The sequence below is a fragment of the Salminus brasiliensis genome, chromosome 1, assembly GCF_030463535.1.
Source record: "Salminus brasiliensis chromosome 1, fSalBra1.hap2, whole genome shotgun sequence".
In the NCBI taxonomy this organism is placed as follows: domain Eukaryota; kingdom Metazoa; phylum Chordata; class Actinopteri; order Characiformes; family Bryconidae; genus Salminus; species Salminus brasiliensis.
Window position 1 is genome coordinate 8,956,962 of NC_132878.1, and position 112,652 is coordinate 9,069,613.

General features: G+C 41.7%; 2 protein-coding genes across 7 annotated transcripts in view; both read left to right on the forward strand.

Moving 5' to 3' along the window:
- Nucleotides 1-22,021, forward strand: part of sipa1 (signal-induced proliferation-associated 1) — a 102,757-nt gene extending 80,736 nt beyond the window's left edge. For 3 of the 6 annotated variants that reach the window (XM_072658490.1, XM_072658569.1, XM_072658656.1), the window contains exons 12-16: nucleotides 1,094-1,217; nucleotides 5,669-5,767; nucleotides 6,856-6,943; nucleotides 11,571-11,649; nucleotides 19,281-22,021. In XM_072658490.1, coding sequence (XP_072514591.1) covers nucleotides 1,094-1,217; nucleotides 5,669-5,767; nucleotides 6,856-6,943; nucleotides 11,571-11,649; nucleotides 19,281-19,424 — 534 coding nt within the window. In that variant the 3' untranslated portion in view covers nucleotides 19,425-22,021. The other 3 variants (XR_011977628.1, XR_011977631.1, XM_072658740.1) reach the window with 3 other exon arrangements.
- Nucleotides 22,022-36,143: 14,122 nt separating this feature from the next.
- Nucleotides 36,144-108,358, forward strand: LOC140536851 (sodium/potassium/calcium exchanger 3). The gene is made up of 17 exons (XM_072658947.1): nucleotides 36,144-36,644; nucleotides 53,110-53,220; nucleotides 83,541-83,617; nucleotides 83,980-84,054; nucleotides 85,509-85,593; nucleotides 87,216-87,319; nucleotides 89,688-89,762; nucleotides 91,416-91,441; nucleotides 93,580-93,633; nucleotides 94,847-94,989; nucleotides 98,690-98,859; nucleotides 99,779-99,986; nucleotides 100,125-100,291; nucleotides 101,809-101,923; nucleotides 102,092-102,204; nucleotides 103,465-103,530; nucleotides 104,260-108,358. The coding sequence occupies exons 1-17, from the start codon at nucleotides 36,536-36,538 to the stop codon at nucleotides 104,368-104,370; spliced, it is 1,809 nt and encodes a 602-aa protein (XP_072515048.1). The 5' UTR covers nucleotides 36,144-36,535; the 3' UTR covers nucleotides 104,371-108,358.
- The last annotated feature ends 4,294 nt before the right edge of the window (nucleotides 108,359-112,652 follow it).

The following is a 112,652-nucleotide window of genomic DNA, read 5'->3' on the forward strand; positions in this document are numbered from 1 at the left end:
CATCATGCTGGAAGAAGCCATTAAAAGATGGGTAAACTGTGGCCATGGAAGGATGCACATGATCATCACCATCACTCAAATAGGCTGTGGCATCCAAACTATGATTGCTGGGTATTAGCAGGTCCAAAGTGCACCAAGAAACCATTCCCCACACCATTACACCTCCTCCACCGGCCTGGGCTGTTAATACAAGGCAGGTTGGGTCCATGGATTCATGCTGTTGGTGCAAAATACTGACCCTGCCATCTGTAGTGCCTCAGCAGTAATCGAGGCTCATCAGACCAGGCTAGGTTTCTCCAGTCTAACACTGTCCTAATCTGGTGAGCCTGTGCCCACTGCAGCCTCAGCTTTCTGTTCTTGGCTGACAAAATTGGAAGCCGACGGACATGGTCATCTGCTGTTGTAGCCCACCAATCTCAAGGTTGGATGTGCTGAGCGGTTATCTTAGTAGCCTTTCTGTCGGCTCCAACCAGCCTGGTCATTCTCAATTGACCTATTGACCCCTCTCATTAACAAAGCAGACTTGATTGCAGTCTACAGAATTGATATTTTCACCAAAATATTAGTTTGTAATTATCGTAAGCCTTAATATCTACTTTAAACCCATGCATAGTTTTATTTGCCTCATTTTTCTTGATTTTAGACCTACCTGCAGTGTTTAGTCCTCCCACACACGGGCCATAGCGTAGCTCGGTTTGTGTAAATAGTCTATATTTGGGAGGTGATTCAGGCAAGACTGCAAACTTTGTGAAGTGGTTCTAACCTTTCGAACACACTCACAGGCCCTCCCACTCTCTTCTCCTCGTCCTCGCACACTCTCTATCTCGCTCAATCCCTCCCACCCTCACTCCGGCTACTGTTTTCACTCCTCACCCTGTAACCCTCGAGCCCCCTCTTTCTCTTTCTCTCTTTCTTTCTCTTGTTTGCTCTCCCCCTCTTTCCTGTTTTCTCCCACCATCCAATCCCTCCTATCTCTCCCTCATCGCCCTCCCAAATAGTGTTACTCAACAGAGTAGTCAGTGTTTAAAATCTTCAGCGTATGATGCATTGAATGTTCATTGCTAATTCTCTCTTCCTCTCTGTGTCTCTGTAGGTTGGAGTGGTTGAGGGGGGTGAAGAAAGGCCATCGGGAAGTGACGTACCCCTCCGCTTGGAATGTATGGATAGAGCTGAGAGGAACTCCAGAGCATTGAGTCTTCATAACTCCATCACCAAAAGTGAGTGCTTCTGTGGCCTGACTCATCAGGCCCCCCCCTGCACATACACACACACGTTCAGAAAAGCCTTACGCAATAGCCTAGCCCCCAAAAGCCTATGGGTTATTAAGAAAGGACATTCTGTATATATGATTTTTTATACTCATATATACTTCCAAATATTTATACATAGCCAATTTGCTAAATGTCAGATTTGCTGCGTATATTGGCGTATAACCTTAATAATGTTTTTTTTTAATTAACATACAGTTGTATCTGTTTTATTGGTTTATTTGTCTCTAATCTAATCTAATTCTAGTTCTAGTAATTAAAAAAATACTCCGAATGTAGACAAGCTTCCATTACTTGTTAGCTGCATTAGCCTTATAGCTCCAGCGCAAAAAAGCAAAGTCCAGACCCAACATTTCTTGGCTAATTGGCTGCATTTCTCTTAAATTTGGTACTCCGAATGAACCCACCTGTTTGTAGCCCCCCAGCACTAGTAATGCTCCCGATGCTAGGAGGGCAAAGACTTAACACGTCTCCTTCAAATCATGAAAAGCCGCCTCCTTTCAGACTGCCGCCAATGCAGCATTGCCAGGCAGCTGACATGCTTGGAGGAAAGCACTGGATCCCGGGCTCCACCACACCAGCTAACAGATGCCTTCTAGAGTGATGCCAACATTGCTTTTAGGGCGATTAGGGGAGAAAGCAATGAAAAAATCTACCTCCCATTGTGCTCTCTTGGACTTTGGCTGCTAATGGCAAAGCAGCATGGCTTGGGATTCGAACATGTGACCACCAGGCCATAGTGGCAGCGCTTTAGACCATTGAGCCACTCAAAGCTGGGAGGTTTTAAAGCTTTATTAGCACGTGTTACATGGCAATGTGTGAAAAAGTAAAAAATAAGTAGAACAGCTGATGGATGAGTCTAAATGTCAGTGATTCATCAGTCAAAGAATGATCCTCTGTAGACAGAGGCTGCTTTCACACTGTCCCATTTTTCTCCCGCTCCAAAGGGCCATTATAAAACAGGTCGTTATCCAGCTTTGGTATGGTGACCCCAAAACTGCAGATATTATGTTTTTCACTGGAGCTTAGGGCAGTTTTTCATTTTTTCCCTTATAAATATGTACTCTAGTAAGAGTATAGAGATTTAAGTTCACTGTTTTTATTTTGTCACACAAACCATTACATTTATATGTCTCCTTCCTATTTGGCCTATGGCAGTTAAGTCCCACCTATTCACACTGCAGCCTGAACTGCTTTTTGAATGAGATGCAATGCAGCCAATCAGAGCTGATTTAAATTACACTGTGTGATACAGTGTTATCTATAAAACTGGTCCGAAGTGCATCACTTAATAAAATGATAGTCTGATTTTACAGCCTTTCGAAGCTTCCATGACTTGTTCGCTACATTAGCCGTGCAGCTCCAGTGTAAGCCATGGCCAGCCATGGTGTAAGGCTTAGAGAAGTGGGCTAGGAATTGGAAGGATGCTGGTTCAATCACCTGGACTGGCTGGTAGTGGGAGTATCAGTGGGAACACTTTATCCACCCTCAGTGTTCATGGCTGAGGTTCCCTTGAGAAAGACATCTGACCCCCAACTGCTCCCTGGGTACTACCGTGGCTGCCCACTGCTCTGGGGGTGTGTTCACTGCCACTGATGGGTTGAATTCCGTTGTACTGTTGTACGATGGCTGTGAAGAAGATAACTGAAGAAGCAGACTTCGGACATGTCACGCATGTCTTGGCTGAGTGACTACATTTGGGTTAATGGGGAAACTGTCAATTCAATTTCTGCCTGTAGTGTTTTAAAGCTTTATTAGCGCACCGTGACATTGGGAAGTGCAAAAATATCAAAAATAAGCTAAACTGAAGCCGACGGATGAATCTAAATGGCGGCACTTCATCAGCCGAAGCATGATCCTCTTTAGACAGGCCGTTTCTACACTGTCCCATTTTTCTCCCACTCCAATGAGCCATTATAAAACCTGATGATATCCAGCTTTGGCCTGTAAGCCCGGGATTCAGTTCCTCAGGAGCGTAGCAGCAGTATTGGTGGGAGTGGGAGTGTGTGCGGTGCACTGTAAAGGCCCGAGGGCGGCGTATGCAGAAGTGTGGCTGGGGAGAATAGTGCTAGTCGTTGTTAATTGCTGTAAATAGAGCCTCATTCTCTCTGTGGAGTGTGTCTCTTTTTAAGCCCGAACGGCAGCCTGTGGCCGGGCCGGAACAATGCTGGTAGCTCTCCGAAACCAACACTGCTGTAATTAAGCTCAAATCTTTTTTTTCCTTTTTTTTGTCTCCCCCTTTGTGCCTTCAGGAGCTGTTCTCTGCCTAAAAACCCTCCACATTATCCTCTCTTTATCCCTCCCTCCCTCCCTCCCTCACTCACTCCCTCTCTCCTTCCCTCCCTCTTTGTCTTCCCCTCTTTCATCTCCATCCTTTTTTTCCATTTACCCGCAGTTGTCCCCTGCCCCTCCTTCTCTTCACCCCCGCCACTCCCACCGGCCAAAACGAAGGGAGGACAGATGGGGGTTGGGTCAGGGCCAGGTGGGGGTAAAGTGGCGGGAGGGGGGGAGCAGAGGGTGTTATCCTGCCCGAAATCAAGAGACTCTCTCTGGGCCATCTGGTCTGTCCCTGGCCCTTGTCTTGTGGGGTGGATGCATTGGCCACATCACTGAATCCAGTTTTGCTGGATCAGATGAGAACTTTGATTCATTGGATACCTACAGAAATACTCATCCGGTGATTGGTCACCACTGATTGGTCAGGACTCGCATTTTGATTAGTTAGAAGACTAATTTGCATACTGACGTTATAATATCCACATATCATTTATACAGCGCATTAGAAGATAAGTACATTGGCATTGGCCTGCACTTTCTTTTTTACCAAAGACATATATGTAAATGTATAAAACACTCATCTGGGTCTATGATTGGTCAGGATGCTCCCAGCACACAGAAAAAAGCATTTTTATTGGTAAAAAGGCTTGCTAGCATATTATCATTGCGGTGCATCACAGTGCATTAGAAAATCAGCACATTAGCATTGGCCTGCATAATTTACAGCAAAAATAAGATAGAGGATGTAAATAATACTAAAAAAATAATAGAGGATGCTCTGATTGGTTAGAAGGCTTATTTGCATATTTGCAATTGCAATGCATTAGAGACTCAGTAAATGGTGATTGGTCTCCACAATTTAGACCAAATATAATCTAGAGGATGTAAATAATACAAAACAATAATAGAGGATGATCTGATTGGTTAGAAGGCTTATTTGCATATTGCAATTGCCTGAGTAAATTGGCCTGAATTATTTTGGCCACTTCTTTTTGAATATATAAATACCTCTGCTCCTCAAAACCCACCCAAAGCACTCATCTGGACATATTGGTTAGGATGGTCATATCACTCAGTAAAAAGCACTGTAATTGGTTTACATATGCATGTAGCATTGATGAATCAGTGACATGATCTTGACTTGCAATATTTTATCTGAAATAATATTTGAATGTAAACTTTGGTTCACTAAATATGTACAGAAACACTCATCTGGACCCTGGATTGGTCAGAATGCTCACAGCACACAGTAAAAAGCATTTTGATTGGTTAGAAGGCTTATTAGCTTATTGCCATTGCAATGTATCAAAAATGCATTGCAAAATCAGTACATTAGCACTGGCCTGCATAATTCTGACCAGGAATAATTATTTTTTGTTGGAAATTCCCCTTAAAACACACCTAATAACTCTTATCTGGACCCGTGATTGTTCAAGATGCCCACTGCACACAGTAAAAAGCAATTGCTTGGTTTAGAGGCTTGTCAGCATATTGCCAGTGCAATGTATTACAATGCATCAGAGACTCAGTAAACTGGTACACACCGTAAAAAGCATTTTGATTGGTTAGAAGGCTAATTTGCATATTGCAGTGTAGCTTGCAATCCATCACTAATGCACCAGAGAATCAGTGATCTGACTCAACCTGCATTATTTTGATTAAAATAATCCAGTTTTGATGGATAATGTGAATCTTTTAATTCATTACACACCCACAGAAACACTCATCTGGACCTGGGATTGGTCAGGATGCTCACAACGCACAGTAACAAGCATTTTGATTGGTCAGAAGGCTCACAGCAGCCTTCCGTGATATCAGCCTGACAAAGGCCAATATGGCAATAACAGTGAACGCTGTAATGACCAGCAGTTTGTGTGTTAGCATTTCCATAATTGCTCAGGGCTTTTGTTAGGGGGGAGCGAACACATCAGCCTGTCGGCAGCTTCCCTCTCTTAGCACTGTGCCTAATTTTTTGAGATGGCTGTGAGACACAAAATGGTGTATGCGCCCCCTGGTGGATAATTTGGGTATTGATTAGAAGAGCATCTCACTGTGCGTTCTCATTTGTGTGTATTGTGAAACCAGGATGTTACTGTTATTGAGAGCTGGCCTCTGTCTTTCAGTGCTTTCAGAAACCGCCGACACATCAGAGGAAGAGTGGCAGTCTATCTCTGACCTGGCCACAGCCTGCAGGAGCATCCTAGAAGCTTTGTCTCGAGAAGGTGAGAAAATAAATATACAGGGCTCAGTGCATTCAGCTACTTTAAGCTGCATCCATTGCTGCTGACACAGATGTGCAAATGCGCACACACAGCTTGTCGGGTCCCTGTAGAGAAGTACTGCCAATAGAATAGGACTCTCTGGAGCAGATACATATGAACCCATTGACACCATGCTGCCTAATGCCAGGTGTGGGCTAGAGGGATATAACGCCCACCAGCATTGAGCTGTGGAGCAGTGGAACTGACTGTGTTCTCTGGGGTGATGGGTGATCCACTAGTTTTGGCATGAGTTGGGGAGCAGTGGATGAGGTGGGGTGGTGATCATCCAACATCCTGACCTCGCTATAGCTCTTGTCGCTGAATGCAATCAAATGTTCTAATGTTCCAAAATCTAGTATAAATACTTCTTCCCTGGACAGTAGAGACAGTTAATCAGGATACGCTCCTTTTAATACCCTTGATTATTTTGGAAGAAACGATGAATGAGCAGGTGTCCCAATACTTTTGTCCGTATAGTGTAGTGGTACCCAAAATCAGAATCAGATGCAAAAACTATGATTTTTACTTTTTGATGTCATATGAATCTAGTAGTTGTTCTTCACATTGTGTCAAAATGTCATGATAAATGGACCAATAGAAATGCTCCAAAAGGACCTGGATTGAAATATTTTTACATTGACTTCTATTAAAAATTAATAGGGTTTTTTCCATCTTGTGTAAAGTTCATTTTTTGGAGCTATAACGTTTAATATAATACTAATAATATATACTATAACCTGTACATATTTAAACTCTCTACATACTCTAGTGCATGTCACATTTCTATTAATAACACAATACAATGTTCTTAATGGAGTTAAAAAGATATAATATATAACATGTTATTTCCCTGCTCTTCTGAAATGTGGCCCCGTTAGAGAGAACGAGATGGTTCACCAGTGAAAGACCAGTGTGTCACTTTGTTGTATGTGTTCAGGACTGAGTGAAGGTGTCTGTTTCATTGTTAGCGGTGGGTAGCTGTGGAGGTGACTAACCTGAGTTAGCCTGACTAAGGCTAGTGAGTAATGGAGTGGAATGCTGTGTTTCAGACCGGAAGGCTGGAGACGGCAGCCAGGCAGCAGCAGACACTGTGACCTTGGGTCAGACGGATGCCAAGCTCAAAGATATCAAAGACAGGTGAGGTGGACCTGCATACTGTCCTCAGCAGTGGAGCACTGTGTGTGATTACCCATGCAGTGCTTTGCCCTGGGAATGAAGGGAGTTACTGTAACAGTGTTGGATACTGTAGGTACAGGGGGAATAGACAGTCTTCACACTACCTCTGTATCTCTTGGATATATGATGGGACTATGCAGTTTTTAATTAAAGCTCTCAGAAGAGAACTCAGCTAAAGCAGACTCAAATGATCAATCTACTAATTGTTACTATTATTATCATATTATTATCATCATTACTGTTGTTATTATTATAATGAACGTATTTGGCATTAAAGTGACTTTATTCCATTTATTAGTCACTGGTTTTGACCAGAGGAGGATGGGTGCCCCCCTGTGAGTCTCGCTTCCTCACCTTTGAGGGAGTTTTTCTTGCCACTGTGGCTTAGTCATGCTCACTTGGGGTTATATGGTTAACCCCTTAACACTCCAAGGCTTATTACACACTAAGGTGTATTATTCAGTAACTACAGGGACTTCTTTTGAAACTGGTGGGGCTGTTCTTTGGTAATAGAAGTTTGTAATAACACTTTCGGCCTGCCAGCGGGACGGAGGCAGTTTGAGAGGTTAATTGTGTTGTTTGTTTTTTGTGTTGCTCTGGATTTCTGTAAAGCTGGTTGTAAAAAAAAAAGTGATCAAAATAAATTAAGAAAGAAATTTGCCTCGACTTGACTAATCAAGTTACAGATACATTATAAATACCCTATAATCGCATTCAGTTCTGTTAGCTAACAGTTCATACAGGTACCTAGAGGTACCTAGAACCTAAGGGTTCAAAACACTAATAGAACATTTACATTTACAGCATTTACAGCATTCAGCATTTGTGTTACTTTTGACAAAAAATGTGTTTTCCTTATCTACAGTACTGTTTTAGGTTCATTAGCTTGTCAATAAAAGCATTTCTCTTAGAAATAATGCAGGGAAACATAATACAAATGCAGTTTATCGCTGCTGTCCAATGAAAAACATGTATCTCCATTTTTGTCCTTTTTTTTTAGTTGTCTTCATCATTTGAATACTATAGCTGCCTCATACCATGTGTAAATAATTCTAGATGAATAGACCAATAGAAATGCTCTAAACTGACTTCCATTGAAAGTTAAGAAGGTTTTTAGATACATGTTGCAGTTTTAGATACATGTTTTTCTTTGGACCGCGACGATATACAGTATATAAATACAATGTGTATATATACATACTTTCTACAGCTAAAGTCAAGTGCAGATGCCAGTATTACTCAGAGGCAACATGCGCAGTAACTTGAAATTATGGTCAGTGAGGTGTAATTTGTCTGTGTTGACCTTGAAAAGGACCCCATTTGCCAGTCATTTCTATTAGGGCTTTCCAGTCTGTGTGTCTCTTAGTCATAATGCTGCTTTTCTGTAGGCATGTCCCTCTCAGTGCTCTGACTCATACATTGTCTCTCTCTCCCTCTAATGCCTACAATACATGTAAAGTAAACTAGCTGTTTGATACAAGAGACCCTAATTTACTAATATCCAATTAAAGACCACAGGTGGACCTGTGTCGTCTAATAGATCACAGGTTTGGGTGAGTTAGACAGATGCACCGATCACACATGCATACAATGAAGGTGGAGACATGTGAGCATCACATAGTATCAAAAATGATGTATTTTAGTGTATTTAATGTAGACTATGTGTTCAAATATTTGTGGACACCTGTTCTAATGAATGTATTCAGATCATTTAAGTTGCACCTATTGCTGACACAGATGTGCAAATGCACACATGCACACACAGCCTTACTATCGGCACCATGCCTAATGCCAGGTGTGAGCTAGAGGGGTACAAAGCCCCTCAGCATTGAGCTGTGGAGCAGTAAAACTGCATTCTCTGGAATGATGGACGGTGCTCCATCCAGTACTTTTGAAGTGAGTTGAGGTGGTGATCTTCCAACATCCTGACCTCACTAACGATCTTGTCGCTGAATGCAATCAAATCCTCACAGCAATGCTTCTCCAAAATCTATTAGAAAGCATTATTCCTAGGACAGTAGAGACAGTCACTCCAACAAAAGCAGGATCAACTCCTTTTAATACCCTTGATTTTAGAAGAAACCATGAATGAGCAGGTGTCCCAATACTTCTGTCTAAATAGTGTATATAAAGTGTATTCTAATAGAATACCGAAATGCATTATTTTGCATAGACCACAAGGTGGCACTTTTCCTTTTGGGTATGATCAACCACTTTTCTCAGCTGAAACTCATATCACATGGATCATAATATTAATATTTATATGAATTAATAATGCAGGCCTATGTTGCTATATCTTCTGTATTATATTATTAATAATGATCCTGCCCTACTGGTGACATCTGGTGGCCAGTTGGTGTTCAGTACAGTCCTGTAATGTGGACTCCAGAAAGGAGCATGATTTCCGGACAGTGTTTTGAAAATGTCAGATAATCAAAAATATTAAAAATGCTGTACTAATGATGGAAGCAAATGTAACTTACTAATTATTATTTATGGGGTTTAATAAAAAAATCTATGCATCAAGGCCTTTTTGCAAGGCATTTTCTCACACATAAATTCATTCTGCAACCAAAATTAACTCACCCGATCAACCGAAGCATGGTGACAACCAAGATGATGGATCAGCAACAAGAAACCTTGTCTTGTGAGAAGCTCCCAAAGCAGTTTAAAGTGCTTGTAAAGTTCAGTTTCTTGGATGAGGCTGTTCAGCATCCCTGTACCATCCCGAAACCTCCTTTCCTGCCTGTTTTCCTTGACTTTGGCTGACCTGGCCTCAGTAAACAGACTGGCAGAGCTGGAAGAGCAGGTGAATCCATGTGGCTAGCAGATCAAGCAAATTCAATTGCTTTTACTTTTACTACAGCTCTGGAAAAAATTAAGAGTCCACTGAAATGTGCATCTCTACCATTGTGCATTGGGCAGCCATTGTGGTCCAGGCATTTCTTCAAACAAAGCTAAGGTACCTGAATTTGCAGACTATGATTGGCATAAAGTCACCCAGCAGCAATGTGATAGACTAGTGGAGAGCCTGCCAGGACATGAAAGCTGTGATTGGCAGTCAAGCTTATTTCACCATAGTGATTTCTGAATGCTCTCAAAGTACAAATATTAGTACTGTGTTATTTACATCTGAATAATAACCTCTTTGCATTATAATTGTTATTATGATTTCATTGCATAATTGAGCAGTTGTTTTGAGCAGTTGTCATTTCTGCAGAAAAATGCTCTAAAGAATGCTCTAGTGGTTGGTGTGGTGCAACCGATAACACCACTACCTGCCAGTGAGCTACATTTACATTTACATTTAAGGCATTTAGCAGATGCTCTTATCCAGAGTGACTTACAAAAGTGCTTCACTATTTACTTAAGAAAAACCTCAGCTAGTTTGAAAAGGCTAAAATTCAAAGACACCTCCAAGTTAAGACACTACTAGACAAAAAAAAAAGTCAATAGGGTGACCACTCTGCTATTACGCCATGTGAGAGACCAGGGTTCGATTCCCAGTCTGGGTGACTATGCCGTGCTACACTAGTAAGAGTTCTTGGGTAAGACTCCTAACACTACATTGGCCCAACTCTGTAATACGAGGAACCTTGTAAGTCGCTCTGGATAAGAGCATCAGCTAAATGCCATAAATATAAAGAGCAATATTTTTATTTAGGATTTAGGGGAAATGTTGTCCATTGTTAATAAAATACAATGCAAATGTTAATTTCCCTAAACACACTGCCTATACACAGTAAAACCAGAGAAAGTGATCATGTAGGGTGGTCTCCTCATTTTGTCCGGAGCTGTATATCTTTATCGATATATGAATTTATGGATGAGTTTCATAAATCTAGCCCAGTCTCTGTTAAATCTCATAATTGGCTTGATTTGGGTCCTAAACCATCCTAAATCTTTTCATTCTTATGAAGTTAATCTGGCTCCTCAGGGTCCTCACTGTAAATGTGCACGGTATGTCTTCAAGTAACATCTTCCCAAAATCGAAAAAAGCCTTTGCCGCCGAATGTAGTGGCTGGGTGCCAGGAAGGGCAGATGGGAGGTCCCGACACAGCACCTAGCAGGGGAGATCCACTGCCTGCTGCCCACCAGTACCCTGCCCTACCGGCACGGCGCATGTCTGGCCACTAAACGCAGAAGTGGAGAAGCAAAAGGTGGCGGGCAGGAGGGCTCTCTCAGTCGAGGCTTGAGCTTTTATCTATATATTGGCTGGTAACTCGGTTCCAGACAGCAGAACCTCAATAAACCTTAAGATCTTTGAAATCACGAGTAAAAAGCAGTTCAAAGTAAAAAGCTAAAAGACGCAAGTCAGGGCTGTGTGTTTCGCCATGGTAATGTAAACAGATTTTCTTGGCCAGTGATAAGAGGCTGTCAGTCGTACGCGTTCATTAGAATATAAAGGCCACGACCAGACAGTTCTCAGAGAGATTTTTGAGAAGTGCTTCATCATATTTCTGCTGTGTGTTTTCTATTTCAACTTCAAAATGCATCCAAATGTGTTTCCAGGAGCTTTACATTTTGTTATTTCTCTAACTTTGATGTGGTGTTATCAACCTTCCCACTCTCTCTTTCCTTCTCACAGTGACTCACCCAGTCACCTGGAGGAGAAGGTGTCCCAGTTGGAGGCCATGCTGAAACGACTGCAGGATGACCTCCAAAAGGTACTTTCCCTTCCCCTATACCCTTAAGTCCCAGCGGAGCTCCCGAGGCCACTCCCCCCCCTCAATCCTTCTCCCCAAAAACAACCCCGCCCCCCCATCCTCCCCTACACCCTGTTCACCTAATTGCCCAACCCAGTCCCCCTCCCCAACCCTCAACCACCCCAGAACCCAAAGATTGACTTCACAGAGGCAATCAGCCAGAGGGACTGTAGAGGTAGGGCGGGACAAGCAAAAGAAACCTGTCTTGTCATTGGGCAGGGCGAACAGAGGAGATGAGAAGATGGCTGGAGGGACATTGGGCAGCCATGCTCACTCTCTCAACACTAAGCGACCAGTGGCAGTCGAGGCAAGTACAGCATGAGATTTTTCCTCCATTGCGCCAAAACCGAATTAATAAACAAACAAACAAACAAACGACCAAATCCAAACCCAAATAACACATTTTCAATTTTCAACTCTGTCGAAATTGACCCAGGGAGGTGTCCTAACATGCAGTGAGACAATGTGTGAGCTGTGTGAATTAGCCAGAGCTTCACAACATCTGACAGCCAGCTGAAGTCGAGGCCAGATGATGATTGGCATGCTAAAGAAAGGCTTTCTTCTGCTGACAAAGAAAAGAATAGAGACGAGAAACAGTGGTTATTTGATTGGACGTGTTGAAGAGTGTTAAAGGAAAGAACAAGAGAGAAGGAGACACAGAAACCATGTCTTGAGCTTCATAGATCAATGGAAAGTAAAATGGAAAAAAATAAAAGAAGCAGTCAAGCTGTACTAGACGCCGCACACTCAATTGACCTTAAAGGTCAGAGTCATTCCAGGCTTCTCCAGGGACACTTTCACACATGAGGATGGACATCTAACCCAGTGATAAATATACTGTAGCATCTCCAGGGACTCTCAAATGATGTCCTCTCAACTGAAAATGTGTGACATCCTCCATGAAGCAGCGAGACAGGGTCCGATCGGGATCGCCGCGCTAACATGATGATCTTGTGGCTTTACCCTCATAAACAAATCTCCTTTTTTTTCTATATCTGTGCCTTTGTAACCTCCCCTCCTACTCCTCCTCTCTCTGTCACACTCACCATTAACACCCACAGCTGTGTTATCATCAATCCAGAGAAAAGCATACGCTCTGAGGGTAGATATGCACCAAGGGATCATCGGTAGCTATATTAGAAAGTGTGTCAGAGTGAGCGCAGGATTGCCAAGACACAAGTTTCTATGTGTCCAAATGTTTGTGGACACTTCTAATGTATTCTTCTAATGAATACATTCGGCTACTTTAAGTTGCACCCATTGTTGACACGGATGTGTCAGAGAAGTACTGCCAAAAGAATAGGACTCTCTGGAGCAGATAAACATGAGCCTATTAGCACCATGCTGCCTAATGCCAGGCGTGGGCTAGAGGGGTAAAAAGCCCCCCAGCACTGAGCTGTGGAGCAGTGGAAGAACTGACTGTGTTCTCTGGAATGATGCATGGTACTCCATCCAATACTTTTGTGGATGAGTTGAGCAGTTGAGGAGTTGGGGATGATGAGGTGGGGTGGTGATCATCATCCAACATCCTGACTTCACTAACACTCTTGTTGATAAATGCAATCAAATCCTCACAGTAATGCTCCTCCAAAATCTAGGAGAAAGCCTTCTTCCCTGGACAGTAGAGACAGGTACTCCAGTAAAAGCAGGATCATTTTTTAAATAGTAAATGTGCAGGTGTCCCAATACTTTTGTTCATAGAGTGTATTTGAGTGCATAATAGAGTTCCTCACAGTTTTATCAGATATAGCGTTTGTACTATATATAAACAAACAAGGCTTTTCACGTGATTGATGATAATGCTAAGCAAAGCAGCCACACAGCGTGATAAGTATGACAACATATGCGCACATGTACATAAACACATACTGACAGCTTCGAAAGGCGTCCAGACAGCACACACACACTCACACACACACACACTGTAAGCAGTCTAAGCAGACTTCATCATTCTGGTTTGTTAAAGCATTAAATTGCTGTGGTTCCGCTGGGGATGGGCTCCTAGAGGCCTCGTCTGTCGCAGTTCATCCTGATCTGGGCACTAAGAACCCAGGCAATGTCTATTATTATCCCATCTTCTTTCAGATATGGCGCCTCATGAATGCTTAATGTAGCTGTCATAAACTGTTTATGTATGTCTGATGTTGTTGCACTTAGCGTGCTTTGTGACAAGCTACCCTTATCGCTCCTCATCTATTAATCATGGCTAACTGAAAAATAAGCTCTTCATTTTCCTGACGGCAGAGCTACTGCGATCGTAGAAAAGAGTTGGTTAAAAAAACATGCAGCCCAATTGCAACACGACGCCCAACTCTTTCCTGTGTCTCCCTCTGTAGCTCTGTTTTGTCATCTTCACGTCTCGTCCGCCTCCTCCCACCCACCAGCATCAGATATTTTCTGCCCTTAGCAACTGATTTATGGGGGACCCTCCTCTGCTTCAGCCCCTACCAAACATCCTGGCCTGAGACTGATGCCGATAAAAACTGATGCTAATCTCAGACAAGTTGTTAAGGGCATGAAATACTGTTTCTGTTAAAGATGGTAAGAAAAATGTGAGAACCATGGAAAATAAATACATTAATAATTATTTATTGAACTTATTTCTGTCCTGCTTTCCCATTTTAAATCATCAGAGAATGAAGAGTGAAGCTTAGAGGAACAGTTTGCTGAATGATCACCTCAGCATGACTGACCACTGAACCCAGACACTAGTCAAGTCAAATCAAGTGGGTTCAAGTTGAGGAGTTGAGGAGTTGGGGATGATAAGGTGGGGTGGTGATCATCATCCAACATCCTGACTTCACTAACACTCTTGTTGCTAAATGCAATCAAATCCTCACAGCAATGCTCCTCCAAAATCTAGTAGAAAGCCTTCTTCCCTGGACAGTAGAAACGGTTACTTCAATAAAAGCAGGATCATTTTTTAAATACTGAATGTGCAGGTGTCCCAATACTTTTGTCTATAGAGTGTATTTGAGTGCATAATGGAGTTCCTCACAGTTTTATCAGATATAGCGATACTATATATATACTACCAAACAGCTGAGACATATTTGATTTCTGATGTGTGGTTCTTTAGCTTACAAGCGGAGATGCTAGGCTAACGATGCTAACAAACACAGGATTTGGGCTGTCACCAATGTCATCTCAGTCAATTCATGCCAGAATTTCAATGGATTGAAGTGTGACAGCAGGTATAAACCATATGCAAACATTTAAGCTATAGTGGAACTGGCGCCAATCTCATCTCCATGAATACATGCCCAACAACAACCTTCAGCCCAGTCTAACGGCATTCAGATCTTAATCACTTTCCGCAGATAAATCTATGTGGTTTAGAAAGTGTAATATCCCATTTTGTTGTAGTTTTTCGCTTTTAAATTGGATCACAGTGAGCAGAATAATACCACAGGTAAAAATTCAACCCCCTTATTTCAGTTTTTCCAGACTAAAGTCAGTCAGAGTGTTTTCTAAACCACCACATTTAAGTATTTAAGTTCTACCAGAAGACTCTTGAGAAAGGAGGGCAGTAAATTTTATCTTGAGAATTTATGAGAAGGTAAAAGTTAGAACTGTTGATTGTCTTTGGCGTAGGCCCCGTCGTCAGCCCAGGTCTTACACCATCAGGACACCTGCAGATCCTGCCGAACTTTGAGGCAGGGGGCGGAGCCTATCCCCGGGCATCCGTCGGGACCAAACCTGTGGTGGTGGGGAGGAAGGAGGGAGAAACGTGGCGTCACTTTTGAAAGCAGCAAAAAAAGCATGTAATTCAAGGTCTTTGAACACAGGTGGCTGGTGATTGGCTTAAGGACAGTGATGCTGCGTTAGAGTCTCCTGGTAAAACCTTCGCTAGAGCTTTCATATCTGGGTGCAGTTAGAGTGGGATGGGAGCTGTTTTTGGAATGTATTTATGGAGTTGATACTGGTGACAGTTCAAGTCCAAGCTTCGCATCCTTTGATCTGAACTAAAGAAGCAGAAATCAGATAGGAAATAAGTCTTGGCTGATTTGAAAAGGTCTGCAATAATATCTTGTGATCTGACTATTTGGCCTTGAATTTTATAAACGTCTTAAGTCTTATAAACTAATATGGAGTATCTAGACCATAATCCTTTAAATAATCTTCATATTATAACAAATTATAGAGAAAATAAAAAAAACTTCCAAAACAGCAACTTAACCAGAGAAGGAAAAAACCTTCCTGACACTCAATGAAAGTCAATAAAAGTCAATGTAAAAAGATTTTATCAGAGGCATTCTGGAGCATGTCTACTGGTCCATTTATCATGAATTATCTACATAGTGTACAGAGCAGCTACATGGTTCTATCAATGGAGAAAACCAAATACGGACAAAAATGGAGATACATGTTTTTTACTCAACAGCAGTGATATTAAAGTTCATACAGATGAACAGCTGGACAGTCATCCATGGTCAACTTTTCTGTCCATCTCTAACACTTTAACATTCTTGTGTGAGTTTGTCTGTGTCTAAAAGTATGTGTGTCTTTTCTGTGAACCTTGAACTGTAAGTGTTTCTGGTGTAGTTTGGTGTGCTGGTTCATCTGTTGGTGCTCAGGCTGAAGTTTGGGGGCTCTTGAGTTTGACATTCTGGCAGTGGGATTTCTAGACCCTCAACTACTGAAAAGTAGTGATGCATCATTTACTTGACTCAAATGTGTACAAATGTGTGAAACTCTTCAGAGAGCCTCTCATTTAGTATTTAATGTGGAAATTACTGTTAGTGGTCAAAACTAGGCATCTACCCAAAAAGGAAACGCTGTGGCCCAAAACTGGTGTTGACTTTGTCTAAATCTGGGTGTCAGAACACATATAGCTGCTACAGTTGGGCCACTTTTGGGCCACAACATACTTGCCATTTCAATGACTGACCTGTATGTGCCTTAACTGAGCTGTATTTGGCCTAGAATCATGTGGTGCTGCTTGGGTAGGTGTGTCCTATTACAATGAAATGAAAGGGGAGGTGGGGAAGGCTAGGCTTAGGCTTTACACACACCAATGCTCAAAACACTGGACTTACACTTACTAAAAATAAAGGTGCTACAAATGGTTCTTTGAGTGATGCCATAGAAGAACCACTTTTGGTTCTAAAGGAACCATGTTTGTCATAAAGATGAGTGTAAAGTGTGAAGAACCTTTAAAAGACCCAAAAAACTCTCTAAATGTAAAAAGGTTCTTTATCAATTTAATGGTCACATCTCTATTACAAAAATGGTTCTTTATGGAACCAAGGGTGTTTCTTCTATGGCATTCATAGCATGAACTCCAGGGGTTATGATTTTTGAGGGGATATTTTGTCAGAACTATCTATTTAGTATTTTTTTTACATTTAATATCACAAATAGAATCAAATGTTTAAGCATGAAAATATTGAGGTCTTGTGGAAATTACGTACACCTTTGAATTAAGTAAATTCAGAGCATCATTTGTTTATCATTTTAATTTGAGTCAGCCTTGGGCAGGCTTCTTAGATGAACAGGGTTATGAAGATTACTGCATTCAAAAGCCTGAAATAAAACATAGCATCTAAGCCTCTAAGGCAGAAATAGTAAAGTTTGTAAAGTAGAGTTTGAAGTCAGAGTTTAGCCCTCAAAGTATTGATCAAATATGCTCTGGATACACGACTGGCCCGAATAGCTTTTAACAAGCCTTAAGTACTCGTTGGAGTTTTCAACTCTATATTCTCAACATCACCCTTATAAAAAGAAAACATTATATGGAAATTTCATATTTAATATTATGTATGACCTTCAAGTACAGTATGTTCATTCATTAGCTTTAAATAGTTATTCAGTGCATCATTCTTTATTCAAAATATTTCAGTTTTGGATTTGTAACTGAGCTGAGAGAGACAGAAATGCTGTAAGGTTTGTCAGAAAAAGAGACAGATCCAACTAGATTTTAGCTCCAAAAAGTAAATGATTTAAAAATGCTGTACTCTCGCAGTTACAGTTTATCTACTTTAGTAAAAAAAAAAAAAAAGTACTTTACTTTTATACCCACACCTTAGCTATTTTTCTAAAGTAACTTTAAAAGTACTTTACTGGAATAACTTTAAAAGTACTTTACTTTTATCTTGTATGCTCAGTTTACCTGTTTTATTTAAAGTAACTTTACTAAAGTACTTTACTGAAGCAATTTTAAAGGTACTTTACTTTTATACCCACAGTTTAGCTGTTTTTCTAAAGTAACTTTAAAAGTACTTTACAAAAATAACTTTTACCTACTAAAACCCAGACCTTTGCTTAGTGTGAATTTTTTATTTTTCTATTTGGGATTAGTAGGACCAAAAAACTAAACTTAGTTGTTGTACAGAAAGTCATTTTTTGGAAAAAAAAAAACAAAAACAATGTACTCATTAAGGCCAAAGGGTCAAAGTTTAAAAATTAGGTATCATTGTGCAGAGAATCAGAAATGTAATGTTCTCACATGAGGACGCAGGATCTCAAGAGGTTAAAAATACTTGTATAACAGTTTAGCTGTTTTTCTAAAGTAACTTTAAAATATACTTTACTTGTATCTTTTATACTCACAGTTTAGCTGTTTTCCTAAAGTGATTTTAAAAGTACTTTCCCAAAGTACTTTACTGAAGTAACTTTAAAAGTACTTTACTTTTATACCCACAGATTAGCTTTTTTTAAGTAACTTTAAAAATATTTTACTTTTATAACCTTTAGCTGTTTGTACAAGTAGTTTACTTGTACACTCTTAAAAATAAGGGTTCTTGGAGAGAAGCCATAGAAGAACCATTTTTGTAAAACATCTGAGTTTTTAGGTTTAATATAGTGGATGCAGATGTTCTTTACTTATTTAAAGATTCTTTACACTCACATCTCTTTTATAAAATAATTCTATGGCTGGATATTTTTTTTGAGGAACTACAGTTTTGAGAGCTACAGTTTAATTACTTTACTGAATGTATAGCTCATATCAAGTTCATATTCCATCACTAATTTCTCATTTAGGATTGACAGTGCGAGTTATTTCAGTGTTTTATATTACATTTGTACCAATTTACAGCCATTAATTTTTTCTAGGAAGCATAATTGATTGGATAACCTATTTCTGTCTCTGTCTCTCAACAATTAAGCACACTCTCAGATTCTTAGCCTGAATGACGTTCAACAGTCAAAACTAGAGCCAAACAAATGAACCCTGTTTAGTCATTATTTGCTTATCTTGCTTCAGTCTTTTGGGAAAAGGGTGAGTTGTGAAATCGCAGGGGGAGTATATATATATATATATATATATATATATATATATAATATTAATAATTGCCATTACTAGCCCTAAATAATTAAAACCAATGGCAACATAATAAACGAGTACTCAAGTATTATTTACGTTATTCGGGCCAGCCTAAACTGCATTCATGAATAACAGTAATAATTCATTTTGTCTGTTTAAATATGGCCTTATTCTATTGAAATAAATAATATATTTAAATAATATTCTTACCCTATTTCCAACCATCTAGCCCCTCGCTTTCTTCACCTACCCCAGCGATCCCACCCCGTGCCCCAAGGGGGCGCTCTGATGGTCAGTTGTGTTGTGTGTGCCACTCCCTCGGCAGGAGAAAGAGGACAAGGCGGTGCTCCAGGCGGAGGTGCAGAGTCTGAGGCAGAACAACCAGCGGCTGCAGGAGGAGTCGCAGACCACCGTGGCGCGCCTCATCAAAGTCACCGAGCTGCTGTGCAACGTCAACAAGCCCTGCTAGCAGAACGAGCCTGCAAGACACCCCACCTTCTCAGAGACCGATGAAGATTAGTACAAACGCGAGCGAGTCCTGCTAGCAAAGCAATCCAAACCAACCTGCAAGACCCAAAGGCCGTACACAGACTCAGATTAGAGACCAACGAGGAATGACATGCATGTTAGCAAGCCCTGCTAACAAAGCAAGTCATCTAGAGCCATCTGAAAGACAGACACAGACTCAAAACCGAAAAAAAGATGGATATGTCCTTAATTACTGCTGGCAAAGAGGGTCATCCATAATAGCTGAACAAGTATGATCCAGATGTTAGCAAGTCCTGCTAGCAGAGCAGTCCAAACCCACCTGCAAGACCCAGAGCCCGTACACAGACTCATAAAGACCACTGAGGAATGACGCAAATGTTAGCAAGCTTGGCTTGAATGACATAGACTCAACACAAACCATTGGAAATTTATATGCTAGCCACCCATAACAAATCGACAGGAAAGATCCCAATGTTAGCAAGTCCTGCTAGAAAACAAAAGCCATAGCAATGTGGAGGTTTAGGAGCATGCAGTGTACTGGACAGTATACAGTAGCTAATACGCATAGGCCGGTAGGCCGGTAGGCCCATCAATATTATCAAAGAAAGCTAGCCTATCATGTATAACCGCCCACCTAGCAAGTCCAGCCTTTTATAACAGTGTAGTGTAGCCTAGCTGTACTTATCGAACTGTACTCCTAAGGAAACCTCATTATACACTTCTAAAAATAGAGGCGCTACAAAGGGTTCTTTGAGCGAATCCATAGAAGAAGCATTTTTCTAATAGAGAGACCTTTTCAGGGTTGAAAGAAGTCGATGTACAGGTTCTTCACGCTCACATCTCATGGTTCTTCTATGGTGCTACTCAAAGAACTTTAAGATTAGGAGCAAAATAAGATCCTGGAGCAGGATCTGTAATTAGTTCTACAGACTACGCTAAGCTTTGATTCGTCCACACTTTTAACTGCACGATTAATAGTCGCCAGGCCCGAACCAACGGCCATTTGTGCTTTTAATTAAGAATGAAAGCTAGAGATCATCCTAAGATGCTCCCAGTCATTGATCATTGAGTCATTGATGCTCAGTCCCAGACACTGATTGACCATTAACCCTTACAGAGCTTGACATATTCATACTGTACAAGTCGTGTAGAGACCAAGGTGGAAAAGACCTGGTCATATAATTATGGTGCCCATCTGTCTCGTTTGGTGCTAAGGTCAGCTGCTAGTCACCCTCCACATGCTATCTTTTTCTTTTCAGTCTGCTGTTCAGTGTTACACTGCTCAGAGTTGGCCAAAAATGTTGGCGATGGGGGCGTTGCAATTAGTGGGCCGGTTGATTAGTGACAGTGTGCCTGGTATAGCGTTCATGTAGTGGTCATGTTGGGAAATTACAGAAACAACAAAAATGATAGCAACGAAGACTGAGGTGATTGAGCGCCCAGAGCTTTTCTCATTTAGCTGATTTGCAGCTCATTGTTTAGACCAGGACCTGGCCTTCAGTTAAACACCTTCTCTACAGTATCGCGTTCCTCGTCTCCTCGCCTCCTCCTTCATTTCCATCTCTCCGCCAAGGTCGCTAAGGTCGGCTCCTACACTCACAGTTGGACACCGCATGGCTGGCCGAACAGCTGCGGGATATGTTCAAATGGAAGCAGGGCTAATGTGAAATGATCTATGGACCTAGATGACCCCGCTTCAGCAAGATAAACCCAGCCTGGCACCTTCTCCTACATCAGTACCATTGACAATGAATGGACAATGAATGGACCTTCCTCAAGGACTGCAATGTCACTGGTTTCCTCTCGGTATGTAAGATAATGTGAAAACCTTCCAAAAAGAAAGCTTCTGGCAAACAAAAATGAACACTTCAACTCCAGGGGAGTGGACTTTGTACTTACACATTGGGATACACCCTCTGTAGCTGGAAGGGAAAGACTCCGTTCGCTGGACATGAAGGGAACTGCATCACGCTTCCATTAGGATGGATCCGTGATGTTACAAAAGGGAAATGTGACTTGAAATAGATGGGTTTCCTGCATCTATCAAGACTGAGCCTTTTTTTTTTTGCTGTATTCAGAGACATTTCTTTAAATCTGCTGATATATTATGCTAATCGCTTCACTCATAGCTGGTTTTAATAAGGGACTGCTGGCTGCAGAGGTAAACTCCACTTCACCTCCTGTGTGTGCTGTGCATTGCTCACATCGGAATGGACTGTCTTCTTGGGACATTGCACATGTACAAAATCACAATCGTTCCTTGTTATCCCGCGCACATCACTTAATGGTTGTTCCATGCGGAGCCCCTTAGGCCCTGTCCGGTCACATCACTGAAATCCATGAAACAATTCGAGCAGAAACTTCATTTTAATTCATTTTAAATTCCAAAGCTTTGCTTTAATTTTAGCTTTAGTTTTTTTGGAGTTTATCCCATCAGGCTCTAAATCGCACCTTCAGCACTGAGGTCAATGACTGAACTGAGCTGAAATATCAGTTGGGTCCAAATACAATAAAAATAAAATAAAATTTCGCTTAAAAAAGTTAAGTAACTGCTTCTCATGTTAATTTTAATTTAGATTAATTTAGTCATTATATACATTTTATTATTTATTGTGTTTTACTAATATTATTATTCTTAATAATTTTGTATATATTATTTATTGAAATATATATATATGTATTTTTTGTAAATAATAATAATAATAGCATTCATTAGCTAAATTTGCAATTATTTTTAAATAATTATTTTTGCAAAGTGTATTTTTTATGAAGCATACCTGTTTCCAGAATGAGATGTTTTTTTTTTAAAAATAAGATCTGATTCAGGAAAATGGAATACCACATAAAAACTACACTTAATGTTTTGGAAAAGAAAATATTAAAATATTAAAATATATGACAATGAATAGTGACAGATTATTTTTCATTACAAATTGGATACATTTTATTATTTTAATGTAAAATGATCTTATTGTGGGCAACTGAAGTCAGAAATTATTTTTAATTTTGTATTTGTGCCTTTCATATTTCTCTTTCATATTTCAGCTCAGTTTCGTCCTTCTGTGAGCAGCTAAACTCAGCAATCAAGGTGCGATTTTAGAACTTGATTGGACAAACTTTAAAAAGTAATAACTAAAATACGAATTGGAGCACAGCTTTGAAATTTCACATGGTAGCATTAATTAAATTGAATTTTTTTCTAGAATTCTTTCAGGGAAATCCATGACATGACCAGACAGGCCCTGGGTGAGTTAATATAGGACGACCCTTATATATCACTGTATGAGTACTCTCACTTCTTACCTCACGTCACGTCTGCGGATGGAGGCGTCAGACTGACGGTGACGACACAGCGTGACATAAAAAGAGAAAGAGTCATTTGGGTGGCCTTGTCGCCAGTGCAAACCTTCCACTGCAAATCACCCACACACCCTGGACTAAACTTGACCAAGACAGACAGGCACAGACACACACACACACATTTGCAAAGGGATACCAAGCAATCGTTGAAGAACCCGGTCAGTATGTCTGTATGTTGTACATAGTCTTTTATCCTCCTCTTGTAATTTCTGATCTTATTTTAGAGTCACTGTGATAAGCCGGTACCAGCAGATTCTCATATAATGAAGATTAAATTATTACTCTTTATGTCCTTATGTGAAGATGTACAGCCAAAACTATTCAGTGTTACTTCCCTCTGAGACTCCACAGCCAGACCAAAACAAATCTAGCCTGCAGGATCCTGGCATTCTCTGCCAAACCTTACGGGAGTTTCAGGACTTTTGATGGAATGCTTTTTCACGGCTTAGATTTGCGTCTGCGAGAACGTGGAGTCCAGGCTTGATATCGGACAAGCAGAAATCCAAGTGTGCTCAGGCAAGTTCAACGCAAGCCCTCTCCAGTGATGCATTGTGGGCATATATTTAGCCAAATGCTAATGTAAAAGAACTCTTTTCCTGTTCAATTGTGCGTCTCCTAGTTTTAGAGAATGTAGGGGGGCTGGCGAGTCCGGGAATGTGCCAAGCAACTTCCAGTTCCCCTCTGTATGTGTGTATGTATGTAAAAAAACAAAACAAAACAAAACAAATGTAATAACTTATTAATCTTGCAAATGTGGATTTTATTGTTAGATGTCTTTGAACCTAGAGGGGTGGGGACGTTTCTTTGTGAACTACTGACTGGGCAGGTATAAGGTTATCAGCGTCTTTTCTTTTCTAGGACTTTTATTTTGTAAAAGCTCAAATTTAAAAACGCAAAGCTGTCACAATGCAAAGGCAGTGTTTGGTTTATTTACCAATAATGATATCAACTGTTTTAGGCAGGTTTTTTTCCCTCCAGATATGCCTTTACGTGGAAAATGTACTTTCTTAAGAAAACTGGAACCTGGCGAAGGTACATCTGGATGATGTAAAGGCTGAAGGCTACGATTGAAGAGTTTTTATTGTGTGGAATTTCTACACCTTCCTGTTTAGAAGCATCATCATCGGTCAATGCTAAACCTTCCCATATCAAATGTTCCCAGCTCCTCTAAACGAATCAGCACCTTGCCCTCTTGGGGTCCTGGTCTAGGAAACATTTTGGCTCTCTCTGTTTCAGAAGCAATCGTATTTTATGCACTTTAAGGGTCTCAAACTTTCTCACGCAACAGTAATGACCGCCTTTGCGGAAACTCGGTGCTCTCAAGAATGTGGTTTCATTAATCCCAATTCTGTGAAACCCCATAAACCCTTCAAACCTTTAGTTGTTGGGGTGTCTAACTGGTTTCTTTCAGCCCACAGCTCTGCAGAGTTTAATGTTCCTCCTCATTAAACCCACCCGATGCAGCTCACCAGCTAATCAGACCAGCTAAGGTCTCCTCGAGTTAAACTTATAGTTTTAAGGATGGAATCTGATTTCCCAGAGTTAGAGCCGCCCAGTCCCTGTTATTAAAAAAGGATTTGATACTCACTATTCTCCGATCCACTAGGTGGCCCTGTTGGTTTGAACTAGGGTTACAGTCTTTGGCTAAAATATGCTGGTCATTTAGCTAGTACATTGTTCCAGAAAAATTATCCTCACATACATGATGTTGCACCAATGACTGTAGAAAACATGGATCTAGCACCTCTGCTGGCTGGTTGCAGTATGATGTGTAGCTCTCCCCATTCCCTTAGGTTTCAGTGACAAAAACAGCCCATTTCCCATCTGATTTTCCTCCTCTAAACTGTCTTTCCGTCTCCATTATTCTGCTATATCGTAAGAAGGCGGGGTTACACTTCATTTTATGAAAATTAAGTGATTGACAGCCTTGGCTTGGCACGTGGGACTTACACAAGCTGCATTTTTACTGTTGAAATATTCAACTTACTGGATCAACTGGGAATCTGAGCTGTAAGCCCAAATGAAGGCTGTCTGAGACTCGCTTGGTCTAGGACAAGGAGACGGGTCTACCAAACGAGTAGGCGAGTCTGGTCATGCCTCTAGTCTCTAGTTGCAAATTTGACAACATGACAGTTTTGCTTGACATGACAGTTTTATTTCAATAGAACGGAAGGGAATGGAACCACAGCGTCCATGTTTTCTACATTCCTTATCTTCTCTTTTTTGAAGGAAATTTAACTCCTTCTAACTCCTAAAAACCCAATGTTCTTCAATGCCAATGGATTTTTCGATTCTTATAGAAAATAATAATCAATATGAAACTTTCGCTAGATGCTTGTATCTCCACATTTTAGCCACTGCCCTCCCTTCAAAATCTCCCACTATGCTTGTCATGCCTTCTGTGTCTGCACTGCCCCGACATATAGTAGAAACTTTAAACACCGCCAGATGGAGGAAAGGCCACAGTGACTGGAGATAAGTCTGCATTAGCGCCATAGCCATGGAAACCAACGTTGCTAAGCAACAACTCTGACACAGCAGCGTGACAGCGTAACGTCTCACTATCCAAATCTTCAAAAAAAAAAAGACTAAATGAAGCAGTGCAACACAGTAGAATCTGGTAATTAACTCACTTATGTCTTACAATGCATTCAGTTTTAGGCATTAGAAGAGGGAAAACGCAAATTTTTTGCAGAGCTGTGGACTGGACAGAACCCAGTTTACCCCCCTTGCCCTAGAACCTTCTGGAGAAGTGAAGGAGTCACAGCTTTGGTGTAGTTCCACTAAAAAAAGTGACGCACTGAATTGAGCTGTGACATTACCACAATAGCAAAATATCGTCGCTGTTGGAAGAAAACCTCAGAAAATTTCAGGACCACAGTTGTCCTTTGCATTGTTTAGAGATGTGGAGTTACGAAATATCGGAATTTTGGGAGAAGGAACATGTCTGAAGCCCCTTCACCTCATCGAACCCCCTGTAAATGATCTTCCCATCTCAACTCCTTGAGAGATCCTTAGGAACTTTTGGATTCTTCTTCAATTTGAAACTGTGGAGGAACCTCTTAAGGTGCTTTAAGGAACCTTCAAGATAAGGTTTTTAGAGGAAAATGGTTTATTGAAGGTTCCTCAAAGCACCTTAAGAGGTTCCTCCATGGTTTCAAACTGAAGAACCTCCAAAAGTTCCTATACTTTTAACAGAGTACCTTCAAGTGCATGTCAGTGAGGACGTTCTCGCCCCCCACCACCCTACCACCCTAACTGACTGACCCTAACTCAGTCCTAACTTTCGGCCCTAGCTAGCTCCACTTAGCAGAGGGGAGTCTGGCCTTTTAGCTCAAAGCAGAAGCCACCAGAACTCTGAAGTTCTTAGAGTTCCCTTCCTCTCACAGTCATACACTCTCCACCCACATTATCAAAAGCTGATGGCACAGTCCCGCGTTTCTCAGCCCTGGTCCTGAAGGAACCCTGCCCTGCACATTTTAGTGGGCTCTCTGCTTCAACACACCCCTGCAATTGTTAATGAGCTGATGAGCTGAATCCGGTGTGTTGGGAGCAGGCCAGGGTGCCTCTGTCTGAACCCACAACATGAGCTTTCGTTCCAACAGCGACATTATGTTACATTTGATTCCGGTCAGTCCATCACTTTCTCCAGAGTGGCTCTGTGGCGGTGTGAATGCATCGGCAAGCTCGCTCCAGTGCTAATGAATCTCGAAGCAAGTTCCTCGATGGGCCCAAACCGCGCTTGACCTCATTTTGCTTCAGCTTTTGTTTTCTACTGTTTGAGTTGACGTCAATGTATCTTACCATGGAACGCCTTATTCAGTATCAGCAGTAAGGCTCACGTAGGCTCATATTTTAGTGTAGACCGTAGAGACACAGAAGCGAGCCTCACTACTGGCTCTGGCAATAGAGCAGCACTGTTTTGTCAAACTGAAGGAAGAAAAAGGATCTGAACCATAGCTAGAATCCATATGCTAAAACACACATACACACACACACACTCCGTATACACACGCTATGCACTGTGGTCTGCACAGGGGTTTTCGTTACCAGGACCAAAGGCAGGGGAATGTACAAAAAGAGAGAAAAAAAAGTGTCAAACATACACACAAAGTGGAAGTAAATGGTCATGTGTGCTATCTCTGTGTTCCTTTGACCCTGTGTGTGGAATGGGCTGATGATTGAGTGTTGTTCATCTCTGTGAACTGGAGGGATACTGGCAATAAAATAAAAACTGAACTTGTATCTGTATAAAACACAAAAACCTAGAGTCTGGATTTGTCCGGATGTGTGACGCCTTCCGCACTGTGGTGTTCAGTGAGTTAGCCTCTTGGTTTATTATTTGCATTTAGGCTGGGCAAATGAAAAATGTAACCCTGCTACACTTCATGTCCAAATGTTTGTGGACATCCCTTCTAATGAATGCATTCAGCTACTTTATGTTGGACCCACTGCAATGCATACATACACACAGCTTGTCTAGTCCCTGTAGAGAAGTACTGTCAATAGAATAGCTCTTTCTGGAGCAGATAAACTACATAAAACTATTGGCACCATGACTTCTAATGCCAGGCGTGGGCTAGAGGGGTATAAAGCCCCTCAGAATTGTGTTCTCTGGAATGATTGATGGTGCTCCATCCAGTATATTTGGAATGAGTTGAGGAGTTTGGGATGAGGTAGAATAGTGATCATCATCCAACATCCTGACCTCACTAATGCTCTTAGTCATCACAGCAATTCTCCTCCACAATCTAGTAGAAAGCCTTCTTCCCTGGACAGTAGAGACAGTTCCTCCAACAAAAGCAGGATCAACCCTTTTTTAATACCCATGATTCCAGAAGACACAATAAATGCACAGGTGTCCCAATAATTTTGTCCATATCACCACCACAACTCATCCCCAATTCCCCAACTCCTTCAACCTTTTGGATGGAGTACCTTCCATCTTTCCAGAGAACACAGTCACAGTTCCACTGCTCCACAGCTCAATGCTGGGGGGCTTTATACCCCTTCTAGGCCACACTTGACATTAGGAGACATGGTGCCAATGGGTTCATGTTGATCTGCTCCAGAGAGTCCTATTATATTGGCAATACTTCTCCACAGAGATTAGACAGGCAATTGTGCGCTCATTTACACATCAGTGTCAGCAATGGATGCAGCCTAATTGAAATAGCTGAATGCATTCATTAGAATATGTGTCCACAAACATTTGGACATGCAGTGTATGTGCATGTAACGTTGGTTAAATATAAATCTAAATAATGCCTGTCTCATTAGATTACTATATAAATGCACTGATTTTTAAGGAATTTATAGCTTGTTTAATTTGAGCAGATCAGAATGGGTCGGCCACAAGTAGCAAAGTACTCATGTTTAAAACTATAAAAAATGAAAATCATAAGGATTATGGTGTATATTTTTAGTGGTGCATTCCAATGATACCCCTCTGCCATTTCCCTGAACATACACACTTCCAGAGTGCAGGGAAACAGGCCGAGGTGGTCCCATGGGGTGAACGCCAGGGATTTGCCACCCTCACTTTGGGACCTACTACTGGTAGTAGACCATTCTGGGGTCCCTGGGGGTCTTAACTTATTTATTCTGTAATAAAGTGCTATCAGCATATATTCATAACCTGAGGACACAACGGTTCCCCTAAGGGATCACCCATAGAGTAAATTTACACACTCCACTGGCCTTAACAAATATGCTTACCGCCACCTGCTGGACAAACCTGGACCTGCTGTTTTCCCCACATTCTGACAACCTCAAAAAGAAACCAATATTCCAAGGAAGGCTTCCTTGCTTCACCCCGTGATGCAAATGCAGCCAAAGTGGTCAGCAGACCGTGTGTGTGTGTGTGTGTGTGTGTGTATGTGTGATGAAGCACAGTTATCTTAGAGGACAGCTAGCTAACTGTTGCGCAGCAACTCGCTCTCATATACACACTCACAAGCCGTTAAAGTCAGTGACTGAGCTGTTCAGCTATGTAAATCCCAGCTGCAATCTGACTCACCAAGCAGCCGGTGTGGGGACCCTTTACTTTTCATTTTTAACAGAAATAAAACTCTGTTTTCTTATTACCAACGTCATCAGACTCCCAGCTCCACACGTTTCATCCAGTTCATCAGATTATACTGAAGTATCATAAATCATAAATGATAAATGAGTCACATACAGCCAACATACAGTCCAATAGGCCAAGGCTCGTGCAATATCTGAAGTCTGCTTCTTTAGTAGTTTAGTAGTTAGGAGATGCTAGGTTAATGTTGCTAACAAACACTTCATTTAGACTGTCACCAATCTCAGCTCAGTAAACGCCAACCTAAATCGTTTTCATTTGAAAAGTCTATGGAAAAGCAATGAAAACTATTTCATAAAAAGGTCTGGATTGACTGAGAACCAGTGCTCAAAACACACTGTATGGACAAAAGTATTGGGACACCTGCTTATTCATTGTTTCTTCTGAAATCAAGGGTATTAAACAAGAGTTGATCCTGCTTTTCTTGGAGTGACTGTCTCTACTGTCCAAGACTGAAAGCTTTCTACTAGATTTTGGAGGAACACGGCTGTGATGGTTTGATTGCATTCAGTGAAAAGAGCATTAGTAAGGTCAGAATGTTGATGATGATGATGATGATGATGATGATGATCACCACCCCACCATCTTATCCCCAACTCCCCAACTCACCACAGCACCATCCATCATTCCAGAGAACACAGTTCTTCCACTGCTCCACAGCTCAATGCTGGGGGCTTTATACCCCTTCTAGGCCACACCTGACATTAGGAGACATGGTGCTAAAGGGTTCATGTTGATCTGCTCCAAAGAGTCCTATTATTACATTGGCAATACTTCTCCTACAGTTCTTCCAACGCTCAATGCTGGGGGGCTTTATACCCCTCTAGACTTACGTAGGCGGGGTTAAACTTAGGAATGAAGTGATTGACAGCCTTGGCTGGAAAAGACTAGTCGTGTGCAGAACATGCATCTGTCCTTTCTGTTCATTACATGGAGTAGCTGAGTTGTAGTGGAACTGTAGGCCCAATTATGGTGGTCGGAGACTTGCTTGGTCTGGGAGAAGGGGGTCGCTCTACCAAATGAATAGGCAAGTCTGGCTCTACCTCTGGACTCCACTGCGCAGACTCTGGTGGCAAATTTGACAACATGGCGGACAGTTTTGGCTTCATTTCTATAGAACAGAAGGCAGGTTTCAAGCAGTTGAGAGACATTTTTTGAGGGTGCGATTGCAAAGATTAGATTGGTGACAGTCTAAGTCCAATATTTGTTAGCAACGTTAGCCTAACCTCTCTTGTTCTAATCTAAAGAAGCAAAATGTAGATAGTAAGCATGTCTTTGGTGGATGGACTGCATCTGGGGTCAGTGATCATCAATCATGTCCATTTGAATTTTCTCTAAACTTGTCCTTTAAACATGCTGAGTCACATTTGCTGTGGTGACGGAGCTGTTGGTGGACAGGAGCCTGTATTTACCACCACTGTACACAAGCAGGCCCCAGATGACATGGAGATTATTAAACAGAGCTAATAGATTTACTGGCACTTTTTAAAACGCGTGCAAATGGATACACACACACACGCACGCTCTCCAGCCCTGGCGTCGGAAGATAGAAAAATGACAGAATGCTTGTAAATGCTCAAATCTAAACTCCCTTGTACACAAACACGAGAGAGTAAGAGCACACACACACACACACACTCACACACACACACACACACACACACACACACACACACTTACTTTTAAAGTAAATTCCTTAAAGGAGACACACTGTCCTTTCCATTTTTGGCTAGTCTTAGCTTCTGGGCTGGAGATTTGGTGGGCAGTGGTGGCTCAGCGGTTAGAGCTCTGGGCTATTGATGACAGGGCTTTGGGTTCGATACCTGGCTTAGTTTAGCAAGCTGCCACTGTTGGGCCCTTGAGCAAGGCCCTTTACCCTCTCTGTTCCCCAGGCACTGGAGTTGGCTGCCCACCGCTCTGGGTGTGTGTGTGCTCAATGCCCCTAGTTCACTAGTGTGTGTCTTGGCCACCACATTTCGCTGTACACTGTCAAATACTTGCACTTTTATTTTATTAACCTTTATTTTTAGTGGACCTGGCAACCTTATAGGTAGCTAAGCAATGCCTGCAGCAACAGTATAGGAGCTAGTAGAGTACCAGCCAAGCACCGTTATGGATACCTTTTAATGAGCTTTGTAAGTACCTGTCATGTAAGTATTGCCATGGACATGGGATTTTCAATGATGCGTTAGCACTAAGCTAACTATGCTGTACATTTAGTTTTTATATTAGCTGCCCAGCATAAGCATGAATATTTGAAGCTTTTCACATCCAAAATTTGATTTCTTTGGATGCTGCAGTTTGGATGTCGATGCCCTCCACGCTAAAAAATCCAGCTCAAGACCAGCTTTTGCTAGCATAGCCTATACTGGTGAGCTAGCTGGTTAACCAGCCAGGTTCTCTATATGACCACATACATGACCATGTCCACTTGCAATCAAAGTCTTTGTAGTCGAGACAGAAGGCGGCGTCAGACTCACCTACTCATTTAGCAAAACCTGCCCCCTTCTTCTAGACCAAGCTAGTCTCAGACCACCTTCACTGAGCTTACAGCGTTGTCAGCTACTTCATGTAATGAACAGAAAGGGCACCATGCAAGTCCTGCAGAGGACCAATCTCCTCCAGCCAAGGCTGTCAATCTCTTCATCACTAAGCGTAGCTCCGCCTTCGTTTGAATTAAGACACCGGAGTTGAGAAGACAGTTAGTGGAGGAAAGTGAGATGAAAAATGGGCTGTTGTGTCACTGAAACATATGGGGATGGGCGGGGCTTCACGTCATACTGCAAACAGCCAGCAGAGGCGCTAGACCTGTGGTTTTAAGGGTGTATGTTTCAAACTGTATCCAGACAGCCCTTCTAATAAGTGAATTGTGATACTTTAAGATGCCCTTATTGCTGCAATAGGTGATTCGTTACACAAACAGCAGAATGGGACGGTCTGGAGCAGCTGCACATGAGCCTAAGGCCATCACCCACAATGCCAAGTGGTGGCTAGAGGCAGCATTTAGCTGTGGAGCCGTGGATCTGCATTCTCTGTACCTTTGGGATGCGTTGGAGTGCCAGGACTAATCATCCAGCATTAGTACTTCACCTCACTGATGCTTGTGTGGCTGAGTGCAGTCAAATCCTCACCGCAATGTTCCAGATTTAAGCCTTCCCAGCTTTTACAGCAGCAAAGAGGGGCTCACTCCCTTTTAATCGCTTTGGTTTCCAGAGAAAGGGATGATTGGTGGCAGGAAATCGGGGTATAAGCACATGTAGATGCCCAGGATTAATGAATACAAATGCCGGAGATGTGAGTTTTCCTCTTCAGATTTACAAGGAAAGAGGTCTGCAGTTCACACACCAGGATACACACACACACACACACACACACACATACACGCACTAATGAGCAACGGAGAACAAATGGCCCTACACACAGTATATGGGCCTACGCCTGTACATTTTCTCCTACTCTGAGCCTTATGTGCATCCATCGAGGCCTCGTTTTGTGAGCGTCCCATCCTTAAGCAGAGCCATCCATAACCGAGCGGATCATCAGTGCGCAAACATGCCGGCTGGATTATCTCACAGCGAGAGCTTTGCTAAACAGTGCGCGCCCCGAGCAGCTCTTTATCGTCCTGGATATGACACCTGTGGACGGCTGATGACAATAATGCTCTGGCTTATGTCTTTATTTGGCTTGTGGCAGAAACGTGGCTCCCGTGGCTTACGGAGGGCTTGAGTCGGGCCCTGCTCTGTAAACAAAGGCCTGAGCGAGAGCAATAGAGTGAAAGGCAGTGGAGAACAAACTCACGCCAGAGTCCTCTACACTGTCCAAAGGTTTGTGGACATCTGCCCATCCAATATCCAATGCTTCTTGAAATCAAGGGTACTAGTAGGGAGCTTGTTCCTCCCTGTAGTGGGAAGGATTCACACTGGGTTAAAAGGATAAACCATTTGATTGCATTCAGACACAAACCTAGTTTGAGATCAGGTGATGCTGAATGATTGGTTCTGGCTCGCCAACTCATCCCAAAGGGGATGGATAGAGCTCCATCACTCCATTGAACCAAGTTCCACAGCTCTACAGCTCTACCGGTCCGCTGCCTTGATATGGTTGGCACTGCACTGACATTTTGCCCTCGGTTACCACCCAGACAATTGTCTTCTAAGAGACTTTTATTTTGGAAAATAAGCAGACAAATATTCCAAACAGCTGGAGGGGAAAAAACAGTGAAAATTGACATTTTGTGTAATACTCTGCTTAACCACCTCTGAAAAAGCTGAGCAAAATGCCAGTGGACCGTCAGCTTTGACGTTAGCGGACCAACAGTGGTCTGCTATCCTCTTGCTATCAGGGACAGCTAACTTGGCACTGGCCCTTGGCTCATGCTCAGCTGCTCCAGAGCACCCCATCCAATTGGCAATGCTTTTCCTATCATACCAGCAATGTGTGCACAACTGCATATCAGTGTCAACAATATTGCACCTTAAAATTCAGTAATTAGAAGGGCTGTCCGGATACCTTTGGACATGGCGTACACTCCTAAATAGAACATTACTACGTTCTTTTAGCGATGCTGTAGAAGAACCATGGTTTGCTATTTAACTGTTGAACCCTTGCATTAGAACACAACGCCCAGGGCCGGCCCAAGACTTTTTGGGGCCCTAAGCAGATTTTCATTCGGGCCCCCACCCCATACCATCACCTCAGCACCAGATGCTTCATTATTCCATAAGCTACACTGTGTGTGTGTGTGTGTGTGTGTAACGTACACACTATCATTAGCATGATTTGTAATTAGCTTACCGCTTATGTACGATGTCATTCTGGCTATTGCTTTTAACCTTAACAGGGGTAGCAAACTCCCAAACATTTTCAACAACAGTGGCAGCAGCCAACAGCAGGAAGTGATTAAGCTAGTATTGGTGTGCTGTGATAATAATTGTAATAATGATACAATTAATAATTAATATAAACCCACTTTCACCTTGTATTATTCAATGTTATTTTTAAAACTATACATTTATTATCATGATATCTTGGAGGCCCCCTGGTGACGTTGGGGTCCTAAGCGGCTGTGTAATTCGAGTATGCCTTGGGCCGGCTCTGACAATGTCCCTTATCCCTCTCTGTGATCACTATGAGAGACTTGCAACATCCATGTGCCAAATTACCAGGTTATGAGGACCACCTCATATCGCCATGCGTTGTCCTTCACTCTATACATATGTCAATCATCACTGCTGTGTGAAAACCTTGTATCTCCATGTTTAGCGTTTTTTACTTTTTGGAAATCTGTTGTAATTTACATTGTATTTAAATTACATGATAAACGGACCAATAGAAATGCTCCATGGAAATGACCTGGAATCAAATATTTTTATGTTGACTTCCATTGATAATTAACACGTTTTTCCATTTCCTTTTGGGGACATTTTTGCTATTCAGATTTCTTGAGTGTATTTCTTGAATTGAAAAATGCCTCAAATTCTGAAAATCTATGTGCTAAAGTAAATTACCTACGAATATGGATTTTAATTGTACTGTTTAGCCGAATTACAGACATGTAAAATGTCAGTAATTTCTGTTATCCGGGATCTTTGGATTAAAAATAAGAATTGCGGAGGCTCCATGTGATCCGCTGACGCTATGATTAAAAGATCGCTCGTTTGAAACCTGGGTCATGCTGCTTGCCATCAGCAGCTGAAGTCAGGGACAGCACAATTAGGCTTGCTCTCTCAGGGGTGGATTGAGCACTTCCTCTCCACATCACTCCTAGTGTGATGTTGGCCAGTACTGGCGTCTGTTAGCTGTCTGTTAGCTATCATAGATGAGCAGCCACGCTTTTCTTTTGAGTGCGCTAGCTACCTAGCGATTCCTAGATTCACGCCTGTTACAGTGCAAAAACACTGCTGTACCTGGAGGTGTTTTTAGGCCTGGTGTTGTAGAATTCTGGTGTTGTATGGGAGCTGAGGAGCTTTCCTCCGAGCATGCTGGCTACGTAACGGTGCTGCGTCAATGGAAAAGAGGTGATGGCTGGCTTCACATGTGGAGTCTTCACCCTCCTAGTATTGGGGCACTGCTAATGATAAGGGGAGTTTGGCCTAAAATTGGAACAGCTTTTTTTTTTTACATCTGAGAGATTCATTTACATATACATCAAAGGCATTTATCAGACGCTCTTATCCAGAGCGGCTTACAACAGTGCTTCACTGTTGATGATACCCTTAGCTCGTTTGTATCTAGGCTAGGATCCAAAGGATCCCTCTAAGCTTAGATACGACTAAATACAGAAGTCAGTATGGAGACCACAATACTCAACACTACACTCCGCCCTCATGGAAGTGCTAAGCGACTCGTTTAGCTGTTCGGACACCCAGGGGAGGTTCGTTCCACCACTTTGGTGCCGGGATAGAAAAAAGCCTGGACGCTTGTCTTCCGTGGATCTTAAAGGATGGAGGGTCAAGCCGAGCCGTACTTGAAGCTCAAAGGGCTTCCAATGAGGTTCCCTTTCATATCGGCATCTAGATTTCATGGCAAAATTTGATTCATGCTGGTAAAAATGCTTTTTAGATCAAAATGAATTCTTACTACAGAGAAAATCCTACATTATTACACTGTAGGTTTCCCAAACTCTAACTTTTCACATCAGAATTTGACTTTTTCCTTCATTATTCATCTTCTTATCCGCTACCTCCTGGTCAGGGATGTCAGGAATCATTGGCTACAGGGCAGGGATGATCAAACTATTTTTATTTTACTATTAGAGTGTTTTACTTTGCATCTGAATTTACGTTTGCAACAGCAAAATACAATAAACATCTATTTTTATCTATTTTTTATGAGGATCTTTGATTTCCATGCCTCTGAGATGCAAATGAATGAGGTTCCCATTCATATCTAGACAGACTCCCTAGATTCACTCCTCCTGCATTTCCAAGCCCACTGTTGTCGCTCAAGGTGTAATTTAGGCCCAGCAGGCTAAAGACCACACCATGTACCCAAAGCATATAACTGGACCCGGTCAGACCAGTGTGAAGACTGGACCCTTTGCAGCCCTTCTACAGCAGACTGAACCTGGAGTCAGTTCGTGTTTCTAAGCCTTCAAGAAGATGAAGATTGTTTGAGTGGTGGACTTCATCAGCTTTGAGGGTGCGAAGTTGCGTGAGAAGGTCTGGCGCCCCCTAGTGGCGCTTTTCATTCGTTGCTCGCAGCGTTAGACCACGACCACTCGCACGACCCTAGCCGTGAGTGGGAGTGGTGACTGTTTGTGCATGTGTATGGGAGAGAGAGGGTGAGAGTGTGTGAGAGAGAGAAAGTCTGTGTGTGTGTGTGAGAGAGAGAGAGAGAGAGAGAGAGTCCTTACCAACTCACTACCCCCGGCCTGACCCGCAGGCATGTGCGTAAAAGCTGGAGGTCCCGGTGTCATTTAGAGGCGCACGGCGGCGGCTGGCGAGGTCTGCGATGCGTCGAAACACGTCCAAGCATTTCGGTTCGCGCGACGGAAGGATGTAGAGAGATCAGCCCGGGAGCAGCCACCAGCTTTACTCAAAACTTTAGTCCGTCTGAGGAGCCTCGGGGACGGGGAGGAGGGTGACGCCGGAGCTGGCGGTGGCAGCGATGTTTCTGCGCTCTGCTGAGTGGAGACAGGCGACGGCATGAAGGCGACTTTGCGCACCCGAAGACGGCGCACATTGCAGCGGCTCTGCTGCGGTGGGCTCGGGCTGCTGGCGGTCGTGTGGCTCGTGCGAGTACAACACCTGACAGGTAATGGCAAGGCTGGAGAGAACCATGGGCTGCGCGCGTACTACACCATACTAAGTGGCATGTCAAAGTAGAGCACCATTATTAACAGCACCTTTAGTAAAATAGCACATGTAGGATGTAGGCGCAGTATAGGGTTTGGGATGTAGCCCAGATACCTGTATTACCTGTATATGTGGAATTGTGTGTGGTTTTGGACGTAGACCATATAGATGTACAGCATTTGTACAGTAGTACACTATATATACTATAGTATAGTATATAGTACATGTATTTGTAACATGGGATATCAAGTTGGTTTTGGCCATAGCCTATATAGTATAGTGTGTTAGAGTATATATTACATACTGTATATGTGATATAGTATGTGATTTTGGCCATAGCCAATATAGTACACAATGTATAGTGCAGTATAGTAAAGTATAGTATGTTGTATGTGTAGTGTAGAACTGTATGTGGTTTTGGATGTAGCCCATATAGATAACATAATATGTAGTATAGTACACAGCGTATAGTATAGTATATAGTACATGCATTTGTAGCATATTACCTGTATATGTGGAATTGTGTGTGGTTTTGGACGTAGACCATATAGATGTACAGAATTTGTACAGTAGTACACTATATATACTATAGTATAGTATATATTACATGTATTTGTAACATGGGATATCAAGTTGGTTTTGGCCATAGCCTATATAGTATAGTGTGGTCGAGTATATATTACATACTGTATATGTGTCATAGTATGTGATTTTGGCCATAGCCAATATAGTACACAATGTATAGTGCAGTATAGTAAAGTATAGTATGTTGTATGTGTAGTGTAGAACTGTATGTGGTTTTGGATGTAGCCCATATAGATAACATAATATGTAGTATAGTACACAGCGTATAGTATAGTATATAGTACATGCATTTGTAACATATTACCTGTATATGTGGAATTGTATGTGGTTTTGGACGTAGACCATATAGATGTAAAGAATTTGTACAGTAGTACACTATATATACTATAGTATAGTATATAGTACATGTATTTGTAACATGGAATAGCAAGTTGGATTTGGCCATAGCCCATATAGTGCACAATGTATAGTATAGTATAGTGTGTTAGAGTATATATTACATACTGTATATGTGATATAGTATGTGATTTTGGCTATAACCAATATAGTACACAATGTATAGTGCAGTATAGTAAAGTATAGTATGTTGTATGTGTAGTGTAGAACTGTATGTGGTTTTGGATGTAGCCCATATAGATAACATAATATGTAGTATAGTACACAGCGTATAGTATAGTATAGTATATAGTACATGCATTTGTAGCATATTACCTGTATATGTGGAATTGTATGTGGTTTTGGACGTAGACCATATAGATGTACAGAATTTGTACAGTAGTACACTATATATACTGTAGTATAGTATATAGTACATGTATTTGTAACATGGAATAGCAAGTTGGTTTTGGCCATAGCCCATATAGTGCACAATGTATAGTATAGTATGGTGTGGTAGAGTATATATTACATACTGTATATGTGATATAGTATGTGATTTTGGCTATAACCAATATAGTACACAATGTATAGTGCAGTATAGTAAAGTATAGTATGTTGTATGTGTAGTGTAGAACTATATGTGGTTTTGGATGTAGCCCATATAGATAACATAATATGTAGTATAGTACACAGCGTATAGTATAGTATAGTATATAGTACATGCATTTGTAGCATATTACCTGTATATGTAGAATAGTATGTGGTTTTGGACATAGACCATATAGATGTACAGAATATGAACGATAGTACTATATATACTTTAGTATAGTATAGTATATAGGACATGTATTTGTAACATAGAATAGCAAATACGTTTTCGACAGTGTTATATATATATATATATATATATATATATATATATATATATGTAGTATAATGTCATATGTCAGTATGTATAGAACAGTATATGGTTTTTGGTATATTTCTGGTATATTTGATATATATATATATATATGTACTATGTATATGTATTGTTTATAATGTGTTTTTTGAAGGCAGACCATGGCAATGTAGTGCATATAGTATGAATAGTATAGTATGGTACTATACTAAAATATGTTGTTTTTGATTCAGTTTATGGTAACATAGCATGTTAAGTACAATACATTATATGGGTTTTAACACAAGCCCTGGAACTATAGTATATATGGTACATATGGTGCAGTATAGTATGGTTTTGGATGCAGGTCATAGCAGTATATTGTATGTGGTGTTGTTTATAAAGCACCTATAGTACTCCTAGTAGTATACAGTAGTATAAAGCTATATAAATATGTACTATACTAATGATTACGCTACTAACTGTGAAGGTACTGTGTAATGGACATGCTGTTTAGCTTGAGACTATGGGGTTTTGCACACAGCCCATCACAACCACAACCACATGCACACATGCACACACGCGGGCATCTGAGTTGCTTACTGAGGTAGCAAATGTTAAGTGTTTCATAATATGAATACCTCACTAAAGGGCTTAGTGTAGCTTGTGGCTTGTAGCGCATTAGCCTACTTTTTTCTTGGATTTTTGCGCGAGCCTGTTTATTAAGAGGCTGAACTGGATGTGTGTTAACAAGCGGTAAGCTGTATTAAACAGTACAATGTGTGATAGGCCTGGACTTGGAGTGATATCTGATTTTGAGAGAAAACAACTTGCCTCATGTGTGTGTTTTCCCCCTGTTTTTCACCAATGTCACACCTGCGTCCCACCCCTTTCTGCTCATTCGGCCTCGGTCCCGCTCTCGCGCTTCTCAGAAGAGAATGGAAGAAAGACGAAAGCTCAAAGTGGAAATTAAAACCACTCCACAGCCACAGAAGGCACCCTGGAGTATAATAGTATAATAGCGAAGACCAGACGAAAAAACGGAATAGATGAATCGTTCTTAAGTGAGCTAACTGAGGATTAAATAGGCTGTTGACTGTCACCTTTGTTTTGGAGAAAGCCTTACCCTAATTAGCTTCTTTCTGACAGGAGAAAAAGGACACTAAGGCGAACTAACGAAGGAGGTAAAAAGGTCCCTGAGGAAAAATAGTAAGAAAATCACAGTGAGGGGTAGGTGTGTAGGTCTCTCTGGAGACCAGAGCCATGTTCTCCTGCAGGTAGGCCTGTTCGTGCTCGGTTCTTGTTAATTAGAAAAGACCTACAAAAAAAACAAAAACCTCCCCAATAAAGCCGCAGGTGACCAGCTTATCCTTTTGATTTAAAGCTAGGAGGGGAACAAATAAAGAATCAAAGGAGGGAACGCAGGGCATTTGTGTATGAGAGAGTCAGGGCAGCTTTATACATATGAAAGAGTGTTGGGAGTTTGATAGGGCTGAATTTGAATACTCTGTATTCAGGATGGTACGTCGGTGTCCTTTTATTTTAGCCACACTAAAATCATCAACAGAAGCTGTTACTGTTCATATATGGAAAATAATAAATAAATATATAATTAGCTGCTTTAAAGCATCATAAATTCATGCCAGGCATCCGTCTTCATTTCACCACAGAGTACATAAAAACTGCACTGCTTTTTATGCCGCCACTGAAGCTAAAAGAGCAAAAAGATGCCAAAGAAATCACCAGTGTGGAGCACTGTAAATTATCCAACGATAAGACAAACATCAGGGCAATTTTGCAATAAGAGGCTGGTATACCATGGAGGCACAGCAGCTTTGATTTATTAAATAAATAAATAAATAAATGATAAATCAAAGCTGCTGTGCCTTTTCTGCAATATATATTACAACAGAAAATAAATAAATCCAGGAATCTTCTTCTGAATTCACCAGAAATCAATGATGCAACATTAATGATGATATTAATAAATAAAATAAATGATATTGCGTATATAAGTCATGCAAAATAGGAACTGTGCAGGTCCTATGTCCTATGATGTAACTATTGTGCATGTGCACATTGCGAAGGTTAAACAAGGTATTGTGCAGCCGTAATATTTAATATAATATTTATGTATAAATATAAATTATAGGTTCAAATATGTAAGGCAAAAGGTGTTACACTACACAATTTTCAAAATTACGCTTGTTTTTAGTGTTCATATGATTACGGCTAATTTCAATTCATTTGCGCTATCACATACATATATATATACATGTATATATATTAGAGTTGGGCAGTATGACAATATTTTAGCGTATTGTGATGGAATTTGTTATTGTGATAGACAGTATGATTTTCTAAGCATATGGAGGAGACTGTTAGTGTTTAATAAACACTGATCAGCTGCAGGTTTCATTACTAACAGTGTAATTAGACTGGTTTAATTACAAGAGATGAAAAACAGCAGATGTTGAGTATAAATCACTCACTATTTAGTACAGGAGAGGATCTGAATAGTAGTGTTTAAGAATCTGTCATTACTGATGTTTTTAGTCTGTGATTACATGTATTGTGATAAATATTGTGTATTGCAAAGAAAGTCTTTAAATATAGTGATATTGTATTTTTTACCATATCGCCCATTAATTGCTTATTACAAAAGGAAGTCATTTTTTAGGTTAAATGGACGTATCGATTTGAACTGCAATAGCGAGCATTGTCACTGCCGCACAAAAGCTTTCCAAAATGTCAGCTTTACAAAAAACAATAGAAGACAATGTCACAAAAAACAAGTATTTGGACAAGTAACCAGTTTTTTAAATGCAGTTTGTTCCAGCTGTAGGGTCTGAAGTAGTATGTGCTGCGAGACACTGAAAAATACCCTCTCACCCTGTTCTAAGTGATCAGCTGACTGACCCACAGGTCACACGGGTCAGACTTCACAGAGTAAGCTTTCAGGTCAATCACCACATCCTGAATTGAAGAATGGATGGAGGTGAGCGGCAGTAAGAATGTGGACATATGGGTTCACATACAGTGCTTCTGTTTTACCCAAAGTGAAGAACAGTGCTGCACGTACACTATATGTCCAAAAGTATCCAGACACTCTTTCGGTTTAGTGAGTTTCGCTCTTTTATCTTGCTGCACACTCAGTTAGTATAACCTCCACGGAAATGCATTGGCAACAGAATGGGACGCTGAGCCTGAGGTCACCATGACCAGTGCTGAGTGTCAGCTGGAGGAGTATACAGCCTTCATTTTATCGTACCATGATAACATTTGTTATCATGATAGACAGTTTTCTTTTCTAAGCATATGGAGGAGACTGTTAGTGCTTAATAAACACTGATCAGCTGTAGGTTTCATTAATAACAGTGTAATTAGACTGGTTTAATTAGATGAAGAGCATCACATGTTAAGTAAAAATCACTGTATCCAGTACGGGAGAGGATCTGAGTAGTAGTTTTTCGCCCAGCCCAAGTTGTGGAGTGATTGAGCTCTGTCCATTACCTTTGAGAGGAGTTGGAGTGCCAGAACTGATGATCCAACATGAGTACCTGACCCAAATAATGCTCCTTACAGCAGTGTTCCAGCGTCTACAATGCAGTCTTCCCAGAAGCGTTGAGGTTGTTACTTCAGGAAAGGGAGACATCCTTGTTTTTAGATGGAATTGCTGGAGAAACAGGTGTCTACAAACCTTTGGACATAATTCCTGCAGTTTTGTCAAGAGAAGTACAGAGTTTCCCTTTTAAGAGTTGGTTCCTTTTAGTCTATGGCATACCAGGGTACTGCTGGGCGGTAGTGATAGAATTTAATATCACAATAATTTACAATAATTTACATTTTAATAATTAAAATATTAATTATACATGTAATAATGATCAAGTCTGATCATTAGGTTTGTACTCATGAACTCACTCATTCTAAACTAGGGATGCACCAATATTGAAATATTGGGCAGATGCTGATCTCCGATATTTTTCAGGTACATATCTGAAGATGACCATATATAAACACCTTAGCACATAAGGCACCTAAACACATTACTTTTTTACACAAGCCATTTCTCTCAGCAATTGGACTGTAGAAACTCCAGATCCCATTAGAACATAATGCAGGTGAACATAAATACAGTTGAAGAAAGTAGGTGAGATCTTGTCGGTGAGCTAGTCTGAGGAACAGAGCTCGGTTCCTCCAGGCTTCTCCTGGACGCCCCTCAGTCCAGCCAGCACAGCGTGGAGGATGTGTTCAACTCCAGCAGCAGCAGCAGCAGCTCACCTGATTTACCATCATTAAGCCCTGATTTACCACCAAACCAGGTGTTGGATGATCGCTATAAATAATACTAGACTCCATGAGGAGAATTTTGGAGATTAATGACTTTTTCTGTAGAAATATTATTAGTATTTATTCTTATATCAGTGTTTTACTGAGTAAGTAAACACTAACTGCCCAGATAAGCAGCCTTTCTTTATTCTGGTTTTCACATCAGTACATAGGTATATCAGAGAGATATGTAGTTCTCTCGTTGTTTCTTAGGCGAGGCCTAGTTGTAACACTGTTAAGCTAACCCCCCAGTGTGGAGGCGGTGCTGTACCTGGCTAGCACTCTATGTGAGTTATTTATATGATTCAAAATGCTGCTACATTACAGCCATCATAAAGGAGATTAAAATAGCATAGGAGTGCATTCTCTGACTAAAGCCCTATGTGGACGGGATTAGTTTTACATGAGGAGGTGGAGTAATGCAATCTCACTGCAGGGCATGTGTACAATTAATGACCAGTTTGCACAAGATAAGAAATCCCATCTAGTGGCTACTCGATTTACACAGGGTTGTCACCTCCACAAATCACGATGATAACCTTATCTTATCTTATAGCCCACTTATAGTATCAATAAAATTTTGGTGTGAAAATCTGCATCTACATGTTCATAACCCGTATGTACGCTATAGGCAATGCTACACAATCTCTTGCCCAAAGCTGACAGCAGCACCTTGCCTCTGGGGAGTCCTTCGGCTCGTCTTCAGGAATTGACTATGGTTTGCCACAGACTTAAACGATGGAGGTATCTGTGTCTTGTGTGACAGAACTCAATGCCTCCTCGAGCTTGAGAATAGCTGCACAAATGTATTTTCTACAAGATATGACAGAGTATTTACCCACATGTCGATTGGCATGTCAATTGGATTGAGATTAATATACCCTGAGGTTGATTTCTATGGCTTGTTTTACAGATGGTAAAAGGTGCTGGAAGCCGTATTGATGTGGATGAGCACTTAGTCCATATAATAGACTGATGTGGCGCCTTTCGACGACATTAAAATGACATTACCCCACCTTTCCATGTAAAACCCCCAAATAATTAGGCTTTAAACAATCAAATCACACACTTGTGATTAAATAAGTGAGTTTGAGAGAGTATGAATAATCATGGAGACTTTCCTTTACAACAAATACATTATCAAATACTGGTGTGAAATATATGGGTCAAATCTGATCACCTTCAGTAAGATCTGAAGTCGCTATAGCACTACAGTATCCATCAGTATTAGCGGCGGTGGTGGCTCAGCGGTTAGAGCTCCAGGCTATTAATGACAGGGTTGTGGGTTCTATACCTGGGCTCGGCAAGCTGCCACTGTTGGGCCCATGAACATGGCCCTTCACCCTCCCTGCTCCCCAGGTGCTGGAGTTGGCTGCCCACCACTCTGGATGTGTGTGCGCTTACTGCCTCTAGTTCACTAGCAGGTGTAGGTCCCAATGCTGAGGACACATGTCTCTGTACGGTGACAAATACATGCACCTTTACCATTTATCAGTAAAAGCTTGACTACATCTAACAACTGCATCCTCTCCTTCTTCTGGTTTCCACATAGCAACAAAAAAAGACCCTAAGAGGAAGAAAACCTTGATACAAGCTATCGCCATGCGGCCTCACCGAGGACGAATGATTGTGGTCTGGCCTAGAGTCTCTCGGGGTTGACCCCACCATCTGGTTCCCACCATTCACCTGTTCCTTTTTGACAGTGATGGAGGGGTCAGACTAACTGTGCAGTAAACTAATTCGGCAGCTGCTTCAACAGTCGTCCACCTACGGGACAGAGTAATCAGGGGCTTAGTCTGGATCTCTCTGAGAGAAGTCATGAGCGCGTGGGTCTCATCAAACAGCTCTTGCAGCTCGAACAATAACTAATCGTTGTACTTTGAGGCATGTCCCATTTGACCTTTTCTGGGGCCCTGTAATCCCCAAGTGGGGGATTGGCTCACACTGGGCAGTCTTTCCATCTAATCGTGGAGCCAGTTCTGGGTAGAAACTGGCCTTCAGTGCTGACTTGAGATCAGCTTTCTTCTGTTTAACTCTGGCCTCAGCTGGACAGGGTGGGGAAAGATGACCTTTGGAATGTAATATATTTAAAGAGCCAGTGTTCTACATTTTCCCACTGTTGTATTCTGTTCCCCCAACGTCCCCTCATTGCACTTGTGTGGGTTTATGCACCATAACAGTTGGGATTCATTTTTTTTTTTACGTGACCACTCTTGATACATTAGAACTTCCCTAGAACAGTTTTGCGTCTTTAAGATTGATGTATGTACATTAGCTTTGTTCTTATAGGTTGGCGAGTTATATTGTTGCTGTCCAACGAAAAACATGTCATGTTTATCAAAAAAAAATGTGACTTTGAATGGAAATCAATGTTTCAAAAGTTTTTTTTCCAAGTAATTTAGAGCATTTCTATTGTTCCGTTCATCCAGAATTATTTACACAGTGTGCAGAAGCGGCTACAGGGTTCAAACCATGGAGAAAACTAAAAACGGACAAACAGCAGCAGATATCCTGCGATGTCCTCTGAGTGACAATAGTGACGGAGGCCACTAAGACTCCTAAGAAGGAGTTAAATTGATGCTGCCACCACCATGCTTCATGGTTGGTTTGGTGGGTTTGTGGTGATGAGCAGTGTTTGGTGTCTGCCAAACATAGCCTCTAGTCTGATGGCCCGAATGCTTTATTTTGGTCTCTTCAGAACAGAGAACCTTCTTCCAATTGAGCTTGGAGTCTCCCACATGCCTTTGGATGATCTGCGGTCCAGATTTAACTCTCCCAGCTCGGGCAACAGTTATCATATGCAGAGTCTTGCCCATCTCAGCTGCTGAAGCTTTTACTCCTTCAGAGTAGATATAGGTGTATTGGAGGCCTCAGTTTGTGACCTAGTCTGCTCTAACTCCATGTTACCCATTGTGTTTACTTGTGTGTTTGTTTACATAAGAATGAACATCACCAATATTTCAGCCAGTTGAGCAACGACCAGTGCATCAATAATGTGCATCCAGACGAAGACGTTTTACTTGATGCTAGTAGGAGTTTAAAAAAACAAACAAACAAACAAACACAGCATTTAAATATGCTACAAACTTTTACCAAATAAAAACCTACTAAATCTCCCAAGCTAATATTAATAAAACTGCCATTGCTGTTTTATAGGGTGTAACTGCATTATTATTATTATGTTATTTTATTGAAATTGTTTATCACAAATATTTCTGGGACATTAGATTGTTAAAAAAAAAAGGTTATTGAGACAGGGCTATCTAAATGTTTGAGGACACCCCTTGGACCCTTGCACTTATTGCTACCCAGTCCTTGGACAGTCCCTAGTTGCACCCAGTCCCTACCTAGACAGTAGAGGCAGGATAATTGGTTATAATTGGTTATTATATATATATATATATATATATATATATATATATATATATATAAAATAATTTATATATTTATTATATATGTGTGTGTATATATAATTGGTTGCCTTGCAATGGGCCTCAATCTTAAAGAAACACTTTAGTGTAAGTGGGCGGGGCTAAACTGCTGTACAGCTATACTGTATATATGCTTTTTGGTCTTTCTAGTACTCAGAGAGAGGATAGTAAGTTTTTAAACTTGGATGTTGGTTCTTTAAGTGGTAGACTACAGAACATGTGCTCATGAACCTCCCTTTGAGACTGTAAAGAACTTTTAACCTGCTGATTTCAAGAACCCTTAAGAACTCTCGGGAGCCACACAGTGCCTTTCTTCAAACCTGGAATTTAGCTGGAAATGGTTCTACCCAGAATCATTAATCATCCACATAACCCCCCCTGAAGAACCTTTTTAAGAGCGTGCACTGATTATGCGTGTGATGTGCGCCGCGCAGCGTCGCAAACGTTGACAGGCCTCATTTGACTTGCATATGGCCCAGGGCCGCGCTCTCTTCACGCCTGCCACATGAAAGACGCCGCGCCGTGCCATTCTTGGCTGTGAGCGAGACCACTGCCATGTCCCTCTGCCCCCCAGATGAATCGATGGGAGAGTAAAAGGAAAAGAACAGCCACTGGCTGCGATCTGATCATCATTAAACAGATATGAATAAAAGAACAAACTGTTCCTGGCCCACCCTCCCCACTCCTCTCTATCCCCCTCTGTCTTTGTCTATCTGTCGGTCTGTGTCTGCCCTCTCTTCTGTTTGTCCTCCATAGTGTGTGTGTGTGTGTGTGTGTGTGTGTATCATTTAGCAAGTATATATACCCACCTTGCCACGGACGCACTCATCTCTGTGTGTGGCATTGGAGCCATGCTTCATTTTTATTTTCCATCCACGATGATGCCGGGGGTGGGGGGTTGGATTGGTGTAGGAAGGAAGGGGTGGTGGGGGGGTTGTAGTAAAACACACTGTTGATTTTGTCCATATATAGCTGTGCAAAATGGACGTCCAAATAAAGCCTGTCCTGCAGAGAGAGAGAGAGGGAGTGCGAGAGAGAGAGAGAGAGAGAGATAAGGGACCAGGTTTTTCAGTACCGGCCGGTCACACAGACCGATTCAAGCCAAGGCACCCACTGTACATATACTTCAGGAGGAATGGATATACTGTCACCCTGCCATTATCTTGATCCTGCTGTGATATACTGAGCAAGGTTAAGCTAGCGACTGAAATAGCTAGGTCATTCCTAAGTCTTACTTATGTACAGAAACAAATATTGGCCCTGATTTTCATCCAGAAATCAGACTGGAATTTCCTGCTGATGTAAATCAGAATGACTTTCATTACTGGACTCTTATTTTTTTGGGCCCTTGTTCTTAAAATTGAATCCTTGAAATGACAACTCAAGGATATGTTATTGCATAGAGGCTCTTATCTGAAACCCAGTTTCGTAGTCCGGTCTTCATGCACCACCTGTTTTCGCTCTATTCCACCACCTAGCACATCTATGCTTAATGGGAAATGCACTAATCAGCCATATCATTAGCACCAGGTGGAGTGGCTTCATCTGTCAAGGGGTGGGATCAGCAAGTGAACAGTCAGGTCTTGAAGGTGATGAAGGTGTTCAAAGCAGGGAAAATGGGCAAGCATAAGAATCTGAGCCACAAGCTGTGATGGCTAGATGGCTAAGTCAGAACTTCATTGTTCCCAGTATGCAGTGGTCAGTTCCTACCAAAGTAAACTGGCAAAAGGGCCATGAGCACCTAAGGTTCACTGATGTGATCCATGGAGGCCCCACCTCACAACTTACAGGACTTAAAGGATCCGCTGTCTCAACGGGGTAGAGCTGTTTCAGTGACACTAGAGGACCTACACAAGATTAGGCAGATGGTTTTAATGTTATGGCTGATTGCTGTATAGACCTAATGCTGGGAAATGTTTAATGATACTGTTTGTATCAGTTTATTGTAATTAGGCACATGCCAATGGAAGAGTTTGGAGTAGGGATTGTAACTGTAAAAAATAAAGGTGTCTCAAGGGGTTCTTTGAGTGATGCCATAGAAGAACCACTTTTGGTTCCATGAAGAAGCAGGATTGTAATAGAGATATGTGAGGGCGAAGAACCTTTAAATTGCTAAAGAACCTTTACATTAAGTAAGTAGATTCTTAACACTCACACATGTCTGATACACAATTCTATGGTGTCCCTCAAAGAACCATTCAAAGTCCCTGTATTTTTAAATGTGTAGCAGCAAATTGTATCCCAGAGGATGGCCCAGCATTGTCATACCACGACTAGCATATAACATATTAGCTTGTGAGTGAGTAGAGTGTTGGATGAAGCTTTTAGTCTCATTTAAAGCAGCATTATGTAACATTTCTACCTTAAAACAGCAGCTTCAGACTTTCCTGTAGTCCTGTAGTATTACTCTAGCTTGTCTACTTAGCTTGTCAACAAATGCATATGTACAGCTGTCCCTGAAGGGTCGCTTAAAGCCTGATTTGTATTTACAGCAGTGGAGTAAAAGTGAATTACACTCCACATCTGTAGGGGGGGGGGGGGGGGGGGGGGCAGAAGTGAAAAACACCAATTCTCACATACTGCTGCTTTAAGTTTTGTCATAGTAGTTGAGCTCTGAGCATTTCTATTGTGGCCCAACTCTAGCCAGCTCTGGCAATGTTCCGGCCCCCAGATTCGGACAAAGTCAGTGCCAGTTTTCCATGGCAGTCCGTGGGCCAGCTGAAAGAAGACGTTAGCGTGGGCCAGAACTGGGCTGTGACTCAACTGCTGTCTGGGTTTAGTTTCAGATGTATGCTTTTCTTATGCTGAAAATGGAAACAATAACATGTTCATGATTCCAGGGCAATTCCGGCTTTACACACAGTGTTTCCGGGTCCGTTCCGGACCCACCACGACCCTGACCAGGTGTTAGACCCTTTAAGACAAAAGCTACAAAGGGTTCTTTAAAGCAGTACCATAGAAAAATAACTTTTGATTCCATAAAGAAGCATGTATGAACGTAATACACTATACATTATGTGGACAAAAGTATTGGGACACCCTCTTTCACAGTTTTTTTTCCTGAAATCAAGGGTATTAAAAAGAGCTTATCCTGCTTTTGTTGGAGTAACTGTCTCTACTGTCCAAGGTTTTCTACTAGATTTTGAAGAATTGCTGTGAGAGTTTGATTGCATTCAGCAGTCAGCAAGAGTGTTAGTGAAGTTAGGATGTTGGGTGATCACCACCCCACCTCATCCCAAAAGTTTGGATGGAGCACCATGTATCACTCCAGAGAACACAGTCAGCTCCACTGCTCCACAGGTCAATGCTGGGGGGCTTTATACCCCTCTAGCCCACGCCTGACATTAGGCAGCATAGTGATTAGCATGTTTATCTGCTCTAGAGAGTCCTATTCTGTTGGCAGTACTTCTGTACAGGGACTAGACAAGCTGAGTATGTGTGCATTTGCACATCTGTGTCAGCAGTGGGTGCAATTTAAAATAGCTGCATGCATTCATTATAAAGGGTGTCCACAAATATTGGACCTATAGTGAATATTGAAAATATCATGACCCTGCTCAGCAGCACTACTGCTCATTACTTTGCTCAGGCATTCTGGCAACTGGAAAAGAACAAAAATATGGGCTGGCTGGGGATCTGTGGACCAGACTGGCAATATCCCCCTCTTTATTGTTTTATTCATTACCCTGATGAATGCATAGTTAAGCCTGTTTGTTTAAACTTCAGCTCAGTTTCAAAACACATGCCACCAAAACACAAATCCCAGAGTGCAAAAGCGAGGCTTTTTGGCAGCTAGGTGCATGCAACCTAATGCGCCACTGTTTCCTGCAGAACTAAGTCAGGTGTATTTTCTTGCTCTGATGGATTTTCTGTTGTGTGTATTTGCAATGTCCCCATTACAGACTAGCCACTTTAAAGGCCCTGTGCCCTTTCCACAGCAAACATCACTGATTTAAGACAGGTTTCAGAGTGTACTGTTCACTGTTGACACAAACCTGGCCCTAAACCCTAACCCAACCCTAAACCCTAACCCAACCCTAAACCCTAACCCAACTCCAATCCCTGACCTAACACAAACGCAACTCTAACTTAACACTAACCTAATCCTAACCCAACCCTAAACCCTAACCCTAACTTAACACTAACCCCATCCTAACCCAACCCTAAACCCTGACCTAACACAAACCCAACCCTAAACCCTAACCCTAACTTAACACTAACCCCATCCTAACCCAAGCCTAAGCCCTAACCCAACCCTAAACCCTGACCTAACACAAACCCAACCCTAAACCCTAACCCTAACTTAACACTAACCCAGTCCTAACCCAACCCTAAACACTAACCCCAACTTAACACTAACCCAATCCTAACCCAACCCTAAACCCTAACCCTAACTTAACACTAATCCAATCCTAACCTAACCCTAAATCCTAACCTAACCCTAAACACTAACCTAACACAAACCCAACCCTAAATCCTAACCTAACCCAACCCAAAACCTTAACCCTAACTCTAATCCTAATCCTATCCCCGGGCTTAACTCAACCGTAATCACTTACCCTACCAACCCTAACCCCAGTGCCTAATTCTAATCCCAAACCTCAACCTATTTTACAGTGGAACAGACCATAACATCTGAACCTTTATAAAACTCTCACTGAAACGTTCTGTTTTCCCAGCGGGAGAACCGGAGAACCGCTCACCTTTCTCTGTTTATAAACCATCACTGTAGAGCACTCAGAACTGAGTGGAGGCTACTGCTAATGCTAATACACACACATACTATAGAAACCCAAATCACAGCATCACATTCACCTACTATAAACCAGCTATTACACACCAGTAGACCAACAACCACAGATAGCAGTCCAGAGTGTGTACCACTACACACACAGAGGAAGTGATTAGACTGCAGTGTTGTAAAGGAGCTGGGAGCTGATTGGTCAGGGAGGAGAGTCAGGCTGGATTATAAGATATTAAACACTATAAAACAGTCATAAAAAAAAATAAAGTAAATCAATCAGTTGAGAAAGTCTGATTATTAAAACTGATACTGAAAATAAAGAGATTTTACGGAACGGATTCATTAATCAGCAGCTCGTCTGATCTAAACTGTAGGGTTGGATTATTTAAACACAAAGATTTGATCGGTATCGGCTGATATTTGGGATTCGATCAGGGGGCAAAATACAAAATAACCTTTATCTATATTATATTTTGAAGAAAGTATTACTTTTTACTATTTTGTTTAGAGAAGAGTGATGGACCACTTCCTCACTCTGAACCAGTGAGCCAGTGAGTTCATTTAAAAGGTTAATTCCTATTTTTAAATCAAAATGTACTTTCCCCTAAAACCTAAACTTAACCCTAAACCCTTCCCTAACCCTAGCCTAACCTTACCTAACCCAAACCCTTACCCACTTTACTGTACCGACTGCATTATTCCTGTAATAATGTGAACACATCTTGGCTAAATATTAGGCCAACAAAGTCTCATCTTGGTTCCTCTACTTTAAGCACTAAGGACAGAGTGGAGAGAGGGTACTGCTGGCCTGAAATGAAGGAAAATGAGCTCTGAACAGCATTCACACATTACATTACAAAAGCAGTCACACTTTACTCTCACCACAGATGCCTGTTTTATTGGGCTCTGTCACAAATGTGTGTCCATCTGCTGTGAAAAGGCTTTTGACTGTGAGTAGTATTCCCCTCTACACTACACTGACTAATTTGACTCATCAAGTCAAGAGGAATGAAGCACAGGGCGAACACTGTAGCTCGAGTCACTCATTTTTCCCCTCGCTGATTCACTCTGGCACTTGGAATCACTGTGCCGTGTATTATGACAGTTTGCTTTGGACACAAATCAATGAGTAATCACACAGTAATATTGAGTAATTACTGTTAAACATTATGACACATTACATCAACAGGTCATTTCTCCAGAATAACACAGCATTGTTTGTTATAGAGTCCAGATTCATTTTTTGATCATTTATTTCTAATTTTACAGCATTTTCTACCCAATTTGGAAGGCCAATTACCCAGTCACCATTCATGTGAACTCCCCCTATCACTACCAATGCCCCCAACACTGGGAGGGTGAAGACTAGCACATCTCCTACGACAGACTGCATTTTTTCTAACTGACGCTTATGCAGCATTGCAACGTAGCTAGCTCACTCACAGTGCGGCTCCCCAGCTCCCACACAACAGCTAACCGATCCCTGTGCTGACCAACATCACACTAAGAGTGATGTGGAGAGAAGATGCCATCAACTGACCCCTGAAAGGGCAAGGCCAGTTGTGCTCTCCCAGGCTCCGGCTGCTGATGACAAGCAGTATGACCTTGGACTCGAACCCGCGATTCTCAGATCATAGTGGCATCGCCTCTATTCAAAGGGCATATATCTAACATTTGTGTGAGTTTATGTTCCTAAACCCCTTTTTTTATAACCACTTTCCCAAAAGTACTGGATGGAGCACCATCCATCATTCCAGAGAACACAGATCCAATACTTTTGGGATGAGTTGGGGAGTTGAGGGATGTGATGAGGTGTGGTGGTGATCATCCAACATCCAGACCTCACTGATGCTCTTGTTGCTTTCCTGGACTGTTTAAACAGTTACTCCAACAAAAGCAGGATAGCTCTTCTTTAATGCCCTTGATTTTGGAAGAATCCGTGAACAAGCAGGTGTCCCAACACTTTTGTCCATATACTGTATCAATGCATGACAAAGTTAAGGCCTCTTTGTTCGTATTCAGTTAATAAATGTTTGTTGTCTTGAGGATTCAGTCTCTTCTCTCTCTCCTCTCACAGAGACAGAGCCCTCAGGGACAGACCTGGCTGAAGATGCTAGCCCTGACTGGTCCAGACGTAAGCTGATGCAGGATGGAATCGAGAACCACACTATAGAGCCGCCTCGAGCAGGTGAGCAAAACGCCCGCGCTGGTCCTGGGAGAGGCACACTGTCTGTCTTGGCTTCTCTCTCACTATTCTTGGTCTGGGTTTGAGCTGTGTGCGTGCCTGTGTGCAATTGGATTATACCAGCAAAACGGGGAGCAAACAGTAGTCGCACAGAGTCTTCAGACTTATAAACTCAGTAAGGTAAACTTGGCCTCTCCACCAGAGAAAACCTTCTGGAGTGGCTGCAAGAGCTTGCCAGACATGTGCAGCAGAACGGATGAGGCAGAGGGAAAAGCGTAAAGTAAACAAAGCAAGGGATGAAGGAGGCGACAGAGACGATAGAACAGAACAGGTACACTCCTCTGGGTTGCCATGAGGCTTCACTAAATATAAACTGTTAAAACCCAGTCGCAACCGGTGGCCATCAAGGCATCTGTTTTTTTAGGATGGTTGCCTAGAAGTCAACTGGACATACACAGTATAGGTAGAAAGACAGTATTCGGTACTCTCTGTATTTCAGAAATGTTGTTTTGCATGGTGGGAATGTGAGGAAACATGAGCACCATGTGATTTCCACAGAGGGAACCCATGCAACACCCAGAATCAGCAAATCTGGGCCATCAACCATCAGAATGGGGGAAATAATGTGATCTCAGTGATGTTGAGCATGGCATGATTGTTGGTGTCAGAAGGGCTGGATTGAGTATGTCTAGTACTGCTGATTTCCTGAACTGCAGGATTTTCAGGAAAGGTGGAACTTGAGGAACTTTTAGGGGTTCTTTAAATTGAAACTGTGGAGGAACATCTTAAGGAGCTTTGAGGAAGCTTTAAGGAACCTTTTTCTTCTAAAAATCTTTTCTTGAAGGTTTCATAAAGCACCATGAGAGAATACTCCACAGTTTCAAGCTGAAGAACCTCTGAAAGTTCCTCAAGAAGGAACCCATGCAATACCCAGAATCAGCAAATCTGGGCCATCAACCATCAGAATGGGGGAAATAATGTGATCTCAGTGATGTTGAGCATGGCATGATTGCTGGTGTCAGAAGGGCTGGATTGAGTATGTCTAGAACTGCTGATTTCCTGAACTGCAAGATTTTCAGGAAAGGTGGAACTTGAGGAACTTTTAGGGGTTCTTTAAATTGAAACTGTGGAGGAACATCTTAAGGAGCTTTGAGGAAGCTTTAAGGAACCTTTTTCTTCTAAAAATCTTTTCTTGAAGGTTTCATAAAGCACCATGAGAGAATACTCCACAGTTTCAAGCTGAAGAACCTCAGAAAATTCCTCAATGAACTAAAAAAAATAAATAAAGAAAACGCATCCAGTGACCTGCAGTTCTGTTGATGCGAGAAGTCAACTGAGAATGGTCAGTATAAAGTATACGTTCCTTGAGGAACCTTTTAGGAGTTCTTTCATTTTAAACTGTGGAGGAACCTCTTAAGGTGATTTGATGAACCTCCAAGGAACTTTTATCTTCTAAAAATGTTTTTTGAGGTTCATCCACAGTTTCAAATGAAAGAACCTCCAAAAGTTCTCAAGGAACTTGTACTTTTAACAGTGATAACTCATATAGCAGAAAAGCATCTTAGAATGCACACCATGTCCCAGTCCTGAGGTTGGTGGGCTACAACAGCAGGATACCACATCAGGTTCTATTTCTCTCAGCCAAGAACGGAAAGCTGAGGCTGCAGTGGGCACAGGCTCACCAAAACTGGACAGCTGAAAAAACATAGCCTGGTGTGATGACTTGCTATTTCTTAACATGACCTTACTGAGCTCTAAAATAAAACCATAAATATATATTACATTGATCAGCTATAACATTACAGGTGACAGGTAAAGTGAAAATCAGTGGATTATCTACATTTTCAGTGGCTTCTGTCATTAGGCAGCAAGTGAACAGTCAGTTCTTGGAGGTCATAAAGGTGTAAAAAGCAGGAAAATGGTCAGCGTAAGAATCTGAGACACTTTGACAAGAGCCGAGCTGTGATGTCTAGACAACTGGGTCAGAACATCTCCACAACATCAAGCTGGTCAGTGGTCAGTACCTACCAAAGTTAGATCAAGGAAAGACAACCAGTGAAACAGCAACAGACTTGTTGATGCGCTCCATGGAGGCCCCAGGACCTTACAGGACTTAAAGGATCTGCTGCTAACGTCTTGGTACCAGACACCACAGGATGCCCTCAGAGATGTTGTGGAGTCCATGCTTTTCATTTATTTCCAGTGTTCTTAAATCATATGAGCAGATTGAAATGCCGCATGAGTGCATATTATTGGAGAGTTTGTTCCTCAAAGGTGCCTCTTCCTTTGACTGACAAGCAAACCGACCAACCAGTGAGACATCTAGGAGTAGGGAAGCTTGATTGACTTCTAAAGACGTGAATGTCACTTTTCTGTGGTCCAGGAAAAGACTTGTGGATGTGAACTCAGATAGTCATGACAAAATCCATGTCCAGCATGTCATGTAATAGACATCAGATGTTTTGTGAGTGGAGCATCTGAGCCAAAGAGTAGGAGACCTCTAGCTTTCCTATGTATTTCGATTAAATCAGCAGGTGTTAAATACATTATACAGCTGTTCAGATCTTGCCATGTTTCCTGCAAAAGCTGCAAATCTGAAGGAACAGCTGACAGAAGTCCTACCTTGTGAATAGAACCACAGCTTGCACATTGAATCCCCTTGTTGTGATGTGGGCACGTATCAGCTCTTAAGCATTTAATGTGTTTAAACCTTGGACTACAAGATTTTCAACATGTGCTTTTAACAGTGGTTTAGAAAAGGAAAACCTGCTGTCATACAGATAAGACATGCTAAGGAGCCACCACCAAGATGTGAGTCCCCAGAGTTGATAATGGATAGTATAGGTTCTAGATCAGGGTGCTTAATCCTGGTGATGGAGATCTTGCCATCCAGAAGAGTAAAGATAAAGCACACCTGGCCCTAAGGGTGCTAGATCTCTAGGATCTAGATGGTCCCATGGACCACTTTGGGCCTTACCTAGTGCTCACCAAGCTTCATAATTTCATTATACAGTGCCTCACACCAGTCTGCTGTCAGATATTACCTAGTACCTCTGAATGCTGCTTCATTAGGATGACAGTTTACCAGGGAATTACTGATTGATGAGCTTGTAAAGCGTATGTAGCACATCTATTCAGCCTTCAAGGTGTATCGTAATAACAATATTTTTATGTTATTAGTTTGTGTGGATTGCCTGAGTGCAGTCTAAGCAATATTTGGATATTGAATATTCGAATACTGTCATTGAGGCTGTTATCTTTCCACAGTAGAGCACATGAGAACACGGTCCAGTCTTAACAGTCTGGAATAGAGAGTCGTCATATCAGTATTGATGGGGCCAGTATATTACTATATATATACTATATAGTAATATTTGGTATATATTGCTGTAGTGTATTGGTGTATGGGATACTGCTGGGATACACTATTAGAGCTTTAGATGATGGGATACCATTCATGAAGACATGGGTAGGTAAGTGTTTGAGTAAGTTTGAGCATGATAACCTAATTTTAGGTGCTCTAAAATGGAAAACTGGGTTTATCTTGGTATAGCTGAATAATAGGAGTTCATTGCATGAAAGTGACAAGCTATGAACCTTAAACCCTGTTGTCTCTTCGTTTAAGAGCAAAGCCCACATACACCCCCAGATTTTACATATACCCAGCCCACTAGCAAAAGGCTTTCAGGGCTAAATGGAACGGCTACTTTGCAAAAACATGAAAGCAGTGCTAAAAAGGCTATGAGCTAAAGCTAGCTGACCAGGTGTAGCACTGCTCTGGGGAAAATATGGGTGTAGAAAAATCAGTAAATCAGGATATCGAAGTATTATGATACTAGGTTTTGCAACATTGTACCCTTACTTGAAAATACAGTACTGGTTTAGATGTAAAGATGGGCGGCAGACAGGGGTTCATTTTGTGTTGTGTTTAAAGCCCTGACCACTGGGTAGCAGTGTTGTACTGATTGGACAAACAGTAAGATTTCTTTTACTCAGGTTTTATGCACACAATGATGTGTTTTTATACTGCATCAGTTTTCCAAAAAATTTCATATATCATCTTGTGTACGGTATCACTGTGTATCACAATACATTGAATTGTAACTCCTACGTATCGTATTGCCAGGTTCTTGCCAATACACGGCCCAGGGACTAATGGCAGTTCAGAATCAGAATCAGAATCAGAAATACTTCATTGATCTGAGGAGGAAATTGCAGTCGTTACAGTTGCATCCGTTCGTGTAAGAATAAAGATAAATAAATAGAACATTTATGTAGAACAAACTCTGGGTTATTTTGTTAGAGGGTAGTGTGGCAGACAGCTTCAATATTTAAGGCTGGACGATATGGTAAAAATGTTATATCACGATATTTGAAGACATTTTCACGATACACAATATTTATTGCAGTGTTTTGTTGTGCAGAAAAAATTCACCAGTAGCTGCAAACTGTAAACACTGCTAACGCATTACACTCCAAAACTGAGTTTGGTGATTTATATTGATCTTATTTTTTTCCACTCCATCCAATTAAACAGGACTAATTACGCTGCCTGTGATGAAAGGTCCAGTTGGTAAGTCGTTTTGTCGTCCTAATACTAAGGACAACAAAAGTACTAATATTGTAAGGGTTGGACGATATGACGATATTTTATCATATCGTGATAAATTTTGCTATGGTGATACTCGTGATATCAGGTTTCTTTTATGAGTATATTGTTTTTATTACCGAGGATATCAACGATATGCTAATAAAAGCATCACAATATCACAAGGATAAAATGATCGTTGTATTACTCAACCCTTACAATATTAGTGATCACCAATGGGGTCATTGGTCACCGTTTAATAGTCAGTTTTGTATCAGATGTCTGGATACAGTAATAATGACTATATTTACTGTATCACTGTATTGTCATTGTTTTATTGGTTGTGTGGACGTGTTGCTTTGCTTGAGTGTTTCTGGAAATGAGCAGTCGGCGATGGGGCTTTACCCCTCCCACAATAGTGTGCGAGAAAAACTGGACCACAGTCTGAGTCTGGAACAGTCTGTACTTGGAGCGCCCCCCTCCCAGACGGCTGATTGGCAAGTCCTTCCCGACTTCGGGATTCAGTCAGCTCTGCCTTAAAGCCTTAACACAGTCCAGCGGGGCCTTTTATCCAATATTACCAAAACCCAGGGATATTGTACTGTTCAGTCCAGTGTAAGTGACGACACTTGCCAGTCTCTGACTCTGTAACTCTTTTTATTACTCTGCCCAGGAGGTCAGTTTACAGCCTGACCAAAAGGAGACCACTGATGCTGGTCAAAACCCAGCATTTTCAGCTGGCCAGTATCACCCTTGCCCTGCTATACATACAAAATGAGCCCCTTTCTTTTTCTTTTTTTTTCCACCCCCCTGCTGGACACAAGCGCTGTTGATTATGCAATCAGCCCCTGCTCAGACGAGCTCCTCTGCCGTCGAGGAATCCAGGCTGGGTGTAAGAGAGAGAGAGAGAGGGAGAGAGAGAGAGAGAGAGAGAGAGACAGCAGTAGGAAGAGGCTGATCCCTTTCTCTTCCTTTTTCCCTCTATTTCCCTCCTTTTTACGCACCCTCCCTCTCTCTTCACGTTCCTTAAAAAAGAAAGAGACGGCAGCCCCCGTCTTCAGGCGAGCACCCTTTGAGGTCGGTGTTGCTAGGCAACTGAATGCTAAATTTTGGAAGTGTGTGTGCGCGTCTGGGGCTGTGTAGGAACAGGGCTGAGACGAGAAAGAGCAAGAGAGGCTCACAGACACAGGGAGAGAGAGAGGGAGAGAGTCTGCAGTGAAATAAATAAATAACGAGAATAAAAGGGAAGGAGCTATTTTTAGACGTGTCAATAACGATCGCTCAGCGGGATTTTTTATGCATTCCTTTGTTTGTGTTGGCCATCAGGAAAAGGCATTTTTGTTGGAATCGATTATTTTTCCATTCGGGATGTTTTAGTGCGCTTTTGGGGACGGTAGTGAGAGCAGGAAACTGGCACGACATCTCATAAAAAATGTTCTTTCTGAAGACCCTGCCGCCGTCAGGAGAGCAGTTCCTCACTCCTGTCAAATAATATGAAATAACTAGGCTGATGGTTATAAACAAGGAGGTGGTCTTTCAGCTTGGCCCCCCAATTTGGCCCTCATTATGATGCTGTCCCTGCCTGAACCTCTAGCTATCTGCCGATATGACGTCTAGCGACACGACTCGATCATTTTAAAGTTAAAGTTATTAAAAAGATTTTTAAACAAAAATATCAGATCAGAATCAGTATAGGACAATAGTTGTGATTTTAATATCGGTATTGGTATCGGTACCAGACAGTACTCAAGATTTTAATATTGGTATTGGAATCGGTACCAGATAATATTCAGGATTAGAATATCAGGATCAGGATCATATCAGACGATACTCAAGATTTTAATATCAGGATCAGGATCATATCAGACGATACTCAAGATTTTAATATCAGAATCAGGATCATATCAGACAATACTTAAGATTTTAATATCAGGTTCAGGATCATATCAGACAATACTTAAGATTTTAATATCAGGTTCAGGGTCATATCAGACGATACTCAAGATTTTATCATCAGAAACAGGATCATATCAGACGATACTCAAGATTTTAATATCAGGATCTGGATCATATCAGACGATACTCAAGATTTTAATATCAGGATCTGGATCATATCAGACGATACTCAAGATTTTAATATCAGAATCAGGATCATATCAGACGATACTCAGGATTTTAATATCAGAATCAGGATCATATCAGACGATACTCAAGATTTTAATATCAGGATCAGGATCATATCAGACAATACTCAAGATTTTAATATCAGGATCAGGATCATATCAGACAATACTCAATATTTTAATATCAGAAACAGGGTCATATCAGACGATACTCAAGATTTTAATATCAGATTCAGGATCATATCAGACGATACTCAAGATTTTAATATCAGAATCAGGATCATATCAGACGATACTTAGGCTTTTAATATCAGGATCAGGATCATATCAGAGGATACTTCGGATTTTAATATCAGGATCAGGATCATATCAGACGATACTCAAGATTTTAATATCAGGAACGGATCAGACAAAGCACAAGATTTTAATATCAGGTTCAGGATCATATCAGACGATACTTAGGATTTTAATATCAGGATCAGGATCATATCAGACGATACTCAAGATTTTAATATCAGGAACGGATCAGACAAAGCACAAGATTTTAATATCAGGTTCAGGATCATATCAGGCGATACTCAAGATTTTAATATCAGGATCAGGGTCATATCAGACAATACTCAAGATTTTAATATCAGGATCAGGATCATATCAGACAATACTCAAGATTTTAATATCAGGAACGGATCAGACAAAGCACAAGATTTTAATATCAGGTTTAGGATCATATCAGACAATACTCAAGATTTTAATAGAATCAGGATCATATCAGACGATACTCAAGATTTTAATATCAGAATCAGGATCATATCAGACAATACTCAAGATTTTAATATCAGGAACGGATCAGACAAAGCACAAGATTTTAATATCAGGTTTAGGATCATATCAGACGATACTCAAGATTTTAATATCAGAATCAGGATCATATCAGACGATACTCAAGATTTTAATATCAGGAACGGATCAGACAAAGCACAAGATTTTAATATCAGGTTCAGGATCATATCAGACGATACTTAGGATTTTAATATCAGGATTAGGATCATATCAGGCGATACTCAAGATTTTAATATCAGGATCAGGGTCATATCAGACAATACTCAAGATTTTAATATCAGGATCAGGATCATATCAGACGATACTCAAGATTTTAATATCAGGAACGGATCAGACAAAGCACAAGATTTTAATATCAGGTTCAGGATCATATCAGACAATACTCAAGATTTTAATATCAGGATCAGGATCATATCAGACGATACTCAAGATTTTAATATCAGGATCAGGATCATAGACGATACTCAAGATTTTAATAACAGGAACGGATCAGACGAAGCACAAGATTTTAATATCAGAATCAGGATTGGTATCAGACGATACTAAAGATTTTAATAACAGGATCAGGGTCGTATCAGACGATACTCAAGATTTTAATAACAGGAACGGATCAGACGAAGCACAAAATTTTAATATCAGGATCATATCAGACGATACTCAGGATTTTAATATCAAGATCAGGACTGGAAAAGAAAAGATGATATCAAGCTGTCTGCAGACTGGAACAGTCTGTACTTCACCATTTCTGGCTGATGCTGATATCTGATATATCAGACATATCTGGCGATACCGATAATAAGCATTTATACAACTGTTTCAGTGTTACAGAGAAATATAAGAAGTATTGAAGCAAATTCAGCTGCAGCTCATTTACTATTGTTTATGAGGCTCAACTCAATATGTACTGTTGACCAAACTGAGATACAGAAGGAAAAGATGTGAGTTAGGAGAACGTTCGACTGAACTATGTTGAGTAAACTCCAAAAAATGCTCTAAAATCTGTTAGTTTACCATTTAAAATTTGACTACGCTGTTATTTATGATAGTGTACAGAGGAATCTACATGGCTTCACAGCTCTCGAGTGGTGTGACTGTCTAACTGCCTGCTTGTGAAGAGTCAGGAGAGCATAAGTTCAAATCCTATCAACCACAACCCTCCATGGTCAGGAGTCTGGGAATAGTAAGGCCTCCCCACCATGTGATAGGGGTGGTTCTATATAGCCATATATAGTCTATATAGCCCTATATAGAGTTAGGGGGAATAGTGGGTAAGGATGCTCCTTTTTAATCCTTCTTTTAATTTGTCATCTAGATTTAACATAATGTATCATTGACTATTTAAATCATCTAGTTTTTGCATTTTCTAACATAGTTAATTCGTCCTTCTTTTATCTGATATTCTATTTAACTCAGTAACTCATTACTGTGCTGGTCTCAGTGTGAGTTACTGCTCCGACACATTCATTAACATCCTCCCTGGCCAACAGAACCAGTATGACTGTGATTCACCCTCGCACACTGATGATCAGGAGAACACAGACATCTCCTCCCCCTTCACACACGTCATATGACACCATGCGGCAGAGTGAGGCTTCTCGCGGAGGGCCAGACAGTGAAGCCGGATCACATGGGGAAGAAGCTGAAGTTTAGGAAATTGCAGGTACGCCAGGTCACCCCCCCCCCACACACACACACACACACACACTTCTCCCCTCGCCCTCCTCACCCACAGCATCACGCAATCACACAATCTCTTCCTCACTCTCTATGAGATTAAAGGTGATGCCAGGTTACAAAAAAACAGCCACGTTAAGACTGCACATCCAAACACAGTGGGATCAAATTCTCAGGTTAAAAATATCAGGTACATCCCTCATTCCGCTCCCGAGCAGCCCAAATAACAAGAGGATCTGGCTGTGACAGCATCACGATGAGCAGGCCTAAATAAGCACCTCTTGTGTGTAACTATCAGCCTGCTCATACACATATTATTAATATTATTCCACCAAAATGAAATACCTATGATATGATCGTGTATTAATAGTTTTTTTTTTTATATAATAATAAAATTAGACCCATAAAGTCTTAAAAGGGTTATTAATCCATAAGGACAGAATTACACACAACATGATTAATGTGTTAGAGATGCAAAATAACACTGTAATTACATCAGTATCACTAGATATTTGCTTAAAAATAACCGGACAGTGTTGACGGTCCACTGTAAAATGAACTTGACTGTGAGTGACGGATGTTGTGTAGATCTGCGCTGCTGCTCTGATCGCAGTATTGCAGCAGTAGCAGGGCAGTACTGACGACAATACTACAGACTATTAAGTACGCTCTTTGTACTTGCCTTCATTTAGGCTTTCAGTCTATCTATCAGTGGATGTGAGATAGATAGCCCTCTGTTTATCAGTGTGCATCTTCGTCCGTCTCCGTTTTGATGAGAGGCTGAGAGGCTTATTTGTAGCCAGCCGGTGCTATTTTAGGACAAGGACCCTTGTTTCCTATTGGTGCCATTAAATCAGTTCATGTTATGCATAAACACTGCGGAAATTATGTAACTATGTAAATTCATATCGCTACATAAACAAACGCAGCATCGTAAAGTTCCACTCTGAACAGTTTGTGCCTGCATACGAGAGTGTGTGGAGCACATCCTTCCATATTCAACACGACCTTGCTACAGTGCTTTGCCTGATACTAGGACAAGCCTCATTCTGACGGCCTTTAGGACTCCGTTTGCCTGATTCTGCCGACACTTTGAGATTTTCTGATGTGTGTGTCACTCATGTAACACTGCATAGATTAGAGTAGATATGCTAAATGGACAGAAATGTTGGGACACACCCCTTATAATCGTTGAGTTCAGGTGTTTCATTCAGTCCCATTGCTACAGATGTATAAAATCAAGCCCCTAGCCATGTCAGACCACGTAAATGCAAATACACACAGCTTGTCTAGTCCTTGAAAAGAAGTATTTCCAATAGAATAGGACTCCCTGGAGCAGATACACATTAACCCATTGGCACCATGCTGCCTAATGCCAAGTGTGGGCTATAGGGGTATGAAGCCCCCCAGTGTTGAGCTGTGGAGCAGTGGAACTGACTGTGTTCTCTGGAATGATGGATGATGCTCTATCCAATACGTTTGGGATGAGTTGAAGAGTTAGTGCAATCAAATCCTCACAGCAGTCCTCCAAAATCTAGTAGAAAGCCTTCTTCCCTGGACAGTAGAGACAGTTACTCCAACAAAAGCAGGATCAACTCTTTTTAATACCCTTGAAGAAACAATAAATGAGCAGGTGTCCCAATACTTTGTCCATATAGTGTATTTTAATGGGTCAAGTATGACCTGTTTCAGTCCCGATCCAGTTCCAAGTCTTTGTTTTAACCACAGTGTTCAGAGCGCTGTCTGGTGTCCTCAAGACCATTAATGGACATTATTCTCCAGCCGGCAGCAGCAGCAGTGAGGACGTTCTCAGAAGGTAAATAAAGGAGTTGAGGTTCTGCAGTGTGGAGCTATTTTACAGTGGAACCTGAAAACAGACCATAATATCTGACCCTTTATAAAACTCTCACTGAAACGCTCTGTTTTACCAGCGGGAGAACCGGAGAACCGCTCGCTCACCTTTCTCTGATTATAAACCAGCACTGAAGAGCCCATTCAGAACCGAGTGGATGCTAACGCTAATGCTAATACACACACAATCACACCCAGCACATTCACCCACTATAAACCAGTTATTACACACCAGTAGACCAACAACACCACATAACAGTCCAGAGTGTGTACCACTACACACACGCACACACACACAGGATTCGATTAGACTGCAGTGTTGTAAAGGAGCTGGGAGCTGGGGAACTGGATTATAAGATACACTATATGGACAAAAGTATTGGGACACCTGCTCATTCATTGTTTCTTCTGAAATCAAGGGTATTGAAAAAGTGTTTATGCTGCGTTTGTTGGAGTGACTGTCTATCTCCACTGTCTAGGGAAAAAGGATTTCTACTAGATTCTAGAGGGGAATTGCTGTGAGGATTTGATTGCATTCGGTGACAAGAGCGTTAGTAAGGTCAGGATGTTGGATGATCATTACCCCCACCTCGTCCCAAAAATAATGGATGGATCCATCACTCCAGAGAACACAGTCAGTTCCACTGCTCCACAGCAGCTCAATCCTGGGGGGCTTTATACCCCTCTAGTCCACACCTGGCATTAGGCAGCATGGTGCCAATAGGTTCATGTTTATCTGCTCCAGAGAGTCCTATTCTATTGGCAGTACTTCTCTACAGGAACTAGACAAGCTGTGTGTGTGTGTGTGTGTGTGTGTGTGTGTGTGTGCATTTGCACATCTGTGTCAGCAATGAGTGCAACTTGAAGTAGCTGAATGCATTCATTAGAAGAAGGGGCGTCCACAAACATTTGGACATAAAGTGTAAAAGGCTGTCTCTAAATGCTACTTTTCGTACGCTGTCCTGAGCAGTCGCACACTACTTGTTTTGACATTGGTTATGACACACTAACATCAACTTTAAACACGAGGGTCCGGGCAGAGCCGCTCCGAGCGTTCCTTAAGCAGCAACCTCTTTCTGTAAAGGTCAACTTTTTCCAGGCTTCAATCCGGAGAGCAGCGGAGAGCGTCCTAATGCGTGTGTTTAAAGGAAGTGTATCAAGAGTGTCACATGTGCTATGAAGCTGGATTTGTGTGTGTGTATGTGTGTGTGTATGTGTGTGCGGCAGGATGTTGCAGGGGTTTTCGTGTGTGTATCAGTGCTGACTCTCTGCTGGGGTTGGAGACGGCAGAGTCGTGTTTTTCACTCGATAACTTAGCTGGACTCCAAGACGTCCTGCAGACTCTACAGTCAATAACACAACACCCCCCCCACCTCTCTCTGTCTCTCTGTCTCTCTGTCTCTATCTCTCTCTGCCTGTGTATCACTCACTCTTTGCCCTCACACACATATACTCTCTCTCTCTTAATATTAATTTATACATCTCTCTCTCTCACTGCATACACACACATGCTCTCTTTCTCTTTATATTAATTTCCACCTCTCTCTCTCTTTATATTCTTTATCTTTCTCTCTCTCTCACTCTCTTAATTTTCTTTATCTCTCTCTCTCTTTATATTCTTTATCTCTCTCGCTCTCTCTCTCTCACTTCAGTCTTTATCTCTCTCTCTATATATATTCTTTATCTCTCTTTCTCTCTCTCTTAATATTCTTTATCTCTCTCGCTCTCTCTCTCACTTCATAGTCTTTATCTCTTTCTCTCTTAATATTCTTTATCTCTCTCGCTCTCTCTCTCACTTCATAGTCTTTATCTCTTTCTCTCTTAATATTCTTTATCTCTCTCGCTCTCTCTCTCACTTCATAGTCTTTATCTCTCTTTCTCTCTTTATATTCTTTATCTCTCTCGCTCTCTCTCTCACTTCAGTCTTTATCTCTCTCTCTATATATAGTCTTTATCTCTCTTTCTCTCTCTCTCACTTCAGTCTTTATCTCTCTCTATATATATAGTCTTTATCTCTCTTTCTCTCTCTCTTTATATATTCTTTATCTTTCTTTCTCTCTCACTCTCTTAATTTTCTTTATCTCTCTCTCTCTTTATATTCTTTATCTCTCTCGCTCTCTCTCTCTCACTTCAGTCTTTATCTCTCTCTCTCTTTATATTCTTTATCTCTCTCGCTCTCTCTCTCACTTCATAGTCTTTATCTCTCTTTCTCTCTTTATATTCTTTATCTCTCTCGCTCTCTCTCTCACTTCAGTCTTTATCTCTCTCTCACTTCATAGTCTTTATCTCTCTCGCTCTCTCTCTCACTTCATAGTCTTTATCTCTCTCTCTCTCTTTATATTCTTTATCTCTCTTTCTCTCTCTCTTAATATTCTTTATCTCTCTCGCTCTCTCACTTCATAGTCATTATCTCTCTTTCTCTCTCTCTTTATATTCTTTATCTCTCTCGCTCTCTCTCACTTCATAGTCTTTATCTCTCTCTCTCTCTTTATATTCTTTATCTCTCTCGCTCTCTCTCTCACTTCATAGTCTTTATCTCTCTTTCTCTCTTTATATTCTTTATCTCTCTCGCTCTCTCTCACTTCATAGTCTTTATCTCTCTCTCTCTCTTTATATTCTTTGTCTCTCTCGCTCTCTCTCACTTCATAGTCTTTATCTCTCTTTCTCTCTTTATATTCTTTATCTCTCTCGCTCTCTCTCACTTCATAGTCTTTATCTCTCTTTCTCTCTTTATATTCTTTATCTCTCTCGCTCTTTCTCACTTCATAGTCTTTATCTCTCTCTCTCTCTCACTTCATAGTCTTTATCTCTCTTTCTCTCTTTATATTCTTTATCTCTCTCGCTCTCTCTCTCACTTCATAGTCTTTATCTCTCTCTCTCTCTTTATATTCTTTATCTCTCTCGCTCTCTCTCTCACTTCATAGTCTTTATCTCTCTTTCTCTCTTTATATTCTTTGTCTCTCTCGCTCTCTCTCACTTCATAGTCTTTATCTCTCTTTCTCTCTTTATATTCTTTATCTCTCTCGCTCTCTCTCACTTCATAGTCTTTATCTCTCTCTCTCTCTTTATATTCTTTATCTCTCTCGCTCTCTCTCTCACTTCATAGTCTTTATCTCTCTCTCTCTTTATGTTCTTTATCTCTCTCGCTCTCTCTCTCACTTCATAGTCTTTATCTCTCTTTCTCTCTTTATATTCTTTGTCTCTCTCGCTCTCTCTCACTTCATAGTCTTTATCTCTCTTTCTCTCTTTATATTCTGTCTCTCTCGCTCTCTCTCTCACTTCAGTCTTTATCTCTCTCCCTCTCTCTCTCACTTCATAGTCTTTATCTCTTTCTCTCTTAATATTCTTTATCTCTCGCTCTCTCTCACTTCATAGTCTTTATCTCTCTTTCTCTCTTTATATTCTGTCTCTCTCTCTCTCTCACTTCATAGTCTTTATCTCTCTCTCTATATATATTCTTTATCTCTCTCGCTATCTCTCTCACTTCATAGTCTTTATCTCTCTTTCTCTCTTTATATTCTGTCTCTCTCGCTATCTCTCTCACTTCATAGTCTTTATCTCTCTCTCTATATATATTCTTTATCTCTCTCGCTATCTCTCTCACTTCATAGTCTTTATCTCTCTTTCTCTCTTTATATTCTGTCTCTCTCTCTCTCTCACTTCATAGTCTTTATCTCTCTCTCTATATATATTCTTTATCTCTCTCGCTCTCTCTCTCACTTCATAGTCTTTATCTCTCTTTCTCTCTTTATATTCTGTCTCTCTCGCTATCTCTCTCACTTCATAGTCTTTATCTCTCTCTCTATATATATTCTTTATCTCTCTCGCTATCTCTCTCACTTCATAGTCTTTATCTCTCTCTCTATATATATTCTTTATCTCTCTTTCTCTCTCTCTTAATATTCTTTATCTCTCTCGCTCTCTCTCTCACTTCATAGTCTTTATCTCTCTTTCTCTCTTTATATTCTTTATCTCTCTCGCTCTCTCTCTCACTTCATAGTCTTTATCTCTCTCTCTCTCTTTATATTCTTTATCTCTCACTCTCTCTCTCACTTCATAGTCTTTATCTCTCTCTCTCTCTTTATATTCTTTATCTCTCTCTCTCTCTCTCTCTCGCTTCATTGTTTTTATCTCTCTTTCTCTCTCTCTTTCTATTCTTTATCTCTCTCTCTCTCTCTCTCTCTCTCTCTCTCTCTCTCGCTTCATTGTTTTTATCTCTTTCTCTTTATTTACTTTATCTCTCTTTTTCGCTCCATACTCTTTGTCTCTCTCTCTCTCTCTTTATATTCTTTATCTCTCTCGCTCTCTCTCTCGCTCTCTCTTTCTCTCGCTTTTTAGTCTCCAGTAAGTTTACTGGAGTGTGTGTTCCAGAACGGTGCTGCCGAGGGTGAACTGGTACCTATGTCCCTGAAATCTGGGCTTTTTCACCTTCTCTCTCTCTCTCTTTCTCTGTCTCTCTCACTCTCTCTCTCTCTGTCCTACGTTCTCATTCTCATTGTCTCTGCCTCATAGTAAGTAAGCAGTAAAATTCATAGGTAAAAATAAACATGCTGGTAAATGTACAAAAAGATACATATAAAACATATACACAAAACCCCTTTACTTCTAATGAATGCATTCAGTCACTTTAAGTTGCACTCATTGCTGACACAGATGTGCAAATGCACACACACACAGCTTGTCTAGCCCCTGTAGAGACGTACTGCCAGTAGAACCATGTAGGAGAACTGATGAACCTATGAACTTTGCGCTCTGCCCTCCTGCTCTGGTTTACAGCATTTCTCAAAGGGGGTGGCAGGGTGTTCACTCAGTCGGGGGTTGTAACTTGTGGGCTCTTTGACCCAGCTGGTTAGACCAGTGCCTGTGTAAAAGATAACCATCTGATCAAGAACAATGTCAGGATCTCTAAGTAAGAACTGAGAGAGAGAGAATCCCAGGGGGTGGCATGGGCTCCTCGCATGACCCAGACCTTCTCTTTCTTTATTTCCTTTCCCTATATCACTCTTCCTCTCTTTTTCTATACTACTTTCATACTCTACAGGTAGTATTATTCATAGGTATTATTCATGTATGGTATTTACCTCTTTTACCTGGGTTATAGTCTCATTACCTTTTTTACCTTTATTACCCAACTGTATCCTGTCACTCAAGCTACTGGGTGCCGTTAACCCCTTGGTTTATTATTCTATTAAAAGTCTAATGCAGAAACTACTCTAAAGTATTTGGTAACCATTTTACATAGTTGGTATCCCACAGGGTTCTATATTAAGGCCTATGAAACAGATGTCAGGTATGGCATTAATTTAGTTATGAGGCTAAATACCTGAAGTGTGGGCCTATATACAGGGTTTAAGGAAATCCATCTATGTGACCCTTAACCAACATGACGTTTAGCCTACTGGTGTGCACTGGTTATTGTTCTAATCTGTAGTGGAGAGCATAATGCTATGCTAACTCTTAATAATTGTCTTTAGTTATTCGTGTTGGAAATTAGTCATGCATTTAACCTTCACCGGTCCCAGTAACTGTCATTGGGCAAGGCTTCCAGAATTGGCTTATTCAAGAATAAAAACTGGTCAATAGGACTCTCTGCAGCAGATAAACATGAGCCTATAGTCCTGTGCCGAATGCCAGGTGTGGGCTAGAGGGGTATGAGTTGAGGATGAGTTGGGGAGTTGGGGATGAGGAGGGGTGATAATCATCCAACATCCTGACCTCACTAATGCTCTTGTCGCTGAATGCAATCAAATCCTCACAGCAATGCTCCTCCAAAATCTAGTAGAAAGCCTTCTTCCCTGGACAGTAGAGACAGTTACCCTAACGAAAGCAGTAGAGACTCTTTTTAATACCTTTGATTCCTGGAATGTGCAGGTGTCCCAATACTTTTGGCCATATTGTGAACATAGACTATACACTATAAAAGGATAATGGTATTACTCTTAAACCTCTCTCTCTCTATCTCTCTCTTTCTCTTATTCTCTATCACACCATCAAAACACACTCTCAGTCTCTCTACTTTCTGCCTCACGTTCACACACACACACGTACACACACATACATTCTTTCTCTCTCACACACACACACACACACACATTCTCTCACATTCTTTTTTAGTCTCTCTCGCTCACCCACACTCTCATTCTCTCCTTTCTGTCTTGCTTTTTCACACACACACACACACACACACACACACACACACACACACACTGCAGATGGATCATCAGTGTGGTGTTATTTTTGCCCTGCATTATTCACCCCCCTACCCCCACCCTCAACACCACCCGATTATAAAGAATATCTTAAGTCTCACACACACACACACACCGATTACACTACAACACATCACAACACTCTCTATTACTCACACACACACAAACACACACACACACACACACACACAGATTACACCACGCTACATCACAGCTCAGTGTTGACCCTCAGCGGGGCTGATGATTGGATCAGTAGTGAAACAGTGAAGGGGGGGGGGGTGCAGAGAGTGGGCCTCAGCTTGCTGTGGTCAAAGGCACTGTAAGCGAAACTCAGGGCCGTCGCCGTGGTTACGACATGCGCCCTCCCACCTTTCGCTGGGGGCTGTTGACACATGCAGCTGTACTGTGGCCAGACCGGCTGCTGATTGGCAACGGTATGGTCAGTCCGGATCCCGATTGGCTCCTGGTGAAGGGTGGGCGTGTTTAGAGGCTGTGGCCGCGGGAGGAAAGGTCGTAGTGATGTGGATGAGCTCTGGCAGGTTGGGTCTGGGATGGGCACTGGCTGCACTCACCGCCAGATGTTTCAGAGGTTTTGCTCTCGTTCAGACAGCCATTTTAACATGACTAATAATAATAATATCATTATTATTATTATTATTATTATTATTATACGATAAAGAAATAAACAGGAATTAAACAGGCAGTCTTAGTTACTGTGACTTTTAAACTGATATATCATCGCTGTCACTCAAAAACGGCAACTTTACAGGAGGAGCTAAAAACCTTCTGAGCTTTCAGTGGAAGTGAAAATGGCCCATTCTGTCATGGCGTGTGAGGCCAGACCAAGATGGATGAACACTCGCAGAGATGGAATCAAAGCAAGCTGTTTTATTGACAAAAACCAGGGTAACAGAAAGGAGTAAGTGAGGCGAAATGAGCAGCAACTAAGGGGTACAACCATAAACAAACCTCAAATGGGCAGTGGTGGCTCAGCGGTTAGAGCTCCGGGCTGTCGATAACAGGGTTGTGGGTTCGATTCCCGGGCTCGGCAAGCTGCCACTGTTGGGCCCTTGAGCAAGGCCCTTCACCCTCTCTGCTCCCCGGGCGCTGGAGTTGGCTGCCCACCGCTCTGGGTGTGTGTGTGTGTGTGTTCACTACCAGATGGGTTAAATGCGGAGGACACATTTCGCTGTACAGTGTACAGTGACAAATACGTGCACCTTTACCCTTTATGTGACGACCAAAATGGCGAACACAACAAACCTGGGACTGGGAGGAATCGGGAGCCGAGCAGGAGTCAAAGGGACACTAAAGGGGGAAAAACCAAAAGGGAACCAGAACCAAAACTACAGGCAGGGCCTGGGCGATGGGGGGGGTTAACGTAAACAGAAACTAGAGCAGCGCTCAATAAACAAATGAGGAGAGCTGGGGAACCAGCCGCTAGAAACGGCAAGGCTGAGCTAACCTGAATAAGCAGCGTGCTGCCGCGAGACCTACGTGGGTAGAGAACCGGAGCTGACTTGAACACGCCCGGAAACGTTTGATAAACCTCAGGGCGTCCTAGAGATTCCAGACGAGTAGAGAGATTCTCAGCAGAGAACAAAGGTGTTGAGGCTCCTTAAGTACCCCCAGTCCCAGGTGTAACACATGAACCAAACAAATGAACACGAATCAACACAAGTGCACAGAACCGAACACACATGAACACAAATGAACATGAATCGCATGAAATGAACAGAACCGAAAACACATCAGCATAAACAAGGCGGAACTGAGATGGAAGTCCTTATTTGGGCCTGTGGGCAGAGGCTCGGGATTGCCTCCAGGGGAGGGCGCAATAATGAGGGGCCTGACACATTCATCATGAAATTATGACACAAATGTAAAGAACAACTGCCAGATTTAAAGTATGTCTAAAAGTAAAAAGGACAGAGACTGTATGGACTGGGGCGTGAACTATACGCTTAGGAACTTTAATGTTAAACGCCTTTTTCCTTGTTTATTCATTTTTGCTTATGTCACCTTTTGACATAATGTGCATCTCGTAGTTGTTCTTTATATTGCCTTATAATCTCTCCCTGTCCTGCCTCCCCGTCCCCTTTTACCCCCTTAACATACGATCCTGCAAACAAACACAAACTCTCCAACACTGAACTCCTCATTATCAAGAACTGCTTATGCACACGTCACTTTCACAGTCTATTAGCTCCAATTTGCACCACTGTTTATATTTGCACTGGCCATACCCAGATGTGTAATCTGCTGCATATGAAACTTTAATTCTGATGCAAATGTCAGGGAACTCTTTCTATTTATTTATACAAACACTTTATACTCTTACTTTCCTACAAACAAGTATTTTTTATGCTTCGTGTTATTTAATGTTTAATGTTTATTTAAATGTTGATGTTTATTGTTGCACCATGGGTCTGAGAGTAACGCAGTTTCAACCCTGTGTATGTCTTGTACATATTACGGTTTTGACAATACAGCTGACTTTGACTTTTTTCAATTTTGATAATGATAAATGGACCAATGGAAATGCTCTGAAATGGCTTGGAATAGAAGCTTTTTACATGGACTTCCATTGAAAGTTACGTAAAGTCATTTTTGCATGACAGCAGCAATACGTAATATTACCCATTTTGACATTGAAGTGTTTTATTTGCAAATAACAAATGCATTTACCTTGTATTAGAAACTACTAAAAATGTAATGTTTTCATTTTTACCCCAATTTTACACAGCCAAGTACCACAACCCACATAATAGCACTCCCCCTATCACATGTAATTCTCCCAACACTGGAAGGGTGAGAACTAAGACACGCCTCCTCCGACACATGCGCAATCAGCCACCACCAGGCAACTAGCGTGCATCATACTGAAGTGATGTGGGGCGATCGACCGACCCGGAGAGAGCAAGGCCAGTTTTGCCCTCTAGGGCTGCGGCTCCTGATGGCAGGTAGTATGACCCGGGATTTGAACAATTCTATAATTCTACAATTCTTGGATATATAATTGTATATTTTGAGTTGAATGATTGTTTTTTGTAGTGTTATAATAATAATAATAATAACAATAATAATAATAATAATATATATATTAATAAAAACATATTATTATTATTATTATACAATATATTGATTAAAATATATAGTATTTTTATTTTTATTATTATTATTATTATTATTATTGTTATTAATAATAATAAAAATAGCATTAGGAAAGATACTATGGCCCAGCTGAAGTATCATTTGGCAGATACTATCAGGCAGTGTTGATGACCCACAGTTTAATACATGTGACGATAATATCGCTGATATTGAATTGTCACCATTGCTAGGATTTACACAGTCTCTCAATATTAATAATTACATAAACCTTACACAGTGATGCCACTGGAGGATGCCACTCTATAAAGACTCATTTATACGCCCTTTATATATGAAAATGAATACTGCCACTGCCCTCATACCTGTTCTTTATGGGCATTATGTGTCCTTTAAGGCATGAATGTTAAGCAGTACATCCACTAGAGGGCAGGTCAGAGTCGGTGGAGGAGGAGGAGGCCATGTTGACGTACTTACTACAAAAAAACAAGACCAGACAAGATAACGGCAGCGGTGTAAATGGCTAAAAACAATGTAAAATGTTCCACCGTGAGCTATATCATTAGATCCATATTCCACCTTAAAACAGCGCTGCAGCTTCTGCACCATTTAAGGCGGAACAGAAAATTCATGCATGAAGCTGGAGAATAGCAAACTGTTTGTTTACAGGAGCATAAATTGCTAAATATGAGGAAAGCAGGTTAGATGAACTAGTGGAATTAAAGCTGAGAACACAGACCACACTTGGACTCGTCCCAGTGATACTGGAAGGAGCTCAATAACTCCAGGACACACAGCTCCACAGCCCAGTACACCCCACTGGCTGGCTTCCTACCCCTCTAGCTGATGCTTGGCATTGGGTATGCTGACCTCAGGCTCTTGTGTCGCTGCTGCAGAGCATCCCATCCTATTGGCAGTGCTTTTCTGTGGAGATTATACAAGCTGAACATCTGTGCGAGCGATGGCTTCACCTTAAAACAACATTATGTAGCAATTCTAGCATAAAATATCAGCTTCGGAATCATGTAACAGGGAGAATGGCATCTCTCTCATTGCCACTCCAGACCGGAAATCTGCTACTGGACTATGGAAGTTTGGTGGAGCTGCACGAGAGAGGCCTTTCTCCAGAATTGCGTAACGCTGCCTAACCCGAGTCACATTAGTGTGAAGTCCTGTAACATTACTCTACCGCCTCGGCCCACATGCTTCTTTACCCCTCAGTGACACTTCTGTATCTCTCGGCTTGCCCAGAAGTGGATGTATACAGCTGTCCATGAGGGGGTGCCTAAAGTGTGATTTGTAGTTTTGACAGTGGAGTAAAAGTTAATTACTCCCCTCAACTGTACTAGTTTGCGCATGATGCTGCTTTAAAGCATTTAAATTTACTAATTAGACAGGGCGTCTGGATACATTTGGACAGTGTACATGCTCTAGCAGTTGAAGTTTAATTACGAGCATAAATATCACTTTAATAGACAGAACCACCAGCCGTGTATTCCAGTGGGCCCACTGAACCCTAACCCCTTCTCTTTCTACTTTGTCAGCCCATATACTTTCTCTCTCTCTCTCTCTCTCTCTCTCTCTCTTTCTCTCTTTTCTTAACCAGTGCAGTTTTACACACAGTCGTTCCTCTCTGTCGTACTCCGTCTCTCAAACTCTCTCCTGAGAGCTGGCGAGGAAAAATAAATATTTTTAGCCAGTGCGTTTCTGAACTGCCTGTCATTTCTCTCTCTCTCTCTCTCTCTCTCTCTCTCTCTCTCTCTCTTTCTCTATCCCTCTCTTCCTTTCTTTTTTTTCCATGTAATAAATCAAGTCCATGGGAAAAGCACGTCTCTCCACCCAGCTTCTCACTCTTCCACTTGGCCGCCATTGGCTCCCCACCGCAGCCCATCAACAAAAACGCTGCCCCCAGGGAGAGGGTCTCCATGGCAACTGCCTGTACCGAAGCCACTCGTCAAAACCTTAGTCGGCGCCCAGGGTTTCTCGGCCCAAGCCCGGGACTCGGAGCCCAGGTTACGGCACAGGGGAGAAATGCAGGAGAAAGAGAGGGACAGAGAGAGAGAGACAGTAACAAAGTGAAGGGGACAGGAGGAGTGAAGAGTGGCTTTAAGCTTCTGTCAGTCGGCTGAGTTGATAATAGCATCCAGACTCACCGTTAGTTTTCTCGTCATTCTCACATAAAAAAAAATGTTGATTCAGATTCTTTTTACCAGATTCCTGATATACCAGATTGAGACAAACGTCTCAAGTCAAAGTTTAGATTGGCCTGCAGAGCCTCTGACTATATGCCAGGGCCCCCTGGGGGTCCCTGTGCCCCAGATTGAGAATAACGGGTTTAGAGTAGCGAAGTCATGGTTTGGTTCACACTGGGGTTCGGTACAGGTTCAGTACAATGGGGAAAAAGGAACAAACGCGCCCTTCGAAATCCTGGTTACGGATAAAGTCCCGCCCTTCAACAAAATTAACTAATTAGCTTGCTGGTTACAGTTAAGGTCCCACTCTTTAACAAAAAGAGCCAATCAGCTTTTTGGTTATGGGTAAAGCTCCGCCATTTAAGAAAATGAACCAATCAGCTTGCAGATTATAGATAAAGTCCCATCTTCAACAGAAAGAGCCAGTTACTAGTTATTGATAAGACCCCCCTTCAGCAAAATGAGCCAATCAGCTTCCTCGTTACAGATAAAGTCCCGCCCTTGAACAAAATTAACTAATCAGCTTGCTGGTTACAGTTAAAGTCCCACCCTTTAAGAAAATGAGCCAGTCAGCTTCCTGGTTACAGATAAAGTCCCGCCCTTGAACAAAATTAACTAATCAGCTTGCTGGTTACAGTTAAAAGTCCCACCCTTTAACAAAATGAGCCAATCAGCTTCCTGGTTATGGGTAAAGCTCCGCCCTTTAAGAAAATGAGCCAATCAGCTTGCGGGTTATAGATAAAGTCCCATCTTCAACAGAAAGAGCCAGTTAGGTTACTGGTTATGGATAAGACCCCCCCCCCTTTCAGCAAAATGAGCCAATCAACTTCCTGGTTACAGTTAAAGTCCTGTCCTTCAACAAAATGAGCCAATCAACTTCCTGGTTACGGATAAAGTCCCGCTACTTTGCACATTCTTGGTTTTAAATTCTATCAGGATTTTTACATTTATTTTTATTTCTTATTTTTTAGCAAAAAAGTTTATTAAAACAGTGAATTTATTAATACATTTATTTTATTACACTTGGAAGTCTATCACATTTGACCTAATCTCAAACGATGGACATTTGGCGATCATTTAAATAAGTCCTACACAAAAAGATAGAGAGCACATCTTAGTGCGTACTAAGACGCTTTTGGGAAACTGGGCCCTGGCCTGGAGTAAATTTCCAAGTCCTCCCTACTGCAAGGCCAAGATAATGCTGAGACAGGGACCCAGACCATTCATTTATGTCCTTGAGACCAGTCTTCAGACCAAGCCTGGATCCCAAGTGCTACAAATCTTGCTAGAGTAGTAATCAGCATTCATATGCAGCAATAGAAGTGAGTTGAGCCGAAGCCTTCTCTTATTAGAGCCTTTCATACGTTTGCAGTCGTGTGCCCTCGCAGATCTGCACAGCTCTGCAGTGAGCGTAGGTCCGAAGTCCCTGAGACTGCAGTCCACGGGTCCAGAGTGCAGAGATTTAAATTGGGCAAGAGAGGGAGCTGGATTATCCGGGGGCCATGTGGCGGCCTTTCAGCATTGCTGCGTTAATGTGTGTTTATACAGTCTGAGCTGCAGGAGTCAAGACTGAAGATGAGAATTACCTGTGTGTGTGAAGGAGGGTGAGGGAGGGGGCCTGCGTCTCAGATTGCTGTGTGTGTGTAGCAACGAGAGTAAGTGTGTGTAGAAATGCTGTAATGTGTCAGTTTGAAGGTGGGAATTTAAACTGGGCTCCCTGTGCATTTGTTGCAGTGTTGTTCCTGGAGTTTGTGTGGTGCTGATGTAGAGCGCCCCCTTCTGTTTAGAATATTTAAGAAGTCGTGTGGTGGGCCATTGAAGTATGCGGTTTGGCAACAATGTGTTAGTAGTGGTGGTGATAGCGCGAATGAGCTGAGATCAGCTGTGAACATGATAGGAAGAGCATAAAGGTTACATACTTGGCCTCTCTGAGAATATTCACTATAGTTACATGCACTGTATGGACAAAAGTATTGGGACACCTGCTCATTCATTGTTTCCTCAAGGGGAAATCAAGGGTATTAAAATGAGTTTGTGCTGCTTTAGTTGGAGTAACTGTCTCTACTGTCCAGGGAAGAACTAAAGGTTTTGGAGCATTGCTGTGAAGATTTGATTGCATTCAGCAACAAGAGTGTACCCCTGGTACTAGGTTGAATCAAATGTGTTACATAAGCAGAGGAGTTGTGATTCAGTGTATTGTGATATACTGCGATACTGCATGTTAGTAAAACTGTCATAGTATACAAAACACCATCATATGTGTAAAATCTGAGTAAATGAAAAGTTGACTTTTTTATCCAATCAGAACAGTGGGATCTGAAGACTATCTAGTGGTCAGGGTGTGTTTTTGAGAATCAATGTGGTATTACAAAATCTAATATTGCGATACTTCGATTTTTTTACTTACACCCCTAACAATGTATTTTAGACATGCTGAACGTAGGATTTTTAATTAATCAAAAATGAATTAACATTCAGAACCTTTAAACTAATTTATCGTTCTCATATTGGTTATATAGTTTTCTTTTTTTCCATTTAATGCTTCTCCCGCAGACCATGATACTACCACCACCATGCCTAACAGTTAGTACAGTGTTAATGCACACACAATGTTTTGCCAAGTATCTTTTCTGATTTGTCTGAATTACAAATGAAGCTTACACAGATTGTTTAAGACTAGGGTTGGGCGTTTTAACTGTAATACGGTAAACCATAGTGCATGGCCATAGTGCGTCACCAATCCTTACATATAAACTATTCATTAAAAATTAATGCTATGTTTTTCAGTATCGGAAAACATAACATTGCAATACTTTGATATATCAATTATTTCTTATACTCCTAACAATGTATTTTATTCATGTTGAACTTAGGACTGGGTAATTAATCAATCATTATTGAAATCCACATTTACCAACCTTTAACTGAATTAATCCTTCTCATATTGGTTATATAGTTTTCCTTTTTTCCTTTTAATGTTTCTCCCACAGAACTATGATACTACTACCACCATGCTTACCAGTTGGTACAGTGTTCATGCACATACAGTGCAGTGTTGCAAAAAAGAATATTGCGATACTTTGATATATCGATTTTTTCTTACACCCCTAACAATTTATTTTAGTCATGTTAAACTTAGGACTGAGCAATTAATCAGTCATTATTGAAATCCACATTCAGAACCTTGAACTGAATTAATCCTTCTCATATTGGTTATATAGTTTTCTTTTTTCCTTTTTAATGTTTCTCCCACAGGACATGATACTACCACCACCATGCTTAACAGTTGGTACAGTGTTCATGCACATACAGTTCAGTATTGTATAAAATAATATTGCGATACATCAACGTATCGATTATTTCTTACACCCCAAATAATGTATTTTAGTCATGTTGAACGTAGGGCTGGGCAATTAATCAATAATTATTAAATATAATCATTATTTAGAACCTTTAACCTAAAAAAAATCATATCATCAAATCATATTGGTGATGTAGTTTTTTGTAGTTTTTCTTTGAATACTTTTTCTCTACTGTGTGTGTTCATGTAAATGTCCCCTTTAAAACATACTACCATGTGTAGTCACATGACTTGGCCCCATCCAGCAACATGGAGGAGAACTCCAGCAGCTTGTTCCAAAGACAAATGAAGTGTCCGTCATTTATTACAATAATCGTTCATTAATCATAATCGAGGTAAAATGATCAATTAATCGTGATCTTGATTTTAGGATCAAATCGCTCTGCACTCGTTCAACTAATCGACACATCACGGCCTGAGGCAGCTTACGCCTCTTTCCCCACTCCACTCAGGCTACGATGGTTTCCAGACAAGGCCTTCCTTAATCATTGTCATTTCTTTAAGGATGAGAACAGGCGTAAACGAACGCAATCTCAGGATAATACTAGTGGCTAATACTTTCCGTCTACTATAGCACACATGACATCTGCCCTGTATCTGTCAGACTTCAGGATCAGAGAGTAATACCCCTAAACACTCGAGGCTGGAGACAGGATTCTTGTGCGTAAGTGGGGGAGGCGCCAGTGGCATGACGATGCAGCCTTCTTATGTATGTGCGTGTGTGTGTGTGTGTGTGTGTGCTCGTGCATGTGTGTGTGTGTGTGTGTGTGTGTGTGCGTTTGAGCCTCCGGTGGCGTGGTGATGCGCTGTTGCTAAAAATAGATCGGGCTCTCTCCAGTCGTTAAAGTTCATTTTCCCCTCTGCCTGACTGCTGTTCTAACCTGCACACACTGGCTTCTCCAGACTCCTGCTGTGATTACACCGGGGAGACAACACACACACACACACATATATATTCATACGCACAGGAATGCACACGCTCTCACACACATTTACCTAAGAGAGTATCCGAGCGGGACGCTGGTATCTAAGATAATTTAATTTCGGATTGTGCCGTCTGGCTGAGGCGGGGGAGCGCTTCGAATTCGATTTCATTAATTAAACTGATCTCATTACTTAATCAGATCAGTCACAGCATGATTTACTGACACCACTGTGAAGACTGCTCCTGAACTGTACATAATCCATAGCTATGTGAGTAGTTTGCCTTATGATCCGTGGGTAAGTCCAAACCTGGTGTCAAATTTGAGAGAATTACATCCAAAAAGCTGTTTGACCCATCTGTGGTACAGGTGAACACACACACACACACACACAGAATGGTGGACAGTCATGGTGAAGAGTGAGACAAGGTGAAGTGCCTTGCTCAGGGGCCCAACAGTGGCAGCTTGCCAAGCTGGGGTATTGAACCCATAACCATGTCATCAATAGCCTGGAGTTCTAACCACTGAACCACCACTGCCTCTACCACCACCATGCTTAACAGTTGGTATAGAGTTCTTACAAAGTACTCTTCTGAACTCTTGATTTGACCTCTTGACCCCTAATTTGTCTGGTTTACAAATGACGCATACACAGGTTCTTCTAGTCTGTTTTTTATTGAACACTTTGTTCTTAGCCCCTTTAAAAAGGTGGTCCTATGGTCCGCTGGTGGTCCGAAAGTGTTATCATAATCTTCTATTACCATAGAATAGCCCCATCAGTTTGCACAGAAGTCCCTGTAGTTTCTGAGTAATCCACTCTAGTGTGTAATAAACCTTGGAGTGATAAGGGGTTAAAGTCAGAAGTCGTTGTTTTCAGAAAACACATGACTCCGAGTGGACTAATGCGCTGCCACTATGGTTAAGGGGTCTCAAGTCGAATCCCGAGCCATGCTGCTTTGCCATCAGCAGCTGGAGTCTGAGAGAGCACAATTGGCCGTGCTCTCTCCAGGTGTGTAGATAACGCTCTCACGGTTCAGTGGTTGCTGGCAGCCCAGTGCTTTTCTCAGAGCGTGTTGGCTGCCCGGCAGTTGGAAAAGAGGCGGTGACTGGCTTTGCATGTATCTGAGGAGACATGTGTTAAGTCCTTACCCTCCTAGTGTTGAAGCATTGCTAATTGGCAGCACCAAATTGGGAAAAAAGGGGAAACACAAAATTAACAACAAATAAACAAACAAAAACGTAGAAACACTCAACATAGACATGAATGTCACGGCAGTTTGGGGGTTCACTGATTTTTTTTAACTTAATTTTAACACAATTTTTAACACAATTTTGTTTTTCGGGGGGGGGGGGGGGTGTTCTGGAATCCACACAGGGTCAGGATTATATGTACAGGGTTAAAATACCTCATTCTGCACTTTACAATACAGTGGGTGGTTAGAATATGGATGCAAGGGCCTTTTTATCTGATCGTGTAGTATTTCGTTATAGTATATAGTGTCAAGGTATTGCTTATTTTTTTCTGTAGGTCTGACTACTTTGAGACAATAGACCATTAACATAGTGTTAAACTGTGTTTCTGGATCCCTGTCAAGCCAGTAACGGCACATAGCGGTTGCTGTGTTCTGCTCACAGAGATATTAAAGTGTAAAGTAGTTGAGCAGTTGAGGTCGGCTTAACCAGGCAAAACGCTGCCGGAGGGAAATGCCTAGCTGATTACCCTGGTGAAGAGGTTGTAATGCAGTGGGTGATTAGAATAGGGCTGAAGGGATTGGGCTGGGCCCTGTGTGTAACCCCAAGTATGAGATGCAGGATTTGTTCATCTTGTCCTGTAGTATTTCACTGGGACAGGGACAAAAAATGTTAGAGGATTGATAACAAGCTTGCGGAGGCGGGGCTTAGTGAGGAGTGCAAAGCAGAGCTAATCAGAGGCTTTTCTGCTTTGTATGTCACCATAGCAACCAGCAGGAGCATCTACATTCGGAGGGTCACAGCCCACCACTACCTAACAGTGGGGAAATCCACTCTATGTCATCATCATTTAAGGTGGAGTTACAGACACAGCGAATTTTACAGGATTTTAAACTTTACCAAAGTTACGCAGTGCAGTTAGCAGCGTGCCGAGCCCAGAGCAGCAGTAATAAAGGCTCTATTCTCCCTGTTACAGGTCAGAGAAGCATCAACATGATTTTGAAGCTGAAATTTTAAGGTAAACATTCGACATAGTGTGGCTTTAATGGTTCTTAAAGGAAATGTGATGCTTAAGAGAAAATCTATGGCCTATTTAAAGGCCCTTAGGTAACTTAAGGTAATGTAAGGGTAATGTACATTATCCGAGTAAATGGCCACCCACTCATCCAGCCCGACCTGCTGGTAGACTGACTGCTGGGGTCCCCTCTACTTGCGTCAGACTAGCTGCCACCCACCAGTCTGAAAACCAGGTTCCTCCACCACCCATGCCAGACCAGCTGCACACCCTCCTACCACTGCTACCTGCCTAATGACCATGTTAAAATTTAAATGGACTCTTAATCTTAACTAACTCTTCTGACCAGAGCAGGATGGGCCCCCCTTGTGAGTCTTGGTTCCTCCCAAGGTTTTCCTCCAGCTCTGAGGGAGTTTTTCCTTGCCACTGTCATCTTTGGCTGCTCACTCTGGATTTTCATGCCTTCTTATGTTGTTGATTTCTTGTCTTGTTTTCTAGTTACTGATTGTGTAAAGCTCTTTGTGACAATGCCAGTTGTAGAAAGCGCTATACCAATACATTTAACTTTGAGATTTGATTTAATTTTTTTAAATGAATTCAGCTTTTTAGATCTCATGAACACTCATGGAGAGGCGAAGTCACATTCTGAAAACAGGTGGGGCAAAAACCAAGCCTAGGTTTAAGTAAAAGGGGAAAGCAAGCAAACCTGGATAAAACCAGCTTAATAAATGGACCATTCACTCGAACCTGTGCTCAAAGAAAAACCTTGTTGGCATTTGTTATTTGTCATTTGTCAGGTAATGGGCATTTTTGATTTGGTGCTTGTATGTGATTTCTGAATAAGACTGTGATATAGCAGTTCTATTTTGATTATTCCTCAGACTGAGGAAGTAACTCACTACACAAATAGTCTTTTTACTACTTTCTTTTTTTTTACTCATGTAATAATTTAAATGACTACTTTTAGTTGTAATTGAGTAAGTATTTTTTTTTTACTTGAGTTCTGATTTTGGCTACTCTACCCTCCTCTGGGAATGAGTAAAGCAAATATAGACTGCAATGATGCAATCGTCGCTTATTTCTCGTGCACGTCATCCTGTTTCCAGTCCTAGGGGCGGCAGCGCTAAGGGTAATCCGGCATACCTAAGGGTGATGATTTGAGCGTTCCCCTGTGCTAAGTGTGCGAGGATTAGGCTGTGTATGAGGGTAACAGGCTGTCATTCTTTTGCTCTCTCTCTTTTTCAGCCATCCATGAGTTCCCTGAAGACATCTTCACCAGGGAGCAGAGGAAGAGGGGGGCTGTGCTGCTTCATGTGCTGTGTGTGAGTGAGATGCATGCTCCCTCTCTGTGACTCTCAAAGACCCTCCATCATCAGAGATTATATGGTTGACCTTTCAGCACGTACAGCATAATGGACAGGCTATCATATCCCAACAGACGGCGCTAAGCCATTGTTGCCGTGGTCTTGATTGATGCTGAGTTTAAAAAAAACACTCCATCCAAAAGCTTTTCGCAATTCTGACTCCTACTACCTATTATCCCGGAATCACACATGTATCCTATGATGAACGGTCCTGTCTTTTCCTTGTTATATCTTATTATTCTCATCCCGTGTTTACACGCACTTTTTTTTTCTTACTCCCACTCGGTCACGCTCTCTCTCTCTCTCTCTCTCACCTCCAGGCCATCTACATGTTCTACGCTCTCGCCATCGTGTGCGATGACTACTTCGTCCCCTCCCTGGAGAAGATCTCCGAGGTGAGAAGTGGCGCAGTCTATTCGGCACTCCGGGAAGGGCGGGGTATGCGGTGTCAGCTCCAAGTGATGACAGCCCAATTTGTTGCCTCCCTGCCGCTCGTAGTGTCGCGAAATCCCGGTTAAAGGTCTCGCTAACGAGGAGCATCTGGGAAGCGCGTTCTTCCTCGGATTAGGCCGCCTTGCCTCGCTCTGCGGCACCTCAGACTTTTAAACTGGAGCTTTTCTACCTCAGATAAAGCTGCCTTTGTGGGGTAGGGAACTGCTCCAAAAGGAGCTTAGCCAAAGAAATGGGATTGAATCGAACCATAATCCCATGAGATATGTACCTCATTCCGTAGTGTCCGGATGCCGTTCCGGAGGGGGCGGGAAACCCTAAGCACTGAACCTATACTACCTGACCCAGGTTTCATTCCAGTGGTACGTGGAGAAAGATTACGAAGGGTAAGATTGAGTTCCTTCGGTCGAGACGCTACAGGCTGGAATGATGAGTTTGGTCCCATCCGTCGTTTTTCCAGGTTATTTAAGGGTAAACTGCAAATCTACAGTTCAGTTTACTTCAGATTGTTCTACGCTCTGATTTGTATTGGCTAACAGAAACCAAGGCGTGAGCCCCTTCCCCCAAGCGGAAGGAACTTGATGGCAATGGTCAAAAGCTGATCTGCACCAAGAGCCCTTTGAGCCTCAAGTACGGTTCGGCTCAACCCGCCATCCCTCAAAATCCAAGGAAGACGTGCGTCCAGGGTTTTTTTTTTTTCCTGGCACCGAAGTGGTGGAACGAACTTCCCCTGGGTGTCCGAACGGCAGAGTCCAACGCTCACTGTCTTCAAATGTGTTCAGAGAACACTTGGGCGAAGAGTAGAGTGGTCTTCTTATTGACTTGTGTTTAGTAGTGTCTAAACTTGGAGGATCTTTAAATTATTAGTCTATTCTAACTAGCTGAGGTTTTTCTTGGGTAAATAGCAAAGCACTTTTGTAAGTCGCTCTGGATAAGAGCGTCTGCTGAATGCCTTAAATGTAAATGTAAACTTTGAGAGGAACCAAGAGTCAAAACTGAGGAACCCGTCCCCCTCCATACCTCGTTTTCCTTAACTCTAATCATATTTCATTGTGGAGAAGTACTGCCAATAGAACAGGCCTCTCTGAAGCAGATGAACAGGAACTTATTGGCACCATGCTGCCTAATGCCAGGAGTGGGCTAGAGGGGTATAAAGCCCCCCAGCATTGAGCTGTGGAGCAGTGGAAGAACTGTGCTCACTGGAATGATGAATGGAGCTCCAGCCAATACTTTTGGGATGAGTTGGGGATTTGGGATGAGTGGCACCTTTAGGGCTATAAGGGCTTTTTCGAGTGGGCGGGGTTAATGTAATTTTTGGGGAGTAAATAAAAGAGAGTCCAGACTGTGATGTAACAGTTGTAGGGGGTTGGATTTTAAGCTTTCTCTTCATCTTCTCCAGAATCTGCAACTCAGCGAGGATGTGGCCGGAGCCACCTTCATGGCCGCGGGAAGCTCCGCCCCTGAGCTCTTCACCTCTCTAATTGGTCAGTTCACGGATGGCTCCTGTGTCTACCCATCATGACTAGTTATGTAGTGTGTTTAGTTTCTGTGTTGCGACACTAGAATCATGTTACTTGAGTATTAAAGGGTTCTTAGCACTTCTAGGAAACCGGCCACACAGGTCTAAATGCGGCATATTTGGAATTGCTTCACAAGAGCCCACTGGATGTCAGCTTAGCCCCCCGTCGAACATTTTCACAATAAAATGTGAAGAAAAGCACACAAGGGTGCACCTAGAGTAATCGCAGCAGAGCCTGCCAGAGAGCGTACGTCTGCAGTCAAACTCATTTCAGTACTTTGTCTGAAATCCAAGCGCCTGAGTGTTTTAATTCAGCAGCAGGTGGTGAAACAGCATTCTGGCCGTCTCAGATTTAGCACTGAGCTTTAGATCAGAAGGCCTAATAAATATACTTAGGCTGGGAAGTACAAGAAAACGTACAAGCTGTACTGTATTAGAAACAGAGGCACTTACTGAGAGTTCAGAACCCAACACATGTAGCGTTCCAGTCATTGAAAACCTCGTATCTCCATTTGTTCTGTTTTTCACTGCAGTAATATAATATGATTCTGGGAGCATTTCTGATCCAGGCCAGGTTTCTAGTAGTTACTGAGTATTATACAATTAATGATATCTATAAATATCACTGATGTCCACTGAAAACCATGTATCTCCATTTTTGTCCATTTTAAATTTGCCCTGCTGTTTTCTCCCCATAGCTGCTCGGTACACTGTGTGAATAATTCTGGATGACTAGACAAATAGAAATGCACTAAATTACCTGGAATAAACTCCAATTTTCCATTGACTTCTGTTCAAAGTTAAGAGTATTTTTGCCTTCTCCTGTTCATGTTTTTCCATGGACAGCGACAACATACAGTATTTATAATAATTATTATTACATAAATATTCAACCACAGACTTGTTTAAAGATAAGCATACTGCCATAACCCATAGGGAAATCTATTATATAGTATTATGTGCACACATATATACATATAATTTTACAACATATGTGCTTATTTGGGCTAATGGCATTAAATATGTTAAGATTAGCATATATGTCTTTTTATTTATGTATTAATTTTTTGTTACCCCCCCCCCCTTCCTTCCGTCGTTTTGTGCTGTTTATATGCTGAGAATGGTAATTACACAAAAATGGACGTATATTATTTATTGAACACAGGAATAATATATGGATATTGATACTGGAAAAAACTGACATTGTGATATTATAAATACAATGTATAAATACATTTTTTACCAGATTTCTCCAGAAGTCAATGATCCAACATTTAGTGAAATTAATAATGCACTCAATGTATCAACGATTGGAGTAAAAAGAATAATATTGGGCATTTACCTCTTTACCTTTACTACCTTATTTCTAGCATTTTTTGTGAACCTGGCAGTTGTTTTTTACATTACTTCAACATTTCACAGAGAATGGACCAATAGCAATGCTCCAAAAAAAATTGTCCTTCCTCTGTAAGTTGCTTTTTTTGGAGATACGAGGTTGACTATGTATACAGGGTGGCAACAGTCTGTAACTGTGAATCTGTTTAGCATGTGTATGATTGGTAGAAATGCCTTCTGTTTGATTGGCAGGTGTGTTCATCACTAAGGGAGATGTAGGTGTGGGGACCATCGTTGGGTCGGCTGTCTTCAACATCCTGGTCATCATCGGTGTGTGTGGCATCTTCGCTGGCCAGGTGATGCTCTTAGTTCAGTCTGTTCTACAATCATTTTCTTGGTATTAGAGGAAGAATTTGTTGCTAAATGCAAGTTCTGTATAATAACCATGATGGACAGACTATGCTTTGGGTTTGTCCTTAAGTGTTGCTTCTACGGCTCGGCCAGTTCTAGTCCAGAAGACACTTGCCATTGGCATTTAACTCACTCAGCACTGTGTTGGTGAAAAGATGTGGAAAAAAAGACAGTGGTTGAAAAGACTTCTACGTATTTCCTACGTATGTGTTAACACTGACAGGAAAAGTTGGGGCTTGTATTAGCCACTAACGGAAAACGTAGTTAGTCTAACCTCGCAACTTTATTAAACTCCAATGATACATGCATTTTTGTATTATCCAACCAAATTATTAAATATTTATCCAGTTCAAGTGTTTCTGTCCCTCTGAGTTTCACTCTGGATTACTCAGATTACCTAACTTGGGTTAGAAGTGTGTCTGCTCTGCCTTTTCCCTGTGTGGGGTGAGTGAGTGAGTAGGTACAAGCAGTGGGAAAGAGAAAAACTCTGCCTGCTGTGAAGCAGCAGCTCTTGCAAGCACGACCTGTCCAAAAACAGTGCCTCCTTAATAGCAGTGAGCATGACCATATATTTAAATATAAATGTATTTTTTAAAAAGTTCAGAAAAACTAATGTGCATTTTTACATAACTAATCATTTTTGCATTGTCATAACTTGTCATTGTCATGACTGGCTAGGTCTGATAATGAGGGTGAACAGTCGCAGGGGATGGCTCGATGCGAGAGTGTTTTATTAAACAAATAAACAGGGGTAAACTCAAGAAAAAACAGCAAGGTACAGGGCCAAAGGAAAAAACTAACAGTGACAAAGAAACAGGGGCAACGCAAAGACACACACCTGAGGCTGGAGGGAATCCTGGAGCTAGGCTAGTGTACCGGGACTGAGAGGGATACATAACAACAACCAAGACCTACAGGCAGTGCCTGGGGAAACTAGGAAAAACTAAAGCTGTGCTCATCAGGCGCTAGGGAACTTACGTGACGTGAGAACGAGAGCTGAGAGATCAGCTGCAGAACCCAAAAGGTAAAGCAAAACAGACCTGGTAACGAGGCTCGCCCATGAACGGTACTACTAACGTGAACCTGAATTGAGAGGAAGCCTCTCTGACAACCTTGTGGATCCTTGGACCATGAACTTGAACTCCGCCGCACTTAGTTAGTTAGTTCGGTTTAATTCTCAGCAAAGGGCAGTTAGTGAAAACATGAATCGAACACACATGACATTAACAAGAGTATGTGAAGTTAGACATGAACGTGAATATCAGAATGAGAGTCCTCATGAGAGCCTGATGAAAATGAACATTTTCATCAGTCAGTTTAATTGGTAGGTTATTTTCATTACGCTGTTTTTTAGTCCAATCTGGTCCTAATTTAGCCCAGGATGGACGTCTGTTTTGAATCACATAACCTAATTTAGACCTAGACCTAATCTAAATTTGGTCCGAATCAGACGTCCATCCTGGGCTATTTTGTACCGAATTAGACTAAAAACAGCCCAATTTTTGACTATTTTTGGGCCAAAAAAACCATGACTGACCAACCTGATTGTATGTATGTTTGTATTGGGCCCAGTATAATTTGGCCCAACTCTAGCTAACTGCAGCTGTGATCTGGCACCCAGTGCAGTCATTCCACAGTGCTATGTGGACCAGATGAAAGTGTGACCAGAATTGAGATGTGACTCGTTTGATGTCTGGGTTCAACGAAACGCCATCCCATCAGCCCTATAATGCATTTTTGCCCACTTGTGAGTGTAAGTCACGTGTAAACTCTGCTGAGGTCCATTAAATTCACACAGTCAGAACGTTTTCCAGCATAATAAACAACAGTATGTTTCAAAATCATAATCCACCGCAGTGTTTTGAACTTGTTGGCCTGTTCTACAAGTTCCAGAGCAATTACCACACTGCAATAATAGTGTCTAGAGGCTACTGTTATTATGAGGGACCTTTTATCTGACACCCGCAGCGATTAAAAGTTGTGGATGTGTCTTTGTCGCAGTAAACAGGCCTACTGTTTGTGGCGCCACCGCTTTAAGACTGTTTCATTAGAAAAGGAGAAGTAGTAAAACAGATCTGCTGTTCCTGTCTGAGGCGGTTATGTGAAGAGGTGGTATTGACTGGACGCATAGGCATCTTGCACTTCTTCTGACTCTGCGTTTACATGTGACGTCTGGTGTGAATTCAGGGTGTAGGATGTGTGTAGAAGGGGGTCATGTGGACCTGTGTTTATTCATATTAACTTAAGATACAGTGCGAGTCAGCTTTATTGTTTGTGGTCACTAAACTGTGTTTCTCGTGTCCTTGCTTACAGACGGTTGCTCTTACCTGGTGGTCTCTGTTCCGAGACTCTACCTACTACATCCTCTCCGTCCTGGCCTTAATATTGGTGAGTATGTTAAAGTGTGTATGAGAGAAAGACAGAAAGTAATGGCTTTGGGAAACTAAAGGAATAGTTTGGTAAAAAAAAAGGCTAATGACCATGACTGATCACTGAGCCCAGATGTAGCCAATCATCCAAGACTTTGGTGTTTGGTGTCGGATATTTACTTGCTTAATTAGGAATGGGAGATGCTAGGCTAACGCTGCTAATAAAAACTGGACTTAGACTGTCACCAATCACATCTCTGTAAATAAATAAACCCAAAAACGTTCATCTCTCAGCCTGTTTACAAGACGTCCAGTCTATAAACTAAAAATATAGTCTAAAAACACACAAGTGCCTATTTTTAAAAAAGTATGTATTTTGCCATTTTGAGTAACCTTATATCTGTAGTTTTTGCTTATGTGGTGTTATGAATAAGACATTAGAGTCCTCCCAGTCTAACATCTTATAAATATCATCTCTACCTTGTTCACATGTCCCTGACAAGTCTTTGCAATCCTCCAGCACCCCGTCACTTCCCTTTAACTCACTTTAATTCACTTATCAGAGAAAGGGGACTGGCTTCCTACCACAAAGCAGAAGCCACGTGACCTCCAGCCCAAAGTTCTCTGAGTTCTCTCCCCTCTCTTCAGCCTCTCAAATCATTGTAAGCTGATGACACAAGAAGTTTCAATTCCACCTTAAACAGAGCAGCAGGCAAGTGACAAAATCCAATTGTGTTGCGTTTTAAGGTGGAACAGGAACTATAGGGAGGTGGCTAATGCTAGGCTACGAATGATAAACACAAGAATTTGACTAATGGTGGCTACTGTTAGCCTCAGCTCACAGCCTCCATTAAAACAGCATGAGCTAGCCAAGGTCCGGACCACAGTAGTTTAATAAGGCATGTTTTGTCGCGTACCTCCAGTCATGAGATTAAGTGGGCCAAAATAGCTGAGGGGAAATCGATAAAAGTATGGATACAAGAGTGGATGCTGAAGAGGAATCGATGGCTTTTACAGATCTCTTCTCCTCAGTGAACAACATGCCAGCCACTCTTAGTGGTACTTGTTTTGGGTGTTAGTAAGCTCCTGCTGATTCATGGACGTTACTTAAGTTTAAATAACGCTGGTAGACACTGCTGGCATGCTAATAAATGCTAATATCAGAGCTAATAGGGATCTGCTGAGAACAAATACTGTTTATTGCAAAAGAAATGCCAGTGTCACGTGACAGAAAATCACAATAAAAAAACATGATATTAAAAAATATCAGTTGTCATCTCAATTATAATATTTGTAGTAGTTGTGATTGGTTAGCCTTACATTTTTTTAACTGTTAACCAAAAAAACACCACAGTTATTCAGTCAGTCAGTTGAGAAAGGGAAAGGGATAAAATTATTTGATTTCCTTAGATTTTTCACCAAACTACTACTTTAAGCTGAACAGTGCTTGTGACCATCAGATGTTATATCACATTAAGAATTAAAGCCAGTGGCGTAAACAAATTATTAAATAAACCTCATGTAAGAAATACAGCTTGTTCTAGGCAACCCATTATCATCCTCTGCCTTATCTATTCAATAATAACAGCACATTTAATTGCAAAGGCTTTTCTACAGCACACAAGGTCACGGTTATTACTTCTCTGCCTTCATTTATTTCCCGCTCTCGCAGGTCATCTATGATGGGAGGGTTGTGTGGTAAGTCTAATTACAACCATTCATTACACTCAGACACGAATGAGTGCATCAAACATGCTCTCATATCAGCTTATTACCTCTGCACTCCGCTCAGACAGAAGGGGCCTCGCAATAAAATTAGTCCTAATCAAAGGCTTATTAGGAGGAGAAAACTATCAGTACGTTTTCATTTCCGCCTCAGAGGCAAATGTTTCCCAAGCTCAGACCGGTGGGAGTCTGACACACAAATGCAGTTCACACCTTAAAGGTGCAATATGCCACTTTACTCATTGCCTATTTCTGGCTTGCTGGAAGATCTGCATGCTTTACTGTAAGATCTGGATAGGCAGTAGCTTCAGAAAGGAGTTAGCATGAAGATGAATTGCAATGCGAAGTGGAATCTCCTGCAGGACAACAACCCCACAGTACAGTTGATATCAATGCAGTTTCACAAGAGCAGAACTGACCCATGTGTAGGTCACCCATTTGTCACAAGCATGAAAATTAAGCTGTTTTAGCACTACGGTTTTATTATAATCACATAGGTATAATAAAAGAAGGCTACTGGATTGCATACCTTTTGTCTTGATTTTCCCTAGCACCTCCCCTTAGACCTCCTCTATGACCACACATATCCCCTAATTCATATTCACTGTAATAAAGTCAGGCCAATGATGCAAAAATGACGCAGTAACTGATTACAGAGTGTTTTTAAAAGAAATTCAACTTAGTTTAGTCACACATCGTTTACTTCTGCATCTCAGTTTGGTCAAAAGTACATATTGAGTTGAGCCTCAAAAACATTGGTAAATGAGCTGCAGCTGAAACTGCTTTAATATATAACCTGCTTAATACCTGCAGGTTATGATTTCCTCTATTACACAGTGGGAAACCTTCCTGTACTCAGAATCCTGACCATAGAGGGCTGTGATGTTGATTAGATCAAAACTAATACTCTCCTGTCTCTTCACAAGCAAGCAGTTAGACAGTTGCTCCACTCTAGAGCCCTAAAACCATGTATTTTATGCAGTGTAATTTGAAAGCTCTAGAGTGGCCCTACGGTCTAACTGCTGCTTATTTTCAAGTGTGAGGAGAGCCTAGGTTCACACCCCAGCAAGGGCTTTGCACTCCACTGTCAAAGCTTTCCCAGTCTGGAAACGCTGTGTGATAGGGGAGGTTCTGACCTGCAGATGGGAATAAACAGTAAACAGACTAAAGGGGCGGAGCCACAGACTGCAGCTCATTTACTAATGTTTCTGAGGCTAAACTCAATGTGGATTGTTGATTGAACTGATGATGCAGAAGTAAAAAAATGTGAGTTTTTACTAAACTAAATTGTAATTTGACATTACTAAAGCAAAAATAGTTTAATGTACATTGGCAGTGCCAAAACTTTGCTGCTTCTAGTAGTGTTAGTAGTGTCTGTTATACCTTTCATTTCCCTCCTCGCTGATTCACAGTTGTTGCACGACCAACCACTGCTCACTAGTGGCTGACCTGGCGTCATCCAGAGGTTGACAATTAGCTTGGTGTGTCCGGGGCTCCAGTCTGGGTCAGGGAACTGGCTCCGAATGTTGATTATATTGACTAGTGAAAAGCATTCACATTTTAACAGCTTATTTAAATGACAATAGTGAAACATATTGATTGAAACAAATTAAAGTGTGTAGGGTATTAAATTGTTAGTCACACTGCAGTTCTGGAAAATGATTAAATGTGCCAGGCAGCTGGACTTGGAAATGTCTCACAGCTCCTGCAATTCAGTATTGATTAGCCCAATTTCACATTTATCATTTAAGTGAATCAGTAAAGCACCCAGCAGTACTGATCTGCCTGTAGAGCTGGCCAATATGGCGATATTTGATGGTATTGTGATGAGTTTTGTTATTGTGATAGACAGTAGGCTTTTCTAGGCTTATGGAGGAGACTGTTAGTGCTTAATAAACACTGATCAGCTACAGGTTTCATTACAATCAGTGTAATTAGACTGGTTTAATTAGATGATGTTGGGTAAAAACCACTTGCTACTGATGTGTTTAGTCTGTGATTACATGTGTTGTGATAAATATAGTGTATTGTGAAAATGTCTAAATATTGTGATATAGTATTTTAACCATATCGCCCAGCCTTATCTGACTGTCTCTTATATGCTGCTTCAGGTGGGAGTCCATGCTCCTGATCTCCATGTATGGAGTTTACATTCTCATCATGAAGTGAGTAAAAAGTTGAATGTGCACTTCTATGGGTATAAACCTTACAGTGCTGATAATCTGATAACTAGATGAATATGGATGGTACAGAATGTGAACACATTAAGTTGCCTGTTGTACTCATTGGCCATTTTATCAAAAACACTCAACACAAGTAATTGTTGTGTGATTACATTTTCAGATAGACCTACCTTTTAGGCCTACCTTGCTGGTGTACAGTTTCATCATCAATGTTGAGATCACAGAGCCTGGTTATTGTTGACTCGGTGGGTGTTCTGATACATTTGTACCTGCACCTATCACAATACCATGGTGAGAATGGTCCACTACCCAAAAGCATCTGGTACTATCCGGTTGTCATTGTTGAATGGGGTACCTATAAAGCAAATGAGTCATGACCAAGTTCTGGCTCACACTGACTACTTTCATCCGGTTCTCATATCGCCTAGAAATTATGGTGAAGACTGTACTCAATTCTCGAAGCTGGAACACCCACCCAGTTGGCTATAGCAGGTCAAAATGCTGTCCCAAATAGCAGATAATTCTGGGCCAGATAGCGGCCCAGCTGAGGCACTTACAGATCAGTTAGGGCAATAGCAAGTAAATAGTTTAACCTTTAAGGTTAGTCATGGCATTTGAACTTTGTCCCAGATGTGGCTTAAAAGCAGCTTACTGTGTGAAAGGTTTGAATATCAGTTTTTTTTTCCACAGGGGTGTGAGGTATGAGGGCCGGAACTGGGCCATGACTTGTTATCTGGGGTACAAACATTTGACATGGTGGGTTTCATGTGGGCCAGAGTTCAAATGCCGTGACAAACCCTCAATTAGCTGCTACAGCTGGGCCAGTTGTGGCCCACAATACACTTGCCATTTCCATAACTGACCTATGAGTTCATTAACTGGGCTGTATTTGGGCCAGAACCCTCTGCTATCTTGCCAGAATTGTGTAGCAACAGATGGGCTCCAGTCAGTAGAAACTGTAAACCTTCGAAGTGAGTCCAAGTGGTAGGCGTTTACGATAAAGTGGCCAGTAAGGAACAGTGTAAAGTACACAGCACATTTGCCAGTGTCAATTCAACACTGCAAGCGTTTAGATCATAGCAACACCTTTTTTAGTGACCGCTGAAGCATATTTGCGGTCAAAAGTGATAAATGGCCTTTTGTTGCAATACTTAACATATTCGATCAGATCAGATGACGGATCTTCTCTGTGTAGGTTTAACAGTCAGATTGCAAGCTTCGTGGAAAGACGGTGTGGAGGCCCAACCCGCTGCTGCCTCAGGGGAGAACATGCCAGAAATGACGAAGCTGCGGAGGAGGGAACAAACTGCAACACCTCCATGGTGCTCCTGAGAAAAGGTTTGATCATCTAACAGCGTTTGTGGGAGTTTATGGCCGCCTGTGCGCTTCATTGCCAGGAATTTACTTCAGTTATTAAATGTTTAACAATGTACGTTTGTTCTAACCAAGCTCTCCACACTATATTAACCTCTTGATCAGGGGTGTTACAGCATGATTTTACTGTATGATAGCTGTATGATAGGTATTGTCATGGCGGGTTAGGCCAGACACAGAGGGATGAACACTTGCAGAGATGGTGCCGACACAACAGATCAGACCATTCGAGGCATGCACTCCATAACTCCATTGTGAATTTCCCCACTGCGGGACTAATAAAGGACTATCTTATCTTATAATACCTCTGAAGGTGTCTTGTGGTTTCTGGCACCAAGACGTTAGCGGCAGATCCTTTAAGTGCTGTAAGCTGTGCGGTGGGGTCTCCATGGATTGCATCTGTCACTTGTTCACCAGTTGTCCTTTCTTTGACCACATTTTGTAGGTACTGACCACTGCATACCAGAAAACGCCCCATAAGACTTGCCTGATGTTTTGAAGATGTTGTGACCCATTGGTCAAAATTTGGCTCCTGTTAAAGTGGCTCAGATTCTTATAGTTGCTCATTTGCCCAGATATCCACCCCTTGGCAGATGACACTGTAGATGAAGAAAATCAATGTTCAGTGGTGTTAATGTTATGGCTGATAGGTGTAATTTTACATTTTATTATTTCTAACAGATTCAATGCAACCTGAAAATGCACGACTCGGCTGCAGCCAAAGTAGGGAGCACGTAGTTAAGACGTGCACGTGCCGAGTGAGCTAATCCAATCACCTCTAACATCAAGAGCAAATCACAGGCCTTGCACAGTAATCAGGCACTCGACATCCAGGGGAAATCCATTTCACTGGTGCCACTACATTTATTAATACATTAATTTGTGTATTATATTTGTGTATTTGTGCTTATATTGGCACCTGTTTAGAACTAGCCAACTACAGAGCCAAGTACATCAATAAACTGGGACCAGAAAGACCCCCCTAGTGGTGCGGGGTGGCATGACTGAGCAGTTAGGCCTACTTGAAGTTAGGCCTACCCCCCCTGGCCATGAAATCCTAATCACAGTGACGGCCTTGTGTCCCTAGTGTCCTCTTAAAAAACAACATATGGTCACCTTGTTTTTTTGCGTAATGCATCTCATCAAACGCTCAACTGCTCAAAAGCCACTTTTTTGGTAGAATGACTCGTCTGTTCACTGGACAGGATCTATTCCACTATTGCTTTTCTTCAAGCGAGTCTGATAGTGTTTTTTAGAAACGCTGTTTTGATTAAGTCCCATTATTACTCTGGTGTTTCTGCTGTTCTTGGCCGGGGCTCCACGCTGTTGCTGTAACTTTTTCTTTTCCTAATTTAGTGTGGGCCGGCATGTGTTTATGTTCTTGTCAGTCTGTTCGTATGTTTTGTGTCTGTGTGTGTGTGAGTGTGTGTGAGTGTGTATGTGTGTATTTGGCACTGTCATCATGCTGCTTGGCCAGTGTTTTCTGTAACAGTCACGTCGTTATCTGGGAGAGTCCGGTGTGTTTGAGGAGGGCGGTGTTGCCGTCAGCCTGACGTACACCAGAGTCCAACTTTTTAATCGTCTTCAGATATAAACCTCATCACCTGGCTCTGAGATCAGCAAGTGTAGGTGCAGACTTCAGCGGGGCTAATACTTCAAGCTGACGTAGGGCAGATTTCACCTTTAGACTGGTCAAATATGCACTGATCTGAGATCAGTGAGTTTACTTGCAGTCTGTTTGCAGTGTGAGCGTTGTCTCTGTGCTGATCTGAGTTCAGTCTGGCGCAGTGTTGTGTCATCTTCGTGAAATGAGTGTGATAAACACTCAGTACTCATCTGAGAGAGCTCTGGCTCCTGTGCGTCTTATCTGCTGCACTGTTCAGTTGCGTATAAAGCCCACACACAGCTGAATATATTGAATAACACATCAATGGTCACATCAATGTTGCAAGCATTAGTTATTTATTGAGGGAAATTAACATATATATCTTTGTTGGAAAAAGTATGTGAACCTTTGCCATGAGCACCTGATGTAAGCAGCAGTAGCTTTAACCAGACGTTTCTGGTAACTGGTAATCAGCCGGGCGCTCATTGTTGCTTCAACTCAGTGATGTTGGTGGGTTTTCTCATGTTAGCTCCTCTCTTTTAGGCCCTTCCACAGTTTTTCAATTAGGTTAAGATCTGAACTTTGACCTGACCAAAATATTGACCGGCTTAGGGTCATTGTCTTGTTGCATGACCAATTTATGGTTAAGCTGCAGTGTACAGACAGATACCTGTCATGTCCCCAGATAATATACCCATGTGGGGTCTGTATGGGTAGCCCAACTGAAGGTCAACCAGGGTCAGTGATGGGACCAGGAGGGGTTAAAAATGGGGCCCATTTGGGTTATACACTGCTGCTGGGTTGTTGCCCTCCTACGGTCTCCTCCACGTCTCCTGGTGTACTGGCCTGTCTCCCGTCTCCAGCCTCCGCATTACTGTGCCATCCTGGATAAGCTGCACTACCTGAGCCACTTGTGTGGTTCGTAGAGTCCGTCTCATGCTACCACGAGTGTGAAAGCACCACCAACATTCAAAAGTGATCAAAACATCAGCCAGAAAGCATAGGTACTGACAAGTGGTCTGTGGTCTCCACCTGCAGAACCACTCCTTTATTGAGTGTGTCTTGCTAATTGCCAATAATTTCCACTGGTTGTCTATTCCATTTGCACAACAGCATGTGAAATTGATTGTCAATCAGTGTTGCTTCCTAAGTTTGATTTTGTGTTGAGTTATATTGTGTTGTTAAAGTGTTCCCTTTATTTTTTTGAGCAGTGTATTATTCCCCATCCCCTTGGAGTTATTTTTGCTGGACGTATTGGGATTGCAACAGTGGTGCTGAATGTCCTCCATTTCTATGTCATTTGCCTTAAAGTAGAGGAGGCCAAACCCTTAGGGAGACCAAAGAGACCCTTTAGAAACTGTAACTTTTTCCAGCCTGGTGAGCTTCAATAGCTCTTATTCTGAGGTCCTCAGGAATCTCCTTTGTTTGAGGCATGGCACACTTCCATAAATCCACATCTGAATACTAAACATACACACACCTACATTATGTATCCAAATGTTTGTAGACACCCCTTCTTCTAATGAATGCATTAAGCTTCTTTAAGTTGCACCCATTGCTGACACAAATGTGCAAATGCACACATATAGCTTGTCTCGTCCCTGTATAGAAGTACTGCTGGCACCATGCATAATGCCTGGCATGGGCTAGAGAGGTATACAGTCCCAGTATTGAGGTGTGGAGCAGTGGAACTGTGTTCTCTGACATTATGGTGCTTTTGGGACGAGTTAGGGAGTTGGGGGTGGGGTGGCGATCATCCAAAATCCTGATCCCACTACTGCTCTTGTTGTTAAATGCAATCAAATTCTCACATCAATGCTCCTCCAAAAGCCTTCTGTACAGTAGAGAGAGCAGGATAAACTATTTTTTAACACCCTTGATTTTAGAACCAGTGAATGAGCAGGTGTCCCAATACTTTTGTCCATATAATGTAGCTATATTTCTCACATACACCACATTTATTGATCACACACCTTATGTTACACCCATACCAGCCAGTCTCTCTCAGTATTACCCTGTATTTTCAGTGTGATTGACGCATCTTTATACTGATCTTAGGTCAGGCTGGCGCTGGACAGCAGGAGTCCCCAGTTGTGATGGTGGATGAGCTGCTGATTCTCAGGCCACACCAGCTCTCCTTCCCGGAGGCCGGACTGCGCATCATGATCACTCCACACTTCTCACCGCGCACTCGTCTCAGTATGGCCGGCCGCGTGCTCATCAGCGAGGTGGGCAACACAGTCCAGAGAAGTGACCTTTCAGTAATGGGCTGAGTGATGTACTCTCGAGAGGGGTATCCGATCAGAGGCGTTAAAAGTCTTTACTCTGTAATGTCTTGCTTCCTCCACGAGGCAGAGTTACTTTTACACATTCTAGACTGGGGCTCCGGGTGGTCCAGTGGCCCCTATTGCCAGAGGATTGCTGGTTCGAATTCTGGGTCACGCTGCTTGCCATCGGCAGTCAGAGGCAGAGACAGCACAATTGGCCTTGCTAGCCGATGCATTAGAGCTGGGTACCCGGTGCTTTCCTCTGAGCACGTTGGTTGCCCGGTGACGTTGCATTGCATTGGTGGCAGTTTAGCAAGAGGCGGGGCTTGTGTCAGAGGAGGCATGTGTCAGTCCTTACCCTAATTGGCTAATCTAAAATTGGGGAGGAAAATTGGGTACATTGGCGACATTCTGTCAGCACTACATATAGCCATCTAGCGGTTGAACAAGGAACTGCACCGCCACGTGATCTTACATAGCTGCAGCTATGTATTAGGGCTGTATTGACATCTAGTGGTTGACCGACAAACTGCACCGTCTTGTGACCTCGTGCAACGCTGCTGCTGTGTACCAGATCCATACTTCCATCTAGAGGTTCAGTGAGGAACTGCAGCGTCTTGTGATTTCATACAACTCTGCCGCAAAAAGTATAAGAGCTGTCCAGCTCTCAAGATTGGCTAGAAATCAGTCAGACGATCACTGATAACATATTTGGTCTGAAAATTGGCAGATAACAATACATAGCCGATCGATTTTTCCATTTCTACCATTCAATCATCAAGACTGCCACGGGGAGTTGGACAGTTGGACAGTTTTATTGGTTTTACTGGGTTATTTTTTTCTGTATGTGGTTTATATTTCTTTTCTCTTTGGTTTTCAGAGGCAGAGACTGATAAGGGAGTCAGGGCAGGGGGGCAGCCCAGTAAAGTCCTTCGGCTCTGGAGGGATCGAGAACGGGGGAAGTGTGGAGAGGCCCCTGGAAGATGGAGAGAGGATAGACAGAGATGGAGGAGTGAAAGCAGCAGACAACCCTCAGCCTGAAGAAGAGGATGATGGAGATGAACCCTTCAGACCTCTACATGTGCCAGGTTAGTGCAAGGCTAGAGCTGCTGACTGTTGTTCTGTTGGGTCAGATCCTCTCAGATCTTCTCCAGTTCTGATCATGCATCCCTAATATGTGTGTGTGTGTGTGTGTGTGTGTGTGTGTGTGTGTGTGTGTTTTTCAGCTGGGTGTGCAGCCCGTGTTAAGTGGGTAGTGTCATGGCCGCTGGGCCTGCTGCTGTACTACACAGTGCCCAACTGTGTTCTGCCACGCTGGCATCGCTGGTTCATGTTCACCTTCATCAGCTCCACACTCTGGATCGCCATCTTCTCTTACATGATGGTCTGGATGGTAAGAGAGAATAGGATGGTCCAGTTAAAGCAGCAGTATGGGATTTATTTTAGAAACTATTTTGGTGTAATCTAGAGTAATCAAAAACTCAAATTCTCTGTCAATAAAAATAATAAAAATAAAAAAAATTGATTGGTATCTGTGGAGGCCAAAGGCCAAAGGACTGTACAATCCTTGTCCAATCATTTCATTCAGACCGTGTACTGTGTATTCGGTGTTTTAAACCATAGACTGTATATAAGAGTGGACAGTATGTCCCCGTTCACCCCCATTACGAAGATGACCGAAATTGAAGCCCCCGTCTTGTTTGTGTTTGCACAGTAGAGGAAAGTTGGAGCCAGAGCATGTGCAATGGTGAGAAGGTGACCACCCAACCCCACCCATATAAGCATATACAGGATGCAAGTCTGGTACTGCCAATTAACCCACCCCTTTCGTAGCTCCCCTTAGCACTAGCAATGCTCTCGACACTGGGAGGGTAAGGACCTTACACACATGTCCTCCACTACGTGCAAAGCCAGGAACTGCCTCTTTTCAAACTCTGAGTAAAGCACCGGGTCCCCAGCTTCTCCACACCAGCTAACAGACGCCTAACAGAAGCCAACAACGCTTAAGAGGGATGAGAGGAGAAGGCTTCATCTACCTATCCAGAGAGAGCACAGACAGAGGTGCTTAGACCCCTGGGACATAGTGGAAGTTGATTAGGCTGCTGAGCCCTTCTGAGCCCCCAGATGGTCAGTATCAACACGCTGGCAATCACCTCACAGCGTTATAAAATGCATTAATTGTGAAGAAGAACATTTGGGGGATGTAAGGAGATGGGGGGCAAATGGCAAGATACTGGATGCGTCATTTTAAATGAGTTTCCTTTCTGCTCTGTTTACTTATATGGGATCGGGCAAAGTTAAAAGTTGAACTGCAGCCAGCCACCAGAGGGCGTAGGAAACACTCTGGCTTCCCTTTGTGTTATCCAGTCCACTCTCATATAAAGTCTATGGTTTGATTGTCCATGCCTTCGACGCATGGATTTATGAGACTTGTACTCCCGCAGTGTTGTGCACCTTTCTCCAGTGCTCATCTTAGGGCAGAGTGACTTTGTATTCAGAAAAAATGAAAGATAGCAGCAGTCAGTTGAAGTTATACAAATGAGGTCATACTAAATGGTGGTTAATGCTATTGAGTTATTTCAAACTGGACCTTTCAGGGTACAACCGATATCACTGAGGTGGTAATTACGTTAAACTATGACTATGAAGTGTTGATCTGCATTGTTTCTAGCATGTATTAACTTATCAAAGCAGACATATATATATATATATATATATATATATATATATATATATATATAATTTACATTATTTTGTAGAAATCTGTTTTCAATTGAAAGACATTCAAGATGATTTTTGAACAATCTTGTAAAAAACAAAAGATTATACTGACCATGATTTATGATTAAAAGGGGGAAAGAATCAAAAGGGGATGAATACTTGTTATAGGCACTGTATCTGTGCTTATAGGTCACTGTCATCAGCGACGCTCTGGACATCCCCGACTATATCATGGGCATCACTTTCTTGGCAGCGGGCACCAGCGTACCAGACTGCATGGCTAGCCTCATCGTAGCCCGCCAAGGTGCGTCACGAGAGTCACCTCTGTGTGTCTCATTCCTAATGTAGACAGGACATCATGTTTTAGTTGTGTTTATATATATATATATATTTTTTTTTTTATTATTTATTTATTTTTTTTCATTCACCTGAAATGGCTGAATTGAGTGTTCTCGCTGTCTGTGTGTTTCAGGTATGGGAGACATGGCAGTATCTAACTCCATAGGCAGTAATATCTTTGACATCTTGCTGGGCCTGGGCTTTCCATGGGCGCTCAGAACACTGGTGGTGTCCCACGGATCAGCAGTAAGCACCTCTTTCTCACTCTTTATAGAAGATACACTGTGTAGCCATACGTTTGTGGACAATCATCCAACGTTTCTTCCAAAATCAAACTCTGAAGGGGAGTTTGTGCTACCTTTGCTGCTGTACCAGCCTCTATTTACACTTCTGGAAAGGTTTCACACTATATTTTAAATCATTGCTATGATCATTTGATTGTGTTTAGCCACAAGAGCATCAGTGAGGTACTGATGTTGGTTGATTAGTCATGCCACACTCAGACACGGTCTGTTTCTTCATTTGTATTAGTGACTTTTTTTACATGGCCTGTTTGTTGGGTTGTATTAGTGACTTTTATTTTGACACGGTCTGTATCTTCATTCGTATTAGTGACTTTTTTACGTGGCCTGTTTGTTGGGTTGTATTAGTGACTTTTATTCTGACACAGCCTGTTGGTTTGTATCGGTGACTATTATTATGACACAGTCTGTTTCTTTGTTTGCATTAGTGACTTTTATTTTGGCACGGTCGGTCTGTTCGTTTGTATTAGTGACATGTGACACAGTTTGTTTTTCAGTTCTTCATTTGCATTAGTGACTTTTTTACATGGCCTGTTTGCTGGGTTGTATTAGTGACTTTTACTTTGACATGGTCTGTTTCTTCATTTGTATTAGTGACTTTTTTACGTAGCCTGTTTGTTGTGTTGTATTAGTGAATTTTATTCTGACACAGCCTGTTGGTTTGTTTGCATTAGTGACTTTTATTTTGTCACGGTCGGCCTGTTCGTTTGTATTAGTGACTTGTATTGCGACACAGTTTGTTCAGTTGTATTAGTGACTTTTTTACGTAGCCTGTTTGTTGGGTTGTTTTAGTGACTTTTATTTTGACATGGTCTGTTTCTTTATTACTGTTAGTGACTTTTATTTTGACATGGTCTGTTTCTTTATTACTGTTAGTGACTTTTATTTTGACATGGTCTGTTTCTCTGGCGAGTTATCCACGATTCCTGCGCGTCCCGGACTGTGGGGAGCGATCCATACACCACTAGTGTTCACACCGGGCTTTTCACGAGGTCGGCTGAATTCTGTACAGAATCCGATCAGCACTCATGCGTACAGATCTATTCCTCACTCTGCTGCTCATTACACACTGCACAGTAAACACACTAGTGTGTAAAGGGGTAATGAAGGACCTACACTGCACATCAGTACAACACCTGGTCCTCCAGACGGTCCTGCAGGACTTCCTATTGATAGCCACTAATTCTGTAATGCCTTTTTTCAGGTGTTAATCAACAATAAAGGCCTGGTGTACTCTGTGATCCTGCTACTAGCATCAGTCTTCCTCACTGTGAGTGCCTCCTTTCCCAACACACTCTTTCTCACACACACACACACACACACACACACTTTTTTTTTGGCTGTGCTCACATTTCCAGATGTTTTCAGCACTGTGTGATCAGACAAACCTGAGCTACCCCAGGGGACCCTCATACCCGCTACCTGCTACAAACATACACTATAAGGACAAAAGTATTGGGACATCTACACATTACACCTACAGGAGCTTTTATGCCATCCCATTCTTAATTCATAGGCTTTAATATGGAGTTGCACTCTGTAACTCTGCGTGGTCTGACACTTCATACCCGAGTTGCTGTGGTTCCTAAACGCCTCCACTGTTCAAGAATAATGATGATAATGATGGTGGAAGATCTAAGAGGGAGGAAATTTCACCAGCTGATTTCTTGTTGTTGCAGAGGTGTCTTCTATTACATACAGAACCACGCTAGAGTTCAGTGAGCTCTTTAGAACCTCCCAGTCTTTTACTAGTGTATGTAAAGACAGACTGCATGGCTAGTGCTTGTTTTTATACATCTGAATTCAGTGATTAAGTGTTGTGTCCCAATACTTTTGTCATATTGTGTATGTGCATTAGTGAGATCCTGCTGGTGTGGGTGTTCTCTTTTTTAAGAGAGTGCTACCAGCATCCCCCCGTACAGAATGCTCAGACTGCAGAACATGGCTTTTTTTTAATGACCTGCAGATTCACTGTTCATTTGCTTTGTGTGTGTACCAGGTCATGAGTGTCCACCTGAACGGCTGGAAGCTGGACCGGCGATTGGGCCTGGGCCTCATGCTGCTCTACTCCGTCTTTCTCCTCTGCTCCATCCTCTTCGGTCAGCTTTAGAGCCTCGCATGCAGACAGACGGCACCCTGACCCGTCCAAATCCATCCACCATTCAGACCACCTTCATTTCATCATTTGAGTATGATTCATTTTGTGTGGTTTACACTGGAGTTTGTCATTCATGACCCGAACCGGACCCGAGGCCAGTGGTACCAGAGACACAGTGGAGGAAAAGACTACTTCAACGGAACCCGAATGAAGGTGATGGACTCTTCATTCAGAACTCCAGAAAGAGTCCAACCTCGGTCTAAGAAGGTTTCACCACAGTGGGTTCACCACAGCTTTAGTTAAGATCTTTCAGAGTCAGTCTCATTTGGATGAGAAGCCCCCATTCCTCATCAACCATGAAACCAGAGGTGCTTACTGCGGAACAGCTGACACTGCACTAAAGGCTAGCAAAGCATATCGACCCACTCACTGAAGCTGCATGGCTTCTAAAACTAAACGTCATCTTCATTCTGGTCATTTCAGTAGCGATTGATTTAGGGGCATCTACAAAAACCTAGGATACGCAGTGTTACTGATGCGAAGCACCAAAAGGTATTTGAGCACTATTGTTGCCCCCTTGTGGAGAATCTTCAGCCTGCTAAACGTGAGTACGTGAGTAGCCAGGACCATGAGGTGCTTTACATCTTAAAAATCCATTACTTTGAGTATTCACCTCATAAGAGCATGGAATATATATTTTGAGCTGAGATCTTCTTTACGTTTATAGCGTAAAATGGCAGAACGTGGCTTTAAGAAGTCTCTTAACGGAATAAGGAGCGCTCGCTGAACAATTACACAATTTGGTGTGCTCTGACTTTTCCAACAATATAGTCGTGTCGGTCAAGCATGCATGCACCTACGTCATACAGGTACAGTTCACACATCTTGTTCACACCTCTTCTTGCCTCCGACCTCGGAAACTAGTTAGATTTGTGTTCGTAAACCCGAGATGTTAAGTAATCTTGTCGTGTTGTAACTACAGTATATGTTTGCACTGACCGTAGCAATACTTCCGTAACTGTGGACGAAAAAAAAACAAAACGTCCCAATGTGTTTTTTTTTGGGATGTGAGACTTATTATTTAGGGTGTCTGAGTATTTCGACTGAGAACGAGAGAGAGAGAGAGCGAGAGGGCGAGAGAGATAGAGTAATAGAGTAATAACTAGATCTGCGATTGAGATTTCAAATAAAGATGCAGTTTTGTTACTAGTACTCCTGCACACAGAGAAAATGTCCATATAGTTTTTCTTCACGGATTTTTAAAATGACTTGTTAGGAAATATGACGTGGATTTTTAGCATTTCTAGAATAGCACTGTTACTATTTAAGACGTTTCTATTTGCAGTGACTGTCACAACGTTTGATAAGTTCGTACGGGTTTTGTTATCATGGTCGTGTATGTTTAGGTACGATCGATGTTTATAATACCAAGAAAACAAATCTTTAAAAAAGAAGACGTGTGTGTATATATATATATATATATATATATATATATATATATGTACAGCATTACTAGTATTACTATGTTATCTTTATTGTTGCTGAATGTTTACTAAATTTACCTAGTTTTATAAAGAATATGTCAGAGCTTAGATTTGTGATGTTTTTAATATTTATAAAGACTGAAGAACAACAGCATATCAGTATAACATGACTCTAAATACCTTACATTACCAGTTCTGCTCAGAGAGCTAACTCTATGTGCTTTGTGTTAGGGGTGGGCAATATGACCGAACTGTAAAACGACATTTTTCTTTACATATTTTCACGTTTTTAAAACTTTCACACCATATAATATCAAAGTATTTACTTAGTCTGAGGTTTGCTTGTAGTTGCAAAAGTCAAAAACCAGTACCAGCACCAGTGGGGCCGTGTTTACAAAATGTAAAGTATTTATTTGAGTTGAATAACTCAATAAGTTTATCTGCTCGTTACCCAATGAAGTCATTTTTGGGGCTAAATGGGCAAACCTCTTCTTACAGTGTATCATTAATGATGGCCTAAATAAATACACGAAAACACACACACACATTCCAGGTACTTTCGTATTTTGTATTCACACACATTCCAGTCAGAGTCGTAATATAAATAATAGTATTCACTGTTTTAAAGGCAGTTGCCTAATTAAAGGAAGAGGCAGTCCCAAAAGCAATGTAATAATTTGGCTGATTGACCCTTGCCTGTTTCTATTCCAAAACTCTGACTCTGGCTTATCTAATGTACCAGCCCCGGGCCGATGAGGCCGATGATATTTTCCTAATAACTGAAATAAGTGCTGATATAATCCAAATGATGGTTTTCTCGTTTCAGTTTCACATGCCATGTGATATTTCTTTTATTGTTTTGCCATAATTTAACCTTTCACTTCGTTGTTATTCCCAACACAGACTGCTTGACTTCGCTCTCAGACAAGAGCTTTTATCGCCAACACTTCGTCTGGAGCTCAGCAGTTAGTCAGCAGCAGCCTCACCGGGCTGTCTGATACTCAGTGGAGCTGTAGCTAGCTGAGCTAGCTAAGCAAGGGCTAGCTATCCAAAACCATGGAGCAAAACGTAAGCTCAGCTAGATTCGCTAGATTTGAGTCCTTCTCGTCTGCTAACTAAGCTAATGCTAATTCAGGAGCAGTTCAGGATTTGTAACTGGTGTCAGACTGACTGTTTCACACGTTATTAAATGACAGATTTAAAAATCGAGCACAGTGTTCACTTAGTCTGTGACCCTGTGAGCAAACGAAACTTTGTATTTCATCATTTTTTGTTTGGAAAATAATTGACGTTTACATTAACGACATTTATCAGACGATCTTCTCCAGTGCGACGTACAGAAGTGCTTCACTCTTCAGAAACTATCCTCAGCTAGTTTGTATCTGCTAGAATCCAAAATGACGCAGAATGCGATGGTATGGAAGCCACGGAATCGCAGAACCCTCTGCACTAGGCCTCGGTAATGCTGTACGACGGTACGGGAAACGTGGATATCGCTCCCCGACCCTAGAAGATAATCCAGCTGGTCATTACATCATAATCTCATCACAGTCAGGTGAAAATATGAGCTACAGGGTAAGACTGTGATGCTTACGTCCTACTTCCGAACTGGTTTTGGGTCACAGGATCGCATATATGACTCAAAAAATGTAAGCGGACACCATGATTCACGAATTATGAGTGCGATTATTATTACTATTACCATCATTATTTAATGTTTCACATGCTGTGCTGCTCTGAACACCGCCGGACAGGACTAACTCCGCTCTCTCTGTAGTGTAGAATGCAGAAGTCAGGGTTCAGGAGGTACTGATGATTCCTACAGTAAAGCATCGTCATATTGCCCATCCCGACTCTGTGATTTCCCACATTTGTCCAAATGGTTTTCTGTAACGGATGGATGCCTCAGTTGATGATGTATATATTTATTTGAAAGACAAAGCGTTTATTCTCGGACTGTTCTTTGTAATGATTCTTGAATATGGATGGTATTTAAAACAAGATCTAATATATATATATAGTGTCACTCATCCTATCAGACACTTTCTACACTACTCTGTATTACTGTCACTCTTCTACTTATACACCCTTGAAGGAGGGGGGGGGGTGTTAGGGGCTGTACAATTCACATTTCTTTTCGAGTAGACATGTGACTGTTTCCCATGTGTTTACTTGTTTACTTCTCTACTCCCAAACCATTGTTGATTTTTTTTTTTCATTTTTTAATTTCTTTTATTTGGTGTGTTTTCTGATATTTAGAGTCCCTGTGTGCTCATCCTACTTTCAGAAACCAGTGGTCATTGCAATCGCACGCTGTCTGGCTTTAAAATGAGGGATTCAAAGGCCAAACTCTTGATTCTCTCAGTTTGGTTGGTTTTAGTCACTGAAACCATGACGCACCACATCACTGAAGCGACAAAAAGAGGGAACTGTATCAATGTAGACTCGAATAAAGTAACTCTTAGAAAACGTTGTATGTTGTTGAGTGCAATAAACAGACCTTATGTGCAATAAGACTCCCGCCGCCCTTGTACATCTGTCTCCAAACTTTTTATACAGACGTCCCATGAAAACCTTCGTCCTTTTTTAAAGTATTTATTATTATTTCTTATTTTTTAAAGTATCTCTGCTGGGCAGCGCAGTTTTGTTTCCTCCATGGTTTGAACCCTGTAGCTGCTCTGGTAAAGGTACAGTGAAATGTGTCCTCCGCATTTAACCCATCTGTGGTAGTGAACACACACACACACACACACACACACACACACACACACACACACTAGTGAACTAGGGGCAGTGAGTACACACACACACAGAGTGGTGGACAGCCAACTCCAGCACCCAGGGAGCAGAGAGGGTGAAGGGCCTTGCTCAAGGGCCTAACAGTGGCAGCTTGCAGAGCCCAGGAATCGAACCCACAACCCTGTTATCGATAGCCCGACGCTCTAACCGCTGAGCCACCACTGCCTGAACGCGGTGTATAATAATGCTGGATGCATGGACCAATAGAAATGCTCTAAATTATGTGGAATAAGCTCTTCTTTTTTTTTTACATTGACTTCCAGTTAAAGTTCAGAGCACTTGTGCCTACTCCTGTGAAGTCACCTTTTTGGAGATACATGTTTTTCATAGGACAGCGACAATATGTAGTTATATATGTAGGCAGGTAGGTAGGTATCTGTGTGGGTATCCATGTAAGAACGTATGTAGCCAGAGAGATGGATGGGCTGGAGGTAGATGCAGGTATTTCAGCTATTTTCGTTATGGACTTTTTATCTTCATGTGAAAACACTGAGAGATAGACGTCATATAACTAAACACATGCAACTGTGAAATGCCTTTAATAATCATTTGTAAAATTGAATTATGAGAAAAGCAGAAAAAGAGGACATCCCCCACATTCACATGAGTGGAGAAGATCACCATGACCAGATCCAAAGAGCTCTCTGAGGCCTTCAGAAGGAAGGTTGTAGATGCAGATTAGTCTCGGAAGGGTGTTAAGAAGATCTCAGAACCGTTAGAAAATCAGCCGTTCCACCGTCCACTAAATCAGAACTAAAACAACTGCCAACATGACCAGATCAGGCCGTCTCAGCAAGTTCAGTTTTATCAAATCAAATGAATTCAGGTTCATCTGTACAGCTTTTACAACCGGCATCAGCACAAAGCAGCTTTACAGGACTCCAGTAAAAGGACAGGAGACCCTCAGTGAGCAAAGCTGAGGGCGACAGTAGCAAGAACTCCCTCAGAGGTGTAGGAAGAAACCTTGGGAGGAACCAAGACTCACAAGTGGGGACCCATCTATCCTCCTCTGCTCAGAACTATTTATAAATGATTGAAGTCACAGTACCAGCATTATCTTTAATTATCTCTATATCTCCCAATATTGTTCAAATGTAGACCAGATGTTTTAATGTTTAAAAGCACTACAGTTTTCAAGGGTGTCCTAATATTTTCACATCACTGTATGTCACTAGAATCTGTATGCTCTTTGGTTGTAGCTGCACGACATTGTAAATGTGAGTAATTACCAATAATGCAACCAGCAACTGCTGACCGGCCCCAGCTCGCCCCATCACAAGCACTGTTCCTCAGGGTCAGTCAATAGATCAGACTCCACTCTCTCAGTGTCAGTCAGTCAGTGGAAGTACACCAGCACCCTCTGTCGCTAGCTTGAGTTCAACACCACCAGCCACTGGGTGGTTTGGGTCGTACAATTCACAAGAAGAAAAACAAACAAACAAAATATCCCACAGTGTTACAGTCATAGCAAAACCTTCTAACTCCAGATTTTTGCCTTTTTTCATCAAACCATAGTTTGATCGTCATCTGCCGATATCTCTGTAAGAATGTTATGAGAAATGGACCAGAACACTGTTAGGAGTATACGCTTCTTGAGGAATTTTAAGGGGTTCTTCAATTTGAACCTGTGGATGAACTTCTTAAGGTGACTTTCAAGGAACCTTCAAGGAACCTTCGTCTTCTAAAAATCTTTTCTTGAAGGTTCCTCAAAGCACCTTAAGAAGTTAATCCAGTGTCTTATTGATGAACCCCTCAATGTTCCTCAAGGAACTTGTGCTTTTAACAGTGAAGAGTCCAAAATCATCTGGAATACAATTTAATTACACCGAATTACACTTGCATTAAAAGTAGGGCCTGATTGACAGCAGCGATTTTATGGTTTATACAAAGTTTAAAGCAGCTAAAAACTCTTTGTAAAAAGATGAAGATTTTAGGCTTATCTTTACTTTTTCATTACTTGCACAACCAGCAGCCTTAAAGAAATATAAAATAGAAATCTGGTAGCAGTGAGGTAGTGTAACCCATAACCTTGCAGCTTTGATTTCTTTTGTTTGTTTCATGTGAAAACACTGAGAGATAGACGTCATATACACACATGGACCAAATTGTTGGTACCCCTCGGTTAATAAAAGAAAAACCCACAATGGTCACAGAAATAACTTGAATCTGACAAAAGTAATAATAAACAAAAATTCGATGAAAATCAACAAATGAAAATCCAACACTAATTTTGAACCATGCTTCAACAGAATTATTAAAAAAAAATAAACTCATAAAATAGGCCTGGACAAAAATGATGGTACCCTTAACTTAAAATTTTGTTGCACATCTTTTTGAGGCCATCTGTCGAACTTATGCTTTTAACAGTGAAGAGTCCAAAATCATCTGGAATAAAATTTAATTACACTTTAATTAGACTTGCATTAAAAGTAGGGCCTGATTGACAGGAGCGACTTTATGGTTTATACAAAGTTTACAAAGTAGCTAAAAACTCTTTGTAAAAAAAATGAAGATTTTAGGCTTTTCTTTACTTTTTCATTACGTACACAACCAGCAGCCTTAAAGAAATATAAAATAGAAATCTGGTAGCAGTGGAGGGAGAGTAACCCATAACCTTGCAGCTTTGGTTTCTTTTAATCACCTTTTTTTATCCTCACTGTCACATAACCTCATGTTGCCATTTTGGAGATTTTATAGAAGAAAGACCTTCAAATGTAATTTATTATTTATCAGGAAATAATGAAACAAGGAAAGAAACAGCTGCCAGATTCACATTGCGTCAAAGTGAAGGACTGCAAAACTGAAGACTCAAGGCCTCTGTGTGACTCAGACGCTGTTTTTCTTGAGAATCTTCATTTCATCCCCCCCCCCTGGTTTTCTGAAAGAGCTGCACTGGTTGCCTGTGTTACTCTAAATCAGAGGTCTTCCAATATGGACCTTGTAACCCTTGGTAGGTAAGACGCTACATGGCCAATCTGCTTCCTTAACAGCCAACAACACAATCCAGGACTGGAAACTGGATTCAAGGTCCAGATTTGAAGACCTGGGCTCTAAATGGTCAAGCACCAGAAGACCTCACTGTCTGTTTATGTTCCAACACGCAGAACCTGTCCGTCTGTAACACAGCCAAAGCAGAACACTCCGGTCAGACCTCTAAGAGATTAAAGTAAAAGAGATCATCAAAGTAAAGTTAAAGTAGAGTAGACAAAGTATAGAGATCATCTGTTAACCCTTTAACACTTTTTTTTTTAGGGCTAATATTCATCCAACCTTCCACCGTATTCTCCACTTCTTCCTGGTCAGGGTTGTGGTGGGTCCAGAGCCGACCCGGAATCATTAGATGCAGGGCTAGAACACAGCCAGAACCCTGGACACAACACCAGCCCACCGCAGGATACCACACACACACCCCCATAATGTAGCAATGTGTATTTTTGGCCCTATACATCTCCAAATGTTTGTGGACACTTCTTCAAATAAACACACTCAGCATGGTGATGGTCAAACATCCTGACCTCTCCTGCTTGGTTCTGCAAATTAACCCACCCCTTCATAGCTCCCCCTAGCACTAGCAATGCTTCCGACACTTGGAGGATAAAGACGTAATTCGAGTCTCCTCTGACACCATCACTTTTTTCGAATCTGTAAGCAATGTTGCATTGCCCGGCGGTCGAGAGACGCTCTGAGGAATCCCAATATCCCAATATCACTTGAGAGTAGAGAGAGTGAGAGTAGAGAGAGAGAGAGAGAGAGAGAGAGAGAGTGAGAGTAGAGAGAGAGAGAGAGAGAGAGAGAGTGTGAGAGTAGAGAGAGAGAGAGAGAGAGAGAGAGTGTGAGAGAGAGAGAGAGAGAGAGAGAGCGAGAGAGAGAGAGTGTGAGTGAGTGAGTGAGTGAGAGAGAGAGAGAGTGTAGAGAGAGAGAGTGTAGAGAGGATGAGAGAGAGAGAGAGAGAGAGAGAGAGAGAGAGAGAGAGAACGACCAGTTGTGCTCTCTCAGACTCTGGCTGCTGAT

Coding starts and splice junctions, on each gene's coding strand:
- LOC140536851 (XM_072658947.1), top strand. CDS start 36,536: ATGAAGGCGACTTTGCGCACCCGAAGACGGCGCACATTGCAGCGGCTC. Junction 36,645..53,109: donor GCGAGTACAACACCTGACAG/GTAATGGCAAGG, acceptor CTCCTCTCACAG/AGACAGAGCCCTCAGGGACA. Junction 102,205..103,464: donor TGGTGTCCCACGGATCAGCA/GTAAGCACCTCT, acceptor GCCTTTTTTCAG/GTGTTAATCAACAATAAAGG.